The sequence below is a fragment of the Chrysemys picta genome, chromosome 4, assembly GCF_011386835.1.
Source record: "Chrysemys picta bellii isolate R12L10 chromosome 4, ASM1138683v2, whole genome shotgun sequence".
Taxonomy (NCBI): Eukaryota; Metazoa; Chordata; order Testudines; family Emydidae; genus Chrysemys; species Chrysemys picta.
Window position 1 is genome coordinate 128,261,598 of NC_088794.1, and position 144,179 is coordinate 128,405,776.

At 42.4% G+C, this 144,179-nt stretch overlaps 1 protein-coding gene and 2 long non-coding RNA genes across 3 annotated transcripts; 2 read left to right on the forward strand and 1 right to left on the reverse strand.

Annotated features, from left to right (window-relative positions):
- Positions 1-29,163: 29,163 nt before the first annotated feature.
- Positions 29,164-72,857, reverse strand: LOC135983193 (uncharacterized). The gene is made up of 3 exons (XR_010600746.1): positions 72,781-72,857; positions 66,792-66,856; positions 29,164-29,406 (listed from the first exon to the last, which is right to left on the reverse strand). It is a non-coding gene; the product is annotated as an uncharacterized LOC135983193 (long non-coding RNA).
- On the forward strand, positions 72,058-111,269 carry TUNAR (TCL1 upstream neural differentiation-associated RNA). The gene is made up of 5 exons (XM_065593553.1): positions 72,058-72,991; positions 73,646-73,689; positions 83,109-83,244; positions 84,047-84,338; positions 110,452-111,269. The coding sequence occupies exons 4-5, from the start codon at positions 84,300-84,302 to the stop codon at positions 110,635-110,637; spliced, it is 225 nt and encodes a 74-aa protein (XP_065449625.1). The 5' UTR covers positions 72,058-72,991; positions 73,646-73,689; positions 83,109-83,244; positions 84,047-84,299; the 3' UTR covers positions 110,638-111,269.
- Positions 111,270-126,412: 15,143 nt separating this feature from the next.
- On the forward strand, positions 126,413-136,973 carry LOC135982753 (uncharacterized). Its single transcript, XR_010600301.1, has 3 exons — positions 126,413-126,943; positions 134,325-134,429; positions 136,275-136,973. It is a non-coding gene; the product is annotated as an uncharacterized LOC135982753 (long non-coding RNA).
- Positions 136,974-144,179: the final 7,206 nt, after the last annotated feature.

The following is a 144,179-nucleotide window of genomic DNA, read 5'->3' on the forward strand; positions in this document are numbered from 1 at the left end:
ATTGCTTTAATATTAAGTGTTGGGGTAATGAGATGTTGTTATCCTTATTATATGAGTAAAGGGCAGCAAAACTGTACTTAACCTGCCATGACTGAGGAGGTCACCTTAAACTGACTCTCACTTGCTAAACAGGGAGTAGGGATGCCAAATCCCTGTGTAGGAGAGAAAGAGGGTGGGCTCTGCCTAAGGAGTCTTAGATGCTAGTTAGGCCTGTCCTCCAGTGTTTAAAGACAGAGCTGATTAGATTCAGTTGAAAGCAACGGAGGGTCCTGTGGCACCTTTTAAGACTATTTCAGTTGAGAATCCTTGCTTTTCTGGGCTGAAATCATTGATAACCAGGTGCTGCACTTTAGACCTGCTGTGGGACTGTGTTGCAGTGAAAGAGACTGCACAATGTACACTGGGGTATGTGTGTTTGCACATTGTCATATGCTTTTGAATCTTGGTTGTTTCCCCAAATTAATGCTGGATTTTTTTCTGCCTGTTTATTAAAGGTTTTCTTTGCTAATACACAGTGCTTGAGAGCAGGGAAGTATTGCCTCTGAGAGGTGCCCAGGGATGATGTTTAATTTTTCCAGATTACTGGGTGGGTGCTTGAGCTGGCTTTATTTTGCATTAAGAGGAACGCCTAGATATTGAACCCAGACCTTGTTACTGCCAACTTCACCTGGCAGCAGGGTTACAGGAGTACAATCACACCACCTCCAGCTGGCTCCTAAGAGACATAGGGGAGCTCACCCCCTCCCTTTATATTGAACATCCATCCACAGGCTCTAGATAATACAGCCTTTGATTACTCCAACCTCATCACAACCCTTCATTACTTTCTCTCTCAATTTTGGCCCTTTTAGGACTATTCCAAGAAATCCTCCTGTTGTCAGACTCCCAGGTCCCTTTTATCCCTCACAGGCCTCCTCTCCACCTCTTTTTTTCAGATTTCCTCCTAAACCCTTATTCTACATCTCTGATGCTCCTTTTATACACTTCCTCCTACAGCCTTTTTGTCTTGAAGAGATTTAACATTCCTTCTCTTTCCCCATCTTTCTTCTTAATCCAGAGATCCACAGGCTATTCCTTCCCAGGAGCTCTCTCTTAGCTTAGCCCTTTCCAGGTTCTGCAGGCAGGGAGAAGAACCACCACAGATCTTATTCCCTTCCAAGTATCTCACACTGAACAACAGGACCAGCCTTAGATGGTTCCAATAAACTCTGGGAACTATCCCCGGAATGCCTCTGGTCATAGCTATCCTATGCTGTTGCTATACAGAACGCTGCTAGCAGGCCAGGGAGATGACTCAAAAAGAATAGCTGGGAGACAAGCCCCATCTCAGCAGCCAGGAGACTGGGGAAGGATAAAGAGGACCCTACTCACTCTTCCAGCTAAGAAGTTATGGACTGGGGAGGGGAAGAGAAATGGAAATACTCCAGTAGCCTGAGAGGGATGGAAGAGGTATCTTCAAGTTTATCAGACACCTGCAGGTCAGAGAGTGATATAGAAGATGGAGCCTTTGAGCAAGGGTTCAGGGACAAAGGCTGTGATTTTTGTATTTATTTATATTTAAAAGCAAAGCCAGACTGCAGAGAAGAAGCAAGTGTGTGCATTCTGGGTTATGAACAGGGTGAGTTTGCCACCTGCTTACAGAAAGAAATCCCTGTACACAAATATGTATGCATAGATAAGCAAAATATCTTAACATTCTTTCCATTCTGTCCTTCAAGAAAGCTGTCCTATTCTAATGTATTTCAGTGGAGTTCTGTTTTCTCCTGCAGGCATTTATAACTTACTCACCTCTGAGGTGCTTCCCTATTTTTCTTCTTGAATGCCCTTGTTTATGGCTTATAAATACAGTACTGGCAGGTCTGAAGAAACAGTTTTAGTGATAATTACCCTGTTTTGATATTTATAGAGACTGGTGCTTCATGAATGTTGGATGTGTTTCAGACCGTATTGTCTCTGTGCAGAAATTCATTACAGGGCAGTTTTTCTATAAATATTTTAAAATTTGGTATCTAGCAGTAGATTTTTTTTTTTAAAACAAAGTTGGAAAAAATAACTGATATGAATGTCAGTGTCTGGCCAGTTTGGTCAAACATACGGTGTGTCACATAACAAGTGTTAGGTTTAGAAAAGTTTGTTTGATCACTGAGATTAGGACCTCGGCCTAGAGCTTGGGAGACCCAGGTTCAAGTCCCTGCTCTGCCACAGATTTTCTATATGACCTTGGGCAAGTCATTTAGTCTTTCTGTGCCTTAGACCCCACCACTCTAAAATGGGCATAACAGCACTTCCGGGGGAAGCACCTCACCGGGTTTAGTGAGGATAAATACATTAATTATTATGACACATTCAGATGCTTACAATAATGGAGGCCATATAAGTACCTACCGATGCAGGACTTCCTGTCTTTACTTTAATACGTATCAACAACTTGCTCAGTCTCTCTCAAGCCACTCTGCATGAGCCAGATTTGGGTGAGGATTAATATAAATACTGAAGAACTTTAAACTAAATTTTTGCCTGGCCTCTCAGATGGTGAAGGGCAGCCAAGAGCATCGCCCAGCTCTTATCTGTGAACTCTGGGCTTAAATTTTGCTTCCTTTTTCTTGCGAGACTGGCACAATTAGCACAACCAGACCAAAGTCATTAAGCAGCATGAACTAGAAAATGGAAATCCTATTGTGACATTCTATACTTTGGGGTTGCGTCCTGTAACCCCCATATTCCTCATTTTTCTATAATTGTGATCTTGCATATAAAGTATGCCTTGTAAGGTATCCGGGGAAAGGTTATGATCTGCTGAAACACACTGTTCTATCGAAATATGTGTATCACCAATGCATATGAAATTATAACAATTGTGTTAAATGGTTTTCACTAAAATATGCTGTAGGTTTGGGAGGTGCCCAGATACTAGCTATACAGAGACAATGACAAGGGAGGTAACCAACACATCACCTGGAGGGGTTTGCTGCTGGTCACTAGCCAGGCATTGTGAGAGACAGCCCAGGCTGGAGAGAGTTCAGGGGACACAGCAGTCCCAGGCTGCGCCCCAGGGATCCCATCACAGTGGAGCAGTGTGCAGGGTGAAATACACAGCTTGTGGTACTGAGCAAGATTTGCACTTCAGACACTGGTGTAAAGATTTTAAGTGAGGCTTTAAGTGTGGTGGCTAAGGACAGTCAAGAGGAAGCTACCAGTTTATTTTCTGTTTGCTTATTTCGGGAAAGGGAAGTAGGGGCAGAAAAGCAGGAAAATGAGTGAAAGCAGTGAAGCTATTGGGAAGTTGGAGCTTTTGAGGCTGCAGGTTGCAGAAAAGGAGAGAGAGCACCAGGGAATATTGGAACTGAAAGAACTGGAGTTAAAGGAGAAGCAGGAGGAAAGGGAAAGAGAGCACGAAAACACCAACTGGACCTGCTAGAGAAGCAGAACCAGAACCCACTGACCCCAGTGATTCCCATCACTCCAAAAATCCACAATTGGGACCATTTATGTCCTACATACAATGAGGCAGATGATATTGCTGAATATCTGTCACTTTGGAAAGGCTGTGTGCAGTGCATGACATCCCTCATGCCAGGAGAGTTCCTACCTTGATTGCCAAATTAACTGGTAAAGCTCTAAGTGTATTCAATTAAATGCCCATTGAGGATGCTTTAGACTATTGTAAATGCAAAACCACTGTTTTGCAAAGGTTTCAGATTACCCCTGAAACATATAGAGTTAAATTTAGGAATCTTAAGAGGGATCTTGGTCTGAGTAATGGGGAATATGTGAACAGAATGAAAGATTTGAGGGGGGAATGGGTGAAGGGCAAAGGTGTTACAAGCTTTGAGGGAATGTTTGATCTTGTTGCTCAAGAGCATTTCCTAGGCATATGTAAGGCAGAGCTAAAGCAGTGTTTATGGGACAAAAATGTAAAGTCTGTGGATGAGATGGGGTCTCTACCTGATGCCTTTGAACACAGACCCAGGCTGCGCCCCGGGGATCCCGTCACACCTGTCACATGGATTGCCTTACTCTGTTAAAGGTTGAACCACCGGAGATGTCTGTACTCTCCACAGATCCAAGCTTAAACAGGAACAGTACATATATCATCAACATTCTTTACCTCTCAATTGGGAGGGATCCCGCAAGGGGAGGAGAGGAACATACTCCTCTTTAATATCCATACCACTCTCGGGCTGAGCCTTCAGGCACTTCAGTCACAGAAATCCTATTGACATTATACAATCAGCCCTATAATCTATTATTTTTTGCTAAATTAAGGATTCCCTCCTGTCATAACTATAAAGGGAAGGGTAACAGCTCTCCTGTGTACAGTGCCATAAAATCCCTCCTGGACAGAGACTCCAAAATCCTTTTACCTGTAAAGGGTTAAGAAACTCAGGTAACCTGGCTGACACCTGACCCAAAGGACCAATAAGCGGACAAGATACTTTCAAATCTTGGTGGAGGGAAGGCTGTTGTTTGTGCTCTTTGTTTGGGAAGTCGTTCGCTCTTGGGACTGAGAAGGACCAGACATCAATCCAGGTTCTTCACATCTTTCTAAACAAGTCTCTCCTATTTCAAACTTGTAAGTAAATAGCCAGGCAAGGCGTGTTAGTTTTCCTTTGTTTTCTCAACTTGTAAATGTACCTTCTACTAGAGTGTTTATCTTTGTTTGCTATACTTTGAACCTGAGGCTAGAGGGAGGTCCTCTGAGCTCTTTAAGTTTGATTACCCTGTAAAGTTATTTTCCATACTGATTTTACAGAGATGATTTTTACCTTTTTCTTGAATTAAAAGCCTTCTTTTGAAGAACCTGATTGATTTTTCCTTGTTTTTAGATCCAAGGGGTTGGATCTGTATTCACCAGGAGTTGGTGAAAGGAAGGAGGGGGGATGGTTCATTTCTCCCTGCTTTAAGATTCAAGGGGTTTGGATCTGTATTCACCAGGGAATTGGTGAAGAGTTTCTCAAGGTTTCCCAGGGAAGGGAATCCACTTGGGAATGGTGGCAGCGGACCAGATCTAAGCTGGTAGTTAAGCTTAGAAGTTTTCATGCAGGCCCCCACATTTGTACCCTAAAGTTCAGAGTGGGGAAGCAGCCTTGACACCTCCCCATTCTGATACCTGAAATTAGCAGCTACATTTCTGAGTTGTTTTTCTTTCCTTGCTTATTTATTTAATTTATGTCTATATTTAAAAGGCCATCATTACATTCAACATGTTGGAGCTAGAAGCTTTCAAAGATTTTGTGGGGAGATAGAGCTTTTTTACAAATAAACATCCATTGATCAGGCCTTGCCTAAATATATCTATGGTCCAGAGCTTCAAGCATGGGATAATAAGATTGAGCTATGAATGGGTATATAGATTTGTGTGCTGTTGTTATTTACTATTATCTTAGCTACAGCAGGTGCTGGCTCGGTGCCGTACGCACACAAAGCAAGACACAGTCTCTGCCTTGAAGTGTTTTCACTCCATAGCCACAATCTTGCAAACACCTAAATCCATGCATATCTTATTCCCATGAGGCTATTCACATGAATAAAGTTACACAGATGCTTAGATGTAAATATGTATGATCAGGTCCTAGTAGTACAATGCTTTCCAAACAGCTAGTTCCTGTTCAGACTCAGTCCTGCTGTCAAAATATCCATGACCTCAGGTGGAGCACCATAACAAGGGACCTTTGTCTGCTTGACACTGTTTTCTGTTCCCAATGCAAGATGAAGCCTTTTTTTTTTAAGGTTTGTCTCCTTTGTTTTAAGAGGTTTTATTGATTCTTGTGTTGTAAAGCTATATGGAGAATGTTAATCTATAAATTATCATGATAGAGGGCTAGATTGTGACTGATTTAGACTACATGCCTATGTAAGGGAGCAGGAAACTTCTGTACACCCTGTCTGTGCAAGCTGCTCCGACATTGAGCCCAGGAATGTGGGCTTACTACCCCTATCTTGGAGCAAGAGGTTAGGGAGGGGTAAGAAATGGGTAGAGCCTTGACTCTCTTCCCACCCTCCAGCACCAGACAATATAGGTGAGCCAGCAGGGGGAGTGTTATAATATACTGCTGGTATAGGATAGCAGCAACTTACTACTTCCGCTCCTCAGCTCGGGGCAAGGGAAATAAGGCAGGTAATTGTGCCTGAGGACATGTGTTTAAGGCACAATGTGCCTGGGGGTGCTGCAGCGTAAGCTCTACCCACTGCTCTAAGCTGTGCCTAAAGACACAACCTAGTCCTTAAAAATGAAACTGGTCTATGACAATACCTTAAATACACTTGAATTCCTTGGAATTGCACTTCCAGTTATTACTGCTACTTATTTGTTTAGTGCTAAGAGTGCTGTCAACAAAATCACTCTTTGTGGGCATTGCAGAAGTGGGGTTTTATGTGAGATTTGAATAAACAGATTTTGGTAGCTTGGCAAGTAGGGGATGGTGGATAATTACCCCCTCCCCCCGCCCCATGCTAGCATGAACAGGTCATGGAGATGGGAAAGGAAACCAATGGAGCATCAAGACTGGCACTGCAGGCAGTAGAAGGAGCTTGCAGAGAACGTGATGAAAGACAAGGGTCGAAGCAAAGTTGTTAGAGCTTTAAAGGCCAAGATGGGCATTTAAAACTTGATGCTTTGAAGTTTAAACTTTTTAAGACTCCATCACTACACGGGGTTCGATTCTGCTACCCTTACTCACACAGAATAATACATCACTCTGCAAGTAGGCACTGCTCATTTCAGTGGGACTCATTGTGGAGTAAAGTACTACTCAATGTGAGTAAGGGGACAGAATCTGGCCCTTGCAATGTAGGCTTTTCATTAATGATTTCTTCATTTGATATTTTATATTATAGTCCTTTTTCCATTTCTTACATACATGTGTTCTTGTGGTATCATCTCGGCTTTTGAATATTGAAAACATTAATTTTGTAAAAAGAGTAACATGATCTATTCAGTGCCTAATCTCAGATCCGATACCGATTCTTTGTGTGCATCTTTCAGAGATTGTTTGAGGTGGTGTTGTAGCCGTGTCGGTACCGATACTACACAGAGCTGTGGAGCTTGAAAGCTTGTCTCTTTCACCAGCAGAAATTGGTCTAATAAAAGCTGTTACCTCACACACCTTGTCTCTTTCACAGAGAGACATTTTCATATCTGAGCATCTTTCTTAGTGGCAAAGCACAAAAAGGTCTTGGCAGCGTGAAAACTAATCTTAAACTTAATCTCACTGTTTAAGATCAAATGGTGGAGAAATGCATTTCTTAAAGATGACCCTACTTGGCATTTTCCAGAGTGTGATTGATAATAGTAAAGTAATTTCTGTGTAATGTCAGTAGAATTGCCCTGTAAGTATAGTACCACTAGCCTGCCAACGAAATCAGCCCCTTTAGCATTTAAGACACAGAAAGGTATACACACAAGTCACTCTTGACACTTATTCAAAAGTACAGCTGCTCCACTAGCTTGCCCATCAAGCATGGTGAATTGCATTTCTCCTCATTGATTACTTGATCTAGCTTCCCTGTACAGCTGACGGCACTGCCAACTATTTTCTGACATGATGTCAAATCTACTTAACGTTTTTGGCAGGTAGATTGTGTTAAATAATTGTATTTTTAGGCACCCAGTCAGTGCAGATAATTTATCAAAGTAGTTATTTCCAGATATATTCCACCACCCCCAAAAGTGCTGAAAGCTGTGTCTGATATATATACGTGTGTGTGTGTGTATTAGTTATATAATATTATATGTTTATACACGTTTTCTCCCACTAGGATGGTTTGCAGTTTAAGAACATAAGAACAGCCGTACTGGGTCAGACCAAAGGTCCATCCAGCCCAGTATCCTGTCTTCCGACAGTGGCCAATGCCAAGTGCTTCAGAGGGAATGAACAGAACAGGTAATCATCAAGTAATCCATCCCATGTCACCCATTCCCAACTTCTGGCAAACAGGCTAGGGACACCATCCCTGCCCATCCTGGCTAATAGCCATTGATGGACCTATCCTCCATAAATGTATCTAGTTCTTTTCTGATTCACATTCAGAAACAAGTAACTTAAAACAGGAATGATGAGGAGGGATTTATTTAGCAGATCATCCTTTAAAGTCCACAAATGGAGCTGTTTTGTAAATGCCTTTATAATTGTAAACAACTTTCTTGATATTACAGGGTAGAACTTTGCCAATAGCTACTTTGCTCATCTGCACACACAAAGCAGTGGTGCCTCCCCGTTTCTCAGTAAAGATTGCATTAGCATTATTTATTTAGACAATGTCATTATTTATTTATATAATGCCAGTAGCATATTCGTGATGACCACAAACGAGTAGAGCACTGTAATGATGCTCCATGTTACTAGTACTTTGTCACTCTGACAAAATTTACTACAGGACAATTAATACAGCAAGGAAGTATAAACAAACAACATGAACTACCAGACCTGAATGCCAAAGATCTGGGTTGTATCCCCGCTTCTTCAAAGCTTGGAGTATACAAATCAGGGGGTTGTTTCTGATCCACCTCTCATTTATTTCAAAAGTAAATAATTATAGATAAAAATAAAATAATGGGCATAAATAACAATGCACATACATTTGTGCTTTACATCTAGAGTATAGATTTGGGCCCAGGACTGGGAACTATAGCTGTGAAACGAATAAACACATTCTCTGGTGAATTTATCCTGGCTTTATATTCTGAATTAGTGATTAAATAGATTCATTTTAATGGATCTGTAGTCATTAGTGCAAATTAGTGAGGTCCTACTGTAAAGCAAAGCTGATCAATTGCAAGTTGGTTAGAATTGGTAATGTGGGTCTATGTACAAAAGGGTAGAGTGCTCTCTGTTGGCCATCTCTGCAATTGCATATGATAAGCAGGACTTTAAAATATCAGCATACGCAAATAAATATATAGTGGTCATTCAAACAGTAAAGAGAGGCTTTAATTAATGTTTGGGACTAAATAGGGAGAAATGTCTGAATGCAGGATCAGGAGCTAGGGTCTCCTGAGTTAAAATCCCAGTTCCTCCTCTTCCTTCTTCCATATCCTTGGGCAAGATGCTTAACCTTTGTGCCTCAATATTCCATCTATAAAGTAGGACTAATTATACCTCCCAGGGATGTTGTGTAATTAATTAGTTAACAGGGTGTATATAAAGTTCTTTTCAGATTCAAAGTGCTTTAGCTCAGTATTATTCTGAGCTGTCGTGTCCTGCATTACAGTTGTGTTTTGCCGTGTAATTGACATATTGGTGAAATACTGCTGCTCCAGTAAGATATTTATCATTATTTCAACGAGATTGGAATGGGCTGGAAGCTGCAGGGCCAAGGCATTCTCCCTGCACATCTATCTGCTTGCTTTATTAATGCTCACAAGAGACATTTATGTTCATAATTGACCTGAAGGTTATCCAACTTATCAGTTCAGACACTACATTATGGTAATATACTAATGGAAGGGTATATTCTGATAATATAAATAATGGTTTCACTGTATGCTAGATAAATGATCCCTGGGAGAGTATTTAACATACAAATAAAAATGGGTTAGTTAAGCAAAAGGAGCAATCTATCAGCCTTTTATCAGTCAGATAAGGGCTGCCTGTGATACTGTGGAACCCAAGATGCAGCCCAGGAGACATGATGAACAGAAAGTTCTTATCAGACTAATAAATGGAGGGATGCTACAGAGGAACTTACTGCTATTCTAAACCTGACATTTTAAAATAAATAAATAAATAAAACCGCACGCCTTTCTCTGAAGAATATGAGCCAGCCCCTCAGTTGGTGAAAAGCCGCGTTAGCGCTATTGACTTTAATGGAGCTATGCTGATTTGCACCAGCTGAGGAGCTGTCCTATATTTTTCTGATTTGATTCGGCTGCAAATTTCCCAGGGGGTCAATAGACAATGATGGGCTTCTGAGCAGGAAAATTGAGATGTGAATTGCATTCTGCTTCTATTCAGTTATCTGTTATGGGAGAGAGGACGAGCCTATAGTTGAGTGGCTAGTGCTTGGAACTGGGCATCTGAATGTGGGTTCTGTTCCCAGCTCTAACAGTGACTTGCTCTGTGACTTTGAAGAAGTCATTTAACCTCTGTTTTAGTTAATCCGTCTATCATGTAGGATTAATAATAATTCTCTGGGGTGTTTTGTATCTGAGTGTACAATTAACATTTTGTAAAGCACTGAGAAATGCTCAGAGGAAAGACACTATTTAAATGCCTGTTCATATTATCATTTATTGTTACTGAGAAGACGGATCCTTTGTCCCAGCTCAGGTGGTAGCTAGGGGATTTCACGTGATGGCTCTCTTTTGTTCTGTTCCACCCACTTATATAGCTTTTGCATAAGGTAGGAATCCTTTTTCCCTTCCTTGGTTCCCACCCCTCCTTCTCAATGGAAAAGCGCCAGGTTAAAGATGGATTCCACTTCAGGTGACCTAATCACATGTCACTGTAAGACTTCAATACCCATTTTCCAGCACACACGTATACAGGAAGACTTGCAAGTAACACAGAGCCATCTACAGTCAATTGTCCTAGTTAATGGGAGCCATCAAGATTCCAAACCACTATTAATGGCCCACACTTTGCATAATTACAATAGGCCCTCAGAGTTATATTTCATATTTCTAGTTTCAGATACAAGAGCGATACATTTATACAAATAGGATGACCACACTCCGTAGATTATACACTTTGTAATGATACCTTACAAGAGACCTTTTGCATGAAGCATATTTTAGTTACATTATATTCACACTCATCAGCATACTTTCATAAAATCATATAGAGTGCAATGTCACAGTATCCAGTTATTACTGGGTAACCTAGTCTCATCATAGAGGTGATGTTTAAATTTTAGTGGGAATGCCCCACATCAGATCATGGGCAAAATGCCCCACCACAGAATGGGTGAAATTCATTGCAGTGCTCAGAATCAGCATTAGGCCTCGGCACCATTTGAGTCCCACTTGAACCCTTCTTAAGTTTGTACATGGGCCTTGTGATGAATTTTCAAATTTCACCCAGTTGGAGTAATAGGACAGGCTCTGAAGAAGTTGCAAATCTCACAATTGCTATAGTGTGGATTGCTGAAACGTATGTGTGGGGGCAGAGGTTGGGAGAAAGAAGTCCAGCAAGCTATATGAGTAAGGGAGGAAGGTAAAAGGCCACAGTGGTGAAAGGTGAACCATTCCTGAGATACCTGGAAAGACAGAGGGGGTGTGATCAACAGCACATCAAAATCAATTGTAATGTTTAACTTTTAATGTAAGCTTGATTCTGAAGCCTTTGACATCCTTTATGGATTATGCCACAAGAGGCTGATCAGATCTTTTTAAAACTCCATTCACATCCCCACTAATTAAAATCAGAGCACATTTAATATTGAAATGCAAAATACTCATATCGGTATTTTCATTCTTCTACTTGAGTTGTCAAGTCAAAACAGCCGTACGTGAAATGGGGCTGAAATGTGTTCTGGCAGTATATTTACTACAGCTGTTGATCAGATGAACGTTTCCTGAGATGCATGAAAAGAAGCTATTCATAAAAGCCTTAGTGCCCATGACAGATTGTGCCATCTACCCAGCCAGCTCTCCTAGGCGTCATTTAGTACATAGTTGTTTTCTCTTATTAACAAAGGGAAACAGTATAAAATTTTTGTAAGTTTTTTTGGTATTAACAAAAACCAGTGCTTTATTACAGTGACAACATGTGTGCTTTATGCTTAAGATTTGACTAACATTACCGCTTTTCTAAGGATACGTGCTTTCAAGCCATGTCGGATTCACACCACTCAGGCTATATATTAGTATGATTATATACTTTATTTATACAGCATCCAAAGTATGCCAGGCATTTTTACATACAAATAAAAGACATGGGGGGCTGATTCTCCATTGCCATGCACCTTGGCTAGTCATTTATGCCAGTGCAAAGCAAAGTGTAAACTATGCAGGCCGGATCTCAGCTGGCGTAAATTGGTGTAACTTCATTAAAGTCAGAGAATCTGGTCTATACAGATTTAGTAGCATTCTACACCCGCTTTGCACTCATTGCTGTCAATGAGCCCAGTAGGTCAGGCACTGGGGAATCAGGCACAAGGTCTCTGTCCCAAAGAGTTGACTTTCTAAACTGATATAACACGATAAATGTAGGCAAAAAGAAAGGGGGCTAGTAGAGGGGAAATTGAAAGTTAAAGGTATTAAGATACTAAGCTGATGAGGACCATAAAGTACCTAGATAGATACATAGATAAAAAGACAGTTGGAAGCAGACAGATTTCACCTGGTTTTGCTTGGACACCATGGAAAATCATGCATGTGGTAGGATTTCAAACCACACCATAGAGTGGCCCAGGTTTGCACAGAAGATTTCTGATCCTTTCCAGAAAACCTGAATTTCGAATGAAACTCCCAAGTTAGGTGAATATTAGAGGGCTATGGGATGCATTGCAAACACTAGTAAAAATATCAGGATTGAACACCAAGCTAGGTATCTGAGTATTTTATCACTCAGTCAGCACCTGTAGAACAAGTGTGCAAATGTATTTAAATTGAATAGATTTTGTGTGTGATTTACAGTTGAATTACTTGCTAATTAAGAGAGAGCTAATATTCATGTCAATAATTTGCTATTCTAGAAGTAAAATTTTATTAACTGAAGGAAAATGTAACCAATTATTTTTTAACATTGGAGTCCAAAAAATACCAAGGTTGAGTTACAATGTTACTAAATGATCCAGGATGTTTCCTGTTGCATAATTATGTTCAATGAGACACCTGTTAGTGTGGTTTGCTCTCATCACTCATCATTATCATCAATCATTGCTTTACTGTGTATTTAAAATAGGTTCCAGTGAACAGTTTGAGATTCTAAAGCTAACTTTTGGGGGGAGTGGAGAGAGTGGGAATAAAAATATGAATGGCATCTGTTGCTTATTTACTTATTGCCATAAATTATTTAATTTCAGGCTGTAATGTCTGATATAGTTCAACAGTGCTGTGTTAAGAATGAATTTTAAATGGATCAAACTTCTAGAATGATGATAATGTAATAGACTGGTGTGTGTATATCTGAACCACTGCTCTCTACTGGCTAGAATCAGAACTGCTCATCCATTTCTAATACGTCCCATATCATGAATAGAGATTCTGACTTTGCATAAATGGCAAGAGTGTGGCATCTATTGCTGCTGCCACTGTGAAGTTCAAAGTGGTTGTGGATGCAGGAAACTGGCAGCAAGGAAGTCCGGGGTAGTTGTTGGAATAGGAGCTACTGGCAAAAGACAGTGACGATAACATCATGTTCAGAAGAACCCTGTCACATTGGTGCAGTGTTGATAATAAATATAAATAATACCTAGATTTTTGCCTGTGTACTCATAACATCAATAACAAATATGTTCATTTTTGATCTTCGTACTTGACCTGTTTCTTCCAATATCCTTTTTTATTTTTATTTATTTACTTGTAATTAACAACTTTAGTCCTCACTGATATCAGCAGAGTTAGGAACAAAAGCATCATGTGTCCATAAATTTAATAATAACGCTTTCCACTTTTCTAACTTCTTCCATCTGAGGCTCTCAGTGCGTAATAAACATTGATGAATTCTAGGCTTGCAGCGTCCCTGTGGTTCACAGTAGAGGATACTAGAGCCCTGCAGCGGAAGCGGGGTCCCATAGCACCCACTGCCATAATAGTGGGAGGTACTTTGTTGCATGCGGGATTAAGTGGGTAAAATAACCAGACTGAGGTAATTTGGGTGAAAACACTAAATCTCTTGCTAGTTGTCATAAATAGAATTTCGGCAAAGTAAAGCAAGTTTTCCGTTTTTAAAAATGAAGGTTTTAATACTTAAATTTAAGTGAGGGATAGAAATAGATTTGATGTCTATTGTAACAGAAGTTAAACTATGTTTTACAGGGTATAAGCAAGATTTGTTTTATTCTTTTATTGGTAAAAATTGTCTGAATTTTGTTCATATATATATTAACCAACTTTTTTTTTAGTTGCACTGAGGAACCTGTCTCTCTTGCGGGATTTGCGGGATCTAAGGTTTTTGCGGGTGGGAGCAAGATAAAAATGCAAGAAACAATGCGGGAGCAGGAGAGGTGGATTGCAGGGCGGAACGAGAGTGAGATTAAAAAAATAGTCCCATGCAGGGCTCTAGATGATCCCATTTTATAGATGAGCAAACTGAGGGATCACGATTGTGACTTTCATGACCATTCTTTGGGCTCAAGCAGGGTCGCCAGAACCTTTGTAGAAGGGGACCAGGGGGCCGTGTGCCCCACTTTTTAATATGGGTGTAGTTTGGCAGGTTGGGGGGCGGTGTTGCCCCCCAAACTGCAAGCTCGGGCAGGTGTGGAGCGTTGCCAGCAGGGGCTGCGCTTCATGGCTGATAACACAGCAAAGCGCAGCCCCTGCCGGTGCCGCTGCACCCCTGCTCGAGGCTTGCAGTTTGGAGGGGCAACACTGCCCCCTGCCCTCCAATCTACGCCCATGTTAAAAAGTAGAGGGCATGGCCTTCTGCCTCCCCACCCACGGTTCTGGCGCCGTTGGGATCAAGTACATTGCAGATGGAAATTCTTTTGTGAATTGTACTATATGTTTGGTCAAAGATTAGATTGGCAACTATGGTATCATTGTCTCCCTTATTAGTGTCTTTCTTTTGCATTACAGTACAGGTAGAATCTTAAACAATGGTGACACTTCAGTGCCGTTTGTCTTGCAGTGTAAAGTGAACCTGTTATTCATGTGAGCTTTCCCTTATGAACACATGCTATTTATTCAGCTGTTAGAACTATTCTCCGTAGGCTGTATATCACTCTCTGAAGTAGTGTGTTGTGTTTAAAAAATATCCGAGGCTAATAAGTCATAAGAGTAATGTGAAACTATGCCAATTAGAGGTTTCAGAGTAGCAGCCGTGTTAGTCTGTATCCGCAAAAAGAACAGGAGTACTTGTGGCACCTTAGAGACTAACAAATTTATTAGAGCATAAGCTTTCGTGGACTACAGCCCACTTCTTCGGATGCATACAGAGTGGAATAAATATTGAGGAGATATATATACACACATACAGAGAGCATAAACAGGTGGGAGTTGTCTTACCAACTCTGAGAGGCCAATTAAGTAAGAGAAAAAAAAACTTTTGAAGTGATAATCAAGATAGCCCAGTACAGACAGTTTGATAAGAAGTGTGAGAATACTACAAGGGAAGATAGATTCAATGTTTGTAATGGCTCAGCCATTCCCAGTCCTTATTCAATCCTGAGTTGATTGTGTCTAGTTTGCATATCAATTCCAGCTCAGCAGTCTCTCGTTGGAGTCTGTTTTTGAAGTTTTTCTGTTGTAATATAGCCACCCGCAGGTCTGTCATTGAATGACCAGACAGGTTAAAGTGTTCTCCCACTGGTTTTTGAGTATTATGATTCCTGATGTCAGATTTGTGTCCATTAATTCTTTTGCGTAGAGACTGTCCGGTTTGGCCAATGTACATGGCAGAAGGGCATTGCTGGCACATGATGGCATATATCACATTGGTAGATGTGCAGGTGAACGAGCCCCTGATGGTATGGCTGATGTGATTAGGTCCTATGATGATGTCACTTTAACCTGTCTGGTCATTCAATGACAGACCTGCGGGTGGCTATATTACAACAGAAAAACTTCAAAAACAGACTCCAACGAGAGACTGCTGAGCTGGAATTGATATGCAAACTAGACACAATCAACAAAGGATTGAATAAGGACTGGGAATGGCTGAGCCATTACAAACATTGAATCTATCTCCCCTTGTAAGTATTCTCACACTTCTTATCAAACTGTCTGTACTGGGCTATCTTGATTATCACTTCAAAAGGTTTTTTTCTCTTACTTAATTGGCCTTTCAGAGTTGGTAAGACAACTCCCACCTGTTTATGCTCTCTGTATGTGTGTATATATATCTCCTCAATATTTATTCCACTCTGTATGCATCTGAAGAAGTGGGCTGTAGTCCACGAAAGCTTATGCTCTAATAAATTTGTTAGTCTCTAAGGTGCCACAAGTACTCCTGTTCTTTATGCCAATTAGGAGATCATTTTATAGGCACAATGTCAGTTTAGGAATGTACTGTACAGGGGAAAGTGAAGAAGCCAAATACTAATAAATACTCACAAAAGAAAGCCAGCAGATAGCTTGGATATCTTATCCAGGCAAAGGAGTTCCAGGGAATGTTGACATGATGCTACACTAAGGTTTACATGGTTCTACATGCGAGAGGAAGGATGGTCTAGTGGTTAAACTGCTAGCCTGGGACTTGTGAAACCTGGCTTCAAGTTCCTGCTCCACCAGGCATCCTGTGTTACCTTGGGCAAGTCGCTTAGCTTTTCCGTGCACCTGTTCCTCACCTATAAAAAGGACAAAATAGCACTTCCCTGCATCACAGGGACATTATAAGTATTAATACATGTAAGATTGTGAGGTCAGTCAGGTTCTATGGTAAAAGGTGTCATATAAGTACCTTAGATTTTTCCATATGAATTTGATTGTCAAGAGTTTATTGAAATATTTGTTAAGGAATTATTTCCCATTTTCTAAAGCTGCCAAGACATTCTTTACAGGGGGTGGCTAATGTTTTATATGGTCATGCATCAGGACTTAAGCCACCACTAACTGGGGTTAGGGAAAAAATTCCCTTATAGGCAGGTTGTTACTTTATGGGGTTTATTCCACCTTCCTCTGAAAAATATGGCACTAGGTTCTGTTGGAGATGGGATCTGCCATGCTGGATAGACCAGTGGACTGTCTAACCTGGTATCCTATGTTTGCATGGGGGTATCTACACTGGAGCTGGAAGGTATAATTTCCAACTCTGGTGGACATACCCATTCTAGGTCTGATTGAGCCGCACAGTGTTGGGAGTGGCTAGCCATCCTGAGTACGTACATAGCCCTTCAATTGGGATTGTACTCAGGACATCCTGCTGCTGTTGCTATTTTTGCTGCTACACTGCTATTTTTAGCATGTGAGTTCAACCAGAGCTAGTGCAGGTATGTCTACCTGGGTTGGAAATTATACCTCCAGCTGCAGTGTCGACATATCCTAAATGTTTTTTGGTCCTTGTGAAAGTGAAATGGGGATGGAACCTTCTGTACTTGCCTTCTTTTCACTGATCAAAGATGAAAAAATGCACCCCCTGGTGGAGGTAAAAAGCCTAACCCTGTTTCCATTAAAGGCAGTGGCAAAACTCCTATTGACTTCAGTGGAAGCAAGACTGGGTCCCTCAGTTCAGACTGGTGAATGCTGGTTCCTTTTAGGAGCAGCTGTAGGACTGGTGAATGATACTGGACTTTAGGCCAGATGATGCAAAACTTTAGCCCTTTCCACAGAGTACAGCATAGAACATTTGACAAAGGTGGCAGATAATTCTCTTCTACCACATTGCGCGGAAAAAACAAACAAACGAACAAAAAAAACCCTCACCCACCACACGTGAAGAGAACCCATTCAGAACTCCTCTGTCTGTCCTTTTTGGCAAACTTACACTGAAATCAGTAGGAATTTAGCCAAAGTGAGGGCTACGGGATCAGGCCCTGAGAGTTCCTGCTTCCTTCTTTTATCAGACCTGCTAAATCTATGGATTTTTCCTGTAGACTATGGATTTCCAACTCTCTTGCAGGTCTGAAGAGAGAACCTCCAGTCTACAGAGAAATCCCCACTGGCTGGCTGCCCTTCCCTCATCTTCCAGCCTCTGGGGAGCAAGGAACCAATCAGAGCTCTTAAATGTGCTGAGTGGCAGCCTAGTTCCTTAGCATTGGAGCAGCTTGTGCTCTCTCACCAACTTGGGGCTGAAGGGCTGGTTGCTTGTGGTGATTTCCTTCACCCCCTCACCCCCGCAACACACACAGAAACAGGTCTGGGGGTGGGATGAGGAGTAAGGATCCCAGGAGTGAAAAGTTGCCAGGAATCCCAACCGTGCAGGCTGGAGTGAGAGGAGAAGATATCTACAGGCAGGGCTGGCTCCAGGCACCAGCTTACCAAGCAGGTGCTTGGGGCAGCCACTTTGGAGAGGGGCGGCAGGTCCAGCTGTTCGGCGGCAATTTGGTGGACAGTCCCTCACTCCTGCTCGGAGCGAAGGACCTTCCGCCGAATTGCCGCCACAGATCGCGACCGCGGCTTTTTGTTTGTTTGTTTGGCTGCTCGGGGTGGTCAAAACCCTGGAGCTGGCCCTATCTACAGGTGTAGGAGTATGAGAATAAAATGGTGGGTTGGCGGTGGATTTAAAGAGGATAAAATGCTAGAGGCATTTGGTGATGGTGATGGTAATAACGAAAGACTGGGTGTGTGGCTGGTAGATAATTACATGCTGAAAATGGGAAGAGAATTAAATCACGGGGGGTTGGGAATTAAACTTTGGGGATTGTTGGAGAGGTAGCAAATGAAAAGCTCGGGCTGATTGGGAGGTAGGGAATGAAACGCTGGGCTGAGGAGACATTGGGTAGTCTCATTAATTATGTATTTGTATTATACTAGCACCTAGAGCCCCAGGCTTGCCATAAATTTCTCGGCTAGGTTCAGATAGTGAAAAGGCGGTGGTGGGTTGAGAGTATGAAGTGCTTTGGGGGAGGAGCCAAATACTGATTTGATTGAGTGGCAGTGAGCTAAGGAGTGAGCATTTGATTCTTTTGAGTGGAGGCCAGAACTGAACGGAATGGACTGTAGAAAGTGAATAGATTAACTGGGGAGAACTCTTCCACCCAGGAGAGGAGGGGAAGTAAGGTAGCTTCGCCAGCTCCTCTCCCTTTCTCTCCAGCCCTCTCCCCCAGTTCTGAATCCTTCCTTCTCTTGCCCACTTCATGGAAATGTATGTACAGTTTATGGAATTTATGTACATGTATTGAAAACTGGCTGCTTTCTGCTCAGAGAATGTTGGCAGGTATTGATTTGGGGGGGTTGCACACTTTCTGCCACTCTGCGACTCTTCCTAAGTAGCCTCCACGCTCAGTCCTAGGATTTGAATTGCCTCATTTTTAACTGCAGGGTCTTTTTGATGAGCATCTTCATTTTTCAAAAAATCCCCTCTCAAGAGTTCAGTGTCACAGTGCTAGAGCTTGGTACATTTCCTCTCCTGCGGATGTTGAACTTAATTATATTATCTTGGGGAGGAATTGGCATTAATGGAGTGCAGTCTCTTTCTCTGTATCTATTTTGATCTGCATGCAGACTGTTGGTTTTGTGGATTTAAGAACTTGCTTCATGTGGACCTTGTGAAGTCACAGTTCATTAACTAAGATGTTGATCAATAAGATGTGACCCATTCAAAATGTAATGTTGCCCGTTAAACCAGCTCTAAAACATATTTCAACTGACAGCTAAGAGCTTTAGGTTCCAGCATTCATAATGGAGAACTATAATGATATATTGCAAGATGCTAGACTTCTAGGAAGCCAACAGCATTATCAGAATAAATAGCAGGTGGAATGAAAGAAACAAGTTACTGGAAAATTTCAGGAAAGAAGTGCCTTGGTCAAGCTTCCTCTCAAATACCAGCACACACAGTGTTATACAATTAAATATTTTGAATATACATACTACTAGAGATAATTACAATCTTAATGCCTATAATCACACGACCTTAGGCTGTGTTCTCATCAGCTGTGCATGGCTCAGGCTGGGTCTACACCAAAAACTTTAGGATGATCTAGCTATGCCACTCAGATGTAGTTAAGTCGACCTAAATCTGATGTAGACACTACTAGGCTGACAGAAGAATTCTTTCATTGACATAGCTACAACCTCTTGAGGGGGTGGATTTACTGCAGTGATGGAAAAACCCTTTCTGTTCCTGTAGCAAGTGTCTGCATTACAGCAGTGTCACAGTAATGTCTGTAGTGTAGACGTAGCCTCAGATTTCTCAATATTTAAATGGGAGATTTGCAAAGAAAACCCAGTATGCTGTGGAAAGTGTTGCTGGTGATTTTACAACCAGAATCAAAATCCCAGTACATGAGACACTGGGCCATTGTGGGTTCTACCTTTCAGGTAGGACGTTTCATATCTTTCATACCTAGGACATTTCAACTTCAAGTGCTTTACAATGAACACAAGTCCTAACACCAGTGGTTGCAATTAAAAAGTCAGTATTCATCATCAGTTACCATATTACACCATCGGATCTGGAAGAAAAGGTAAAATTGTCACTGATAAAATTTGGGGGAGTGATATATAATGAAGTGGACAGATCACTAATATAGAGCTATCTAGATCGCTTGGTAAACTGAGCACAAGCAAACAATGTGTTTTAGTATGCCTAAATGTAAATGTATACATCCGGGAACAAAGAATGTAGGCCATGCTTATGGGATGGGGTACTGTATCCTGGCAAGCAGTGACTCTGAAAAAGATTTGGAGGTCATGGTGGATAATCAGCTGAACATGTGCTCCCAGGGTGATGCTGTGGCCAAAAGAGTTAATGTAGCCCTGGGATTCATAAAGAGGGGAATCTCAAGCAGGAGTCGAGAGGTTATTTTACCTCTATATTTGGCACTGGTGTGACTGCTGCTAGAATACGGTGTCCAGTTCTGGGTGCTCACATTACAAAAAGGTTGTTGATAAATTGGAGAGGGTTCAGAGAAGAGCCATGAGAATGATTCAAGGTTTAAAAAACCTGAGCTCCTTAAGTCTGTCACTACAAGGCAATCCTATTTAGCTTAACAAAGAGACAGTTTAGGGGTGACTTGAATATAGTCTGTAAGTACCTACATGGGAAACAAATATTTAATAATGGTCTCTTCAATCTAGCAGTTATAAGGTATAACTCGATCCAACGGAACAATTTACCAAGGGTCATGGTGGATTCTCTCTCACTAATTTTTACATCAAAATTACATGTTTTTTCTAAAAGATCTGCTCAAGGAATTATTTTGGGGAAGTTCTATGGTCTGTGTTATACAAGAGGTCAGCCTAGATCAGTGGCTCTCAACCTTTCCAGACTATTGTACACCTTTCAGGAGTCTAATTTGTCTTGTATACCCCTAAATTACACCTCACTTAACAATTATTTGTTTACAAAATCAGACATAAAAATACAAAAGTGTCACAGCGCACTATTACTGAAAATTGCTTACTACCTCATTTTTGGAATATAAATATTGTTCTTACATTTCAGTGTATAGCATATAGAGCAGTATAAACAAGTCATTGTTTCTCTATGAAATGTTAGTTTGAAGTGACTGCACTAGTGCTTTTTATGTAGCCTGTTGTAAAACTAGGCATATATCTAGATGAGTTGATGTACTCCTGGAAGACCTCTGCATACCCCCAGGGGTGTGGGTACCCCTGATTGAGAACCACTGGCCTACATGATCACAATGGTCCTTTCTGGCCTTAGAATCTATGAATCTGCTAAATCTCAGAGTAAACTGCAGGTGATGTCCTGATAGCTCTAGGTGAAAAGTCCCCTCTGTGTCATCCACATTCCCTTTGGCCATTTAGTCACTCAGGTTTAGAGTGTGGGTTTTTATTTTCAATCCCGAAACTGAAGAGTGCTTGACGGGAAAACATAGATTTCCTTCTGTTTATCTGCTTTGCAGATTTACTTTGCTGTTCTGAGTGAGAACTACAAGGGCTTTTGACTACTGAGATGGTGTCTATTTGTCTGTTGCCACACTGGATGATTTTAGATTATTGATGTTGGTGGATATTGCAGCCTTGTGAATTATACATAGAATAACTGATGACCCCAGAGTGAACACAAAGGATGTAATTTACTCAAGGGGCTCTGGGCTGACATGCTAAAGAGAGAGCCCTGAGAGTGAATTCAGCCATGCGTTCATGACAGGGCCATCAATTGTTATTTATTATACATAGTCTCACAAAACAAACTTTTAATGTTTTAAAGGCCTTGTCTCACACATTACTGAGGGCCCAACTAAACACTGTCATGACATCCGGGACCTTGCCAAGATCTTGAACACACTGTTCAAAAACAGATTTGAGATCCCAAGAAGGGGAGATGGATTGACTAGAGCAGTAGTTTTATGATGCTGACTAAAAAAACACTATCAGAATTAGCTTTATTGAAAACTTTAGGGAGGAAGGATGGTCTTGTGGTTAAGGCACTGGGCTGGCATTAATGCTGGCATTAACAGACTAACATTCAGTTCCTGGCTGTGCCACAAATTTCATGTGTAACATTGGTCAAGTCACTTAATCTCTCTGTTCCATCTGTGAAATCAGAATAATTCCTTTTTTCTACCTGTTGGTGGAAAACAGGGGCTGACAGTTGGGCTCTGATATCAGTTAGGGCCTCTACGTGCTACTGGAATACAAATTAATAGTAAGGAGGAGGAGGAAATATTACTAAAAGGTGTGCAAACTGTTCCTGTTCATGTGGACCTTGTGTGTCTTGAAATTCATTTTGAGTTTGAATGAATGTTAAATTTGAAGCAAATCTCCATCAACTTCCACCATGGTCCAGCCTGTTTGAGGACAGAAGTTTACCAAGTTTCACATTGTCTCCATCTCAAACTACGAACCTGCAGAGGTTCTCTAAAAGTTTTATGAAACATAGCAGCATTTTGCACAAACAGGGCCAGAGCTTTAGGGCTTGTGTACATGGCGTGTTCTTCTGGAATAGCTTCTGATTGACTAGGGCTAGCTCTACACTGGAGAGGGGGAGTCGACCTAAGATGTGCAACTTCAGCTACACAAATAGTATAGCTGAAGTCAGCGTATCTTAGGTCGATTTTCCTGGCTGTGAGGACGGCGGCGAGTCGACCGCTGCCGCTCCCTTGTCGACTCTGCTTCCACCTCTCGCCGTGGTGGAGTTCTGGAGTCGACAGCAGAGCGATCGGGGATTGATCACTACCCGCCAATCCGGCGGGTAGTGTAGACGTACCCTCCCTTTGCGGATGCTCTTATTCCAGAACAAGAGTGCACCTTAGGCTACATCTACACTACGGGGGGGGGGGTCGATTTAAGATACGCAAATTCAGCTACGTGAATAGCGTAGCTGAATTCGACGTATCGCAGCCGACTTACCCCGCTGTGAGGACGGCGGCAAAATTGACCTCTGCGGCTTCCCGTTGACGGCGCTTACTCCCACCTCCGCTGGTGGAGTAAGAGCGTCGATTTCTACCCGCCGATTCAGGTGGGTAGTGTAGACCTAGCCTTATTCCAAATTAGTTTAATTCACTTCCAGAGTGGATTAAGGAATAAGGTTCTCACATTCCAGAATAAGAGAATCTACCCAGGGAATTAATCGGGAATAGCTATTCCACGTTAAATTCACACTCAACCCTACTTTAATCTGAATGAACTTTCATGTGTGGACAAGCCCTTAGGTTTGCAGCAAGTTTTACCTGGTTTTGTTTTGTGGGGTTTTTTAATAAGTGTTCCAGGTCTCTAGCAAAGGGGTACATTGTGTATTTGCATATGACATGAAGGGAAGGAGGTTGTGTGTAGGGAAACAAATGTGGCTTTATTTCCTTGCCCCTGCTCCTGAAAGCCACAGAAGCTGGAGAAGCTTTTGAGAGCTGGGGAATAAATAGATGCCTGTTCAAGTGTAAATGTCTCTGTGTGTAATAATTTTTTATAAGACTCCTGCTCTGCTGAAGGATCTTACAGTGACACAGAACAGAAAAACAGTGGAAGGGAAGGCTTTTTCCTTCAGAAGATGCAGAGGTGACTCCAGGCACCAGCGCAGCAAGCATGTGCCCTGGGCGGCAAGCCACAGGGGGCGGCGTGCCGGTCGCCATGAGAGTGGCAGTCAGGCAGCCTTTGGGGCATGCCTGCGGGAGGTCCTCTGGTCCCGTGGCTTCGGCGGCAATTCGGCGGCGGGTACGCCAAAGGCATGGGACCAGCAGATCACCTGCAGAAACGCTCCCGAATCCGCATGACCAGCGGACCGCCCGCAGTCATGCTGCCAAAGGGGCGGCAAAAAACATAGAGCTGCTCCTGAGACGACAACAGGGGCTGTTGCTTAAGCCTCTCAGCCATGATAGTTTTGAACACAGTATAAAAAAGTTAACTCAATAGATCTTGCAGTGAAACCTGTGATATGGGGCATGCATTGTCGTTCTACTGATGTACACAGCCAGTGCTGACCCACATTCTGCAAGAGGGGAAGGAGACTGTGGGAGACTCTCATCTTCACTTGCAGAGTTTGTGATTATGACCAGTCTTAGATTGGATTGTTTAGTTCCATGGGCTATATTTTCATTTAAACTCAATCCAGTTTTCGGTTTTGCACATACATGTTTGCATGAATGATGCCTGCAGTGGCGGTGGTACACACAAAATGGGGAGGGAATTGGAGTTCCTTGGTGAAAATGTAGTACTTCAGGCAAAATTTAAATGGATGAATTTGGCACAATTATTATTTTTTTAATCAGATCCCATAGTCATTCCTCCCTCATTCCCATCCTTGCTTTTTGTTATCCACCTTCATTGGGTCACATCACGTCTAAAACTTTAGGCCCTTCCTTGGCTCTATTTGACATGCTGTGACATTTATCATAAAGTTCTTAGTGGTAAAATATATAAGCGCTGACATTTAAATGGTTGATGTTACATTCCGGAGCTAGCCTGGTGTTGAGGTGAACGGAGACAGCTTACATGTTTCTCAGGGACATTCCTTGCACCTGTCTGCAGGCTTGGGGAGGACACTGTTGTATCAGCATATGCTTAATTCATCTTCATGACCATAAGGGCTAGAAACTCTTCCTTGCCCCCCAAATGGAAGTTTAGGTTTTCAAGCCAAATTCTGTGGCAAAGGGCAAATCCCATCACTGCAGAATCAGAGAAAACATTGGGCCCTGCTAGTTATTCACAGTTTAATTAAAGATACTTTCACATGTCCCCTACCATACTTAAGTTTGTGAGCAGCAGTAGGAGCTGATGGCAATCCTCAAGCATGATCTATTTATGTATCTGTTTATTCAGTATTTGCACCACAAGTATTTACACCACAGTATTTATCAAGACTCTAGCCTTAGAGTGCTAGAGTCTTGATAACATTTATGGCATGGAAACTAGAGAAGAGAACAGTCACACGGATTATTTGGGAGGCATCAGAGGTTTCAACCTAAATGGCCTATGCTTGCCCTCAGTTGAGAACAACAGAGGTGGATACCCTGGCATTTAATAACACAGCAGAAATACCACAACACGGAACACGGATTAAAAAAAAAATCTACAAAGGAAGGAAGAGAGCCTGTTATTGGTGGAGCTGTGTGAAACATCCCATAAAAGAAGATAAGAGACTATAAAGGCCCCCACAATTAATGGGGGAGAATATTAAAAACTCAGCATATAATAAAAATGCAGATACATTAAGGGGATGTTACAGCATGTAAGATGTAAGCAGCCAAGCACTAGGTCAGCATGGCCACCAAAGGGCAGGGAGGGATATTAGTGACAGAGGAGATTCATGTTGCCAAGAGCCATTGTGTCACTAATTGTAATGAAAGCTGAATTTTATTTCTTGATCAAGACCGTGGGATACAGTTTCCTGGAGGGAAAGTGAAATGCTCAAAGTCTGTGCCTGGGTAGCCTCTGCTTCTGGGAGCTAGTTGTGTCCTGGGAGATCCTGTTTTTCCTCCCCCTAACCAATACAACCACAGTAGGGAGGGGTGCTTAGGGTCTTGGTTAACTCCCCACTACATTCAGGTCCAGGTATGAGAGGGAGTGGAGCCTGGCTGGCACTCAGCCTCGTTCTGCTTCTCTTCTACTGCCAGCATTGCTGTCAGGTGGAGTCTCTTTCCTCCTGCTCCTAATCTTCCTTCCTTAGCCAGGAGGCTTGAGGGGGAAAGTGGATTTCAGGCTTGGTGTCCTAGAGACCTTTGAATGTCCCCTCTCATCATACTCTGGTCTGGATCCAAGGGGGCAGTGCGGCTGTGGCTGGGCATCACCTCCTGCCCTGCTGCTGCCCTTGCTCCAAGGGAAGTGGGTGGGGATAGTGGGTGAGGGATTAAAAATATGCCTTTGTCAGCTATTAAGAGAGAGATGCCCAAAGCACAATACACACAGAAGTAATAACATCAGTGTTGTCACACAGGTTTGAGGGATGTTAGTCGCTTTGCATTGTGGCTTGTTTTCATTCCTTTATAGCAGTGCTCCACTAAAATATTCATACTCACTCACATTTAGGGCTTGGTTCTGCAAGTGCTGAGTGACCTCAGCTCCCTTGGAAGTCAGTGGGGACTGAGAGCACTTAGCAGCTCCATGAGGTACTCAGCACCAGGCAGGACTGGGCCTGCAGAGTACTTGAACACTGTTTTGTTCTTACGTTAGGATAAAACAGACAACGAATAGGGAGACAGGTTAGGGCTCGATTAACAAACAGGCTTTAAAAAAATTCTCATTTTATGCCTTAGGCTTTGCTGTAGGGCTAGGCCCTGTTCTCAGAGCTAGAGAAACTGCCCATTTACAATATCTCTATTATTGTTTATTATTTGTAGCACCCAGGAGCCCCAGTCACAGACCAAGATCCCGTTGTACTAGACGCTGTACAAACACAGAAATAAAAGATGGTCCCTGCCCCCAAGCACTTACAATCGAAGTATTAAGGCAAGAGACAACAGCTGTATACAGACAGATGTAGAAAGAAACAATGAAACAATAGCAGTCAGGGTATATCGTCATCCCCTTTAAAATGTTTTGGGAGTTTCAGAACATCTGAATAAATGCTGCAACTAATGATGCAAACCCTCCTAAAAAAGGGAGCTTGTTATTAGGCTGATACGTGGGTAAATAGAACACGTCACACATACACACACACACACACTCTCTCTCTCTCTCCCTCCCTCCCCCTGACCCCCGGCATTTGTAGTGTTTCACGCAGAAGGCATGAATACAGAGGTTCAAGTTGATTGGGACAGGATGGGGGAGCTCTCAACGTACTAGCAAAGGAAGAAGGGGAGCTGTGGGAAGAGCTGCTCTCCTGATCCACGTGAGAAGAGGGAACTCTGCTCTGTGTTTAGTAGGAATATGGGGTGGGCAGCACTTGCCCCTGTTCTCCCTACCTTAAAGTGTTGATTGATATATTTATTAATGATACATGTGGGCTGATTTCTGTCTCTTGCACACTGGAGGCGCCGGGCGGCAACCAGACCCCAGGAGAAATTTTGTTTCACGTAGCCAGATAGTCTTATGGGACAGCACATTCCGGGACACTAGGCACCATTTTTGGAGTGGGAATGGCATTCCACTAGAAGGGGCTGGGGGCATGGTAGGGTTACCATACGTCCGGATTTTCCCGGACATGTCCGGCTTTTTGGGCTCCAAATCCCCGTCCGGGGGGAAATGCCAAAAAGCCGGACATGTCCGGGAAAATCGGACATGCGGTCGGTGGCTCGGGTGCCTGGCCAGGGGCTCGGGGGGCCTGGCCGGGCCGGGGGCTCGGCCGGCGGTGCTCGGGGGGGCCCGGGGCCGGGCGGCTCGGCCGGCGGCTCGGGTGCCGGGCCGGGTGCTGGGCCGGGGGCTCGGCCGGCGGTGCTCGGGGGGGCCCGGGGCCGGGCGGCTCGGGTGCCGGGCCGGGTGCCAGGCCGGGGGCTCGGCCGGCGGTGCTCGGGGGGGCCGGGTGCCGGGCCGGGGGCTCGGCCGGCGGTGCTCGGGGGGGCCCGGGGCCGGGCGGCTCGGGTGCCGGGTGCCGGGCCGGGGGCTCGGCCGGCGGTGCTCGGGGGGGCCCGGTGCCCGGGCCGGGCCGGGGGGCTCGGCCGGCGGCTCGGGTGCCGGGTGCCGACGGTGCTCGGGGGGGCCCGGTGCCCGGGCCGGGCCGGGGGGCTCGGCCGGCGGCTCGGGTGCCGGGTGCCGACGGTGCTCGGGGGGGCCGGGTGCCGGGCCGGGCCGGGGACTCGGGGGCCGGGTCGGGAGCTCGGCCGGCGGTGCCGGGCCGGGCCGGGGGCTCGGGGGACGGGCTGGGGACCTGCGGTGCCGGGGGTGGGCCGCGCCCCCCCCCCCCCACACACACACACCCCCACACACCCCCCCTTACCTGCTTCAGGCTTCCCGCGACTCAAATGTTCGCGGGAAGCAGGGGAGGGGGCGGAGACTTTGGGGAGGGGGCGGGATTGGGGCGGGAGCGGGGGCGGGGCTGGGGGCGGGGCTGGGGCCCCTTTAAAGTGTCCTCCTTTTGGAGGCACTAAATATGGTAACCCTAGGCATGGCCCTGCTTTCACTCCATCCTTTTTGGGTACCATTCACAGAAGGAGCAGGGCCTGCACAGCCCTTACATGAAGTGGTTGGCATCTGAGCGGAAGTACAGGGAAAGGAGAGTCTTTACACTGCATCGCCTTCCCTATACTCTCATATAGGGATCAATTACAATCTGGCCCTTTGTTTGTAACTCTCCCCATCTGGTGCTGAGGCTTTGCACAAGCAGATTGTAATGAATCAAATACAATGCTGTAGCGGGGGGACAACTCACTGGCATGGTGCCTCCTGCTGGTCATCTTGGGAATTAGCTCTTCCAGCCCAGAGTGCCCTCTGCAGGCTGGTGGCTTGCCCACCGCTGGCCCCCTGTGCCCCTCCCAGACCCCAGTGCCCCGCTACTTCAGGGTTCTGCCTGCAGCAGGAACCCACTGTCTCTGGGTCTCCCCTCCCAGGGGAACCCCAACCCCATATCCCCACCTTGCCTCAGTGGCTACTGCCAGTCTCCATTTAGCCGCCACTCAATGGGGCAGACAGCAGTCTGTAAACCACTCATCATCGGCAAGAGAGGTTGCACCAGCTGCCTCTGCCTCTATCTGGGCTGCCTCTCTGCAGCCCTGGGACTCTTTTGTGGGCCCTTAGTTTGGCCTGTAGCCTGGGGCTTTGCTAGGCTGGAGCTCCCCCAGCTCCCTCTGCCCTTCCCCAGCACTGCTCCCCCCTAGATACCCTTCTCAGCTTCTCAGGCAGCCAGGTTCTTCTCTCTCTGTAGCTAGAGAGAGTGTCTCCTTCTGGCCCACAGACCTCTTATAAGGGCCAGCTGGGCCCTGATTGCACTGGCTACAGCTGTGGCTGCTTTCCCAATCAGCCCAGCTTTTCCCCTGCACCGCCCTCTCCCAGGGCTGTTTTAAGCCCTTCAGGGCAGGAGCGGGGTAACCACCTGGCTACAAATACAAAATATCCATCCCTCAGCTTTGTCTTTGTCTTTATCTCGCTATCTGCAGCTTTAGTTTGCCCATCACTGTAGTATGTTTCTGGCTGTTACAGGTTAAAGATGGGCAGCATCTTGTTGCCATCCACAATGCAAATGATAATAAGAATGTGTAAAACTTCTCAGTGCAGAGTGGTTCATTGTGACTCTGGCCTCAGTTTGTGTGCAGAGTTTTTCTGTTTTATTATGACTTTGACAAATAGGGGATCTACTTTCCCTTGGTACATGCCGTTTTCACTTTTCAGAGTACAGGAAGAGAGTGACTGATTCCATATTTCCATTGGTCCTGTAAGAAAAAGTGCAAAATAATTCCTTTCCCATTGTCCCTAGTGTCAGGGAAAGAAGAGAATTTATAAACACTTTAGCTGGTAAAGCACAATGATACACTTGAGTAATTTGAAATGGTGGATGGGTGTATGTAAATGGTGGGTGGGGGCAGGTGATGGTACTCATCCATGGATATATTTTAAAAGAAATACCTGGCACTACTGCTCTTTAGTGTCTTTCAAAGGCATAAAGTATTTGTATGAGCCTTAGGGATAAATCATCTTTGGCAGGGATGATTTCGTGGTATTAAGAGTTGGGGTGAACTTCGCCTAGGCCAAGAGATCTCTTCTCCTCTCCCTTCTATATGGTGGTGGAATTTTAACAAGGGGATCTCAAGGGATTCCCCCCGGCACATCACTGGTTCCGAGTTTTTCTTGGAGATCTTAGATTCATTTCAACTCAACGTTCACAGGAAAACTTGGAAAGTTTTAATTTTGACAAATTGGCATTTTCCAATGAAAAAACTTTTTGTCAAAAAATTCCTGACCAGTTCTAGTCCTAGGTTGTGGCTTCTGTCCTGTTCTTCCCTGAAAGTTGCAGCACAGAATCTAGACCAGTGAATTTAGCGCTTATATGAGCTACGTTCCTCTTCTCCCACCTCAGTTGTTTCAATGAATTGTTTAAAGGCTGATATTAAGTCAGTGTAAAAGACAAAATGGTGCCCCAGGCTCTTAAAATATTAGACAAAAATGTCAAAATTGATTTGGTTACTGTTCACCAACTGCACAGCTTGTGGGGTATTTCTGGTAAAATACCTGATAAGTAAAATTTTCAAAAGCACCTATGTAATTTAGAAGAATGCATCTATTGACCTAGCTACTGCTGTTCAGGGAAGTGGAGTTCCTACAGACCCTTTTCTCTCTGTAGTCTGCATCTACACTATGGGATTACAGAAGCACAGCCCCGGGTACCATAGCTATGTCACTGTAGCACCTGTAGTATAGACATGGCCTTAGATGCTTTTGAATAGGTAACTAATGGCTATAAGCAAAGGCAACTCCATTTAAACAAACCCAACCTTTCAGTAACTTGTTATTACCAGTATTTTCAGTAATCAGATAGATTTAGCGCTAATTGACAAGCACTTAGAAGAAACGGCTTTTGAGATCATGGTGTCTTTCTTGGCAGGTCTTTCCGGCTAGGGATTCAGAACTACAGTCCTTGTCCAGGTTATGTAAATTAAATTTGATACTGGATAAGTTCACGTTATTACTCTTCTGTTTTAGAGAAGCTTATGCTCTGAAAGGTGCCATGAGATCTCCAACTTGCATCTGGAAGTCTACTAGAGATGCTCAGAAGGGGGCTATGGTTTAATATCTCCTCCAAAGAATGGCATCTCTAGCAATGTAGCACAGCCTTCCCTGCAGGAAGCATCGCACTTAAGATGGGACCTCAATTCACAGCCATTAAAGATGGATGGATGAAGGTCATTTTGTTCATCCTTTGGCAACACATAATTGTTCCCTACAGTACAGTATATACTTGAGTGCTTTGCTGGTATAGGGGTGAAATTCTGGCCCCCTAGAAGTTGATGGGTTTTGATGGGGCTTCTGCCACTGTTCTTGAGAGACTATTCCACAGTCTATTAGACTTAATATCCGGAACTTCCATAATTTTTCCTGTGCTCAATTTCATCTCATGATTCTTATCTATGCCAGTTAAATAATATTGTGAGCTTTTGTAGCACAGACTTCGTCTTCCAATTTGCTTGTGCAATGCTTAGTGCATTGTAGCCCTGATCCTGAATGGGGCCTTTGGGTGCCACCACAATACAAATAAGTAACAATTTTCATACCCTGAACACTTCTTAATTGTGTATGACCTTCAAATACTCCTATGAGAGCCCTCTTAGTAAAATATAACTTGGCCAAACGACAACTAAGTATACAGAGAGATTTTATGTTTCCTCAGCTTTGAGGCCCTTTACAATGCCTGTGTGCTTATTTGGTCCTTTCACTTACCATATCATCCCTTTGCCCCTTCTACTCTGCCAATCTTCAGTTCGCTTCTCCCACAAACGATTCTGCATTTGCATTGGTGTATACCATATGCCCCAAGCACTACATCAGGGCCTTCATTTAGCTATTTTGAATATTAAACTAGGCTTTATGTAACCAGGCAAAATTCTGACTAGCCTTAATGGGGTATAGATTAGAGTACTTGGTTTGCTGAGTGCGTAATAGTCTGAAGAAATAATTTGTGAAATGAAAAACAGCTATTTAAAATATTTTCAAAGGAAATCTCATGGGGCTTTCTCACAATTTCCAGCAGTTTGTTTCTGGTCCAGATCAGAAATATTTCAATAATAGCCTCCTGTGACATTTCCACTGCTGTCTCCATTGAGAAACCAGAGGTGCAAAGGCCCTTGCAATGTCTGGGGCTGGTGGTAGGAAATTATCAGCCCAACATTCCAGAACCTTAGAAAAATTCAGGTTGATAGTGCACACGTGTGGTTGGCTAGGAAAGAAGGCTGATGATGTGGCTAAAGCACAAGGTCTGTAATCAGGGTCTGGGTTCCTTTTCCACCTGAATCACAGATGTCTTGCGAGTCACTTCATCAATTTGCTCATCACTTTGCCCATATGTAAAACGGGGCATAACACTTCTTTGTCTCACACAGGGCATTGGGAAGCGTAATTCGGTAATATCTGTAAAGTGACGTCCCTAGATGGAAGGTATTTTTTTCCATGCAAAATATTTGCTACCCCCCAAACCGTATGCCTGTTCCTAACACAAATGTTCTTCGAGTCAGCTACGTTTCATATCCTGTTTGAAGTTTCTTAGCAATTAATATTCTATCCTACCAGTTAAGTTCAGCATTGTGTTCCCAATGTCAGGCAGGCTTTGTTTTCTGTGACCAGCAAGGTATCATGTTTCTACATTGAGTTCTGCTGTCATTTCTGGAGGTATCTCACATTAATCAGGGAGGCTACTTTGTCAATTACTGGAGCTAATGTTATCACCAAACTTTAAGTGTGAAGGTGGAATAATAATGACTCTCGCCTCACTAAATGGCATTAAGACAGCTGTATGGCTTTCCTGATGGTTTATTATATTCATCTCTAAGAACACTGACTGATTTGTTTTTATCACCAAGAAAGACTTTGACCTGTGTTCCGGAGTCATATTCATAAGACAATCTTTTTCAAGTCACGTCTTTGTTAGAAACACATTGATTCATTGTATTTTTCTACTGCAATCTGTATGTCACTTAAATTTATTTGCCCTGATGCCACTGCCAGGCTACCATTAAATTGTTAAAGGGTATTCAGGAAATGTTACTGCAGTAACCTTTAGAGACAGACATATTGAAATGATCATTAACTTTTGGAAAGTGTAACCCTTTCTGCGTTTAAGACTTGCCACTGATCACTATGTGGGAATGGAATATTTATATTGATGATGGGTATGTTTTTTCTTTAGGGAAAAGCAAACAGATACTTCCAGCTTGAATTACTTTTATTTTAGATTAAGACAACAAAATGAGAACAAAAGTGAAGTCTGCATCAGAGAGCACACTGTGTGAGTGTATATACATATATATATATATATATATATATATATATATATATATATATATATATGCATGTACATGCGTCTTTTCTGACAGTCTGGATGGAACTTCAGGAACAAATGACTCAATCTCTGCCTGCCTGCAGAATGTTTAGAAATTTAAAGTTGCAATACACAGAATAAAAAAAACCAAGAAGCGCCTAGTTAAATACTGCACAGTGACTTATAATGTTTGTATGTATTTTTCACTGTAGAACTAAATTATTGAGGAGTACAATCACTTCTGATGGGGTAACCTTTAAAAGATCCAGTCAGACATTTAGATGCTATTCAAGGATTCCTCTATATAGTCAGATCTCTGCAGTCTGCATATTGGGCAGGAAATCTCAAGACAACAGGTTGTAAGATTTCCATATTCTGACCAGGCTGGACATACTGTGAGAACACACATGATATTAAACTGTTGACCCTAGTGACAGAGAGCATTTTTTGAGACTGAAATGGAAGGAAGGATCTCTCAATATGCATAGTTTCCATATTCTTATTATTTTATTGAGGGAAAATTGAGGCACAGAAATTTGAAACAGCCACAATATAAACACCATACAGGTTTGCAGCTCACAACAATGGATGGCAATATCCAAAGATACATGAAGGGGATATCTACGTGCTGCACTGAGTCTCAGAGCTGGGTCAACTGACTCAGTCTCTCAGGGCTTGGGCTGCAAGGCTAAAAATAGCAGTGTACACTTTTGGACTTGGGCTGGAGCCTGGGCTCTGGACCCTCCCCCAGTCCCGCCACTGGGTCTCCAAGCCCAGACGCCAGTGTGAGCAGGAATGTCTACACAACTATTTGTAGCTCCACAGCCTGAGCCCCATTAACCCCAGTCAGTTGACCCAGGCTCTGAGTTTCACGACTGTGGGTTTTTCTTTGTAGTGTAGAAATACCCTAAATATAAATAGTGAAACTTTTCTAGAAGTGAAAATAGGAAATTAATTACTCATTACACTCTTGTACTGTTGCCGAGAACTTTAATGCTAGCTAATAACTTCTAGCAGAGCGTATTTCCATTTTCCTTAAACGAATACTGCTCTATGAAGCAAAGCACTAGTCATTCACACCCCGGAGTTGTACTTGGATTAGAGGGGTAATAGTAGCAAACCCATAATATTTTTTGGTGCATGGGATTTTCACAAGAGTTGGGTCAAATCAAGTGCATCGTAACACAGAGAGAACAAGAGAAATTGCTTAAAGGAAGATTCAGTACAGTTCACTAACCGTTAAGTAACGTTCTACTCTTGTGAGTTTAAATCTCTACTGACATGAATCTTTTATGTCCTGCAGTGTGAGTTGTAATAGTTGGATAACTAATACAGTTAAACCAGGTTTTAATTAGGTCTATGGAAGCTTAGAATGGTGCTTGCTCTCACAGCATTTTCATTCCCATTTGATGGGTAAGAAAAAAATTCATGTTTAAATAAATAAGTAACTTTACTTGAATGTATTCCTAAACTCAGATATAGAAGAAAAAATGGGATTCCATAGCTGAAATTTTTTTTCAGTCAAGTAATGAAATATAAAAGGGTACTTTCCTCTTTCTAATAATACATTTTATTTCTGTAGCTCTTTCATCTGAAGTTCTCGGCATGCTGTACCCAAGATTAATTTAGCCTCATTATTCCTTTCTGAGGCTGGGAAGGAGCAGGGATGGTGTGTGCTCGGGGGAAGGGAGCATGAAGAGGTGGGGCTGGGCAGGGGTGGGGACTTGGGGGAAGGGATGGAGTAGGGGTGGAGAAGAGGCATGGTGGGGGTGGAGGTTTGGGGGGAAGGAGTGGAGTGGGGGGGGCTGGAGTGGGGGGGAAGGAGTGAAGTTGAGCACCCCCCTGCAGATTAGAAAGTCAGCGCAGCTGGTTCAAAGCACAGGTCCCATTGACCACAGCTGCAACTGTCAGTGCTCAGTACTTCTGAAAATTAGACCGCAGGTCTCTCAAACTGGGAACACAGAAAATGAAGAGCACACGGTAACCACCTGTGGAAAATTTGGCTTACATAACTTGACCATCATCCCTTGGGAACTTTGTGGCAGAGGCAGTGATAGATTCCTATTCACCAGTGTGGCATTCAGTCACATTAACTACAATACCACCCTTTCTTTTTCTGCAATCCCTGCCCCTGTTGTTGCCCAGGCAGCCTGGAGGAGAAGGAAGAAACAGCCTGACTGGAACTCAGAGAGTTGAGCTTCTCAGTGAAATGTTTGTAAGAATTTTTTTGACATGGGGAAAACAATGTATTTTCCCTCCCAATCTCATTCTCAGAAACAACCGAACCATTTTAGCTGGAACTTCCTAAACAAATTCAGCCTGAGGCAGACACTGATGTGGAAAATTTTACCCCACTGGTTTAAGTTTGGCAAAGTTATAAGCAGCCGAAACCAGGATCTTGTAATAGAAAGTGTTGGGCAAACTTAACTATAGGTGTTGCTACCTGCAGGGCATGTATGTGTGTGTGTGTATGTGTGTGTGTGTGTGTGTATATATATATATATATATATATATTGCACATAGGACATTACATTACATGAACAGTATTAAGATGTTAAAGTCAAGCACTCAAAAGTTAGGAAATGCTAGAATAAAGGTTGTCTGTTCAATCTTAATTTGCCCCCCTTGTGCATATGTATTATGATAGTTTTAATTTAATGATCACGTACTATTTTTTCCAGAGGACTCCTGCCTCATTTAGTGTACAGAATGGATGGTGCTCACTTGATGAGCAGTTATTCAATATTTTGTTTTCTCCTCATTGCTCAGTGTGGGACCCCATGCTTTACTGACTGCACACTATTCAAACCCTGGTTTGAAGATAGAATTATTAATTTTCTCATGGGCTTTTCTGTGGTGCTGTCACAAGGTGGCACTTCATTTAAGAAGGAAGAGTCTAGTTAGGGTGGCCACTGACGCATTCCCAGAATGCTGGATAGTCTGGTACTTCCAGGAATGGCATATGCCCACCTGCCCCCGGTGCGACCCCACCCCTTCAAGCATGACTTTGCATGCATGGTGAGTGCAAGGTGACACTGGTGGGAGAAGTGCACTGCGCTCTTCCAAATGGTGTCCTCTGTCAAACATCTACATCTGACATCTGGTTTTGTCTCAGTACCAGACAAGGGACAATCCACCCAAAAGAAGACTGTATCTTGTTTAAAATCAAATGAATGCTCCGCCTAAGAATAGAGCAGCTGTAACTCATCGGCTGCTTCCCAGTTAGGGTTATAAGAAAGTGCCCAAGCCATATAAATGTGGAGAGACTGAGACAGTAGAGGCTCTGTCAGGAAAAGAGGCAGGTGAGAGCTGCCTGCATCAGGAAAGAGGCAGCTGCCTGGCAACAGCCTGAAAGAGTCAGGAGATTGGCAGGTGAAAGTTGCCAGAGACTAGGAAGTTCCTGTAGGAAGTTGCATATTTTCCTGTTGGAAGGCTGAAGGCAGGAAAGCGATTTGCCAGCTAACCTGCCCAGGCCAGAAGGCTGGAGAAGGCTGAAGACCAGAGAGCATCAGAGGATGTTGCCTGCTGGCTTCTAAGCTGGAGAACTGTTGGAGAGGGCTGAAGGCACAGGAGTAATAGAGGGACTTACCTGCTGACCTCTCCGAGCTGGAGCCAGGTAATCAGTGGAAGGGCCTACTTGTTGGCCTGTCTCTGAGATGAGATCATAGTGGAACAGGTGAAGTGAGGCATGATTCTCTGGTGAGGATGGACTCCCAACACAGAGGTTTTCAGGGGAGCAGTGTTCCTGCTGGGAAGAGCAGGGTTGCACTCCCGCTGGAAGGGCTGGGGTGGCTGCCCTGGTAAAAGGACAGAAGAGGACTGAAGAGCCCAAGTATGGCCGAAGATGTGGTATTTGCTATGTCAATGGTCAGGAGGATGTGGGATTGTAAGGACTATATACGCTGGATGTGAGAAATGGACTATGTTTGGGGCTTTTGTTATCAATTATTTGAACTATATTTTAGTAACAAACTGGCCTCAAGGAAGAGTATTAGGGAGTCAAGAAAGCATGCATGGAGTTACTGGTTACTCTAAAGGAGGGAAACTAAGGCAGGCAGCTTGCTGGACGGCGTTCCAGGTGGGGCTGCCCTCTGACAGGTGCTCATCACAATAGTACTTGTGTGTTTCACAAACATTAATTAGTTAATCTTCACAACAGTCCTGTGAGATGAGGGAGTATTATTAGTCCCCGAGCTGTAAAATGGGGATGAGGCACAGAAAGGTTAAGGACAAAAGTTTCCACTAGTTTTGAGTGCCCAATCTGAGACACGTAGGACCTGATTTTTTTAGAGTACATAGCACTTTCTATGTTCAAAGCACAGCTCCCATTGACTTCAGTTGCAGCTGTTAGTGCTCAGCAGTTCTTCAAATCAGACCCCAGGGTCTTAAGTCAGGCACCCAGAGAATGAGGAACACAATTAGTGACCACCTGTGAAAGATTTGGTTTAAGTGACTAGCCCAAGATCACATAGGAACTCTGTGATAGACACAAGGAAAGAATCCAGTTCTCCAGGGTAGCATTCAACTACCTTAACTGTGAGACCGTCCTTTCTCTTCCTCTCATCCCCTGCCTCATTCACTACACACCTTCCAGCTTCTGCATAGATGACACAGGAGTCTTACTGACAACAGCCTCCTTCACTATACAAGAGAGATTAATTCACAGTGCATGCCCAGCCAGTGCACTGAAGGAGTCCTATGGGTGGATGGAGAATGCTCAGTTGCTCTGTGGGGATGACACATGAGCAGTCTGATCGCAGGTGGGACCTGTGATGGGTTGGTGCATACTCAGCTGCTCTGTGGGCATGGTGCATGCACAATCTGTTCAGCACGGAGAGCTGTGAAAGGCTCAAGCATGCCCAGTGAGAACAGAATCTTCAGAGATTTTAGCTACTAAAATCAAAGAAGTTTCTATGAGCATGTGTGAACTGTGATTGTTTTTTCCCCAAAGGCTTATGAATTGGCCAAATGTGGGCAGATTTTCCTGGGGAAGAAAAAAGGCACATCCCTGACAGAAAGGTCACCTTCCGCCAACTGTCAGGTCCCTGCTCCAGAGCATGAAGGTGCTAAATCTTTTAGAGGAAAAGGTCACAAGGATTTTTTTAAACATGGGAGAAACAATGTATTTTCCCCCCAACCTTGTTCTCAGAAAAACAATAGTTTTGGCTGAAATTTTCCAAAAACAAATAATAATAATCAGCCTGAAGCAGATGCAAGCATATAAAATTTCAACATGAATGGTTAAAGTCTGGCAAAGTTATAAGCAACTGGAAACAGGCAACCTTGATAAGAGGCTTCCTGCCCCTGTATAATATTTCACTTTTGTGAGCATGATAAGAAAAGATATTAATCACACTGCCTACTTTTGCTCTTCTTTTAATCTCCTCTGCCCAACTGTTCTGTTTCCCTTTGTAGGAAACAAGGCATGGAAATCAGCACCATTTAACCGAGTGATCACCAGACCACCACAGTAGTTCACAGACCCCTGTTTGGAAAACCTCTGCTTTAGAGCATAAACGACTTCAACATTTGTTTGTCAGTGGAATTGTTCAGAGTTGTGAATATCATGCTAGATATAATGTAATCTTAAGGATAAGGTGTCCCCCTCCCATGCCCAGCTAGCTTAAAAGAAGGCCCCTGGGGCTAAGAAGAGAGAGACACCTAGTGAATCAGGCTTGCCTGGGAGCATAGACTGGAAGAGCAAAGAAACGGGCATGTGAGAGCTGCCTGAGAGAGACAGAGTCTGCAGAGAGCAGCAAGCTCTGCATGCCCTCCGTGGGAAAAGAGGAATTGGCTGGGAGACCAGCAGAGGGCTTAGTCTGCTGACCTTCCTGAGCTAGAGAGCTCCAGTGCTGGGAGGCTGAACAGGGCTGAGAGCTAGTGGCGGGATGCACAAAGGGACGTAGGTGTTGCAATGCTGAGCATCACAGTGCCTAACCTTTAGGAGCCTAAAAAAAAATCATAGGAACAATGCTGAGACCCACAAAGCCTGAGTTAGGTGCCTAGGCTCCCAATATATTGAATGGGGAGAGACAGACACTTTAGAATGTGATCCACAAAAGCCACAAGGCTAGACAGAATGCTGCCTAAACCAGCCCATGGGAGATGCTGACAAGAGGGTTGTCAGCCCACCTCTCTCTGAGAGGGACTAAGCCAGGGAGGCATTTCTGCTTAGCGATTCACAAATGGGAACCCACCACCCGGAGTCAGGCAGCTTAGGTGGATAAGTTGTTTCTCAAAGTAACGAGTTAGGTGTCTGCTTTGCTCCACACCAAATGGTTGGGGGAGGAAATGGTGGTCACCATATAACTTTCAGCTCAGTAGTTATAGCATTCTCCTGGAATGGGGCGTCCCAGGTTCAATTCCCTCCTCTCTGCCAGAGAAGGAGAAAAGATTTGAATGTTCCCTGTTTCAAGCGTTTCCTCCATAAGTGTCTACCTGTTTCTTCAGCATGCACCATTAGTTCACAAACCATGCTTCAAATCCTTTGTTTTGGCTACGTCAGTTCTTTAAAGAAGAGGTAGTGACACATTTGGGATACTGTGCACCCCTAAAGTTTCCTGCCACACCTGACTGAGAAGTGTGGATACCCTTTTCGGAGGAGGGGACCAGATCGGCAGAAACTCTGAAGCCTCATAAAAGCAATTTGGGGCTAACCTACAGAAAAATGACTTAAGTGGTTCCCTTTCAGATCTGGTGATTACCACTTTAATGTGACATTGGCAATACAGGCAGTTGCTTGCTGCCCTCGATGTGCATTGTGGCAGAAGAACGATACAAGAAAGACAAAATAAATTACAGAAACAGAAAATATGGTTTGCGAGTGATGCCAGCCTGTAAGATGGAGGAGAAGACCTGAGTCAGAAATACAAGTTGAGGTAGGAAATTGTAGCTAAGATACATGCTTTTCCTTCCCCTTCCTTTCTCCCCTATGACTGGAAGGATGTTAACAGGCCACTTCACCTTGAATGGTCCCTTGAAATATGTTAACTACTTATGCTAAACAATCTGTTTCACCTTGTACTTAGCTGTGACACTCAGAGTATGTTTCCCAGACCTGAAGAAAAGAAATATATATAATTGTATACTTGGGTAATTAATGTGGGGTATTAGATTAGATTTGAGTTGTAGGTTTAAGTGGTAAAATATAAGTAGGCTGACACCACAGGGGTAGGTGACTAATAAGTATGTATCACTGATGAGTGTGTATTAGGTATATAGGAACGATAAGGCTGTAATGCAAGGCCTATAGGCTCTAGGTCTGTAAGATATAGCTTGGCCATAGAAGGCCTCAGGTCAGAAACAGGTCGGCATGACTAGTATTGGTAAAGTGTAAGATTACAGTAAAAGATGTGGTGATGTTCTGACAACTATGCAGCAATAGACTAGGAAATATGTCGCAATGTATCAGTTAGTATCACATGATGACCAGTAATAGCATTTTGAGGAATTCTGCAATGACCGCATGTTACTATAGTAACTTATTGACATAAATGCTAATGAATGAAAGAGAAACTAAGGCGCTAGCCTATGAAAAACAAGGCACCTTGAAATTAGTGGAGTGTGGAAGTACAGATAAAGAAAAGGAGCTGAAACCATTATGCATAAGCATATGGTACAAGGGCATTAGGCTAACACACTGTAAAGGCTGTATCCTGGACTGCGTGCCTTGAGGGAAAAAGACGCCAGGATGACAACTACTGATGATGATGATTGATGATAATAATGGTTGACTCCTCAGGGTCTGTTCCAGGAAATGTAAGAGATGCCAGTATTAGGACTAGACATGCTGTTTTACCCCTTTCTTTTGAATTGTATTGCCATGTTTTTGATATTGTTTATTGGCTTAGTAAGATTCTTAATACAAGGACAGTTGAGAACTTGTGAGTACATTGGTTGTGGTTCTTATTACTCATGTGCTCCTAGGGTCTCCAAATCTAATGATTTTCATCATGGTGATTCTCACCCTGCTAATCCTGATACTGTAGTCATTTAGGAGTCCAAACTCTTAACCCAGGGTACTGTGATTGAGTATAAAACCAATCAATAAATTAATCCAGAAATTAATAAAAATGATTTTTTTATTTAGTATTATTAACAGGAAGATATATTTTAAAAAGCAATAACACTGTTCATACTCTGTTGGTAGAGAAGGTTCCAACTTTTCCAAAACCAAATTCGGACTCTGGCATGTTGAGGAAGAGGCAAAAGGATTAAGAACTAAGGTGTAACTCCACTGACAATGTAATTATACCAGGAATTATTTTTTTTTATTGTCTCTCATCCCATAAATTGCTGTGGCTGAGTTCTGTAAGCAGTGTAAAGAATGGCAGCTCCCTGAATGTAAGGTATCTTGTAGAAAGCTTGCCCTGCTAGCATGGACTGGACTGAATAGAGACACGTGCTTTTCCCTCCCCCTTCCTTTCTCCCCTCTGACTGGAAGGATGTTAACAGGCCACCTCATCTTGAATAGTCCCTTGAAATATGTTAACTACTCATGCTAAACAATCTGTTCCACCTTGTAATTAGCTGTGACACTCAGAGTATGTTTTCCAGACCTGAAGAAAAGCTCTGTGTAAGCTCAAAAGTTTGTGTCTCTCCGCAACAGAAGTTGGTCCTATAAAAGATATATATACCTGGTCTCTCTGCTAGCATGGTTATATAACCCCCACTTATTTTATGTAGACTTGTGCTCTCTAGGTCCCACTTAACCAGAGAAAATACGGTCATTGGAACATAGTGGAGATTTGTGACAGCAAATGTTACTTGCTGTTCTCTGCAATAGTTTGGCCTTAAGTCTTATGTCTCTCAGGCATGCAAGTCTTGAGCAGTGGGTTACAGCGTTGTTTTTTATTAGTGATTACTCATGATGGGTCTTCTGTACTTCTGGTACCAGAGAAGGAAACTTCAGTGTAAGCATCTCTCAGCCTTGATTTTTCTGCAGAAAAGTGGTCCTTTGGGAGGAAACTCGAATAAAGCACCTTCCTAAACTGCCCTCCGGATGACTGAACACAACAGGACCAAACCCAATTATTCAAGGAGACGCTGACGTTAGTCTTTTTTCAATAAGAAACACCAAGCAGAAACAATTCTTTGAAACTAACTAAACTCTATATAATTAAAGGTTGCCCCTTCTGCCTTCTTGTTTGAGAGGTATTGCCATTATAAAATTATTGACAAGCATGGAACAAAATCACAAAGTTAAACCCCCCAAACTGGAAAGAAAGGTGAATAGTACACTACAACAGGATAATTTGCATACATTGCAATGACCAGCAGCAATGGTTTTCTATTAGTCTGCACCACATTCTTCCTCTTTGCACAGAGCCGACTGAACAATTTGTCTCCATATAATTGTGCTAAGGCCACAGGCATCTGAAATTCCTGATAAAATTTTGCCATCCTTTGTTGTGATGATGAATCACTATGTGTGTTTCTTCTGTGCTTGTTAATCTCGCTCTGCAGTCTGTACCCTGTATCTGTGCTAAGAGATAAATTGAACATTGACCCTAAATGGCAACGAACTAGGAATGGTTTTTTAAACATATTGTTTTAAAGTCATCCTATTTCATTCTTCAAAGCTATCTGCTTGACTATGTCCTGCAGATGGGAGGTGTCACAATTCCCCCCACAGTGGCTGATTTAGAAATGGATTCATGTATAGAGTATTTGATCCTTAAAATGAAGAGCAGGAATTAATCACATGAACAAGAATGCCTTACAAAAACAATAGGAGAGTGTTCCAATATATCTATCGACATGCTGAGGCCTGTTTGGGAAAACAGGGGAACCAATCTTGGAACAAAACAGTTGTGTGTTGCTGCCATCACAGAAGACAATAAAGAATTCAGTAAATGTATGGGCTGGCTGGGAAATTTTAATAGAGCTACTTAGCCAAAGAGAATCATGAATAAGTAAGCTAATGATAGAACAATGCAATCTACTCCGAGCAGTTGCAACATTTCATTTTAGTCAGTGGATTGCTTACTGCTCACAGCAATTGATGCACCCAAGTAAGAAAATGAATGCAGTCAATCAAGCACCTGCTGCACTTCATCTCTCTCTCAGCGGACACCAGAACCTTTGTCAGACACAGTACCAGCAGTGGACGGAACAACAGGAGGAAGTTCAAAGACCAGATTCAGTCTGTTGGTAAAATGCCACTAATCTGGTTGATGCTAGTTATATAAACATGTACATACATGTATATCTCCTTCATGTTGTAGTCACTATTAGTATCTTCATATCTTATTCAGTTGCTATATTGGAGAAATGAAAACAAGGCTAAAGGGAAAATGTTCAAGAGCTAATTAGTAACTTAGGTGCAATGGCCCAAAGGAGTTGTAGTTCTGTTGCCTTGCCTCCCCATTCTCCTCTGTGGTACCAATGACTTTCTATGAGACTTAGGCTACTAAGTGTCTAAGTCACTTTTAAAAATGGGGTTTGAGCTCCTAAATCACTAAGGCACTTCTGGAAATTTTACCCAAGGGTTCTGTCTTTACTAACAGCCATGGAAAAGATTTAGGAATAATTGCTCATAGGAATAATTGTTTAGCCTAGAGGAATAACCCATAGTTATGGGTCCTTCATCAGATTCTATAGAAGTTAGTCCTTCATTAAAAAATAAAGTTTAATTCTTTTACCAATGAATTCTTTTACTAATTCAAAAAACCAATGCAGGGCTGTCTTGCTATGTTGCAGATTCATACAAAAATTATACTTGTTAAGAGTAGACTGTCCCATTCAGGTCAATGGCATGTTGACTCTGAAGACTGATGACAACACAAATCTCATCATTAACTATTTCACTGCTGATCATTCCAAATCAGAAAATCAGTCTCTGGCGCTTAGTTGTAATTGATCTCATAAGCCCCATATAATAGCTGCTGTTCCCTAATTGGTAGGTGAAGCTTTTACAAGTATTCAGATTCCATCATGATTGTTGTGATGCTGGAAGACCAGGTGCCAGCTCTTGCTAAGGCTTTAGGCCTCAGCTGAGCACTGACAAATTCATTGCTGGAAATCAACCTGTTTCACCTGTGTGTTAGTATGGTTAAGATGGGTATTAGACTTATAACAATGTGTTTAGTGTTTAGATTTTATGAAATGTTTGTAAGTTGCTGAATCCATTAATCTCACTTATGATTTCTTTATCACCTTCTATAAAGTTAAGTTTTTGCTTTGCAACTGTAAAAAATGTTTTGCTCTGAAACTGTGAACTTGGTCAGAAGGGATCATTGCCTATCCAACAAGAAGGCCTATCAAAACTAAATGGGCCATTGTGGGACATCACAGTACAAAGACTTTAATTGCCCCTTCAGACCCAGGCAGAAGTTATGTGCAAAAAGGCTTGTCCCCTCATCTTGAATTCTGGAAGAAGGAAATAAAAATAGCTGACAAGGAATTTTTTCATATCTTGTGCTGTTTGGACTCTCACAGGGCTGGAGCTACGTAAGAGAAGCAGAGTCTCCCAGGGTTAGCCCCAAAAGACATTCAGAGCTGACAGATTACTGTAACTCTGTCACTTTTTAAAACCATAGGCTGACTAATTTGTGTATATATGCTTGCCTGCTTTAACCTTGTAATAACTCATTTCTTTTATCAGTTAATAAATCCTTAGGTAATTTACTATAGGTAAGATCTAAGGTACAAATTGACCTGGGGTAAGTGACTGGTCCTTTGGGACTGGGAGTAACCTGAATATTGTTGTAATATTTTGGTGTAAAGTGACCATCTATCACTGAGTCCAGCTTGCCTGGGTAGCAAGATAGATTGGAGTGCCCAAGGGGACTGACTGTAACTCCATGCTGTTATAGCACTTTAGGAGTTCACACTTGCTGCTGGGTTGGTAAAATCTAATTATAGAACAACTGGTTTGGGGTGTCTGTCCTGCTTCTTGACAGTCTTCCCTGAGGTTGGCACTCATGGTCGTGAACCACTCCAGTCAGCGTGGCAATTGGCATAAGGTTTCTGGTGTGAATGCTCACGAAACATGAATTTAAAAATTGCTTTCTGGGAGTATTTGAGTATGTATGCTCAAAAATCTCTTACGGCAACATCCTAGAAAATGTCCTAGATAACTGAATCATATTAATGTTCATAAGAGGACATAAAAGGGGTGTGAACACTGTCAAAACAGATTTGTTTTCAAAATGTAAGAGGATATTTGCTGAATTGTTCTGACATTATTCACTCAGCATTCAATATAGAATGATGATAACCGTTCCATACCGATAGTCATTCTGAATGTTGAATCTCATTATAAATGCAACAATTTTGTAATAATGAAAGGTTGAAGTGATTGATTTATAAGGAAAAAGTTAAAAAGCTCCAGTAAGCTTGTATATATAGCCTAGTTTAAGAAATGACTAAATGGGTGTGTCAGGAGACAACAAGATGCAAGTATTTGCAGAGTTTCAACACCTCTGGATAGAGAGGAATTATTTAGGATTGTCCATTGGCGTTATACCTAGTAGCAATGGGTTGGTACTTTTAAAATGAAAACATAGGCTGAATCTGAGGACAAAATTCCTGACAGTGAATCCTTTAGGTGGTCTCCTAAGGAAAAAGGAAGCTCCATTATTTTAAAACAAGACGTATAAAGCAGAGGAGAATGCACTGTTGCAAACTATGGTATGCTGGCAGGGGGTGGGCAGTGACCCAGTGGAGTCACAGTGTCATAACTATAAAGGGAAGGGTAACAGCTGTCCTGTGTACAGTACTATAAAATCCCTCCTGGCCAGAGACTCCAAAATCCTTTTCCCTGTAAAGGGTTAAGAAGCTCAGGTAACCTGGCTGGCATATGACCCAAAGGACCAATAAGGGGACAAGATACTTTCAAATCTTGGGGGGAGGGGGAAGGCTTTTGTTTGTGCTCTTTGTTTGGGAGTTCGTTCGCTCTTGGGACTGAGAGGGACCAGACATCAATCCAGGTTCTCCGCATCTTTCTAAACAAGTCTCTCATATTTCAAACTTGTAAGTAAAAAGCCAGGCAAGGCGTCTTAGTTTTACTTTGTTTTTCTCAACTTGTATATGTACCTTTTACTAAAGTGTTTATCTTTGTTTGCTATACTTTGAACCTGAGGCTAGAGGGAGGTCCTCTGAGCTCTTTAAGTTTGATTACCCTGTAAAGTTATTTTCCATACTGATTTTACAGAGATGATTTTTACCTTTTTTCTTTAATTAAAAGCCTTCTTTTTAAGAACCTGATTGATTTTTCCTTGTTTTTAGATCCAAGGGGGTTGGATCTGTATTCACCAGGGAATTGGTGAAAGGTTTCTCAAGGGTTCCCAGGGAAGGGAATTAGCTTTGAGATGGTGGCAGCGGACCAGAGCTAAGCTGGTGGTTAAGCTTAGAAGTTTTCATGCAGGGCCCCACATTTGTACCCTAAAGTTCAAAGTGGGGATACAGCCTTGACACACAGGAATCTGATTCTGATAGCTTTGCCTTTCTGCTCCTTGAATGGCATGAGTTTGCCCCCCAGTATTCATTGTGAGGCTAATGGCTCAAAGGCATGCTCATGTTTGTAGATGTTGCAGGGAGACCCTTGTATAAACCACATTTTGTGCTATCTCACAGACCACTGGACCAGCCTCTTCCTCTAGATGCACTGAAGGGGGACAGGCAGCAGCATTCATGTGTGCAACATTTAATTGCTTAGATTTATCAAACACTTTTTTCCTACTAGTTTAATTTAACAGTGTTCTTGACGAAACTGAATACATTTGCTCTGTGAAGCAATTTGCCACTCACATATGAATTATATATATATACAGTTGCTTTACTTTTATATATATTTTCATTTTCAAATGAAAGTAAATGCTCATATCTCTGAAACATTCTGCTGCTGGATTTAGGAATGTTTATGAGAACAAATTGAAGTAATTGGCTCTTGTTTGTCCTGTGTTACATATTACCACCTAAGAAACAAAAGTGTAAGTTTTAAAAAGCAATAATTACTGAATGTGAAATACTGCTTGGAATTGCTCCCGTGTGATCATTTTGGTAGATGGAAAAAAGCTGGTAATGGAAAAGCAGCTTTGTATGTAAAAGAATGGAGCTAGGTATACACCAAAACCCAAATAGATAACAGAGCAGAGTCCACACTTTGCACAAGTAAAGGCAGTGTGGCCATTTTGGCAGGAGCTCTAAGTTCACACTCAACATTGTAGCAACGTCCCTTTTTAATTCTGAATTGCAGCCCGTGGAAGCCATGGGTAACATTCTGCTTGCATTATCTCTCAACTTACAGCAGTGCAACACCACTGAAATCAATGGAATTGCTCCAGATTTTCACCAGTGTGAATGAGGCCACATTTGGCTCTTCAGTTCCGTCTTGCTGTAGTGGTACATAGGAATTGCCATAGTGCATCAAACCGAAGGTCCAACTATTCGTGTATTCTGTCCCCAATAGTGGCTGGCCAGTACCAGGTATCTCAGAGGAAGATAAAAAAAAAACAAAAAACACTGTGATAAGTAATTATGCCCCCAGAGATAGTTTTCTCCTAACACCCAATAAAGACCTGACATGCAAGCTCCATCTCGATCCAAGCATAATATTCTGGTACATGTAATTTCTACAGGCAGCACATGCCTGTTAAAGATGAGCAGGGCTAAGGGCCCCTTTTTACCTGCACACACTGTGCTTTGACCATGCCTGATTGATATGATTCTATCACTGAAGGCTTTTTTATAAAGATGGTTGTGTAAGCAAAGGTTTCACTACAGCTTTTTTAGAATTGGCCAGAGCTTTAACTCCTCTTCCTTAGAAGCTGATAGTCACTTTGCAATGAAATTTTTCTGCTGCTGTCTGTGTAAAAGAGCTAGTTAGGAAAGCATCATGGAACAATACGTGGTTGGCTAGGAGATGGAATTATTCAGTCTTGAATGAAAGAATGATTTTATCTTTAGGATTTTATCCATCACCTATTCCGAGCTCTAAGCATGTCACAGAAACTAAACTATATAACAATAGTGAAAAATGTTTGAATTCTTCACTCCCACATTGCTATTATCCAATTATTCAATTACCTACTGCCCACTGTTAATAAGAAACCCTCCCAACAGTAGTGAAGATGAGTACTGAGAAACATACTGAGCTTTTCATCTTTAATGGTTGCTCACTTGTTTGAGTATAGACTAGGGATGAAATCCTGGTCCCATTGAATTCAATGGGAGTTTTGACATTGATTTCAATGGGGCCAGGATTTCACCCCACGTCTTTAATGATGTTCTCTGTATAGTGGCCTATTTGAAATCATCATAGAGCATCAAATTACTTCCTATATTTTTACACACTAGCACATTTCCTACTGTTCATTTTGCACTGGTGGTAGCTGCATTGGTGGTAGCAGAGTTGGTAGCATTATGCAGGGCAGAGACACTTTTACTACTGTGTCATGCAGGCCTGCTTAGAAAATGCCAGAGCCCTGTCTTGCCTTTTCTACATTAGTGCTGTTAGCCATGGAGCTGCACCAGTGTCAGATCAACAGTGGGGAAAGTGCTGGCAGTCTCTAATGAGAAGTAGAATAGATTCCCAAACTACGACACAGAACTCAGCACTGAGAATGACATTGATTGGATCTTTCATTGGCAGTCTGGAGATTTAATTCTGGACTACATAGGACTACATAGTGTTGGAGACAAAGGCTGTCTACCCTGGAATTGGGAGATGTGATTGCACCACATGTAGACATACCCTTGCAATCTTTAATCTAGCTAGATCAAAGATAGTTCAAGTAACAATAGCAGTGAAGCCAGGGCAGCACAGGCAGCAGCATAAATAAATGGAGATATCCTATCTCCCAGAACTGGAAGGGACCTTGAAAGGTCATAGAGTCCAGCCCCCTGCCTTCACTAGCAGGACCAAGTAGAGATTTTGCCCCAGATCCCTAAGTGGCCCCCTCAAGGATTGAACTCAAAACCCTGGGTTTAGCAGGCCAATGCTCAAACCTCTGAGCTATCCCTCCCTCCAAAGGATCCTGGGTATGTATTCGAGTGGCTGCTGTGGTGTCATTTCTATTATTACTCCAGCTAGTTTGAGATAGCTAGATTAAAGCTAGCTTGGGTGTGTCTACACATGCTGCAGTCACACTGCAGGGTAGACATAGCCTGAGTTGCTTTCTCACCCCAACAGGAAGAGGTGTGCCATGCGATGGGTGAGTTTGTCCATGCTGTCACTGTTCTGTGGGTAAAGTGGGCCTCCATTTAAAGGGGACTCATTTAAAAAGGACCTTTGTTGATGCACCCTGGTGGCAGAATGAATGGGCTGATGTGAGGTACATTTCCCCTTAGAGACTAAGGCAAAGATCATGTAGCTAGTAAAGCAAATGGCAAAACTCCCAGATATCACTGATGTCGGATCAGATCCTGATAGCCTTTACCAAAAGGTCATAGAAGCTGGAACTAAGAAACACTATCCAACCCTACTCCCTTGTGTGTCCTTCTATGTGCACTGGACATTTTTCAGCATTTTGCCAAGTGTAGTTTTAACTTTGCAAACTAATAGGATTTAGGTCACAGTCTTGTGTATCTCAGTCAGAAAGTGTTCATGATATTCAGTGTAAATTCCCTTTCTTAATTCCATTCCATTAATACTAATTATTCCCCATATATTGCACCACCCTGTATAATTCCTCTCCATGATTCATGTTTACACCTTTCAATTATGTGAAGCCTCTTATCATGCTCCCCCTCATGTCCCACAGCCTCTCAGCATATTGTATTCATATTCAGAGGCATATTCCTAAGCCACTAACTTTGCTTTCATTTGATTCATTTGCCATATTCTGAAAGGCAATAACAGCCTAATTTTCATTAGAAAAATTATCCAGTCAGAACATAAATAATTAGGATGCAGCGACAAAAAATCCATGTGGACTGCAACGTGAGGGAAAGTAGTATTCACACATTTTTTGCTTTAATTCTTGAATGCTTCCAAGTTTAATGCTTGGCTGATCAGTAATAAATGCATTTAATGTAGTTATGTTCTGGGATTCAAAACTTGCTTCATCACAATATGGTGCCAGATTAGGAAGAAAGAATTCAGTAGCACCGTGGTAATACACTGAACACTTACAAATGTATTGTTTACTCTCTTAGATTCTCAGATTTTGAGGTGAGAAGGAACCATTATGATCATCTAGTCTGACATCCTGCATAACACAGGCCATAGAATTTCACCTAGTAACTTCTGCAACAAGTTCAATAAGTTCTTGTTGTTATTATTGAACTAGAATATATTTTTTAGAAAGCCTGCCAAGCTTAATGTTATACTACAAGTGATGGAGAATCTACCACATCATTTAGTAAGTAGTTCCAGTGCCTAATTACCCTCACTGTTAAAAAATGCACAGCTATTCAATTCATTTAAAAGTTGAAGAAATATATATAGATTTAGACCTGCTGAGTGGTTAAATTGGACAATACTACAACTGATGAACCTTGGTACATTCTTAACCAAATTTCTGTTGGTACAACTCCATTGACATTAATAGTGTTATTCTAGCAAAGAATGTGACCCTCAGGCATTTGCCCTTGGAATAAGAAAAATTATACAAGTAATTTCTTAGAGGCTAAAATTAGGTTTTTGATTTTTAATTTAAAAACTAATGAAACATTTTTGACATTTCTCTGCCCTATGTAATTATTGTTTTAGAGTATTATACTCCGAACAGTTCACAGAGTATTAATGGTAATATTTCAGAGAAAAGCCAATGATCATTAGAGCAGAGAGAGAAGCTTGAACAAAAGGAATCATTTACCAGATCTTATGAATGGCACATCCAAATACAATGAGGATCCCACTTCCCCTCCTCCCACCAGATGATTAACTCATTTTTAAATAATGGACTACAGTTCTTCTGTAGTCAATTTTTTGCACTAATGTGGAAGTTAAACAAAATATTCTTTGGAAAGATGAATGTAGAAATCAAAATTATCATTTAGTATCCCTGCATTATTTAAACATTATCATATGATAAATATTTGAGATACTGGAATAATATAGAAATTCCTTAGGTTGTAAAGGGAAATACAAATCATGTAAATGGAAGAGAAGTTGCATTGGGTTTCTTCAGATAAATACTCCCTATAATTCTTATGTCAATGTAACACTTGGCAAAACACTATGCAAGAGGTGTACATATGCATCAAATCTTGTGTATTATTAGCTTAAAATGTATCCAGGAAAATACCATTTTATTGTATTAGGAGACTGCTCAAGCATTGCCAGTAGTCTGTAGCTGCCATTAAAGCTTCATTTACAACTCTCAGTGCTTCAAAGGAGGACTGAACTGTAAATTAACTACAAACTAGTTAAACAGTAAGGGCTAAATCATTGCTTCTGTAGCCAGGGGTGCACCTGGGTGATGGTGCAGCATCTGAGCAGTAGTGCCTGGAGGCATTATACCTGCAGGAAGCAAAGGGAAGTGTGATGTCTCCCGAGAAAGGGAGCGTGCTCTGAAGTGGCACTTACTGTGCCTTTCTAAAAGTGCATCCACACTGAGTGCTGGTCTTCTGGTGCATGGATATACATGCCTGAACATGCAACACAACATCACAGAATTTTAGAAGGAAGATAATGGGGAACCTGTGTTTCAAATGAATAATCTGATCACACAGTCCTTATTCAGGCAAAAATAAAATTTTCCACTGAATTCAATGAGAGATTTGCCTCAGGCAGGACTTCTGGACTTGGCTCATAATTAGTAGCACTCTCCTACCAAAGCTTTTATAGAAGATGCTAATTCTGTCTTCTTATTCCCAGCAAATGTACTAACGTGAGAAGAAAGTACCATAGAATGGATGGGGCTTTTTTTTCCGTTGAAGTAATAACTATACCCCTGCAATTTTTTAAACTTTCTTGGTATAAAATATTTCTGATCTTGGGCATGTTCAGCTCAATTCCCAGACAGAGAAATTTGAGTGCATTCTGCTTGTTGTCACTAGAAGCTAATGAGTTTTTAAAAAAACCCTAACCCAATCTATCTCCAAACACTGTCAAACTGGGAAGATGTATCTAGTCGGGCCCCACAGGAGTCTGTTCTGGTCTGATATTGTTCAATATATCCATTAATGACTTGGATAATGGAGTGAAGAGTATTCTTATAACTTTGGAGAACAGGATCTGAATTCAAAGGGACCCTGACAAATTAGTCTGAAATCAACAAGATGAAATTGAGTAAAGACAAGTGCAACTACTGTTACACTTAGCTTGTCTACGCTAGCAGCAGGGAGCTTGTAGCTACACACTACAGTGTAAAACGGGTTGCGTGCACACTGCGGTGTGTAGCTACATATGCCAGTGAAAGGCTCTGGCAATGGGAAGACAATGGAGAAAGACTTCAGCAGTGGGGAGCTGCCAGAGTCTTTTCCTGCTGCCTCCCCACTGCCAGAGCCCTTCCCCACTGCTGGAACCTGCTGCTGTAGCCTTTCATTAACTGGGGTAAGGCTCTGGCAACAGGGAGGCAATAGCTCTGCATCTACACCATCTTACAGCTCCCACCCCTGAGCTACTTCCTGCCAAGCTTCTTCCCTTTCTTCTTTACCTCAGGGAGGGGGACTGCAGGCTTTCCTCCCAGCTGCCCTCATACTGGTGCCAGCCTCCTGGCTTTGTTGAAGTCCTGCCCGTTCCCTCACAGGTGAACCTTCTTCTAATTAGCTTCCTCTAGCTTTACTCTCTCCACCTCCTTCCCCAACTGGCTGATTGGCCTAATTCAGCCCTCTCAGAGCCAGTGTGGGAAGTATGCCCCATCACATATGTTAAGGGTTGTTATAAAGAGTACAGTGATTAGTTGTTCTCCATGTGCACTGAAGGTTGTGCAAGAAGTAATCAGCTTAGTTTTCAACCCGGGAGATTTAGGTCAGATATTAGAAAAAGCTTTCTAACTATATGGATAGTAAAGTTCTGGAATAGGTTACCAAAAGAGGTAGTAGAATCCCAAACATTTGAGATTTTCAAGAACAGTTTGGATAAACACCTGTCAGGGATAGTCTAGGTATACTTGGTCCTGCCTCAGTTGGATGGATTAGATGATTTCTTGAGGTCCCTTCCAACCCTACATTTCTACCATTCTACATTTTCACAGGTTTCAGAGTGATAGCCATGTTAGTCTGTATCAGCAAAAACAACCAGGAGTCCTTGTGGCACCTTAGAGACTAACACATTTATTTGGGCATAAGCTTTCATGGGCTAAAACCCACTTCATCAGATGCATGGAGTGAAAAATACAGTAAGCAATATAAATATTACAGCACATGAAAAGATGGGAGTTGCCTTACCAAGTGGGGGGTCAGTGCTAATGAGGCCAATTCAATTAAAGTGGAAGTGGCCTATTCTCAACAATTGACAAGAAGGGGTGAATATCAAGAGAGGGAAAATTACTTCTGTGGTGCTAACAAGGCCAATGCAATCAAGGTGGACGTCACCCATTTCCAACAGTTGACAAGAAGGTGTAAGTATCATCAGAGGGAAAGTGACCCAGCCACTCCCAGTCTTTATTCAGGCTTAATTTGATGGTGTTCCGTTTGAAAATTAATTCCAGTTCTTCAGTTTCTCATTAAAGTCTGTTTTTGAAGTTTTGTTGTTGAAGAATTGCCACTTTTAAGTCTGTTATTGAGAGTCCAGGGAGATTGAAGTGCTCTCCTACTGGTTTTTGAATGTTACAATTCTTGATGTCTGCTTTGTATCCATTTATTCTTTTGTGTAGAGACTGTCCAGTTTGTCCACTGTACATGGCAGAGGGGCATTGCTGGCACATGATGGCATATATCACATTGGTAGATGTGCAGGTGAACGAGCCTCTGATAGTGTGGCTGATATGGTTAGGTCCTGTGATGGTGTCCCTTGAATAGATATGCGGACAGAGTTGGCAATGGGGTTTGTTGCAGGGATTGGTTGTGTGGTGTGTAGTTGCTGGTGAGTATTTGCTTCAGGTTGGGGGGCTGGAAGAATTGCCTTTAAAGGCAAAGTCATTCTTCACAGCATCAGAGAGTCTGAGGTTTTGGAATAGATTCTTTGGAATGAACAAAACTCAGTACTGGAATGGCCTCTGATTCAAAGTTAATTCAATTAGTTAAATTATCTATCCTGCCCCTGAGCCTTCAGAAGCTCTTGTGTTGCCAAGTCCTTGCAATTTTCCAGCTTTGTGCATCCCATTCTATACTTCTCACTTGTTGCCAAAGGGGAAATAGTCCCTCTAATTCCCCATAAATGTCATCTTTTAACATGATATTGAAAAGTGTGGGACTGAAGAAGGGAAGAAAGGAATGTGAATTAGTATGAAGCGATGGCAGTGCTTTTTACCAAAAGGATGTCTGCTCTTCTTGATATTGTTTTATCCCTGTGGAATTCCCAAGATGGAAGGGTGCAGTAAAGAAGGAGCGCAAAACTTGAACCAAATTCTCAATGAATACCAAGACTTGGCCTCAAACTGACAAAGTGGCCATCAGTTGCACACATGTAACGTTGCTTGTGTAAACACTTGCTTGCATACGTTTCAAGACCAACATCTGTGCATGGAGGTGATGGGCTCATTTGCATAAATTCCACCACATACAGATGTTGATGCTCAAAAAGTGAGCATTCAAAGTTGAAAGCACATAAATGAGGCTTAATCCCACTTTGAAAATCTGACCCTTGAAACTTTGAATGTGGTTTTGCTACATGTTTGCAGTCATACTCTCTGTTCTTTTTGCCTGAAGCACCTCTCATACTAAATTCCCTCTAGGCTGCGCGGCTGCGCAGCAGCCTATTAAGTGCCATGCAGGCGCTCAGAGCTGCAGCAGGAAGAGATTCCTCTCCTCTAGCCCCAGATCCAACCCAGCCCAGCCATGGACCTGCCGTGGCCGGGGGAGAGGCGCCCCTCCCCCAGCCCCAACCCAGCCCTGGCATGGACCAGATGCGCTTATCCCTTTCCACCAGCCCAGGAGCTGCCGCAGCAAGGTGCTGCTGCGGGGAGAGACAGTTGAGGGGAGTTCTCTGTCCCTCTCGCAGCCCTGAGGTAGCTTTCACCCCAACCCCCTCATCCCCGGCCCTACACCAGAGCCCGCACCCCTAACCAGAGCCATCACCCCCCCCACCCCAACTCCCTGCCCCAGCCCTGAGCCCCTCATCCCTGGCTCCACCCCAGAGCCCACAACCCCAGCCGGAGCCCTCACCCCCCTCCAACCCTCTTCCCCAGCCCTGAGCGCCCTCCCACCCTCTGAACCCCTCGGCCCCACCTCCGCCACATGAATTTTGTTATGTGCATCAATGTGGAGGTGATGTGTGATACATCACCTCCATATTGCTGCACATAACAAAATTCATTCTGCACATCGGTGGGAAAAATTAGAGGGAACACTGCTTTCATACACACTGGAAATCCCAATCAGAACATATTTTATTGGATGTAAGAATTTAACTAGCTCCTGTGATTACAAGAGAAATGAGTGAGAGGCTTCCAGGGGCACATTCTCTTCTGTATTGAAGTGAATACAGTGTCTACAGAGAAAGGAATTTGGCCCAAAGTTTTTTAAAGATGGAAACTGAAGGCCTGTTTCCTCCTTCCTTCCTTAGAATGAGAAAGGCAACAAGCCATACTGAAACAATGTCTTTGTACAGATTGCATTTTCACTACCTGCCCTACTTTACAGTAACTTACCAGTTACTTTATATTTCCTTAAAGCTAACCAATTAGAATTCCCATTCTTTTTGAAGCTTCAATTCAAAAGCCCTACATAATGATTTTTAAGGCCATGGGAAATATCAGACTTAAAAAAACTGTATCGTAGTGGTTATAACTTTCTGCAGGATAGGCCAACAAGCTACAAAAAGAGATTTGCTTACTGCCTGATTCTTTACATCTTCTTCTGATGGAACATCATACAATCTTCAAGTTTTTGATGATCAAAGCATATAGGTTTGGGTATTGAGCTGGACTATGCAAATATCTGCTCTACAGTTTGTTAGCTTGATAAAAAGGATTCCTTTATGTTTTCAAAGACACATTTTTGTCAGATAAGTGTTGTGACACTGCAACCCATATTCATCGTAGTAATATTATTATAATATGGTTATGGCATAATTATGATGCATTTTGTACAATATAAGTCTTATGAAGAGTCACTGGAAAAATTATGATTTGCTGGATATGATTATCCTATTTGTATGCATGTATCATTTTTGTATCTGAAGTTATGAATATTGACTAGGGATCTGTATTTTAAATGGGCTTACTCTGGAAAATACCCACAGCCAGCCTTTCAGGTACAACAATGAAGAAGCCAGATGGGGATGATAGCCCATCAGCAAAGACAATGGACTGTGGAATAGCTTAATCTTCCTGTGTGTGTTTTGGCCGGCCTATAAGCAATGGGTGCTATAACATTGTAAGGTCATGTGATCAGACCACATGTCTCCAGACTCCATCTTGGGATGTCAGTAATTTTCCATAAACCAGTCTGGGAAGTTTTGAAACGAAGGGTTCTCACCCTGTGCTAAAACTATATAAGGCAGGGAATGACATCATCTAGGATTCTTCACTCCCCATGGAAACACTTGAGGAACAAAGACTGAACTGGAGGAAGTGCTGGGCCCAGGCTAAAGAGATTTCTAGCCTGTGTATGAAAGACCTGAGGATTTCAAGCTGCAAAGAAAGTGCAGCTGGTCCCATAAGAATCTGCAGCCCACCTGTATCATCAGCCAGGGTGAGAATTTGCTAGTTCATATCCTATCTTTCTAGTGTTTTAGACTTAGTTTGTGTTTTGTTTATGTACTAGGCGATCTGCTTTGATCTGTATGCTATCATTTATAATCACTTAAAATCTATCTTTTGTAGTTAATAAACTTAATTTATGTTTTAATCCAAACCAGTGAGCTTTGACTAAAGTGAGTGGGGGAAATCTCTGCTTGGTTACCACAAGTGTGCATTCCTCTCTTCACATTGAGGGAGAGGCGGGCTGGCTATTAAACCCATATACTAGCCAGATTTGACCAGGGCAGGACAGTACTGCTCTGGGATCCTAGGCTGGGAAGCTGGTGGTTAGAGAGCCTGCGTGTAACTGCAGCTGGGTGTGTCCCTACCTGTGTGAATGCTGGTGAAAGTGCTGGTTTGGGGGGCTTTGCAGCTCATCACAGCAGCACAGTGTGAGAGGGAGCCCAGGCTGGTGGGTCAGAGGGCTTAGTAGTACCCCAGTTCCAGGTGGCACCCCAGGGATAACCCATCACAAGCATGTGTAAGATTATATTAAAGTCATATCAGTATTTTCAGTTTTTCTACAACCTTCTCTACTTCTTATCTAACAGATATTCTCTTGTGATTTATTTATAGATGTAGGGCACATACGGAGTTTAAAATAAAGAGGAGGAAATTCTGACCCTATTTTAAAGCTTACAAAAATGTGTGACCGGATCATTTTCACATAGTAAATACGAGGTATTAAATAAAAGGGTAGGGAAAATACTTAGGCAGATTCTAGTGTTGTTTAAGTTTTTGCTGCAGATAGATTATCAATACGGCTTTAATTAGGAGAGATGGTGATAAATTAGTTACTAGGAAAACAAAGTCAAAGTTCAGAAAGGTTGGTGGAGATCAAGGGTAGAGAAGCAGGTGACAGAAGAATAAAGGAAAAAGAATAATTTTTTTCTATTTAGTTGGCTTCAATAATTAACATTGCTTCAATTGTATATGGGACAGCTACATGGGAAGGTGTATTTTGTGGAGATAAATAGGTTTCTATGTAGTAAGCATGTTTTAAAAACCTTTCTGTGAACCTGGCTTGATTTGGAGTCTGTAATGAAATGAGGCAAACCTCTACTTGTTTTGGGTTTCATTTTGAAAGATCTGGAGTGCTCTGTTGTACAATTTATTGAGCCAAATTAGTATCTGCGTATAATGGAGAGCAGAATTTGCCCTGTCTTCCTAAGCTTGAAACTATTTAAATCAGAAACACGACTCATTAGCATGAGTTCATCAGGCAATTCTGTTGTATTCTATGTGAATTCACAGGGGACGCTGGTACAAAATTTATTCCTATATTCCTACAGTAGGCTGTTAACAAGAGAAATATGTGTAATAGATTAAATATATTACGCAGCTAGGGAATTACTCCTGGCAGGTAGGAGTACCTGTTAAGTAATCCTGTAGTCTACAAAATGAAATGTGCTTGTGTGAAAATCTTGCTGACTGGCTGTGTTCTTCTTCTCGGCTATTTGTATCTGCAAATGTGTGTATGTATGATTTACACACAAAAAACTACATTAAAAGAATATTAAGGTTAAAAATTCAAGCACGCTAAAGTTAGGAAATGTCAGAATTAAGTTTGCCTACGCAACCTTCTTTGTGCGTATGCAGTCTTTGTAGGGTGACCAGATCACCCAGGTCAAATATCGGGACGGGGGAAGGGCAGAGCAAAAAAAAAAAAAAACGGCGGCAGAGCAAAAAAACAACCCCCCCCTTCCTCCTCCCTCCGCAAGCGCTGGAGGGAGGCCCCGGAGACACAGGGGGAGTGCGGGGCCGAGATGAGTGAGAGTCCAGCCTGGCCCCGAGCGCAGGCAGGATTCAGTCGGGTGTACTTGGAGGGAGAGTAGGGGAATGAATGGGGCTGGGCTGTCGATGCCTCCGCCCTGGGGCCGCCGCGGGATTGCACCAGCTGGGCAGCCAGCCCAGACGCGACTGGCCAGGGGCTGGCACAGCATGCATGCTGCTGGGTCCCTGCAACAGGCCCGAGTTCGGGCCCGGGCGCCAGAGCCGCAGCCTCCGAGCACCATGGCCGCTTCCTCCGGCTGCGGCAGTAGGAACTGCAGTGGCGGCTACTCCCGAGTCCCACTGCCCAGGTGGGGACAACAACCGCCACCTGGCCCCGCGGGCCGCCCCCCTACTCTCCCTCCCGGTACCATCCGACTGAGTCCTGCCTGCGCTCGGGGCCAGGCCAGACTCTCACTCACCCTGATCCCGCGCTCCCCCTGCGTCTCTGGGGCCTCCTTCCAGTGCTTGTGGAGGGAGGAGGAATGGTGTGCTTGGGGAAGAGGTGGGGATTTGGGGAGGGAGCCAATGGGGCAGTGAGGGGGTGGGCATGGGGGTGGGGATTTGGGGAGGGAGCCAATGGGGGAAGGATGGGGCGGAGTCAGGGGGGGGGCACAAGCCCTTCTGGGCTTCGGAGCCTTGCTTGTTTGTCCCGTGTCCCAACCTAACATTGGTCAGGACACGGGACAAACAAGCAAATATTGGGACAGTCCCGATAAAATCAGGATGTCTGGTCACCCTAAGTCTTTGGGCAGGTTTACACTGCAATTAAATGTCATCAGCTAACCCATGTCAGCTGATGCAGGCTCGTGGGGCTCGAGCTATAGGGTTGTTTATTTGTGGTGTAGACATTTAGGCTTGGGCTGGTGCCTGGGCCTTGAGGCCCTCCCTCTCTTGGGGTCCCAGAGCCCAGGCTTCAGCCCAAGTCTGAATGTCCACATTGCATTTAAATAGCCCTGTAGCCCAAGCCCTGTGAGTCCAACTCAGCAGACACAGGCCAGCCGCGGTGAAGTGCTAGAGCTTCTTAGTGAAACCGATGTAAGACTTTTGTTTTTTAATATGAGCAAAATGTACTTTCCCCAACTGCATGATTGACATATGGCCATTTATATCAATGATATTGCCATTGTTAGACCATTGCAACAAATTTTATACAAAGAATTTCATGTAAGGTGTCAATGGGAAAGTTAGGATTTGCTAAAGAAGGTTATCCTGTTTAAATCCATGTATCATCACTGTATCTAAAGTTATGAATATTGGCTGTACATCTGTGTATCAAATGTGTTTGTTACTGGGGTGATACTCATAAGGTAGTTTACATCTAGGCTAGACAGCTTTGTGTTGATGACCCAACAAAGATACTTACCTCTCACAATGGGTCATAGAAGAAACTCATTCCACCCAGATGGCTCTTCCTGCTGATGCCTCTGCTTCCAAGGGGCCAATGGCTACCCCCTGTGAGCCAGCAAGCCCTGTAAGGACATGTGATATGCTCATGTGACCCTGGACTCCATCTTATGCCAGTAACTTTCCACAAACAGAAGCTGTGAGCTGTGTTTTGAACCAGTAAATTTCCAGGCACATGGAATAAAAGACTCCTGAAATGACTCTGTTTTACTTCTTTCCTGCCCTGATTCTCTTGACTGTGGATTTACAAATAAAAGGAGCAGATTGAACTATGGACTGAGGACCTTCCAATCCTTTGGAAGTTACCAGAGAAACTTTACAACCTATCAGTCTATAACATTGCTGCTACAAATCAGATATAAGAACATTTCAGCTATTGTATGTATATGATCTATTAACCATTTTAACTCTCTTCTTCTTTTCTTAATAAACATTTAGATTGTAGTTACTGAAGGACTGGCAGCGGTGTTATTATTGGGTAAGATCTGAGTTATATATTGACCTGGCTATGTGGCTGACCTTTTGGGATTAGAAGAACCCTATCTGTGATTAAATTGGTTTTCAATAACCACTCATCATCAAGTTTAGTATCTGGGTGGTGAAATAAGGGCTGGAATGCCTAAGGAGACTGCATTTTTGACTTGTTAAAAAACGATATGGTGAGACAGAAGCTTACTTTTGTTTCTGTCTTGTTATAATCTAGTGACAGAATAACCACCAGTTTGAGGGTGAGTCTGCCCTGTTTCTCAGCCGTTTGTCCTGAATCGGGTATTCTCAGCAGTGACCCACCGAGGCATGGCGACAATTCATTCTTCAAAACAGTGAACCATTTTTGTTGAAAATTTACCAAAAAAATCACCTCATCTGGTAAAAACTGAAGTTCCTAAAAAGTTCAGGAATCGGGACTATCTAATATGGTGCCCATTACATGCCATAATAGGGACTTCAGGTGATAAATATGTTTCCTATCTTAAACACCACCTTCCCCACAGAAAGCCCCTCTCTCCCAAAATAAATAAATGCCATATAATTCCATTTTTAAAACTACACCAAAAGTTGTGTGTGATTATGCAATGCACGCATCCACAAGCTTGACACTGCTTCAGGCATGTGTATTATGATTAGGGTGACCAGATAGCAAGTGTAAAAAATTGGGACAGGGGGTGGGGGGTAATAGGTGCCTATAAAAAGCCCCCCAAATCAGGACTGTCCCTATAAAATTGGGACATATGGTCACCCTAATTATGATTGGAATAGGTCAGAAAATGGGAGGAAACTGAAATGTTGAAAAATGCTTTTGAAAAGAACTGAGTTTTCAGTACCAATTTTTTTAAATAGTTTTTTATGCTTTTTCCCTATTATTTTGTCCTCTGTCTCCCACTCCTCCCTTCTAGTTATTTATTTTTTTCAGTTTTGCCATTGAAATGGAGGAGAGGGGAAAGCAGGGGATCATCTAAAAGACAGTCTCTGTAAAATGGAAAAATTTGAAAAAATAAAAATTTGTGATTGAAAAATTTTGACCAGCACTAATTATGACTAACGACTCTTTAAATGAGTGATTACATACTATTTCTCAAATAATACAATCTAGTGTACTTTTAAATCTTTGTTTAGAAGAGAAAAGTATTACTATCTCAAGTATAAATACAGGCAAAAATGTATGCAGACAGAGGCAAACGAGGCTGCCACATTCAAAAGTATCTTCGAACGAGTATATCTTCACCGCAGATAATATTTATCATAATGGAATTTCCAGAGATTAGCACCCAATACTAAATATTTTGAAGGCTTTGAAATATTATAAGTTCCAGGAAAATTCAGAAGTTAAAAGTAAAGGAAACAGGATCTCATTTTAACTGACTTTAACTTTTAAATGCACACCTTCCAGTATGATAAATCATCCAACATTTATGAAACTAGCACGTCTTTCAGAAGAAAAGTAGAACATACATTTAAGCTGAATATTTTAGATTTCTGATGGATCTAGCAGTGTGTCTGTAGAACAAACCCATTAAAAGTAATTTAGTGTGACATTCTTAGTACACCCAGGAAGAAGACAAAAATGCCCCTTCATTAACAATAACCCTCACCCTGTTCAAGCTACTGGAAAGGAGCTGTCTATGACTAGGTGTCTAGTCAGAAGTGGTCACCTTCTAGGTGTTGCTGATGTAGAGAGGCAGACTATGTATAATTATGAGATGGCTGTGAAACATCAGGCCTAAAATTTGCTCTTCCCTAGTGATGCTGTGCTGTTTGTTCAAAATCCTCAGCCAGGATATCTACAGAACATTTCCCCTAATTTTCCCCATAAACTCAACTTCATAACAGCAATAAAATATAGTAAGGAGAACATTTTGGAGGCTTTATTTACACTTTTCAAGAGCTGAAAGCATTCAGCCCTTGGCCAAAGTCCTCAACACACCAGAGGTTTGTGGTAACCTCCTAGAAACACATTGTCTGCTATATCCTGTGTCTTAAATAAAACACAACCTGTGTGCAGGCTATAACTGGAGTACTCTAAGAAGGAATTATTAATCACTTCACTAAAAAAAAACCTTACCCATGGAATAGTTGGATGACAAGTTTAACAAAATACTGCTACACACAAAAGTAAGTTTTAATTTAAAATGGAAAGTATAACAGCTTACATTTCTATAGATCCTTTCAACCCAAAGAATCCCCATAATTAAACTGTATAAAACAACTTCTCAAGTGCAAAGAACTGCGGGGCGAAGGGTAACAGCTGTTTCACATTACACAGCAACCCCACATAAGAGATCAGCACAGGGAGTGAAGAAAAATAAATCTATAGAAGTAATTTTAGGTAGGTTATAAGGAAATTTCCCAAGTTGGAGTTTGGCCAGAGCACTGCAGTTATTACCCTAAACTTGTGGGAAATGCCATAGGCTCTTTAATGAGCACAAGCGATCAAGACCCTTATTTTTATGTCTTATACAAAAGTCAGTCTGTCCCATAGCACAGCATCCCCGGACACTATGGCAGTAGTACCGATTAAGCAAGGGTGCCACATAGCTAACATTCCTGTATTTTGGGGGTCCACCCTCAAACAAAAGATCCATTAACAAGAAGCTCTGTAGACTAAAAATCACAGTGTTGTTCCTCCACTGGAAGCAATAGTAACTGAATGAACAATTAAGATTGGAGAAGGATAATTGGTTATTTGAGTGAATCTAGTGGTTTAGGAAATTGAAAATTTGTTTTCTAATGCCTTCCTAAATCTAGTGGGGCTCAGTTCCATGACACTTAGTTCATTTCTAAAGCAGGCAGGCGTGGGTACAAATTTAATGACTGAATAGCGAGAGGTCACATCAATAAAGAAGGCTACTACAAAAATAACAGACAGTAACACATTATGATGATGTGATTATGAGTATGGATTGTAAGCAGGGTGTAAAGCTAATAGCTTCCTTATCTTCATTAATAATATAATAATAATAATATAGTAATAACTATCAGAGGGGTAGCCGTGTTAGTCTGAATCTGTAAAAAGCAACAGAGGGTCCTGTGGCACCTTTGAGACTAACAGGACCCTCTGTTGCTTTTTACAGATTCAGACTAACACGGCTACCCCTCTGATAGTAATAACTGAATTTATATACAATTTTCCATCTAAGGACCTCAAAGCACTTTACACAAGTTAATGTAAAGCTTCACATCCCTGGTAAGTAAATATTATTTCCATTTTACATAAGGAGAAATAAAAACACAGAGGTAATATTATCATTAAGTGCTATACTGGAGCTCCAATCAAAAACTACAAGCTAAAGTTGGACCAGAGTAGTGGAGATGAAAAGAGGAAAACAAGTAGTGTTTCTGGACTGAATGTCATTTTACCAGTGTGGCTTATTATTCCATTTGATAGTCATAAGAGAATGCTTACACAGACTTAGCTGTATGAGTTTAGCCATCACCAATTAGAAACAAAAGTGCCAACTCATTGTAATATAATATTCTCCTTCTTCTTTATATAGACCTTGATTGATGCATGATGGGTTGGGTTCATCCATGATATAACTCTGTTGGGAGCAGTGGAGTCCCAGTAGGCAGAAATATGACCTATTTTGACTATGATATCTTTGAAATATGTTTGTTGAGATGCAGTTGAGGGTGTGAGGACCACTGACTAAAGGTTTTTCTGTGCCTTTTATTCACACAAATACACAGAAGTCATTGCCATCCACTGTATACATCAGAACAGCAAGTAACAAAATATTTGTTGTTTACCAAGCTTACAAATGAACATATGGTAAGAAATGTTGTTATATATTCATAATATTCAGGCATTTTCTTTTCTTCACAATATGAAATTAGAGAAAATTTGAAAGAGAAGAAAAGCAAAAACTATCACATCTCTTCAAGATATTTGTGTGGTTTCTATGCATAGAGCAAAGCCTACTCCTATAAGCTTGTGTTTGACAGAAAGATTGGAGACTTCTGGCAAGTATGCAGAAATGTATATTTAAAAAAAAAACTTTCTATGCTGTGCTTTCTGCTGAGATGTGATCTCTTTAGATTTTATAACTGAAGCAGGGTTGAGCTTGGTTAGTAGTTAGATGGGATAGAATCAAGAATATCAGGGTTGGAAGGGAGGTGATCTAGTCCAACCCCCTGCTCAAAGCAGGACCAATCCCCAGACAGATTTTTACCCCAGTTTCCTAAATGACCCCCTCAAGGATTGAACTCACAACTCTGGGTTTAGCAGGCTAATGCTCAAACCACTGAGCTATCCCTCCCCCCTGAGAGTGATGTAGAAAGTGAAATTGGTGATTCAGTAAATGGCATTCTAGCTTCTAAGTCACCACTGAACTGAGGCCCCAGCATGCTGCTGAAGGAGCTTCCTTTCAGATGGAACCTACCACCAAGTTTGCATCCTTCAGCATCCTTAATGGGACTTTCTTTTAAAGGGAAGGGGTAAGGGCCAATGTCTCCCTTGAATTATATCCTGTGCTTCGCATCAACTTCCAGAGTAGTAAATCAGAATAGAATCTGGTCCAGTAGGTGATGACCAGAAGCGAAGAAAAATACCATGTCCAACCGAAACCCCAAAAGGAGGCTCAGGTAAGAAGGATATAATTATCTAAACTGAAATTTGGCTGGGTCACTGAATTGACCTATTGGACCAGATTCTATTCTGTACTAGCTGTGGGAACAAAGCTCAGAATGATTCCTTGCATCTAGTGTTTTTCATTGTGACTGTAATAATCATTTGAACATAATTATGAGGAAGCCAAAGAAACTGACAAAGATATTTCCAAACATTTTGTATGTGGGAGATATTCAATATTTCAATCTTTTTAATCTTAAAACATATTGATTTTTTACAAAAGAGAATTGGACAAGTGCTTTGGCCCAGTCAAGGTGTATGTAGCTCAGGACCCAAGAAACTGGGGCAGTGGTGGCAGTGGTGGCATTACTCTACCTTTCTGCCTCACCGGTCCTGGTTTCTGACATAATTTATAGCAGCCTCAAGGTTGCTCTAAGTCGAGCCAGCTGTTAGCAGCCCCCTAGGGCCTGTGACACAGTCTGTGCACAATGTGCTCTTGCCACACTCTTCAAACCTTAACAAACGTCCCCTACCTATATCAATGGGAGCTGGGAATGGGAGACCCAATGACTGGCTAGCAGAGCTGTGTGTATGTGGCAAAACCAACTCTCTAAGCATACACATCCTCTTTTCCACTTGACAAATCCTGTTATTGCAAAATGGTAGCCACTGGATTTTCAGTATTACAATGAATAGGCATGGATTATTATAATAAGAAAAAAGTGGTCTCTGTAAGACTGACTTTTACAAATATAAACAATCATAGGAGGGACAATAAAACACAAATATGGGAAACATTAAACAGACCTTGCTTTCTAAGAGATTATTTTGTGGGGAAGTCCAGCCATATAGAATAATCACCAATAAACCCTCTGGGTATGATCTTTTCATAAATTTAGACAGAGGGTTAACTAAGATTACTGTCACTATCCCATTACCTCTTCTCCATCATCTTCTCATCCTCACTCCTTTCATGTGCTTTACCACGGCCCACATCTTCTTTTCCTTTTTGTTTTCTCCTCATATTGTCCCCTTCATTCACATTTATTATTACAAATATTATTGATTATTTGTATTTCTGTTAAGCCCATGGGCCCTAGTCATGGACCATCCTATTGTGCTAGGGGCTGTATTTTCATCTCTGTCTTTCCCCATATAATGTAATTTCTTTCTAGGTTACACTTCCTTATGCTCTGCCTCTCCCCTTGTCTATCTTTTCTATTCTATCTCCCATCTTTTGGCTTCTCATTCTTTTCTGACACTTCTGCTTCTCCTTCTACCTTTCCTCAGCCACTTCTCTCCGCCTGGTGACCTATCTTTGATCATCTCCCTTCCTTCTCCTCCTTTACCCTTCCCTTCCGATATCTCTTCCTTTTTTATCCACCCGTCTTTCTCTTAACTGGCTACAAGCTCATTGAGCACTTCAGAAAGCACCTCCTGCAGAAGAGTTGGGAATTCTCAAATTTCTGATTGATCTTTGGAGAAGAGATGCAGCTCAGTTCTGGGCACGAGACATGTTTGAAGCATGTATAGTTCACAAAAGGTCAGAGTTCAAAGTCTTGCTAGATGAGCTTATTATAGTATTTCCCATTTCATCATAAGCCTAATTTCTAGCAAGTACTTGGCTGAAGCACTGTTTGAAAACTATTGAAGGAATGCAGGCATAGCATTTTGATGAAGGAGTTACTTTTGTTCATTGGTGGACTACAAAAAAATAGGTTCTGGATCATCCACTCTCCTGATCTTGGTTAGGTATTCTGGGCACTAGCACAATGCAAACATTTGATAACAGTAATAAATAGTTATACTTACTTACTTAGCTCTTTTAATCCTTCCTTAAAAGTCAGTGTCTTCAGTCTCCTATACACCAGGTACAGCTGGATCAGAGTCAGATATATAGAGAGAGACTGTTTGGGACTTGGAGTAGTGCATTCATTTCAGAGCACCTCATTACATGAAAGACTAAAAAATCTGAGGGGGGTGAGAGCAAAAAGTGATGAGCAGGCTGAAGGGTTTATACTTCTAAGAAAAGATTAAGGACTTGATCCAAATCCCATTCTGTAAATGGAAAGACGTCCATTGTCTACAGTGGGCTTTGATCAGACCCTAAAAGAGTTAAATAGATCTAGTTTAGCTAGACTACAACTAACAAGGGAGGGAGCATGCATCTGCTCTAGACACATTTTATTTACTGATTTATAGGAAACATCTTACATCTTGACCTGGGAGGGGGGATAAATAAGTATGCTTGCATCTCCAGATAGTCAAATGGTAGTAGACAAATGGTAGTGGTCATATTCTTCGATAGAAGATCTTATTATTTAGGCACAGGGAATTAAAATACCCAACTTAATCTGGATTAGAAAAGGCCATATTGCATCTGGGTTTATATTCAGTGTTAAAAATAATGATAACAATCATTATAGACAGCTGATTTCACTCCTTAGTAATGTTCCTTGTTTATTGTCTCTTCGTATTACATTTTACACACTGGACAGTGGTACTGGTCAATAGTCTTTGTTTTTAAGCATTTCATTTCGGATCACAGCACTATTTTGCCATTTCAGTAAATTTTGGAAATTGGCTACTAAATTAATTATTTAGCATAAGCAAATAACCAAGACAGATGAAAAAATTTGGCTTGGCTGTAATCCTTTCAGAATGACACCAGGAAAAAAATATCTATTTGAAATTCTCTGGTGCCCAGGGAGATGAATGTAATGTCTAAAATGAATTGATCCTTGCCTGTCAAAGCCATTTTCATGCTAGACCAATATGTGTGAAAATCTAAACGACAGAGCAGTCCATCAAACTGTGCATGCTAAGAGGCCAAGTTTGCAAGGTGCTGGATGCTTCCCACTCCCATTGACTTCAGTGGGAGTTGAGGGTGCTCAGCACTTCTCATGAGGCAATCAACACTTTACAGAATCAGACCCTAGAGTACCCAGGAGAATTTTATATGGGGAGTTTCACTTTCCCATGTGAAAACAATACTTGGAAGAAATTCCACTTTATAAAGTCAATATTTGAAATGACGCATAGTCTCGTGGAAAGCTCTAGGTCACATAGGGTTATTAATACTCTACCTTTGGGACATATGCTCTGTAGATTTGAACTGAGAGAATGTGTTTATATATAAACCCTGAGAGCATTTTGTCCCATATACTAGATAGCATTTCTTCAAGATGTGAAATACAAGGCAAGCGCTTCTATTCAGGAATGACTGGACACGATTGAAGATGATGTCCATTTTGTAGTGTGGAAACATCAAGCGGTTGATGGTTAAATCATGGTGACAATTCCTAGAGCTAGTGATTTGGGGTGTCTCATCTTTTTCACTGCCCAACATGAGACAACTTAAAGGGGCCTGACTTTCAAAAAGCACTGAATGCCGGCCATCTGAAAATCAGACCTCTTTAAGAGTTCTCAAGTTGGCACCCAAAAATGGAAGCACCCAAAATCACTAGTCTTGTTGAAAAACAGAGGCCATCACAAACATATTTAAATATCAAAATTTGTGTTAAGAATGGAACTGTATTGATCACTTTACATTGTAACACTACAGGGTTTTTTTTATTATTTTCAGTATCCTTGCTAGGGAAGTTGATTTAAAAGGTTCTCTTTCTATAACTTTTGCAGTTATGTACAATAATTTGTATTTAGTTTTAGAGCTAACTGCTTATACAGATCAGGTGCAGGGACCTTCCCATTCCCAATAACGTATTTGATGGCTAGTGATCAAAATCTTTTTACCTTTCATAAAGGGTAGTACAGGAAAAATCCAGTGTACACATAAACCATGTTACCATTTGCTTCTTGTTCTAAATGTCCTTAACGTTGATCCTGCACCTTCCCAATAATGAAGTTAAAATGGGCCAAATTCTGCCTTCGGACAAGCATGTACAGCTGCCATTGACGTCAGTGGGACTCACGTGCGTGTATGTGAAGACAGAACTTAGCACCTGGTCTTTTGTGATATTTATTCATATTATAATATAAGGGTAGACCGTCCCTTCCGTTTTTTTAAGCATGGAGAGGGATGAAAAGAGCAGGAAACCTGGTAGATGGCCAAAAATCTCTGAGGGAAGGGAGCTGAACCTACGTAGTGAAGTCTACATGGATGCAGCTCTGCATGTATTGTGGGGCTGTAGCGGGGGGATAACTATTGTCTGTGCCATAATTATCCAGCAGAGCAAGGTGTAATAGATTCTAAATAAGCTCATAAGTCAATGCTTAGAAAGTCAACATTAACTTATGCAGAGTAACCTATGGTCACTGTTTCCTGGGTCAGTGGCAGTGGCAGTTACTTTCCGTGTGGACTTATCTCCTTGTTGCATATGCATGGTGAGATCCTGGCCCCACTGAAGTCATTGGGAGTTTTGCCATTGACTTCACTCGGGCCAAGATTTCATCCATAGGGTCCACAAACCTGCTCCACCACTTTCCTGCCAGTTCACTTTCCAGAGGAAGTGGGATAGCAGCACTGCAAGCACCCAGAAAGAGTATATTTGAGCATCCCCTTGGGTGCTGAACCCCCTCACTCTGTTTTTAATGCATAGCCAAACTATTACTGAATGTATATGTGCAGGTTGCTCACTATGCACATACAAGCAGGCACCATGCAAGGGACATAAGTTGAATAGGTGCAGATCAAGAAACTTGCAGTCTAAACCCAACACTGTAATTCTTCCTCAGGCCAAACCCCTTTGCTGTCAATGCGGTTTGCCTTAGCAAGGACTGTGGGATTAGCTATATCTGATGTTATATTTTTACAGAGCGCAGCTGTAAAATGTGTGTATTGTTTTCCAGGTGAGATTCAAATTTGCAGCCTTCCACATAGCCACACAGAGTAGCTCTATACTCTACCACAACTACACTTATTGAAATGGTCACACTTTTTTTTTTTCTGTATATGGTGTTTGCATTGAATGTTCAGGGCTCTATCAAGCCCTGCCATGGAAAAATGCATGAAAGAACTAAAGAATCAAACTCTGAGTTCATACTTCTCAGGTTTTGCAAGGTTTAGTGCCATTGGAGAGACTCTGTCCCTGAAGAGTTTGCAGGGAGTTGTATGGAAGTGAGGCATTTTCCTGTGGTCCTGGAAAGGCGAGGCAAAGCAGGAAGAGGGAGAAAGGAGGAGTGCTGGTGCATGTATTTTGGGGCAGTAATGGGCAGTTTGGTGTGTCCTAGCGCTGCACGATGACACAGGAGCTAGCTAACAGAGGTCCTGGTCCAAAAGCAGGAAGCTGACTTTGATGGGATTTGGATCAGACTTTTAAGGCCAGAGTTTCAATTGCTTAAAACCAACCATCACAGCCAGATTATCCAAAGTGCTCAGCACCTACAGCTACCATTGTGACCCTGTAAGAGTGTGTGGCCACCCCTCCCTGTCAATCTCAGAGGGAGGTCATGCTCCCTCATTCTCCCATCCCTAGAAAGGCAATCTGAAAGGGGGAAATTACCTGTCTCTGTCACCCAGGCCCTCTGAGCTGGGCTGGGCAATAATCAGTCTCTGGGCTCAAGGCCTCAGGCAGGGTGGAGCCCCAAACAGTGTAGGAGCTCAGGCCCTCAAGCAGGGCACCAAACAGTCTAGGGGACTCTGGCCCTCAGGCAGGGCCAAGTGGTAGTTGTCTCGGGGCCCAGGCCCTGACACAGGGCAGAGCACCAAACAGTCTAAGGGCTCTAGCTCGCAAGCAGGGCAGAGCAGAGCAGAAACTAGTCTAGGGTGTAATGTCCTAGCCCTGGCAGACAGTAGACCAACACAGGCATCCTGGCCTTAGGTGTGGAGGCTGCTGCCCGAGGGGTGGGGTTGGCAGCAGGAGGGTAGGGGGACCCGGGCCCAACCTACTCCACCAGGTCCCAGCCCATGGCTCTAACAGTGGCAGAGTGTTCCACCACTGGGTCAGCGGGGAATCCAGCCGCAACACACTGACCTGGATTCAGGCAGCAATGAAGATGGACTAGAATCATCTGTCCCTGGGCAACTTTCTATCCTCCCCTCGGGGTGTACCTGGATCTCTGCGATGTCCTCTGTTACACCAGGGCACACCACCAATGGTAGTCCCAGCAGCTCTGGAATATTGGGTGAGTACTTCGGGCAGCAGCCGTCCTCCTTGGCCTCCTGCTCCAGCAGCAGGGGAGAAGCATCTGTCTCCCTCAGCAGCTCCAGCCCCAACTGTGCTGTAGGGCCCACCTCTTGTACTTCCTGTCCCATCCCAACACTTCGGGCAGGGTGGGTATGGCCTTCCTGCCCCCATCCACTGGGGGGCAGGCGGTGGTTCCTTCCTGTCAATCTCGGAGGGAGGCCACACCCCCTTGCTACAGACCCTTATGGCCACATTTTCAAAAGAACTCCGCAACACCCAGTGTGCATAGTTAAAGCCGACTTGGTGAGCATTCATATATGTTTTAATTGGTAACCAATTTTCAGCTACTTCCCAGAGATGCTGCTGGATACAGCATCTGTTCCTTAGCGTTGCCCCACCTCGTCTCGTCCCCACTAAATTTGTGGAACCCACAGAATGTTTTGTGACAGGCGAGGGATGATTAGCTCCACAACTCTCCATTTGGCAGATTTTGGAAAACAACACTAAAAGGGTGATATGGAAGTCAAATTTGTGGGGTTATCCATGGTTGAAAGAGGCACCTGAACAATTTTTTAAAGCACGAAAAAGTCGTCTTTTTGTCATGTTTGGATGACTTACAATTAGCCAAGTGGAATTTTACCAAACTTTAAAAACAAAAAAAACCCACCCTCACCTTTAGGGTGAGAACAACCCTGGGACATTTCAGCTCCAAAGATAATTTTGTTCTGATAGTTATAAGCACCTGATAACAGGTGCTCATAGGAAAGGTTTTCCTCAGCCATAGCTCTAGTGCCATTATTTTGACACTATAACTAAATGTAGGAATGCACGTTAACTGGAGGGAAAATTAAGGATTCAGACCTCCGAGATGCAGTGTTCCCTGAACTCTCATTGCCTTTGGTGGCAGTTGAGAGTGCTCAGCACCTCACTCTACCTGGTCCAGAGACGGTCAATGTTATAGGAAATCAGGCATGTGTAATTTAGATCCATTCAAACCTTTCTATTCAATAGTCTTACAAAATGCCATAATCCCCTTTATATTGCAAGGGGGTGACCAAACTCTCATTGACTTTGATGGGAACAGGATCAAGCCCAGTTTGTTATATAAAGCCTGAATTTTCCTTGTCTCTCTCTTTCTACCTATGGTATTTGCAACAAGAGCAAAGCTGATAATTTAATAGAATTCTTTGCACGCTGGCTATAATGCAAGAATTAACTGAGTAAGTACATATACTGTACTTGGCCAGAAGAGCCTGGCGTATCCAACAGATTTTTACTTTGTAAGACACATTTTGCTGTATTTGTGCTTTTTTTTCATCTCCCCCTGAGGAGTATTAACTCAAAGCAATCACAAGACACCCATCCTTGCCTGCTGCTTCCTGGGCTGCTACTTGTATCTTCATTCCTTACTGCTTCTCTAGCCATTTGAATCATCTTTTTAAACTGCCTTCTGCTCCTAAAATGATCACTCTGTCATCTGGGAAAGGCTAAACATGTAAAAGCATTTTCATTTCTGTAGCATTCACTTTCATTTACTCTCTTCTTTCTATTCAAGTCAAGCAGCACAGAGTGCTGTATAAATAGCAAAGCCTGTACCACATCCAGTTTTGAAGTATTTTTAAAATACAGTATTGAAAAAAGAAGAGACAAACTGCAAGGCAAATGCTAAGCTGCTCCTGAGCCTGATGACGATGTAGGTATTTTGTCTTGGTTACCTGAGCAATCTCCAGAAGCTTGAATGGATTACAATAATATTCTAACAAGGCTGCAGGCATCCTCAACAGCTTTCATCTACAGAAGAAGATAAGAGATGGAAGAATGTAATTATTTCCATGTAAGCTAAATTCCAGTAGCTGACTGCCATGATAGGGAAAGCCCTGAAAACTTTGCTGTCTTAAATGTTTTCATCTCATATAAAACAAATAGGTAAGTTTTAGAGGCTTCTGTTTTAGTGTGTGAGTTTGAGTGGAAAAATGTGTCTGATATGGACGCAGATTGTGTATTATTCGAATGCTTAAATATGCAACAGTACTTTACATGTTGTCATCTTCTGTTGGTCAGGTTATAAATCCACTCCCTATAGATTATACAATTTATTTTGCTACATTGTCTTCCATATTCAAGAATATTAAAAGAAACTCCTAACTGATAAAGGTATTAAAGACCTGCATGCTTTTGTATATTATAACAGGTAGTTGTACTTGAAGTAGTGTTAGCTGTTAATCTAAATCTGTGCCTAAATCTTTTTTTCATCACATTTCTGCTTGTAGATTGGACCTTCCTAGCTGTTTACCACACAGTTTGTTACTCTAATTAAAACAATGTTAATCATTTGATAGAATTAATAACCTATGTAGATGTGGCTTTCTGTTAAACCTTCTCTTCAGATGCTTTTGATTGAATAGCTCTTCTGAGTAAACTGTTTTCTAAACTGAACTTTCTTGTCACTTTAAATTTGACAGAAGTTCTGCATCTTGTATCATGTTTCAGCTTGCAGAAATATTATAGTAAGCAAGGAGTTTCCTAGCCCTTTATTGGGAATGTAACCAAGAAAGATAATTTTTTTTTCTTCCTTGAAAGGTCAGCTCTTCTCTTTAAATATTGTCACTGAAGCTCTTCTAAAGGTGAGACATACAGTTTCTTGGCTTTTAACAGAAAAGATACGGTTATTATGTTTAAAATATATATCTCTTTGACTATAAATCAATTGCTTGGTTAACATGCAATTAACATGGTTTCCCTGTCATCTGAGAATATTTGCTAGCTTTTAAAGCAATTATTGTTATTAATGGGGAATGTCTTAAGATGGATTTCTTTTTGCAGGAAGATCTACTAAACAAGGCAGTATTGGGTTGCATTATTAATATTCATACTTTTTAAAAGGCAGTAATTATGCTTGTTTGCAGAAAGCAATTAATTTAAACTGTGTTTTGCAATTTGGCTAGGATAATTAAAACCAAGCATGCTGGCAGAGAACAATTATACATAAAAATCTATGAATAATTAGATGTATAATTGACAGAAGACAGGACTATTATCACTTTCTCCCCTGTATAATAATTTAGCAGAAGAGCATGAGAAATAGCTCTCATTAAAATCTCAACTGTAGATTAATCCATGAAAGGGATTGAGATATTAAAACAGAAAGGATTTAAGATGTGCATACACTGTGGTTAAATAATTAAAAACAGAGAGACACTAAAGGACTCAGACTGAAAAGAAGGAGGCAAAAGAGAATAGTCAGAAAATAGGTTTGTATTTTTTTTCTTCTTTCTTGTCCTTTAAAAAAAAAAAAAGGAAACTGTTAAGTGTCATGGGAATGTTTTTTGTTTGTTTGTTGACTCTGAGTGGGCCACTGTGAATCCCTGCTCATTATTCATTTGTATATCTTTGCAAATATTCATCTGTGGACTGATAAACAGCATGGTCTCAGAAGAGACAAACAAAGGACTCAAGTCAATTTTCACAACAACTCAAGTGTATTTGCTATAAAGTTTAGTGATGGAGGATTTATTTTGATGACTTTCAGCAGAGGAATGCTCATAAGGGTGCCGCCACTCTTGGCAGAAAACAATTCTGCAGGCATTAACTAATTGCTTGATGAGGCTTGCTCTTATGAAGCAAAAGAAATAGACTAGAGCTGTGGTGGTTTGGTTTTTTTGTTTTTTGTTTTTTGGTCTTGAAAAGGGAATTTTGGAAAGGAATAGTACATTTAATAGCAATGATGAGAACAGATACTTTAAAAAAATTATCTTATACCGAATTTCTCAAAGTGCACTTTTTTTTCTAGTACCATTTTCCTGCAATACACTTCCCCCTGTCTTCAAAGTGTTTAATAATCTTTAGGGAGTACCTTGGCTAACATGAGGTATTCAGTCCTCCAAAGAATTTATAAAGCAGCAATCAAAAGTACTAGTATTGAGGTCCCAGTTAATCAATGAAAATTCCATTTAAGTGAATGATATGAATATATAATTTTCTTTTACTTATCCCAATACTTGGGGGATACCCCAGTGAAGGAAATTTCCCCTTTTTTTCAAAAGACTGCTATTGCTTATAAATGAATATGAAAAAGAAACACTTTTTGCCTGTCTTTTATGCTTATGTTATTAAGCAGTAATATCATTTAATACACACAAGAGAGCGTAACTAAACTTTAATAGGACTAATTTAGCTGATGCCGGTGTAATCCTTCTTTAACATACTGTAATGTTTTTTTCCCAATGGGTATATTGCCAATTCAGAAATAATGTGCATATTTATTCAGCAGCAATAACTGTTGCTCTGCTTAGCTTACTTGAGAGCTTTTCTTTACATACTGTGAATATGCTTCTGTAGGAAAGGATTTCAGGCAGAGGAGCGCTCTTGAGATTCAGTGAATTCATGCATTGCATGTTCTGTCTTATTACACAGCTGTACAGCAAGATTACGGTTTTTTTCTGATGAGCTTCAGCTATAGAGAATGTGCAAATACATCATTACATCTCTTAGGCCATTCAAAGAATGGTATCTTAAACTCCTATGGTGGTTTAACATACAAATTGGACCATTTTATGTAAGCAACATGAAATGCATTACTTGCTCTTTCTTCATTTGGTGTAATATGCCAACCAGTTTGGTATGAAAAAGAATACAACTAATAATAAAAGAGGGCCCAAATCTAGAAGTCAAATGGAGTTTTGCTGCTGACTTCAATGGAAGCAGTGTCAGACCCCTCCTTTTGATGCAGAAGTTTGATTCGGCGCTGCTGACCTAGAAAGATAAAATTAATCTTTCTCTTGTTAAATAAATTGCATTTTAGCACAAGATGTCACTTTTAAATCTGCTGGAATTGAAATTGAGGTGTTAGCAGTATTCCACTGATGTGTTTTGGAAGTGTTTTTGAAACAAGGATTTTCTTTTCAAAGAAAAAAACATTCATTATATGTATTTACTGCAGCAATGTGCCTGTAACACTAGTTAGATATTCTGATATCTGTGTGCTGGGATACAGTTACTGTATAATATGCTAAATTCTGCTCTCAGTCACACCAGCGCAAATCTGGAGTATCTTCTTTAAAGCAATGGGGAAATTGCGGTTTTATACTGGTTTAAGTGAGAGTAGAATGTAGCCCAAGAAGCCTAGTTCTGCTTCCAGTTTCTCCGGTGTAAGTCCCAAATGAGTTCACCAAAGTCAATGGAGTTACACCAGTGTAAAGTCAATGTAAGTAAGATTAGAATCAGACCCATTACAACTATATTTTAGATTGAAGTGGCAAAGGTAAAAGTAAACCCATCAATTTACAGTCATGAGCTGGAGACTTTTTATTTTTTAAATCTTTTATTATACAAGTTACTTTTCAAGTTCCAGTGCAATAACATTTACTTAAAGGAAACAAGAGCATGGATCTAAAAGTAGACAGGGAAACTACAACCAATTCATAATGCTTTGCATTTTACCAGCCTGATTCTCCTCTAACTTGCGCCAGTTTTTCCCTGATGTAACTACATCAATCTTCTTGTGCACTGGCATAAATGAAAGAAGAATCTAACCTGTTACCATATGGAATGCAGATACAAATAAGAAGAACTACAATAATAATGTGCTAATTTATTTAGTACTTGCTTTGTAAAAATCTTTTATTATTTTTTGTTAAATGTAAAGGTATAATGTAATATTTTATTGAACATATATTCAAAACAAAGTCAGTTATTCTTTAGATTGTTGTGAAAACAATATATTACACAGGTAAATATGACTATACATGTATATTTTTTCCATATATTCTGAAGATTTAAAAAAAAGTAACTGTACTTTTTCACATGGTCAGAGATTTTCCTGTTAATTGCTGATTGCAGTCTTCAAATGAAATCACTGAAACTCAAATATTTTAGACATATTTAAACTAAAAAGGCAACAAATAAATTTGGTTGGTTTTACTGCAATAGACAGAATAGTAATAGAGATATGGGATACTGAAAGGTCAAAGTTAGAAATATTTCCAGACAACTTCTTCTGATGTATGGATTACTTATTTCACATACTCTTAGTTAAAATTCAACATGTATTGTAAATTGAACATATTATTTAATCCCTAATTATTTCCATGCACTCTACACACCCTTTGAAATATTCTGCAAATGATATTGTTTTTAAACAGGAAATTCAGGGAGTGAGAAATGGCAACTATTTTGGCAAGACTAATTTACAAGTGGTGATGAAATGGTCTCTTTAATGTATTTAAATTTGATAATAGTTCAAATTAAGGTTGATCTTTTAGTATTCTAGGAACTGCTGGTCAGGTCAAGCAAGAATGTGGCAGGGAAGTGGATGGAATTGGAGGAGCGGCTAGGGGTTACTATGCTCCGCTTTCTCCTGCCACTTGAATCATATTATGCATGAGTGCCACTGGCATGCTGCTTGGAGGAAATCTGGAGTGAAATTGTATCCCTCTGGGGATGGGGACCCAGTAAAGATAACTGTTAGAACAAAAGTAAGGGGATAGTAATGATAATATTGAAAGGATAGAAAGTGCGGGGAAAGATAAACTAAAAGAAAGTGGAATAGGAAATGAAGCATATACTTTACCAGAGCTTCTCAATGCATAATAATACGTAGCATTTATATCCAGTGACATTCAAGACCTATGCAGCACTTTTTTGAGGGCTGAAGTGGAACTTAAGTGGTTGTGCTAGCCCTTTGCATGGGGTTACATTTTATCTGTAGTGCTTTGCATTTTCTAAATGTTATACAAACATTAACACCTCTTGTCTTTCCTCACTGAGTTTTTTTTTCTAATAATCTGAAGTCTCCCAATTCTTCTATGCCCAGTTGGAATCACCAGTTGTTGCCCTTGTTTCCATTTATAGTTATTTCATTGTATTGCTTTGTCCTTCCACTGCCCTTCCTTGGCACTTTTGATGAAATTTGCCTCTGTGCAGAGAGCTAGCATACATTCCACTTGAACCCAGCTTCCTATAAAAAGAATGGATTTCACAGTATAGAAATAAAATACAATGTAAAGTATATAGAAATACCAGCAGCATATTGCCATTCTTCCCAAAGGCCTTGCTGTCTGCAATAAAAACAGATAAATTCATAATGTAACTGGGTAACAAATGTGTGATGAAACGATAATAGAGCAATCACGACTGATAACTAATAGCTATCAAGAACTATTATATACTCTGTATATATTGAGTTACTTTCATGCAAGCTCAATGATTTATTTGCACAAAATACTCTGGGAGACCTCCCCAGCTGTGTCTGTTCCCTGGGCTGAAATCTTTAGGATTTCCCAGACCCCATGGCACATGTTTTCTCCTCCTCCTTATATATTTCTATATATGTGGAAGAGGTGGATGAGGCTTATTTCAAGCAACTAACAAAATCATCCAAAGCCCAAGATTTGGTGGTGATGGGGGACTTCAACTATCCGGATATATGTTGGGAAAATAACACAGCGGGGCACAGACTATCCAACAAATTCTTGGACTGCATTGGTGACAACTTTTTATTTCAGAAGGTTGAAAAAGCTACTAGGGGGGAAGCTGTTCTAGACTTGATTTTAACAAATAGGGAGGAACTCGTTGAGAATGTGAAAATAGAAGGCAGCCTGGGTGAAAGTGATCATGAAATCATAGAGTTTGCAATTCTAAGGAAGGGTAGAAGGGAGAACAGCAAAATAGAGACAATGGATTTCAGGAAGGCAGATTTTGGGAAGCTCAGAGAGCTGATAGGTAAGGTCCCATGGGAATCAAGACTGAGGGGAAAAACAACTGAGGAGAGTTGGCAGTTTTTCAAAGGGACGCTATTAAGGGCCCAAAAGCAAGCTATTCCGCTGGTTAGGAAAGATAGAAAATGTGGCAAAAGACCACCTTGGCTTAACCACGAGATCTTGCACGATCTAAAAAATAAAAAAGAGTCCTATAAAAAATGGAAACTAGGACAGATTACAAAGGATGAATATAGGCAAACAACACAGGAATGCAGGGGCAAGATTAGAAAGGCAAAGGCACAAAATGAGCTCAAACTAGCTACGGGAATAAAAGGAAACAAGAAGACTTTTTATCAATACATTAGAAGCAAGAGGAAGACCAAAGACAGGGTAGGCCCACTGCTTAGTGAAGAGGGAGAAACAGTAACAGGAAACTTGGAAATGGCAGAGATGCTTAATGACTTCTTTGTTTCGGTCTTCACCGAGAAGTCTGAAGGAATGCCTAACATAGTGAATACTAATGGGAAGGGGGTAGGTTTAGCGGATAAAATAAAAAAAAAACAAGTTAAAAATCACTTAGAAAAGTTAGATGCCTGCAAGTCACCCGGGCCTGATGAAATGCATCCGAGAATACTCAAGGAGCTAATAGAGGAGGTATCTGAGCCTCTAGCTATTATCTTTGGAAAGTCATGGGAGACGGGAGAGATTCCAGAAGACTGGAAAAGGGCAAATATAGTGCCCATCTATAAAAAGGGAAATAAAAACAACCCAGGTAACTACAGACCAGTTAGTTTAACTTCTGTGCCAGGGAAGATAATGGAGCAAGTAATTAAGGAAATCATCTGCAAACACTTGGAAGGTGGTAAGGTGATAGGGAACAGCCAGCATGGATTTGTGAAGAACAAATCATGTCAAACCAATCTGATAGCTTTCTTTGATAGGATAACGAGCCTTGTGGATAAGGGTGAAGCGGTGGATGTGGTATACCTAGACTTTAGTAAGGCATTTGATACGGTCTCGCATGATATTCTAATCGATAAACTAGGCAAATACAAATTAGATGGGGCTACTATAAGGTGGGTGCATAACTGGCTGGATAACCGTACTCAGAGAGTTGTTATTAATGGTTCCCAATCCTGCTGGAAAGGCGTAACGAGTGGGGTACCGCAGGGGTCTGTTTTGGGACCGGCTCTGTTCAATATCTTCATCAACGACTTAGATATTGGCATAGAAAGTACGCTTATTAAGTTTGCGGATGATACCAAACTGGGAGGGATTGCAAGTACTTTGGAGGACAGGGTCATAATTCAAAATGATCTGGACAAATTGGAGAAATGGTCTGAGTTAAACAGGATGAAGTTTAACAAAGACAAATGCAAAGTGCTCCACTTAGGAAGGAAAAATCAATTTCACACATACAGAATGGGAAAAGACTGTCTAGGAAGGAGTACGGCAGAAAGGGATCTAGGGGTTATAGTGGACCACAAGCTAAATATGAGTCAACAGTGTGATGCTGTTGCAAAAAAAGCAAACATGATTCTGGGATGCATTAACAGGTGTGTTGTGAGCAAGACACGAGAAGTCATTCTTCCGCTCTACTCTGCTCTGGTTAGGCCTCAGCTGGAGTATTGTGTCCAGTTCTGGGCGCCGCATTTTAAAAAAGATGTGGAGAAATTGGAAAGGGTCCAAAGAAGAGCAACAAGAATGATTAAAGGTCTTGAGAACATGACCTATGAAGGAAGGCTGAAAGAATTGGGTTTGTTTAGTTTGGAAAAGAGAAGACTGAGAGGGGACATGATAGCAGTTTTCAGGAATCTAAAAGGGTGTCATAAGGAGGAGGGAGAGAACTTGTTCACCTTAGCCTCTAAGGATAGAACCAGAAACAATGGGTTTAAACTGCAGCAAGGGAGGTCTAGGTTGGACATTAGGAAAAAGTTCCTAACTGTCAGGGTGGTTAAACACTGGAACAAATTGCCTAGGGAGGTTGTGGAATCTCCGTCTCTGGAGATATTTAAGAGTAGGTTAGATAAATGTCTATCAGGGATGGTCTAGACAGTATTTGGTCCTGCCATGCGGCCAGGGGACTGGACTCGATGACCTCTCGAGGTCCCTTCCAGTCCTATAATCTATGAATCTATGAATCTATGAATATTTTTCAACCTGACAATGTACTATTTGCCCAGTCTGTAGTTTTGAGACTTTAGCATGAAGTCCTCTATGGAACTTCATAAATCATTATACAAGCTCACAATAAAGATCAGTTTCCTTTTTTCTCTCGCGCTCTGCCATCACTTCTCCATCGCCTCCTCTCTTCTGTCTGTATAAACTTTCGGTTTCTTTCAGAAAAGTAAGTGGCATGCTAAGCAGGATCAGCACAATCGCATCCCTGACTGGCAATGGATCTAATGGTTTTCCCTGGTTCTCATGCTCTTCCATTCTGTGGATCATTTTGTAGGAGAGATATTATCTCATGAAACCCCCTTTCCCCTCTCAATTCATACACATGCACCCCTATATGCACACGCTACCAACCCTACTTCCTTTCCCACTACACTTTTTGTATATTCTTATGATCTTTTGGATGACCAGAAAGAGAACCTTGGGCAGTAGATGGAAAACCACTGCCCTATAGCACTATAGCACTTTCATTGGTGTGGGTATATATATCAGGGGGTAAAGGCCAGGGAGCAATTTAAGAACATACGGAAGTTTCAGAAAAAGTTAATGAATTATTTGCTTCAATCACCACCACAGAATATCTATGCTGTCAGACTTACTCTTATCTGGTAATAAAGATGAGGTACTATCAGAAATTGAGATGTCAAAAGAAGAGGTGCCGTGACAAATGAATAATGTGGAATTGATTATATAAATCAGTGGCCCTTCGGTGGAACACTGTGTTCAGTTCTGGTTACCCCATTTCAAAAGCTGAAACAGGGTGGGTTCAGAGACAGGCAGGGAGAATGCTAAGAGGCATGGAAAAACTCACAAAGTAATACATCAAGGCCCAGCATAACAGAGGATCCACCTCCCCCAGTCCACTAGCACAAACCTCACTGTTCTCCATAGTGTGGCCTTGTCCCCTCTCCACCAAGTAGTTGGCGCTTTATGCAGCACAAAACAGGATATATGTGGTAGCTTTTCAAAAGGGAGTTTTATGTGTCCATTTATGTGGCTGCATATTCATTTTGTACTTAAGACCCTGCTCTTCCTAATTGTGTCACTTTAACTGAAATAAATAGCTGATCTAGTTTATATCTTTGATAACCATCACATGTAACACATCTGGTATAGGATTTGATGGGGCTTACAATGCCTGTAAGAGTGGGCCAAGTCATGAGGCCATTTCGTGTTTTCTCAGTCCTTACTCAGACAATGGAAGTACTTGTCACCCTAGTAGTATTTCTGTCCCTTCTATCTCATACTCTTCAGTCTCATGCAGAATTTTGGCCTTTCTTAGTAAGGACCCAATCCTGCCGCCACATTGACAACAATGGTAATTTTTCCAAAGGAGCAGCTGCTGGAATGCCCCCTAAATGGCAACTTTCTATAGCTCGTCATTGAATTATCCAGTACTGCTGGCTTAATGCTCAAAAATTATTGGGAAAGCATTTGTGTTGTTTTAAAAACTACAAGTGAGTTAGCTCATGAAATTTTGATCAAATTAACCAGAAGATCGAATAAACCAGTGATGGAATTAAGTTGGATAGCTCTGAAATGCAAACTGTTGGAAATACATCCAGAGAACTGCAAACTCTTATCTTAATTTACAAGCTCTTCTGGTCAGAGAATGTGTCTTACTCTGTGTTTGTGAAGCGTGGTGTAAATGTACATATGGTACCAGTGATTGGAAATTACAATGAAGTCCAATGAATGTGATTGCAAGAGCATGGCCTCAGCAGTCACTGCTTGGTGGATGGTCAATAGTAGAGCGTATTTTGAACCTGCATGCAACTATAATGATGAAAGTTGCTCATTGCTTTAACTAAATGTTTTGCAACATGCATATAGAGCCAGAGGATTAATTCGGCTTTGCTTTTGAATGGAGTGCTGTAATTTAGCTGCTCCTTTGTCCCTCCCACCCCAGTTCATCCATTTCTCCCTGTGCATGGATCGGTTTTCCTTTGCCAAGCCAGCCCTCCTGACCTAGAGTGCCCCTGTCCAGTGCAGCTCCCCTGGGGGCTGTAGAGCCAGAGGAATCTCCTTTTGCAGCAGCAGCAACATCACTGTCAGCATGAAGCAGGGCTATTCATCTGAGTCCTGTCAGTGCAGCATGAAAGGAAGGAGGGCAAGTGGCAACCCACATCCTCTCCCCCCTGCATTAATGTGGGCTTTTTCCTTTCCAGTGCAAAAATTCGCCAAGGTTTCCTGCAGGGCAACTGAACATACAAGTGTGGAGAAGTGGAAGTAGGAGAGAGACAGAAACCAAAACCTCTGGATCTTCATCTTCTCGGTGCTGCTACTGCTGAGGCTGTGGTGAAGGTATCAGTGTGACTCCCCAGAGTTAGTTGCCCAGCAACTAGAATCAATTAATATGCTTTGCAGAAGGTACAGGGGAAGCCCAAGCTGCTGCCAACGAGAAGGTGGGAGGCTCAGGGTGGTTCAGGATCCCACTCAACCCCCTCTCCCCCATCTTCCCTTAGCCACTGTCCTTTATCCGTTCTCCTTTCCCTACTAGGTTGACCAGATGTCCTGATTTTATAGGGACAGTCCCAATTTTGGTAGCTTTTTCTTATATAGGCTCCTATTACCTCTCACCCCCAGTCCTGATTTTTTACACTTGCTATCTGGTCACCCTATTCCCTACAGTGATTTAGTATATAGATGCCCATGGAGCTTCAGGCATGATATCTCCTAAACTCTCCTCATCTTTAGGGGCTTTGCTTTTATACTTAATGCATTCCTTTCTTTACTTCTTTATTTTTGCCAAGAATTCTCCAAAGCTAATCTAGCATTTCTAATACCCACGCTAGTTGGGAAAGAAAACGGGGGGCTGATGTCTCGGTAAGATGGTTTCAAAGATTCCTTAAGATTACAAGGGTTGTTTGGTAGTGCAGCAATAATGAATATGCACCATGTGGGAATCAGGAAAGTTTGGTTTTGATTGGTTTGGTTTATTATACAGTAACCAGCTCTCCCTACATGAAGAGATCAAATAGATCATATTGCTTACTGTGAAACATATATATAGAGAGGGCGAGAATACATTATTTTTTCTTTGCATAGTAATTTCAGGGCTTCAGTAAGGTGTTTTCTTTCTTTCCCTCCCCCTTTTTCTTTGGAGTCCCTCTGACACCACATATCTGGGAATGAAGAACTTCTCAGAGCTGATTGGAAATGGCATTGCTGCGCTGAAACTTAACTGGAGGAAATACATCTCCCGAAGAAGAAAATATAATGCACTTTAAGGATCTGACTTCTGGTGAAAAATTCAAGCCTAGAGAAAACTTGTCCGCTTTATTAAGAAGAATGGGTTGGACAATCTTCTTCAATTCCAAAGGATATCTGAACGCCATGCTGAGCTTAATCTCTGCAGCATGCTCTGTGCTTCTCTTCTCCTCCTGATGCACTGCATGGTAAGGCCTTTTCCTTCCTTATCAGTAACACTCTTGGTATGCTGAGAGTTAAAAACAAAAGGAAAAAAAGAATGTTTTATAACCTGGTTATTTTCAGGAGTAGGGATCCTGATCACTACTGCAGTTCTCACTGACATTTTCTTTCTTATGTCCAAGTGTGTGTGTGTGTGTGTTGTCAATTGTGCATTGAAATGGGTTTCAAGAGATTTGTTTGTTTGTAAAAATTTCCAGACTAAAGTTGCCATTTAAGAGTCTTTCTTGACATTTTTCCAAGGGTGTGGGGGTGTTTGTGCAGGGTGAAATATGCCATATCTTTCCAGTACTTCAGCTGTGTTTGACCATACAGTACTGACAGCTAGAAGACAAAAACAGAAGGTTAAAAGGAAAAAAAACCCCAAAAAACACAACTATATGACCAGTTTCTAACAAGTATTAGTTAAGTAAGTAAAAGCTATAGCAGGGTTTCGAAACAAATGCCATTTTTTAAATGCAAGATTGTAGGGATAGATTCTCCTCATTTTGTTCCCTGTGGGCAAAGAAATGTAAAGTGCACAATTGTGCATACACAGATGCTGGGATTAACATATGGAGTGTGTGGAAATGCTGTGCTTTTAAACATTTCAGAAGGTTAGAAATAAGTTGCTTGACTAGTGCTATAAAATTACTGTTGTAAAATTAATTCATAGAAAAGCTCTATGTGCAAATTGTTTCATAGGAAATTATTTTTGTCATGTGTTAATGAAATTGTTGACACTGATTGCAAATGGGTACATTACTTCTTACGAGGCTTTTATGAGGCTTAGTTCATCTACAATTGTAAAGTGCTTTGAGATCCTTAGGTGGATCCTTAGAGGACTGCATGTGGTGTTACTGATCAGCTATTTGACCTGCTAATAATGCTATAGTCAGGAAATCACCAAGCAAAGCAGAAATCACAATCCCTGGGAAGGGAAGTGCAGTTCAGTTCTTCATAAAACACAATTCCCTTGGATCTTCGTTCTGAAAATCAGGACAAGATTAAGAGGTGAAAATACTCATGGGCATGTTATTTCCCTGAAGGATGTTGTGTGAGTAGGGAACATGCTCTGTCCTTCTCCACACTGGTTGGCCACTGAGGTTTGGGAAAGACGGAGTGGCCACATCTGGAGAAGGGAACTGTAAAAAGGATGTCAGGCTGCTCTCGTTTAAATCAATGGCAAAAGAAAAAACAACAACCTTGATTTCAATGGGAGTAGGTGGATGTGGATGTGCTTGGCAGATTTCATGTGACTCAACAATATAACTGGAATGGAGGGTGATGGTTTCCTAGCAACAGCTCTAAAAGTCAGAAAGGCTCCAAAGATCCGGCCTAGGCCAAGTGATGCCAGGATAGTTATGAACAAGGCTGAAGACTTAAAAATCTGACAGATTTGCCAAGTCTCACCAGTACAGAGGAAGGCTCCCTTCTCATTTTGGATCAAATTTTAAGGCAGATCTTAACACACCTCACTCTTTTATGATGAAGAATTTTACAAGGTTTGTTTCAGAGAGACCCTGCTACTATCACTCATTTAAATTTTCACAACTGGAGGTAGCCCAGATCATCAGAGCACATTCCTGAAGTCTGACAGTACTCAAGAGAACTTACATTGATTACAGAAGCAAGGGTTGGGCTCCAAATATGCACATACAATGAAGTAGATTTTCCTATATTTTTCTATTTAAAATGTACTGAGAACAGGGGTCATAACTAAGAAATCATTTAAAATGGGAAAAATGCAACTGCTATGCTCTGTCTTGCAATCCTCACTCTGGCAAGAAGTTCTTATTTACACAAGTAGCCCCTCTAACTACTCATGTGAAGAAAGGTTGCAGTATTGGACTCTAAATATGGGTCTAATCTTACAAATTCTTACTCATGTCAGCAATTCAGTTGTAATCAATGGGACAACTTGTGAGTAAATCAGTAAAGGTTTTGTAATATCAGGCTCTTTGTTTGTCATGGCAACAGAATTATTAAGCTTTGGGCATAATTTGAGTTTCAGTTCTTAACAAAGTCATTCTTTTGCCCACATAAACAGATTTTTCAAAGATTTTCAGCTTTCTTTTTTCAATGAAGCACTGATTGTATTCAATAAAATTTCCTCTTATTATTGGTCTAGAATTATGAGCAAAAAAGTTTTCTTATTTGAATAATTAACTGCCTTATTTATTGTCGTGACACTATTGAAGATATTAGTGAGGATTATTATGGATTTCCACTGCAATCCATCAAGAAAAAGTGCACCTATTAAAAGGTGTACCTGAGATCTGTATAAGAACATGGCACTATTAAACATAAGTCGGTTCTATATGTTTTCCAGTAAGTTAAATGTATTCGTTTCTTATTTATATTTAATAATTAGTTGTTCACTAGACCCTTGCATATATTTTATCTGTAGGGTATGGAAATATAACAATAATTATAATTATAGTTGCATACAGAATAAGTATGTGCATTGACACACATATATTAAATAGAGCATATACTTTTTCACATTTTATTTTACATGCTTACAGGAATATGTATTGTTAGTATAATTATTATAAAACAATTATTACTTGGTTCTAACTGGCAAGGAGTGGGACATTTCCAGAATACAAAGAGTACAATAAAAAGTTGGTATTCAGTTATGCTGTAAAAATTTGGGGAGAAAATCAAATGTTAGACTATATGCGGAAATCAACCTTTAAAATGTATTATATACCAAATGTCAACACTTTAGCGGGACTATTTTTTTTTATTCCTAAAATAACGATAAGACATATAATTAACAAGACTAGGTTTGATCATATTGTATTTATAGTTGTAAGGACATACACTACTTTGACACAGAAGCTTTTATACATAATACTGAAATCTTCAGTCATTTTTTCTGAAGTTCTGCTATCAGTTGGTGTTTGTTACTGAGATTTAGAACACACTGTCTACAGTGCCATGTCTACAGTGCCATTTCATCCATTTACCTTAAGGCCGTTGCACTGGGGCTGTATTTAGCTCACCATCTCACTATGTATTCTAAAATTGATGAAATCTAGAATCTTAAACAATATGGGTCTGATTCTGCAAAGACAACTTCAATTAGTCCCTATGCATGTAATTGATTCCATGGACTTTCATGGGATTACTCAGTGGACCCTGCATTAATGGGGCTGTGATCCATATGTTGGAACTATTTTGTATACTTACTGCATCTGTTATATTCAAGAGGTATATACTTAATAATAGAACACATATCCGATTTCTATGTATGGAATGTCTTTCCCAGACCAGGTCACCCCCACAGTCCTCATTCAAGTCCCTCTAAAAAGCTATTTCTTCCACAAAGCCAACAAAAAATAATGAGGCTATGACTTACTTTTGTATGAACAGGAAAAAATATCCACGCAAAGTTATCCCAACCTCTGGATTAGAAAACTGTAATTTTCATCCCACCGTAAATTACAGTATTTGAACGTGTTTGTCCCAAATCAGGACAAAGAGTTCTTTGCAGGGAAGGATTGTCTTTAGCTTTTTATATTGTACACCACTGAGTACATCATCTGCATTAAAGAAATATTAATGATACTGAATAGCAGCCAATATCTATTTTAGGTCTGTGGGAGACATACATTATTGTTACCATTAATTATTTTTATTATAGTAGTGTCTAGAGTCTCCAATCACGTGTAGGACCCCCTTGTGCTAGGAGCGCTACAAACACACAGTAAGAAACAGTCCCTGCAGCAAAGAATTTACAGTCTTAAATAGACAAGACAAACAAAGGGTGAGAGAAAGGAAGTATCACCACAAGACCACCCCTCCTTTCATTAATTTTCCTCTCAATGATTTGCATTCAGACTTTTAGATTAATAATTTTAGTGGGTTTTTTTAGGTAGCAGATATGAAAGGGAATTGCTGATATATACTTGTAGTGTTGGAATAAATATGTCCCAGGTACTTTAGATCTCTCCTAAAGCATTCCTTTTAAATATAAATGCTAATTCTGTAATTGATTTACTATATATGGGAGTTAGGTCCTAGATTCAGTGGAGAATTTGCAAATAGAAAAATCCTATGTGGGCTTTATCAGTATGGGGGGGGAGGCTATGTGGGGGAGAGAGAGAGAGGAGAAACGTCCAGTTGTGAAATGAAAAGCCTGCCCATTTATTATCAGGAATTTGTACAGGATATTATTAATACAGTACTTGTGCACAAAATGGTGGCACGGAGAATATGACAAATAAGAGATGTTTTTAATAACCTCATTGAGACTCCTCTATCCAAAGTAATCTTTCAGATTTTTTTTTTCCTTTATCAAAAGGAAAAAAATAAATGGTGTGACTAAAAACAACTTGATGGCAAAAATACATCAGAGACTGAAGAAAAAACACTTTGTCATCTTAATACCATACAATAAAAATATTTTATCTGTGGTGGGAAAAGTTCTCTGTAAATATGTCAGAGTTTTGGAAATAATTCCACAGCCATATATCCCTGAAAGCATAAAGGCATGTGCCTACCTGAGTGAATGGGGATACAGCTCCATGTGTGACTTAGCTACAAAAGAAGGAGAATGTTATTCTTATCCACATTAACTAGACATGAATGAATTAGGGGGGGAAAGTTAATTAAAAGTAACTTTCTAGCTGGAAATCACACACACTGAATGTATGTGAGTATTTTGTTCCTGAGAAGTATTAAGTAGAGCTATGGAAACATGCACTGACAGGACAATCACACTCTTTTGCCATTCCTAATTAGTTTATTGTGGAAGAGAATATAAAAGAATGTCTGAATCCAGAATGCTCCTTTTAAAAGTCTGATTATTTAGCAGAGCAGAGATATTTGATCCAAAATATTATTCTCTGTGTTTAACGCATGGAGCTCAGGGCTGAAAATAAGGATATTGGTATTCTGTTCTCACCTTGAATAGTACCATGCCACGTCACCTTGGGCCAGTCACTTAATATTGCCTCAGTTTCCCCATCTGTAAAATGGAGATAATAAGACTTACTATAATTACCCTAAAAGGAGTTATGAAAGACCTATACAGTTAAATTTAGTAAAATATTCAGAAGTACTTGGATGTAAAGTTCTATAAAAGTGCTAAGTATTAACATTCAGCCCAGTTGATGGAAATAGGACCAAACTTGAGCAGTTGAGGTACAAGGTGGATGTTAAGTGACTGTGGGATAAGAAGAAGAAATCTGAAGAACAGCCAGACAATCAAGACAAATAATAAGATCTTATTTAAGAAGATCAGTAGTTAAGAGGCCTGTAGAAAAGTTAGTGGACTTTTAGATAATAAAAGGTTGTAGAGAAATTAAATGATGTATTAATCTTTACCACAGAGCAGGATGGAGAAATACCTGTCCCAGGATTACTCCTTAAAGACAAAGCACATAGATGAGTCTGATATGAGAGGGGGCCACACCAGCATGAACTTTGTAAAAGTAAATCATGCCTCTACCGGGCTACCCAGAGGATTCAGGGGGCCTGGGGCAAAGCGGGGGAGCGGACATACTCACCAGGCGGAGCTCTGAGTCTGCGGTGGTGGCGGGTCCTTCAGTTGCTCCGCGTCTTCGGCAGCACTGAAGGACCAGCTGCCAAAATGCCACTGAAGACCGAGAGCAACTGAAGGGCCCCCCGCCACTGAAATGCCGCCAAAGACACGGACCACCGCTGGGTACGTAAAAAGGTGCCTTTAGCCAGGAAAGGGATTCTCGGCCAGGGCTCGTGGGGCCCGGGCTGGGACAAAGTGCCCCACTTGCCCTGTGCCTCTATAACTTGATGCATGCCTAAGTCAGTAAAGAAAATGATGTATTGTGCATTCTTAAGACTCCTGACACTTTAAATCAGATTCAGTAGTACCTTATTTCATAAGTCATCCCATAAAAATCAGTGGGACTGTTTGTGGAGTAAAGTGCTATTAACCCAGAGTAAAAGTATCAGAAACTATCCCTGATGAAAAATTGTATCAGGACCAAGTTTGATGCTTGAAAACAAAACCACATTTAAGTTTGTGGAATGCAAATGTCAAGACAATGTATTTTTTTCATGTGTACCTAAATCAAAAAACAATTAATAGATTTTGTTCAAAATTTCAGAGTAGCTCTGTGCAGTAGGAGATTTTGAGAGCATTTGTTAAAAAATACTAGAAATAATGGCTTTTAATGGAATACCCAGCTTGAACTTTATTATACTGTTGCTTCCATAATGCTAAAAAGAAACACATCCTGTTCCCTATCCCCATATACTGAAGATCAAAACAGTAGCCAAAAGGTCATCCATTTCACTGCTGTCCTTTCTATTTTGTTTCCATGCACCGATGTTTCCAAGGCTAGGACACGCCATATTAAAGGGTGGGCATTGCATCAAAGTGCACTATGGCTTCATACAGATGGATGCATTCTTTAAACTCAGCAACATTTGACAGTGTACATTGTAACTGCTCCTTTGGAACCATTATAAAGTATTGTTACTTCAATTCTTAATATGAAATTTTTAACAGCTTCTTTGACATGTGTTATAACACATGCTTAGAGCACTACAGGATATCTTGTCATTGGAAACACCCCATAGGATGAATAGTGTTAGTGACTTAGTGCAGTTGAGCTTATGGAAGTAGACTTGGTCAGTCCCATCTGATCCTACTTATGAGGTACCAAAAATCCTGTATATGGCTATGCATTGTATTATTAGCTGGTTTCCTTTCCCAAAGGGAATTTTCCCCCCTGTGATTAATTCTGTAGTGCTTTTTAGCATACAGTGGACTAATTAAAGTCCTCATTGACTTCAGTGGTGTTGCACCTGTGCACAGAGAACAGCATTTAGGCCAGTATATTTCGTGGAAGATGATTGCTATTAATTTTAACAATGAAAATATAGAAGTGGAGCAGTGTAATGAGCAGAGATGTCTTGAACACCTGTATTTGACTGATTCAGTTGGAGTGAAATTCACTTGGGTACAGAGGAACCATGCAAAGCTCCTTTCACTTAAGCCTTATTGTGGAATTGTGTGTGTGTGTGTGTGGGGGGGGGGGGTTGCGTGTGTGGTAGGCAGACCATCCTGCATGTGAAGGCTTCCGTACCCTGTGTGCCATGGTGGTGGTTTCCACACTACTCTGAATTGGCACAGTTAGGATAGACTGGATCTGCACTTATGTAGTCCTGGTGGCCCAAATTCCCTGAATAGAGATCGTGGTGGTTCAGCAACTGCAATTCTAGCACAGTTTTCTTTCCCATGGCCTGGAGGTAGCAGGATGAATTCCATATCCCTCCTCTGCTTATAAGTTACCTTTATAGGAGCTGAGGTATTCAGCATTTCTGAAAGTCAGGCTACCAACCTGTATGTGAGTCAGTTTCCTCATCTATAAAATGGGGCTAATAAATCTTATTGACATGTCCCAAACTGAGGCTTAGTCAGTTAATGCTTGTAAAAAATGCTAAGTATCCTGATAAAGGGTCAGACCCTGCATCACTTGATGGCTCTTTCTCCAGTAGGGGACAAGATGTTGCGAGTTGTTTACTGACATAGCTCTGTTGGCTTCAGTGGAGTTATGCCAGCTTATACCAGCTGAGGATCTGGCTCTAACTCCTTAGTTTATCTATAGCAGATGCAGTGCAAATAAGCAACAATGCTATTTCTTTCACATAGTACATAATAAAAACTGGATGTAGATTTATGTTAGAGTTAGTCTGTGCTATAAGAGGAAGCCTGCTATTTTCTGCTAGAGAAGAATGTTGTCAAAACAGCTTGTCCCTACAAATGACTGTTTTTGCCTATACAAAAAGGTTTACCTCAGAAGTTAATCACTCTATACAACTTGATGCTCATTGCAATGCTTCCGGTTTAAAGTAACATAACAAGCCACGATGTTCCCAGTGTGAAGGAACTTTCTAAGTAGGTTTTAATCATAATGCCTTTGATTTTCAGTAGTTGGCATGTATTTCTAGCTGACTCGTGCTGTTGAGCTTCACATGGAGAACAAAGTAGGTTGAGGGAAGAAATTCAATCTCCCACCTTCTCTCTGTCTGTGGACAGGGAGCCTGTGGACTAGGAAACCAGCTATTCCCTCTTCAGGCTTTATATGCATGGATTTAAAACTGCTGGGTTGGACTTCAGTGGGAGTTTCACTGAGTGACTGGCCCAAGTATAACCGCTGACTCAGTGGTATATCTGTGATTAAAAACTCAGGGAGCTTCTAGCTTCTAGTCTTGTGCTCAGCACACTGAACCACAATTATTATTATTAATTACTTGTATAACACTAGCACCAACTGAGATTAGAGCCCCACCATGGTAGGCACTGTACAAACACACAGGAAGAAACCCCCACCCCCCTCCCTTACGGTCTATAAATAAATGCCACCTCCATAAAAAATACTAAATCTGACTAAGCAAATTAATAACTAGAATTTTAAAAAGACAGGCAACAAGACAAGCAACAGCAGGATTCACTGGCTGTGTTTATTAACATTTAATAAATATCATGTCCAGTCATTATCCTTAGCATGAATTACACATTGATTTTTTTTTTATTTTTTTTTTTGTGGTGAAAATGTTTGTCTCATTCTCTGTGATGCTTCTCTTAGCATGTGTTTCCTGCTTTTTTGTGACAATGTTCACTGTTGTCTCTGCAAGAATAGGTGTAGTAGTTCTTTAATCAGTAATCAGGAATGTAGGTGGAGGGAAGGAGCTGGGGAAAGGCTCTACGCAGAAACTGAATGCTGAATCAGAGAGGGACCGATTGTAACTTTCAGGATATTACTGTTTTCTTTATACTTATGAAGTTATTTGTTTAGTTTTAGAAGAAGGGGACTCTGTCATGTGACAATAGTAAGAGTACCAGAAAGTCTCCTCTGTGCTATCATACAAAGTGATTCAATGTTAGGGCCATTTCCACCGGACTAACAAGTTTAAGCTGAAAATTTTGGTGGCTATTTTTGAAATTTAAAAATAAGTCATTTCTTGTTTTTGGTGTAATCTCTGATCTCAGTGACTTCTGCTTGTAGGGCCTGATCCAATTCCCATTGGAGTCAATGGGAACTTTGCCTCTGGTTTCAACAACGGCTGGATCAGGCTTCTGGTAGGTTTCATATACAAGCGAACAGCACTAGACTGGTGGGGCTGCATACCAGTTGCTAAAAAGAATATCTGTAGAATGTAGAACAACATATTTCTTTGCCTGAAACTCCCTCCCTGTTCCTGAATTTTTCGGAGCTTTATGTGTTATACACTGAGGACCTTAGTAAAGATTCAGGTGTCAGACGTACTTCAGTATATCAAGGACTTGATTAGGCATTTCTTGTGTGTATATGTAAGAATTCCCATTGATGTTAGCGAGTAATCAAGGAATGCTAGGCCAGTCCATAAGTGTATATGTGTGATGTTCAATATGCTTCTCTTCCCCCTCCCCCCCACTCTCAAGGCCTGCTTGCAGTTACGCACCTCCGTTGGGCACCATTCCACAATGCGGGGGAGGGGAGTGGAATTGATAAAAAGGCATTTTGCATTCTCTGCCATAAAATGACTATATTTCTACATCTGTGTCAATTATAAACAACGGCAGATTGGGTCAGCCAACATATTTTGTAGGTTTCACTTGCATTATTTATTGTATTGTGAATGCTACAAAAAAGTTCAGTAAAACTGAAAAATAAAATAAAAGAAATTAAAATTAAAAAAAAAATGAAGCTGAAACAGCTGTAAATCTTCCTTAGCTGGAGGCTGATGCTGCCAGTGGGATTCTAGTTTGATGTTTTTGACAGCTAAAAGAAATAGAAAAGCAAAAAATTAACAATTACAAGTTAGGACAGAAAACAGAATGAAGGTAGCACAGAGATATAGTTGAAGGGGCTGAGGGGGGCATGGCTTTTGATAGATGACAATATGCCTTTTACAAAGAGGTGTTTGTAGAGCACTTATTCTTCAAATCTCAAATTTTCTTGGTACTAATTGCCACCTAGCAGGAGTGAGGAAGAAGGAGCATGTACCTGGCTATAGTGAAAATCATGTACTGGAATAAAATGTCTGACACTTGTGCACAGGATCTCCCCAACAGTGCATACTCTGTGGAGAGGAGTGTTTGTAAATGGGGGAATTCATTTAAACAGAAATAATCATGAATAATTAATATAATATCTGGCTTGTATATAGCACTTTTCATCAGTAGGTCTCAGTGCTTTCTCAGAACCATAATATTTTGCTCCATACTGATGTAGATCAAAGAGTCTCAATCTGTTTCACAAACATTAATGAGCCTCAACACCTCACAGAGAAGTCCACGATTGAGATGGCACTTGATGCCATCTCTGATGACTCCTAACCTTGTGCATTAGCCACAAGACCATCCATGTGCATACTAAAGGCAAACACACATGCTTTTCGGCAATATTTTCTTGAGCCCCAGGGATTGTAAGGCTAGTTAAGCCATTTCCAGAGAGGAGATGACTTCATCAGCAGGAGGGATGTCACTTAACTTCAATGGAAGAAATTTAAGAAGGATCGTGCAGTGGCCCTCACCAGCAGCACATCTCTGGAAATAAATTTCTGACACTTGTAGTCTAGGTTGTTTGAAGCAAATTTTGCCAGTGTGCTGTACTCAAAGGGATGGTTCTTGGATCATTCCTGTGTGGGTTTGAATTGTACTAAAGGCCCCTGAGAATTGAACATCCCAAAGCTTTTTCTTGAATTTTGTGGAGTATTTTTGATATGAGGGATGTGTAAGGGAATGTGTAAGTGCCTACAGGATCAGCCAAGGAAAGTTGCTTGTTGAAAGTTTGGAAGTGGAAGCAAGTCACTGTAGATTCAGGCAGAAGCCCACCATCCCCGGCTTCCCATAGCACAATGAGCCATGAGAGCAGACATTGCCCCCTCCCCCAAGCTGAGCAGCACTGTGGGCAAATGTCTCTGCCTAGTTTGGAGTTGCTCTTGGTAAAAAAGTAAGTAAGTAAAAGAAGAACTGAGCAAAGAAGTGAGTAAGGAATTAGGGGGATGGGAAGAAAAAGAAGCCTTGAGCTTTGGAAGATATGTTTTTTGGTGTCCTCATTAGCAGGCATCTCTTTCATAGAACTATAGTCAAGCATATCGGGGCACAACCTTGCCTTTCTGTAAATCAGAGCTGTTTTTCTACTAGCATGGCTGAAGATTGGGAGAAAGGAATGATCTGAATCCATCATGGGAGCCTGTGCCAGGGCTGCTTTTTGCACAGACCTCTCTAGCGTTATTGGAACTCCAGGAACCCCTCCACAGAATAGACTGTCCCCTTCCGGAAAGTGCTGCTAGCTACCTCCATAGCTCCCAGTATGATTTCACACATGCACATGAAATATAAGCAATGGTAATTACAGTGCAGGGGTATATTATGTCTCCCTAGACAGATTTCCAAATGACCAAATGAATAGAAATACTGGATCCATGGAAAGAAAACGTCCATTGTTAAAATCAATCGACAGGCTTGTATCAGGAAAAAGTGCTTTCTGACTCAACCCAATGTCATTCCTGCTGTGATTTTAAATTGGAGTTTGCCGAGTGAAGCACTCAGATTTTATTTAAAAAGTGAAGTCAGGAGTGTTAAGCCCCTCTGGCTTAGGTTTTTAAAATACAAGAAAGTGAATATAGTTGTTATACAAATAAAGTCTTTTAACCCTTAGCTCCTGCAGTCTGTGGTTCTGGCACAGAGAAGTTATGTCTCTTGATGTCAGGGGTTAAAAATATCTCACTGTAAATTCCCCGTGCAACTTGTCTTTAGGGTTGCCAGTTTTGGTTGTATGTATTCCTGGAGATTTCATCACATAACATAATCTTTAATTAAAGATTAATCTTAAATTCCTGGAGACTCCAGGCAAATCCTGGAGGGTTGGCAACCCTACATTGTCTTTAAAAAATTCTTTGTCCCTTCCTATCCTATGAAGAGATAATCACTGGCTGTGCTTCACCCCAGAATTGGCTGCATTTCACTTTGCACTGTTTGCATATCAGATATCAAAGGCTGTAGAACATTTTGGGACCAGTGGAGCTGAAAGTTGCAGTTCAAATATAAGATTGTTCATGTTTACAAGGACTTCTGAGCCCCACAGATGGATGTAGCAGGGAGCAGATTGTAGCATTGTGCTGCCTGATTGGGGCCAGTGGAGAGGTGGGGCAGCTTCTACATCAAAAGACTCTGAGGAGAGGATGGCTCTTACTAGAGATATCCTGCCCCTGAAGGACTGGCTGGTAATGGCCACGGTGTCCTATCTCCCACCACCACCAAAAAGCTGGGGAGGAGAGGAGGGTGTGAAAACTAACCTCCCTTAGGAAAACAAACAGAGAGGCCAGGGGCTGGGGCTAAGGATGAGTCGGTGAGGTTTGGGAGAGGCTGGGGACGGCTGATTCTGTGGAGATACAAGGCAAAGGGTAGCTGGCTAGTGCAGAGGGTAGCCTGCCATGTGTGAATGGCAGGGCCTGGGAAGATCTGGGGCTGGGTAGGGAGGGAGTACTGTGAGAAAACTGTGCTCCTGAAACTGGAACCAAAAAGAGGCCTTTAAAGGTTTTGCTTCTGCATCAGGAGGAAGGGGAGAGAGCTGGACTGGAGGTTTTGGTCCATTCTGATAAATGTGGTAATTTCTTTACATCTGTTATTGGCATTGATAATTAGTGAGGTGGTTAAAAAAAAAGGTGGAGTTGGGGGACTGGGTAATGGTATATGAAATCTGGGTTTCTGGTTAGGCACAGCTCAGGAGATGGAATAGTATTACCATTTAAGAGGTGTTTGGTGTTCTCTGTGAAATAAGCAAGTGGAGGAGTGCCCACATCACAAAAATATCCCCCTACTTGCAACCTTGTTGTCTCTGGCAAGGGTTGAATGAGTATGAAGACTGAACTACCCTCTCACTCATACAGAAATAATAATCTCTCCAGTGGATGTCTGAGAAATGTTAGCCGACAGTGTAGGGAAGATGGCATTGCATGTGCATGATCTGTGGATAAATAAAGAACTTCACTTTTCAGCAACTTTAAATTAAGAAAAAGGGTGGAAATGCGAGGGTGAAATCAGAATTTTTCAAAATGTCAACATTTTAAGGACATTGTGGATTTTACGCACGTTTGCAATGCAACAACATCTTGTGGTCCATCCACCATGACTAAAACACCCTGAGATGTGCATGCATTTTGTGAGGCGAGGCCAGATATTAAAACAAAGTACTTTTAAGTGAAAGAATCATTCAGAGGAGCATGGGCCTGATGGGGGCACCTCTCAGTGATACCTGAAGAAAGATGTTATTACCTATGGCTTGGAGACAACCCCCGTGCTCCTGACTAGCCAGAGGCCCATTGCTGAGTACCTATGTCTGTAAGGTGGAAAGACATTGTAACACCTGCTACATTTTTACTACTTTGTTTCTCCTATGTGCAGTGCATGAAAATGACACTTGCCGATGCTGGTTCCTAATCTACTGCTAAGCACCGGAGTGGTCCATATAGAGCCTGATCCAGAGCAAAGTCAGTGGAAGTCTTTCTGCTGATGTCATTGGACTTTGGATCAGGCCCATAAAGAGTGGGAGATGCCAAGGAGGCAATTAACAGTGAAATGGCTCAGAGGAACTAAAAATGCTTAGTTATTCATGATCAGTTAGCTCCACCTATGACTAGGCTATCTTCTACGGCTGGCATTTTTGCAGCAAACAGACTTTGCATCTGATACGACAGGTACTTTCAGTGGGGATCTGCTTGCACTGTGCCTTCAGTCATTAGCCCACAGTTTCTAATCCACTTCAATATGTTTTTGTGTACACACTTATTTGTGTACCAAAATAATATGCACTTCAGAGCAAAAAAACCCTGCACATTATACTTGCAGTTGTTCTCCTCCTTCAGTCTCAGGAGCCATAGATCAACTACGAGTGTTTAGTGACCTTCTGCCCGAGAGTGTACAGCCCCTGGGTGGGTCTAACTTGTGTGGTTGGCACTTATGTAGCAGATAATCCAAGATGACACTGACCTTGGCAGTCTTATGGGAGAAATATTTTCAGTAGGATGAACTGTGATTGTGTAATTTCTTCAGTGTGCTATATTAGACACACAACCATGGTTTTCCTCCACGTCGGTGTATGTTATGAGTTTTCCATCTATGCTACCATTGTTGTACAGATTTCACTGAGGCCAACAAAAAAATAAATCACGTTCTCCACCTATGTTCCTGCATTGCCATTGGACACTGGATTAAAGTACGTATGCAGCAGATTGACTTGTTAAAAACATGTGTGCCAGATCCTCAGCTGGTGTAAGTTGGTGAAGCTCCATTGTTTTAAATAAAGTTAGGTCCGTTTACAGCAACTGAAGGTCTGGTTCAGTGGATAGGACCTTGAACTGGAAGCTAGAAAAACTGCGCTGCATTCCCAGCTACTGACAAGCTGTGTGATCTTGGGTAAGTCACTTTCCTGCCCTAGGTCTCAGTTTCTGCATGCACATGTGGCGATAATGATAGTTACCCTGTTTTGCAAAATACTGTAAGATCTATGACTGAAAAAAGCTTTCTTACATTAATCAGTACAACTGTCTCTTTAGCTTACATTGTGCCATAGCTCCAAGCACCATAGTATCTATCATCACTGCAGTATTCTGCCTTCTCCCTTCTCAGGTTCTAGGACTCTCTGCATATTAAGGAGGCACCAGTTGTAGTTATATGGTTAAGTATGAGGTGAGCTTTGAGCTTAAAGCAGGGATTCAACCTCACTTTCATGCAGGAAAAATCAGCAAATCCTCATGAAAATAACAACACTTAATCTGAGAGGATGAATGATTTTTTTGAGAATTTGCAAGAAGTTTCATGCTCATTTGCAAACCCTTTTTTGTCCCAAATGATGTTAATAATGGACTAAAGCAGACATTTCAAACTTCTGTATAATTAAAACTCATAAAATCTTGTGAATAGGCAATATATGAAGATATTCTATGATTACAGGTAATTTCCCCCCATTCTTCTTCATAACTCAGTTTCTCCTTCAACAGAGATTGCAGAATAATGTTCTACAACAGAGAATTCCATGAGGAACTGCCCTCTTTTGAAATGGCTACCATTTCCTATGGTTCTCCATTGGACTGACTGAGGCCACAAGCTGCCTTTTGCCAAGATGGCCTTTGCACCCATTCACCTGCTGCTCACACTTTTTCTGTTCACCTCCTTAGAGCATAGGGATTTCCCATCTTCCTTGAGGGCAGATTTAATTTATTCCTATTACAAATAATGGGAGATGGCCAGTTTGATGGAGTGCATCTTGAATCAAGGCAGCTTGCAGCAGTCTCATTGATAACAATATGATATAGCAACTCTTTTGAGAGAAGGCAATTCTTCAGGAGTATCTTGGAAGGAGAAGATTTTATCCATCAGCCTCTGCTGACTGATGATTCCAAGGCCAGAAGGGACCATTTTGATCATATAGTCTGACCTCCTGTATTAACACAGGCCATAGAACTTCCCCAAAATAATTCCTAGAACAAATCTTTTAGAAAAAACATCCCATCTTGATTTAAAAATTGTCAGTGATGGAGAATCCACCATAACCCTTGGTAAATTGTTCCAATAATTAATTACTCTCACCATTAAAAATGTATGCCTTACTTTCATTCTGACTAACTCTAGCTTCAACTTGCAGCCATGAGATTGTATACATTTCTCTGCTAGACTGTAGAGCCGATTATTAAATTTTTGTTGCTCATATAGGTACTTATAGTCTGTAATCACATCAACCCTTAACCTTCGGCTGGACCTGCGGACGGGGCAGGTAAACAAACCGGCCCAGCCCGCCAGGGGTTTTCCCTACAGAAGCGGCGACCCCTGTTTTGTGAAACCCTGATCCACCACAACCCCCAAATCTTTTTCAGAGTCACTGTTCCCCAGGATTATGTCCCCTATCCTATAAGTATGGCCTACATTCTTTGTTCCAAGATGTTTACATTTACTTTTAGCTGTGTTACACTTTTAGTTTTGAAAAATAAGTGCTAAGAGTGTTGCAAATAATTAAAAAGCTATGCTTAGCAAATGTTCCTATCTACAGACTATTCACCACACCAATTTTCCATGATCCTGTGCTCTTCCTACACACAAGGGACTTCTGGTGGCTATTAACATCCAATAAACTCTAACCAAAGATGGGGGTAGAGAAGCATCTGTGCCTCTCTGAATTTTTATGTCACCCAAGTAATTTGACTATTTTACATTCTAATTGATAAGTCCCTTTTTCTTACCAATGATATTTTTAAAACAATCTATTATGTTATTCCAAGATCTGTGTAATAGATCAGGGGTCAAATTTGGGGCTCTTGGTTACACAGGTGTAAATCCAGAGTGATTTTGCTGTAAGCTATGGCGTTACTCCAGATTTATCCAAGTGTAACTGACAGCAGAATTTGGCTCAATGTCTATAACTGAAAATGTAACTTAACTTTCATTCTTCTCTCTAAATCCTTAAAAGAGTGCCTTTAGTGCAAGGTGGCAAGAAAATACTTTTAGTTTTATGGGTAAATTCTTGCTTTTATTCCCATTTTACATGAGCATTGTTTTAAATTACTGACACTACATTAGAGTATGTCAGGATGCATCAGATAAACTGATACAACCTACTATGTCCTTGAGGCAATATGATATATATGTTGCATTACATTAAACATCAAAATATGTTCTTTATATAGTACACTAGCCACTGCAGACAGAAAAATGTACAGGTCATTATGTATACTGTATAGTATTGGAAACCATCTGCAAATAATCTAGTAAATCTCTAGACAAACTGTATATTTGCAAAGGGACTAATAGTGGACCATAGACAAATATGAAAGGGCTTTGCTCTGCCAGCTCGATCTACAAAGGAGACTTAGACGCAGCATTGCAATGCATAACATTTAGGTGCCTGCCACCTAGAGGAATCCATAGCCCTGAATTAGGTGCCTAAGCTCCCTATACAATGTAGACTTCTCCCCTTTGTCCCAGTCTCCCCTGTTCCTGGCTACTTCTTCCAGACTGTTTGCCTACTTAGTACCCGTACGACCCAAGACCTTGTCAGCTATGTCTCCCTTCACTGCTATTCCCCCCTGGTTCCTAGTCCCAGTCTCTCAGTTCCTCATCCAGTCTCAGTGTTTCCCCATCCCCAACCAACTGGCTCCCACTCCCGCCCATTTTCTTAATCAGCTATTCTTTTCTATATGGGTAAGGACGTATACCTTATGCTCATGGCTGTAGTATCTGAGTGCCTTCCAGTAGTGCATTAAAATGACGTAACTATATGTCTGTCAGATATTGCTTGTTCACTGTCCCTCTCCCAGGTGGAGAAATGTGTGAAGTGGCATGTCTTGTTTTGGTGTCTTCCCAGCTCCCAGTCCTCCCTATCTCCTGGTCACAGTTTGTCTCCCATCCTCCAGTTCCAGTCTCGCAAGACTCTTTGTCCATCTCCCTGGTCCTGCTTTTGGCTCTTTTGCATACGAATCACATAGCTTCCTCCCCCACACTGCCTGGGTGCCAGCCCGGGGACTAACTGAAAGCACAGGAGAAACGCTATCATTTTCAATGCCTGGCCCATAGCAGCTGGGAGCAGCAATTAGAGGGAAAGTCTGGCTTCACCCCACAGCCATGGGATGGAGCATAGAATCATAGAAATATAGGAATGGATGGGGCCCTCGATAGGTCATTTAATTCAGTTCCCTGCACTGTGGCAGGACTAAGTTTTATCCCTGACAGGCGTTTGTCTAACCTGTTCTTAAAAACCTCCAATGATGCAGATTTCACAACCTCCCTAAGTATTTTGTTCCAGCATGCACGGTCACTCTGTGGTGATGCTGCGTGGGTAGTCTGGTAAGCACCAGGAGCTGTGAGGAGGTAAAGCATGCTCAGTTGCTTTCTCAGGATGCCACATGTACAGTGTTGTCAGCACTAGAAGCTGTGAGGGGCTTGAGCATGCTCAGTCAGGACAGAATCTTTGGAGATTTTAGCTGCTAAAATCAGTCTCCACTGAGCATGTGCAAACTGATTTTTTTCAACTTGGCCAAATGTGGGCAAATTTTGACAGGGACAGCAAAAGACAATCTCCTCAGCCAAATTTCAGGGGAGTTTGTCATTGCTCCAAAGCATGAGGGCATTAGATTTTTTCAAAGAAGAGGTCTCAAGACTTTTTTAACCTGGGCAAAACATATGTTCACCTAGCCTCGTTCTTAGAAATAGCTGGATTGTTTTGGCTGAATTTTTTTTTTTTTAAAAAATCAGCCTGAGACAGACACTTTGCATGAAAAAGTTTAGCCCGAATTGTTAAAATCTGGCAGAGTTTTAAGCAACTGAAAACAGGGTCTTATAATGGGAAGTGTTGGTCAACCTGAATAACATGAGGTGTTACCAGCCATGGCTATAGTTAGTTTTCAGAGCAAAGACACTGGTGGAACTGAAAGCTGAGTCTTCAGGCTATATAGATGATTGCTATATACCTAATATAGAAGTTGCATTATAAAGTGTTGTGTTATGTTGCTAGGTGTTTTGATGACAACTCTACCTATTTGTACAAAGCAGATTATAGTATGCTTGTTAAAGGAAGACTCACCTCGTAATTCCATTGCAAAGTGCTTCTTCATTTAAAAATAGTTTGTCACCCTAAGGGCCAAATTATTTCCTGGTGTAACTTGAAGTCAGGGAAGTTACACCAGTCAAGAATTGGATTCCAGATTTATATTTATTTCTTAGCTCTTTCTTTAGAAACAAAAATGTTCTTCTATGAATATTTTTTTAAAATGTCTTCTAAGGCGGGTTAGTATGAAATACAATTTATAGTGACATTAGGACAATTCTTCAAACTGCCTGTGACAAAGGTTACGTGACTCTTTGCTGGTAATTGAAGGGCTGTCTCTCATTGAGACACAGCTATTACATTTTTTTTTATAAGTCCTTGTGGTCTGTTATTTGTAAAAGATAACTCCAGAAAGACCCTAGAGAATGAGGATGATGAGCTGAGATCTGAGGACCTGGAAGCAGTTGCTTTAGCATATCCTCCTTTCCTATTCAAATTCCTACAAGTATTTTGGTTAACACTATATCACATTGGAGTATAAAAATACAAATTTTGAAGGTTTTTTATTTTTGTCTTTTTCCAAATGGTTTTGAACAGGAATGGATACCAATGAGGAATAGTATTCAAAGATAAATAAATTGTGGTTCCTGTTTATTGATTTATAAGATCACATCCACATATTACAAGGAGGGTACACATCTATATCTTCCAGCATCCAATTGTAGTTGCTGCAGAAATTCTTTATTTTTATTTCTCAGGAAGGATGAGTTTGTGATTAAGACACTGGACTATGAATCTCAGAAGATGTCAATTCCATTCCATTCTAGCACTGCATAAAAGATCCGGAGCTGCCCAAAGGAGGCTAATATATCGGCACAGAAACATTGTGAGGTGTCCCACAATTTCACTGGCATTTGGACTGAGCCATGAAATTCAAATCCAAACATTCCCAAATGCATGGGATTTTGGTTCAAGCCCATCATAAACTGACACTGTGTTTCCCCTCTTTTCTTTCTCTTTGTCTTAATGATGCCTCACGTTTATATGACGCTCTTCATCCCAAAGCATCCATAGGATCTTTACAAACAAAGGCAGGATTCTCTGCATCCACCACTGAAATGCTTCTGGGGAGGAACATGACTGTTGTTTAAGAGCGTACAGTGCACAACTCAGCAGTTTAGGCCAGGAAGTGAAGAGTACCCTGTCCATGGGAATGGTATAGGGATTCTAGTCAGGTAGAATGTGGGAACTTTGCCATAGCAACTTGTACAAAAAGTGCCAGTGGATCTTTAGCAAAGCACAGGAGCTAAGGATGTTGTTTGACATCTCATTCCAAAAATAGCACCTCCAGCAGCACAGTATCTCCTAATGCTACTGGGAATGACTGGCTGGTGGTGAGCAAGGCTCTCAACTTTCCCGCCCAACTTCATCCTTAAAGGAGCAATGTGATTAGAAGAACTTTGAATTAGAACAATCGCTTCCGACTTTTCAAACTCCTGATGTTCAAGTGGGTTATATTCTCTAGAATCCTCTCTTCCCCGGCTTTGTAATTTGAGCACTGCTAGAGCTTCCCTCCTTTGTGAGATAAGGAAGGTGTCACACTTCAACAGCTTATGCACTCTTTGCATGATTTCAGTGTCCTCTTCAGTTTGCTAATCAAAACCAGTTCTGCTGTGTATTTCTCATCCCTGGAGGGTGAAACTGTCTTCAGAAAATTAAAGCGCTCGTATCTGTTAATGTGTCACCACAACTAAAAGCCTGGGGACTGTAAACAAGTTTAAATATCAGAACAATTTTGCTGGTGATTGTCTGTGATTATGCATTAAGCATGCAGAATTTATAGCATCTGATCTTCAAGCAAGATTGAACATAGTGGGCCAGATCCTCAGAGGGTGTTAACTGTGTTGCTCCACAGAAGTCAGCGGAGCTATGCTGATTTATACCACCTGAGGATCTGGCCCAAGGGGCTTTTCAAAATGTTGTTCAGATAATACATGATAGCATGGGAATGATCCAGCAGCATGCAAAGCATTTCCCACAAGTCATTGATCACGCTTAGCTCTGCCGGAGCCCATCGGAGTTTGGGCACTCAGAATAAGCCTTTAATGCAATTGAGGACCTTATAAATAATGACTTATAATCATGAGTCAGGTCACTTCCAAAACTTTTTCAAGAGCAAATCAAAGTGCCAGCATGAACAAAGTCCATCAAACATATTGGTACAGGCAGTTCTTTAGGGGTGTGTGCCAGATCTTAGATGTGGCAAACCTACTGCAATAAGTTGGGATATGTGTACTTGCTGCTGTTCTCATTCAGAATCATAATTACTCTGTGTCATAGAATCACTACTGTTAACAGAGCAGTTTTAGTTCAGTTGTTACTGGTCTGCGCTATCGAAGGAGGAGGATCTAAGTTTCCCCCCGCATTGCCACCATGTAGTTCCCAGTGGCCAGGAAGTCCTATAGATGTACTAGCAGCCATGTTACAATACTATTGGATTTGGAATCTGCTATGCTAAGCTATCCATTTTAGGTACTCTGGGGGTCCCCATTACTGTAGTATCTGAGCATTCACCATATTTATCTTCACAACGTCCTTGTGGGATAGGGAAGTGCTGCTATTCTAGTCTATAGATCGGGAACGGAGACACAGAGTCAAAGTGACCTGTTTAAGTACACACAGGACAGCTGTGGCAGGGCAGAGAACTGTGACCCGGGCTCCCGAGTGCCAGACTAAGGCCCTAACCACTGGCTCAGCCTTCCTCCGCTGCTCACAGTAAAGAGAATATTACACTTTCCCAAAGATTACATTAAATGATAATGGATCCCACAAAATGAAGCAGGGAGCAGATTAATTCTGAGTGAGGTAATACTGGGATGACCAGGCCATTATGTAATAATCAAGTTGTTATTGTACATGCAATGAAATACTATGTCAACAGATCAGTTCTTGGATAGGGAAACAGTATTGTTATTTGAATAAAGGTTTTTTCTTTGGTTGCCGCCTGTCAGCTCAGCAGCAATGATAGAGCCGGATGAAGACTTTTCTGTCTTGTACCAGCTTCACAGATTTGTTAATCTTTAAATCTTTTTGACCTCTTTAATTCTTCACCATGTCTAGCCAATACATCCTCATTTCTAGTTCCTTGCACTCTGGTATGTATTGCCATGGTGGTATCCTTTCCGGGTCCATTCTTGACACACATTCAAACCACCACAGTCGTCTTTTTTGGATCTTCTGTAACAGCATTATTTCTTGCCTTAGCCATTTTCTTATCACTTTAGTTTTTCTTTTTGTCATCTTGAAACTCAGCATTCCCCTCAGCCTGTTCATTTCTGCAGTCAATATCTATCATTCTTTGGCATTCCTCATATTCCAACTTGCTGACCCATACAGTAGTATCAGCATGAGAGTTGTATCATATATGCTGATATTTGTTTTTATCTAAATTTCTTTAGTCTTCCAGCTTCTACAGAGTTTTTCCTAATGCACTAGCGGCTAATGCGTAACTGCACAAAGGAGGCTAATCTTCACAATTGCCACTCTTCAATACCAGTCCTTCAAGGTACACACATTTTTCCACTTGTTCTAATTCTTTGCCCCTGAGTTTGACCTTTACCTCTTCCTCTTGTCTTCCAATTGCCATCATTTCTGTTTTCTCCATGCTGATCTTCAGTCTGAATTTTCTGCTTTCCTGGTCTACCTTGTCAGTTATTCTCTAAATCCTCTTTGGTCAATGCTATGAGGTCAATGAGAGTGAACACTTATCAGCGTTAAAAAAAGGTTTGAAGGGAATGAAGTGGTGTAAGGCTCTCAAAGATACAATACAACATGGTACAAATGAGATCACAGCACCAAAGGAACTAGAGAAGCTGCCGATAGTTGGATAGAAGAAAGAAGAGCACAGCAAGCCAGGGGGAGAGACTTGTATGGAAGGAGGCAAATTGTACTAAAACTGTGGGCAGATAGTTTTGCAGTAGCAAAATATACCCTCTGCCTACTAGAGGGGTGAAGACGAAGGGCCTGATCCTGCCACATATTGAATGACCTTAGCTGCCATTGACAACATGGGAGATGAGAATGCTCAGTCTCTCGCTCGGTCAGTCCCTACATTTGTAAAAGTAGTTTTGATTCTGCTCTCATTGACATCAATGTCCAAACTTCCATTGACTGCAATAGTGCTAGATTGGGCCAAATCAGGTACTAATAAGGTCATATTTAGGACCCAATCCTGTTAGGTGCTCAGACTCTGTTTTTGTCAAGAGCAGTGAGAGCTGGCAATGCTCGGCACTCCCCACACTAAGCCCATTGAGTACTGTGGGTAGTTCAGACTCCCTGGGTTTGAGCCTGCAGAGTGCATGAGGGTTGTGCAGTGCTGAGCCACAGGACGCTTTGTTACTCATGATTCAGTCAAACAAAGGAAGATGAGGGCAGCAGATAATGCAGGTGTTTTGCTATTGGCTGTTAGAGATACGGTTGCACTGAAACTTCCATTGCTCTCGCTTTCTTCTAAGTGCAGCTCATAAGCGCTCTCCAGTGAGCAACAGCTCCTAGCTGGCAGCAAGAGTAACTGACAGACCTATGGACTGGATTACATTTAAATACCTATGCCCTGACCACATCCTTTCTCTGCGCACACATTTCCTCCCAGTGCCCAGCTTCTGTTGCTGAATGTGGGATATTTATTTCTCCACGTTGTGCTGAACTTCTCCACTCAGGTGAAGCCGGATCAAAGTGCTGAATACCACTGGGACAACCTCATTGACATTGAAGGGATTTGAAGGCGCTCAACACCTCGTAGCACGTGATTAGCTTATTGCAGGAATCAGGTCCGTATTGAGCAAACATGGAGTGCTGAGTAGCGGCACTAGGTCTCAGTCATTTTGCCAGCAGTGCTTAGCAGCCTGCAGGATCAAGACCACTACCCTCTATGATTATTTTTGTTTCACAGTTAGTGCATTTAGTGCTGCTAAAAATGAGGGGTGGACAGCACTGGCTAGCCCTAGACAGAATGGGCTTGAACCTGCAAGGTACTGAGTGCACTCAATGGAATGGAGAGTGCTCCGCACCATGGGAGAGGTGCTCAGTATCTCACAGAATTGAACCCACTATAGGTAGCTACTCTACAAGTCTTTTGCCCACAACTTGACATCCCCCAATATTGGTTTGCAACTTCCCTTTGTTCCAGGCCTGGGATTTTATTTGATTTGGTTTGGAGCTTTTTTCTTGAGCAGAGACTCAAATCCTGAAATGGATTTTATGACTGGGACCAATTTCATCACTTTATTATAGGGAAAGCATCATGGCTACCAAAGCGTTTGAGAAGATGGGCAACCCAACGGATTCATGGTTTGGAGGTGTGATGATATATTTATGTGATGGGCTGGTGTGTAGGTTTGTGATGTGGTGTCAGACTGATATGTGTTTGGGATGATACAACAATGGGAGGATACAAATTCGTTCTAAGGTTAACTTATCTTAAAAGCTTTTTGTAAAGATTCTACTGAGACCTTTCAGGGTCAAGTCCTGGTTAAGGCAGCACAGACTGGGTAGCAGCAGTTACATACATAAGGTGCTAAGTGGAATCTCTGCTGTCCTAGGGCAGGTTACCAGAAGCAGCGGTGGGTCACAGCACTGTAGAACAATGTCTATCACTGCTCTGTCCAGGTGCAAAGTGCTGCTGTCTTGTGCTTGCCGCAGATGCCCACCAGATTTTGACCCAGTTGTTCTCACCTTCCAGCAAACCATGTGGGGATGCTAAGCCCCATTGTGTTATCATGTGTATCTGCTAATGCTAGCTTGTGTGCAGAGCCAGGTAATTGTGTGTGGAACTGGCGTCGCTTACCCCCTTTCACACCAGCTCAGGCCCTGCCAGCATTGAACCTGAAATATTGTTATAGGTATTCATTAGGAATGCACTCTGTAGTCACAGTATGGAAAATACACAGAAATCACAAATAGTAGAGACTCATCCTCCCTAGCCCCCTCTCTCCCTCTCTCTCGGCAGCCCAGCTTCCTTAGTTTCTTAAAGGCCCCCTATCTACTATATCTTTTCTATCTTTTTCTCCCACCTGGGCTCAGATCTTCCTGTCATTCAAGGATGCACTCAGCTTGCAAGCCATGACCCTTACACTCTCCCTGCTGTGCTGCATGGAGGAGAGAGCTGTGTAAACAGGTTAACTGGGTGTTCGTTCTTCACCCCTCCTCTGTATACACTCCAGCATTCCCTCCGTGTTATCTCAATGTGATTCACCAGCCTCACTGAGATCTGGTCAGTAAGGATACGGCTACATGGCAATCAAATACCTACGTGTGACCTGTGTCAGCTGACTCAGGCTCGGCCTACAAAGCTGTTTAATTGCAGTGTAGATGTTTGGGCTCAGGCTGGAGCACCTGAGGGTCGCAGAGCCCTACACTCCAATTAAATAGCCCCATAGCTTGACCCCCATGAGCCCAAGTCAGCTGACATGGGCCAGCCACAGTTGTTTAATAGCAGTGTGGACGTGTACCCTAAGCGGGTGGTTGTGGGGAGGAGACAGGGAACAGCTGATCCAAACTGCATGTTCTCCCTTCTGTTCTGTGTCAAGGCCACCTACAAAATATGCCAGTTGGGCATTTTCACCACATTTTGTGACCTCCCCCCCCGAGGAATTGCAGTGTGCAGCCTCAGAGATCAGGTAACATGTAACCCGAACCCAGATCTTGGCAGAGCAGGTCATTTTGTGTTGGGAAACAAAATGGCCCTTTCCAGGTTTGTGGGACGTCGGGGCTTACAGAACAGACCCAGAGCCGTCAGCTGGAAAGCTGGAACTGGCACAAACTGAAGAGTCCCCTCTGTAGGAGCCTCACAGGATCTGAGGCTGCTCCTTAGAAAATAGCTTAATCCTTCACATTGGAGGGTCTGATACTTCTCAACTGACTGTGCTGCAGTAACTTTTTATCGTGTATTAAGAATAAGGAAAAAAGTGAAGATGGGGCGTTATTTTGTCTCTGCTTTTGTTCTGAATTATTTATTGCAAAGTCACTGTTGTCTTCCTTCTAGTCAGGAAACAAAATGTTTTTGTCGTATTATTTTCCTATTAAAAGAAATAAGGTCTGCTCAGTTTTACTTCTCTTATCCATTTGCTGCATAGTCCTATAGTATAAACCAACTTTCCCCACCACTTTATGGGCCATACTTTGCTGTTCTGATGCAGACAAAGCTCCCACTGACTTCAGTGGGAGTTTGTCTGAGTCAGGAGACACACTTTATATGAAAGGTACATTTATAAACAGTTTATAAGGTTAATAGACATTATAATCATGTTACAGACATGAGTAGTATGTGTTATGAATGGTCATAAGCACATCAGTCGAAACTGTTATAAGCTGTTATAACTAACCTTCTGAGTGCTGGACTATAGAATTTGATTAACCATTTATTTAAATATCTGCTAATCATTTGTGAACCCTTCATAAACTATTTTAAAATGTACCATTATTATAAAATATGATGGGGATAAGGACTGCAAGATTGGCTCCAGTATCAGAAACAAGTCATTATAACTAATAATTCACTTAATGCTCATTTTTCTAATTCTAGGTTAGCCTGAGGAGAAGGATAAAGAAACTGGCTACCAAGATGGTAATCACTAGTGGAAATGAAGAAGATAAAGGCAATCAAGAAAAGGAGAGCAAAGAAGAAACCATCCTGGCAATGCTTGGGATTATTGGAACAATTCTGAACCTCATTGTGATCATTTTTGTGTACATTTACACAACATTGTGAGCCAGAAGGCACACGACAAGAACCGACGAAACGGCTGCTAAAGGTGACAACAAACATTGTAGGGTATTGACATGTTGCTTAATCAGCATTGATTCTGTACTATATTACCACATCATAAAAACACTGCCTGCAGGCAGCAAAAGCTGAAGCACAATTAATTTAACAAGACTTTTTCATGCGGTAACAAGCTCCTTTCCCTTTTTATTTGGGTTTGGTTTGGGGGGAAATGACTGCAATTATGTAAGTAGCAGCTTTGAAGAACTCAATCTGGGATACAAACACAATAGAGACTGTACACTATTTAGAATTACTAATGTATACCATATACTCTGAAAGATAGCTAGATAGCACCGATTTTGTGTCCATTAGGTCAAATAATTTTTTTTCTCCTTGACTTTTCAATTTTATTTACATTGAAACTGGCAGGCTTTTTATTTAGAATGAACATATGGTGCAATCATGGAAAAACAATTCCGTTGAGCAAGATCTGCCTAAAAACAATGAAATGTTGGGGGAAATAAGTGACATGATTATTTTTTCTTTCTCATTTGCTTGACATTTGTGTCTGTTCAAACCAATGTTTATAAATATATATTTTTAATAAATGTGCTATATTTTTAGCATGAACCAAATATTTGGAGACAATCTGTGCAGCCTGTTTTGTCTGATGAAGTGCCCTTTGTTGACTATGGATGGGATGCTCTTCAGCAGTTATATACCAATCTTGTTCGCAGCCATTTCATTGTAGTCTGGAACAAACTTACATCATGCTTGACTTGAAGTTGGAATGTCAGCTGAAAAGCATTGCTTTTTAATACAGGAGATAGAAAAACATTATAAGGTGACCTTTATAGACTGGTTGCAGGGACATGGCTCTATTTATAGAACAACAGCAAATGAAAAGAATATTAAGGCATCTCACATGACATTCGAAAACTCATCAGATATATGGCTCTTTAAACCCCCATCCCATTCGATAAGTACCTATCGAAGATTTCTGATAGTAGGGGGCTCTTTAATTGAGCGGACAGGCATAACAAAATCTAGTGGCTGGAGCTGAAGCTAGACAAATTCAGACTAGAAAGAAGGTGTACATCTTTATATCTTTCTTTAAAACATGCTTTAACTTAACAAGAAGTTGTGGACTTGATGCTGGAATCACTGGGTGGAAGTCTATGGCCTCTGTTTTGCAGGAGATCTGACTAGATGACCATAACATTCTCTTCTGACTATAATATCTATGAATCTCTGAGTCATTAAAAATTACATCCCAGTTCTGTCCTCAGATGGCCAGGGACCACAGCCATTGACTTCAGCGTACATGTCTGTCTGAGGAGGTAATTGGCCCCTTAATTAGTTGGACAGAACATTTCTTACTAAATTAGAGATCAAGTTGTGTCATCAGAGACACATGTAGAACCCACATTTAAATCAATGGGAGTTATGTGAGCTCATCTAGGGTGTAGACTAAAGCCATCCATAGTCAATGGAAAGGCTCCCACTGACATCAGTGGGCTTTGGATTAGGACCCTAATTCTAGATCCTGCTCCACTGAAATAAATGACAAAACTGCCATTGATTTCATGGTGCAGGATCTGGCCTTAAGAAGGCAGAACTTCACCCTGCACCAGAAGGGCCTGGCCCCAGAAGGCACTCAGCAATACCTCCCAGAAGGGACGTACTCACTATCTTGAGAGATCAGGCACTAACAGACAAACATATTAGGAATAAGGAAAAGGTCAGTGAATAAAATTAAATGAAAGCCAACACAATGTGAAAGGGCAGAGAGAATTGCATGATAATGATAAAGTGACAGGCCAATGAGGCCTTGAAGGAGTGAGCACATGAGCAGAGGTCTGAGTAGAAATAGGACAGAATAGGAAGGGGGCTTGCACAATTAGGGGAGTAGAAGGGATAATTCATCCATGCTTGTAAAGTGCATTGATAACTGCTGATCTTTGGAAATGCAAACAAGCAGTATTAATGTATTTATTATCAGCTTGATATCACCTGGATCAGGCTGGTGCCAGGGCCTCCCAGAGGATTCAGCGGACCTGGGGCAAAGCAGGGGAGCTTGCACTCACCGGGCGGTGCTCCGTCTGTGGCAGCGTAATTTCGGTGGCGGGGGGGACCTTCAGTCGCTCTGCGTCTTTGGCAGCACTGAAGGGACCCCCGCTGCTGAAATGCCGCCAAAGATCCGGAGCGATTGAAGGGCCCCCCGCCAGCGAAATGCCGCCAAAGACCCGGACCGACGCCGGGTGAGGAAAGGGATTCTCGGCAGGGCTCGCGGGGTCCCTGCAGGGCCTGGGGCAAATTGTCCAACTTCCCCCCCCACCCCGGGCGGTCCTGGCTGGCTCTGCATCTTGGTTTTGTCATGGGTAAGGTGCTCAGAGAGTGTGCATGGGCATTCTTCATTTGTTCTGAATCAAAAGCCAGTGAATAAATAATATCGGCTCCAGGCCTGCAGTCCTTATTCAGGCAAAAACTGCCATTGATTTCGCTATATGTCGGCATATCCCTGCTCCATTGGCACTGCCCTCCCAAAATGCATGCATAAACTCCCACAGCTGTGTTACTCACCATGAAATCTGTTTGCCCCCTTTCCCACGTTGGGATGCTCCCATCAGTGACAAACACACCTATCTTCTATCTGGCAGCATTGAACCCTTTCCACAGTGCCTCCCCAAAAATGTACAGGGATAGTTCTGAAAGTCTGAGGCGCTTACATATCTTATTTGACACAGGGCATCTCAAACCCAGGGCCAGCCCCAAAAGGAAGGAGCCTCTAATTTGAACCAGCAGTGTTTAAATACTGATTGCTTGTCTTAAAATCAAAAGCTAAGAACTTGTAGAACCTACTTCTTGGAGATTTAGGCCTGGTCTACACTACGAGTTTAGGTCAAATTTAGCAGCGCTAAATCGAATTAAGCCTGGACACGTCCACACGACGAAGCCCTTTTTTTTTGACTTAAAGGGCCCTTTAAACTGGTTTCTTTACTCCACCTCCGACGAGGGGATGAGCGCTGAAATCGGCCTTTGCGGGTCGGATTTGGGGTAGTGTGGACGGAATTCGATGTTATTGGCCTCCGGGAGCTATCCCACAGTGCTTCATTGTGACCGCTCTGGACAGCACTCTCAACTCAGATGCACTGACCAGATAGACAGGAAAAGCCCCGCGAACTTTTGAATTTCATTTCCTGTTTGCCCAGCATGGAGAGCACTGGTGACCACGCAGAGCTCATCAGCACAGGTAACCATGATGAAGTCCCAGGATCGCAAAAGAGCTCCAGCATGGACCGAACGGGAGGTACGGGATCTACTCACCATATGGGGAGACGAATCAGTGCTAGCTGAACTCCGTAGCAGTAAACGAAATGGCAAAATATTAGAAAAAGTCAAAGGCCGTGAAGGACAGAGGCCATAACAGGGACGCACAGCAATGCCGTGTGAAAATTAAGGAGCTAAGGCAAGCCTACCACAAAGCCAGAGAGGCAAACAGAAGGTCCGGGGCAGAGCCGCAAACATGCTGCTTCTACGCGGAGCTGCATGCCATGCTAGGGGGTGCAGCCACCACTACCCCAACTGTGTGCTTTGACTCCATCAATGGAGAATCACGCAACAGGGAAGTGGGTTCGGGATACGAGGAAGATGATAATGAAGACAATGAAGATAGCTCACAGCAATGAAGCGGAGAAACCGGTTTCCCCAACAGCCAGGATATGTTTATCACCCTGGACCTGGAACCAGTAACCTCCGAACTCACCCAAGGTGTGCTCCCAGACCCTGGGGGCACACAAGGGACCTCTGGTGAGTGTACCTTTGTAAATATTACACATGGTTTAAAAGCAAGCATGTTTAATGATTAATGATTAATTTGCCCTGGCAATCATGGCCAGTACAGCTACTGGAAAAGTCTGTTAACGTGTATGGGAATGGAGCGGAAATCCTCCAGGGACATCTCCAGAAAGCTCTCCTTCATGTACTCCCAAAGCCTTTGCAAAAGGTTTCTGGGGAGGGCTGCCTTATCCCATCCGCCATGGTAGGACACTTTACCACGCCAGGCCAGTAGCACATAGTCTGGAATCATTGCATAACAAAGCCTGGCAGCGTATGGTCCTGGTGTTTGCTGGCATGCAGACAACATCCATTCCTTATCTCTCTTTGTTATCCTCAGGAGAGTGATATCATTCACGGTCACCTGGTTGAAATGGGGTGATTTTATTAAGGGGACATTCAGAGGTGTCCGTTCCTGCTCGGCTGAACAGAAATGTTCCCCGCTGTTAGCCACGCGGTGTGGGGAGGGGTGAAGTGATCATCCGTGAGAATTGGGTGTGTGTGTGGGGGTAGTTGGGTTTATGCTGCATGTTAACCAGGAAACCACAGCCCCTCCTTTTACATTGCAAACCCATTTTAAATGGCCAACCCAACGGGTGCTTGGTATGGGAAACGAGGGCGCTGCTGTTTGAAACCATTCCCACATGTTATGAAGGTTAAAAAAGCCAAAAGACTGTGGCTTACCATGGCTGCCTGCAAGCCGAATTCTGTTGCCTGGCACTGTGTGAGTGATCTCTCACACCAAACCGGCAGGCCCTCAATATAAGAGGAAAAATGCGACCTTGTAATGAAAGCACATGTGCTGTGTAATGTGAATAGCAAAATTTAATGTGAAAGAGTGTACCCATTGTTCTCTAAAATGTGTCTTTTTTAACCACCTCTCCCTTCTCCTCCACCAGCTGCAAATGTTTCTCCTTCACAGAGGCTAGTGAAGATTAGAAGGAGAAAACGGCGAACTCGGGATGATATGTTCTCGGAGCTCCAGATGTCCTCCACTCTGACAAAGCACAGCAGAATGCATGGAGGCAGTCAATGTCAGAGTGCAAAAAAGCACAATATAAACAAGAGGAGAGGTGGTGGGCTGAATCGCGGGCTGAAGAGAGCAAGTGGCGGGCTGATAGCAGTGCTATGGCATCTGGGCTGACAGAAGGCAAGAGTCGATGCTCCGGCTGCTGGAGCATCAAATTGAAATGCTCCAGCGTATGGTTGAACTGCAGGAAAGGCAGCAGGAGCAGAGACTGCCGCTACAGCCCCTGTGTAACTAACAGCCCTCCTCCCCAAGTTACAATGCCTCCTCACCCAGATGCCCAAGAACGCGGTGGGGGGGCCTCCAGCCACTCCACCCCAGATGATTGCCCAAGCATCAGAAGGCTGGCCTCAATAAGCGTTAAAGTTTTAAACTGCAGTGTGTCCTTTTCCTTCCCTCATCCCCCACCCCTCCCGGGCTACCTTGGCAGTTATCCCCCTAGTTGTGTGATGAATTAATAAAGAATGCATGAATGTGAAGTAACAATGACTTTATTGCCTCTGCAAGCGGTGCTCGAATGGGGGATGGGAGGATGGTTTGTTAACAGGGAAGTAGAGTGAACCGGGGGGGCCAGGGGGAAGGGTTCATCAAGGAGAAACAAACAGAAGTTTCACACCGTAGCCTGGCCAGTCACAAAACTGGTTTTGAAAGCTTCTCTGATGCACACCGCACCCTGCTGTACTCTTCTAACCGCCTTGATGTCTGGCTGCGCATAATCAGCAGCCAGGCGATTTGTCTCAACCTCCCACCCCGCCAGAAATGTCTCCCCCTTACTCTCAGAGATATTGTGGAGCGCACAGCAAGCAACAATAACAACTGGAATATTGGCTTCGCTGAGGTCTATCCGAGTCAGTAAACTGCACCAGCGCGCTTCTAAACATCCAAATGCACATTCCACCACCATTCAGCACTTGCTCAGCCTATAGTTGAACAGGTCCTGACTACTGTCCAGGCTGCCTGTGTACGGCTTCATGAGCCATGGCATTAAGGGGTAGGCTGGGTCCCCAAGGATAACGATAGGCATTTCAACATCCCCAACAGTTATTTTCTGGTCCGGGAAGAAAGTCCCTTCCTCCAGCTTTTGAAACAGACCAGAGTTCCTGAAGACGCGAGCATCATGTACCTTTCCCGGCCATCCCACGTTGATGTTAGTGAAACGTCCCTTGTAATCCACCAGGGCTTGCAGCAGCATTGAAAAGTACCCCTTGCAGCTTATGTACTCGGTGACTTGGTGCTCCGGTGACAAGATAGGGATATGAGTTCCGTCTATCGCCCCACCACAGTTTGGGAATCCCATTGCAGCAAAGCCATCCACTATGACCTGCACGTTTCGCATAGTCACTAACCTTGATATCAGCAGGTCTTTGATTGTGTTGGCTACTTGGATCACAGCAGCCCCCACAGTAGATTTGCCCACTCCAAATTGATTCCCAACTGACCGGTAGCTGTCTGGCGTTGCAAGCTTCCACAGGGCTATCGCCACTCGCTTCTCAAATGTGAGGGCTGCTCTCATCCTGGTATTCTGGCACTTCAGGGCAGGGGAAAGCAAGTCACAAAGTTCCATGAAAGTGCCCTTACGCATGCGAAAGTTTCGCAGCCACTGGGAATCATCCCACATCTGCAACACGATGCGGTCCCACCAGTCTGTGTTTGTTTCCCAGGCCCAGAATCAGCGTTCCACGGCATGAACCTGCCCCAGTAACACCATGATTTGCACATTTCAGGGGCCTGTACTTTGTGAGAGGTCTATGTCCATGTCAATTTCCTCATCACTCTCGTCGCCGCGCTGCAATCGCCTCCTCGCCTGGTTTTGCTTTGGCATGTTCTGGCTCTGCATATACTCCAGGACAATGCACGTGGTGTTCATAGTGCTCATAATTGCCGCGGTGATCTGAGTGGGCTCCATGATCCCAGTGCTATGGCATCTGGGCTGAAAAAAGGCGCGAAACTATTGTCTGACGGAGGGAGGGAGGGACGAGTGATGACACGGCTTACAGGGAATTAAAATCAACAAAGGTGGCTGTGCATCAGGGAGAAACACAAACAACTGTCACACAGAATGGTCCCCCCAAAGATTGAACTCAAACCTTAGGTTTAGCAGGCCGTTGATTTCACGGAGGGAGGGGGAAGCAAATGAATACAGAACAAATCTGGTCCATCTTTCTTTTACATCTTCGGCTGGCAGCAGACGGTGCAGCATGACTGATAGCCATCGGCATCTTCTGGGTGCTTGGCAGAAGATGCTGTATTATGACTGCTAGCCATCATCGTCAAGATGGTTCAATAGGACTGCTGGCAGGACTGAGTCTCCAGGAGACAAAACATGTCTGCCCAAGTGCCTCTGACCGAACTCACTGAGGAATACGATGACGATGGATACCAGTCGTAATACACCATCTACTGCCAAAAGGCAAGGAGCTGCTGCTGTGTAGCAATGCAGTATCATGTCTGCCGGCACCCAGATGACATACGGTGACGGTGAGCTGAGCTGAGCGGGCTCCATGCTTGCCGTGGTATGTTGTCTGCACAGGTAACCCAGGTAAAAAGACGTGAATCGATTGTCTGCCGTTGCTCTGACGGAGGGGGAGGGGCCTGACGACATGTACCCAGAACCCCCCATGACACTGTTTTTGCATCATCAGGCATTGGGATCTCAACCAAGAATTCCAATGGGCGGCAGAGACTGCGGGAACTGTGGGATAGCTACCCACAGTGCAACGCTCTGGAAGTTGACGCTAGCCTCGGTACTGTGGACGCGGTCTGCCGACTTATTGCACTTAGAGCATTTTATGTGGAGACACACACAATTGACTGTATAAAACTGATTTCTATAAAATCGGCTTCTATAAATTCGACCTAAGTTCGTAGTGTAGACATACCCATAGTAAGATGGAATCAGTCGTACCAACCCTAAATGTGCAAACAACACGAGTCAGGGCCTAGCAAATCTTGAGATTGGTTTAAAACCCATGAAAATTTTGTAAAAATTAATACATTTGGGGTTCTTTTTATTTGCCATCTGGGTTTTGAGCTGTTAGGGTTCACGTTTACAATCAAGAGGGCTAGACACTTACTCTTTTTTTTAAAGGAAATGCAAGATGATTTTGTAATCACAAGACTCCAGGGGCTGGGGCTTTAAGAAAACCACCAAATATCACAAGACCCACAATAAAATAATGAGAATTTTTGACACTGTAGAATACATTTGTGACCAGGTGCCTGGATGGGCCACACTGAGGATGTTATATTCAGGGCAAACTGCAAGGAATAGGGCAGACAATTCCCCTAACTGGTGGTTTGTTCTATAATAAGATTCACCAAGACAATGACAAAACAGCATCTGTAATACCACACTGGTTTCCAAGAATCCAAATACAGTCCCCTTTAAGCTTTGACTTCCATCCAGATAGCCAAGTAATATAGTGAGTGGTTGCTGAAAATCTGATTCACCATATGTGAGGTTCACCAGTCCCAAAAGACCAGGCACTGATCCCTAGGTCAATATGAGACTCCAAACTTCTCCATTAATCACGCTGCTGCCAATACTTTAGTAATTAAAAGGAAAGCTTTTAGTCATAACGGGAAAAGAAAGAAAAGTGTTGCAAAAGGTTGAAAGATCAATATACATACAAACATGTGTAAAGTCCTTACGTCAGTTTCATAGCAGAGATGGTGAGGCTGCTGATCTGTAAAAGTCTTTCTGGAATCATTTTAAAAGGTCATATTCCAATAGGCAGTTCAGGTGTAGAGTCTGTTCAAGGTCTTCCATTAGAATCTCAGGGTAATCCAGATTGTTTTAGACCTTCCCTGTTAAAGTTTAAGCAGACCTCAGATGGCAGGATCAGGCCCGGGGCTTTCTTTTATAATCCTCTAGCAAGCTGATAAACCTCCTCACCGCATTTGTGACAGCAGGACCTTCCCCCGATGAAGAATAGGCTGTGCAGATTATTGCTTTGAAGCTAATGTTTCTATTACCTATGCACACACAAGTAAACTAGTTGCATTCATTCACATAAGGCAATTAGCAGGCAGTTCATTCTAACATAGATAATTAAGCTGAAGACAATGCAAATAATAATATTAGTTTCCAGCAGTATTTTACATCTTTGATCTTAAGGTTAACTGAACCATCGGCATGCATAATACAAGGCCATTAAGACATGAAAGGGAAATCGCATCTACAAGCTAATCTTGTTACATTGTAAAACTTCTAACAAGATATAGCTAAACAGAGACAAATACACTTAGCACCTACTCTTGATTCTCTAACAATACAGGCAAACATGTTAAAGATTCGAGTCTACTTAACATGGCTTTGATGACTATTTACAAGCAATGGCCCTGTTTACCATGGCAATACCCTTTCATTAGCTCCTTAAGGGTTGCTTCCAGGTCTTACTGATTGTTCAACCTTCGCTGGCTCAGCGTTACAACATTTAGGGCTAGTCTTCACTTACCGGCTGGTCCGGAGGCACGCAATCGATGTTCTGGGATCGGTTTATCGCGTCTGGTTAAGGCGCGATAAATTGATCCCGGATCGATCCCGGAAGTGCCCACAATCGGCGCCGGTACTCCAGCTCTCCGAGAGGAGTACATGGCGTCGACGGGGGGAGACTTCCGGCCGCGTCTGGACCCCGGTAAGTCCGGACTAAGGTACTTCGAATTCAGCTACGTTATTAACGTAGCTGAATTTGCGTACCTTAGTCCGAAGTCCGGACTAAGTGGGGACCAGCCCTTAATATTGCCTGCCCCATAGATCAATTCCAGGAAAATCATTTTAGACATTAGAATAGCAATGGAGATGATATGAAAGCAACAAAGGTGATTTTCCAACTTTTGTGAATGGGGAAGATGCGTTTGTTTCACAAATACTCCATGTTAAGGGCCTGCGGCAGCCCCCATTCAAGTCAATGGGAGTTTACCATCCATTTCGACAGCAGCAGAAGCAGGCTCTAAGAGAGGAGTACTTGTGGCACCTTAGAGACTAACAAATTTATTAGAGCATAAGCTTTCGTGGACTACAGCCCACTTCTTCGGATGCATAACCACCATGAATTTATCCAGTTCTCTTTTAAATGCTGTTATAGTCCTAGCCTTCACAACCTCCTCAGGTAAGGAGTTCCACAAGTTGACTGTGCGCTGCGTGAAGAACTTCCTTGTATTTGTTTTAAACCTGCTGCCTATTAATTTCATTTGGTGACCCCTAGTTCTTGTATTATGGGAATAAGTAAATAACTTTTCCTTATCCACTTTCTCCACATCACTCATGATTTTATATACCTCTATCATAACCCCTTTGCCAGCAGAGGTTCCTGCATGTAAAGGGAATTCTCCACCAGCTATCTCACGTCATTCTAAGGGCACAAAATCTCATCCCTGTTATATACACAGGCTAAGCTGCTATGAACAGTAATTTGCAAGAGTGTTGTTTATCCCAGTTGTTTATCCCTTAGTCTCCTCTTTTCCAAGCTGAAGAGTCCTAGCCTCTTTAATCTCTCCTCATATGGGACCCGTTCCAAACCCCTAATCATTTTAGTTGCCCTTTTCTGAACCTTTTCTAGTGCCAAGTCTTATAGGTATAACATATACAGTATAACATTCTAGTATAAGTCTTATGCATGTTGTACATCTTGTCATAGTGTTTTAATTACCTAGTCCCACATCAGCTAGGAAGAGCGCTTCATCCCAGGACATAAAATTGTAATGAACACTTATTTCCCATATATTCCTTAATATTTTCACTTTATTGGGTTTTGTTAGGAGGTAGAATATTTTTAGAACTGGGGAAATGCCGCTGAAATAGATTCATTACATCTTTCAAATAAAAAATATGAACTTGTTTTGAAGTTATTTATTTTCACAAACATCGACATGAGCAAAAGTTTGCAAGAATGTTTGTTTACATAAGTAAGCCAGTCAGAATCAGGGTTTAATGATTTATTTAAGCAACAGAATGTGTTCCAGCCTCTATCAGCACACAGTATGGTGCTATAACTGTAAGAGTCTGGATTACTGTCTAACATACAATACTTTGGTTATACACCTCTACCTTGATATAACGCTGTCCTCGGGAGCCAAAAAATCTTACCGTGTTATAGCTGAAACCGCATTATATTGAATTTGCTTTAATCCACCGGAGTGCACAGCCCTGCCCTTCCGGAGCGCTGCTTTACCGCATTATATCCGAATTTGTGTTATATCAGGTCACGTTATATCGAGGTAGTGGTGTATAACAGTATGTTAATATCCAGCAGGGTGTTCAAATGCAGCTCATCCCCCTTTATTCATACAGATAAAGATGGAGCATTGCATACTGGGAGCTGTCGTTTCTGCATACCACACTTCCTTATTAAAGAAGAGAGTTGATGCTCTGTGCTCCATTTTACGTAAATTAGCAAGTTCCCAAGATGGATCTCAGTGGAGCAAAATGTGGGTGCCCTTCAGTATTGTGCTTAACTTATTTCTTTGTAAAAGCCCTAACCGGGATTGTAAACAGGAAGGGTGGCCTGTTCAAAAGTGCTCAAAGTGGGCCTAACTTTAGCCCCAATGAAGTCAATGAACGTTTTACCATTGATGTTAATGGAAAAAGAGATGGGCAAACATTGGTTGCCTTAGAAAATCTTGTCTTAAAAATATAGCTATAATATGTTTTTTTTCTGCAGCCTTATGCAGCATTTCACTAGATAACATTTATAGCAAGGAATGATGATGAATACACAAAAAATCATGACTAAAACTTCTAACTAGAAGAAATGTGCAGCAAACCCGCCTTTGGCCAGAAAAATGGTGATTATATGTTGTATGGTTTACCTGCCAAGTGGAACCTGGTACTTGATGGATAACAGTCATAGATTCATAGATTCTAGGACTGGAAGGGACCTCGAGAGGTCATCGAGTCCAGTCCCCTGCCCTCATGGCAGGACCAAATACTGTCTAGACCATCCCTGATAGACATTTATCTAACCTACTCTTAAATATCTCCAGAGATGGAGATTCCACAACCTCCCTAGGCAATTTATTCCAGTGTTTAACCACCCTGACAGTTAGGAACTTTTTCCTAATGTCCAACCTAGACCTCCCTTGCTGCAGTTTAAGCCCATTGCTTCTTGTTCTATCCTTAGAGGCTAAGGTGAACAAGTTTTCTCCCTCCTCCTTATGACACCCTTTTAGATACCTGAAAACTGCTATCATGTCCCCTCTCAGTCTTCTCTTTTCCAAACTAAACAAACCCAATTCTTTCAGCCTTCCTTCATAGGTCATGTTCTCAAGACCTTGAATCATTCTTGTTGCTCTTCTCTGGACCCTCTCCAATTTCTCCTTGTACCCCCGCATCACGCCGAACGGGATCCCTGCCCTGCCCCTCTCCACTGCGGGCTCGAGGACTCCCCGAGGTCCCTTCCCGTGACTTCCAGCCCATCGCTGTTCCGTTTGGGGAGGGTCTTGCCCTCTCCAGGTGCACGGGCGACAGAGGGGCAGGTCCTTTCTGGGTGTGCCACGTAGACTGGTGCCAATCGGTGCCACCACTGCCCAAAGCGGAAGAAACAGCAGCGGCTGCTCAGAGGTGCAGGGGCCTGAGGCTGGATTTGGCTTGTGGTCCTCGGGTTCAGTTTCAATCTAGACTTGTAATGCTTCAGGGCCATCAACATCAGGAGGTTCCTGCCCTGCTAAGAACGGAGCTGTGCCCACCCCACCCCCCACAGCTCGTTCCAAGCCGGGGACACGGACATGTTACGAGCTGGGGCTGGATTCAAACCAGCATCCTCCAAGGGAAAGGCCCCATGTCCCACTGCGGGGCCCCTCTAACACCCGGGGGCCATATGAAGCAGCATTAATGATTAATGCCCAGAGCTGATACAGGCTCCGTGCTTTGCCCTGCCAACGGCTAACACCTCCATGGGCACCCGCGGGGGGCTGCTCCAGGGTGGAGGTCGTGAGCCTCACACACAGAGCAGAAGGTGCCCAGGCAGTCAGTTTATTTGAGACCAACAAAACCAAGAGGAACCAATGTGAGCCACTGGGGGGTGGGAGCTTGGGGTTACCTGGGCGTCTGGACTGGACTCACTGTAAATGTAACAGTCCCAGGGCACCGAAAAAAGGATTGTACATGCACACGGACGCACACACACGCACACTCACATGCACATTCCCACGTGCACACTCACATGCACACAAACACAGGCACACACATGCACACACGCACACACACAGGCACCAGGGCTAGACACCCTGGAGAGCTGCGGTCCGGCTCGGCTCCTCTGCACATCAGGGAAAGGGCTGTGACCCCACCGCCCCTGGAACCAGTCCCCCGGGGTGAGGGCTTTGGGCTCAGACACCTCTGGGCTCCTCTTTGTCCTCACCCAAAGGCTCAGGCCCCTCACGGCCCAGTGCTTTCCCCTTCCCCGAGTCACCCTCCCCACTGCGGGCGGGCAGGGGGCAGCCCTGGACCGTGGCTGCCGTGGGCTGCAGCAAAGACATCATGAAGCGTTTTCTCACAAGCCGCCACACTACCAAGGCTACGCCGCCGAGAAATATAATCGCCCCCAGCACCACTGCGACTATCACGATCCGGGACCTTGGGGGAACTTGGACGAGGACATCTTACATCTTACTGTTGGTAAAGCAGCATCACATCAATGACAAGAGCCTTCAGTTTTGCATTTAACAGGATGGAAGAAAATTAACCCGTGTACTGTGATTTTTGAAGCCTACAATGTCTTAATATTAACTGAAAACCATCACTGTATGCCTTTGCACATGAAGGGATCTATTATGTCCTTATAGGTCCCCTGCATCTCTTTGATTTTCATGTTCTTTGAGTTTGAAATGGCTTTCTGCAGGTTTTCATGTGAAGTGGATGTTCCATGAAATTGGTATTCCCCTTACTACAGTCTGGGGCATGTTGCTGGTGGGAAGTGCAGAAGTTTGGAAATAAGCAGGGAAACGTAGGGAAACAGTGGCTCAATCAAATAAGTTACAATAATACCCTTTGAAAAGGTAAGTAACAGCTATTACCTTTCGTTTGTGCCCCCTCCACCTAGGGAATAGGAGGGAGGAAAACTTTCAAAGAAGGAAGAAACAACTATTTTCACTAGAAATTCTGCAGGTTTGCAAAATCAGGTGTATTCTTCTCGATAGATGCATGTGTGCTCCCATTTACACTAATGGGAGTTACGTGCGCATACTGATCAGAGGAGAAATCTATTTTACAAGGAGAGTGAATGTCTAGACAGAAAGGGTAATTCAGGGCCTGATCAAAGGCATTGAAATCAATGAAAGAAGCCCACTGAGTTCAGTGGGCTGTGGTTCAGGCCCCAATTGCCCGTCCTTAATGATAACTTCTGTAAAAGATTGGAGCCAGAGCATATACAACGCATCCCCTCAGTGCATGGAGGTCCCATCTTGCACATGGATGGTATCTCAGCTGCTTTCACAGAACTGTCTCCCCTTCTTGTGGCTCCCATGGTTCAGAGAGAGCTGAAGGCAGGGGGAGCAGCAGAGGAGCTTACCTGCTGACTTCTCCATGCTGGACAGCTTGACCCAGAGGAACAGTGAGAGGGCCAGAGGGAGTGGGGGATGCTCCACTGGCAAGGATGACCCCAACAAAGAGGCTGTGGGAGTTACTGCTGGGGAGAGTAGGGTTGGTCTCTAGTTGGAGAGTCTAGGGTGGCTGTTCTGGCAGGGGGGGATAGAAGAGGACTGACAAAGAGTCTGGGCTTGGCGAAAGGCACCAGTGTGCGATATGTGGGGCGCCTAGTGGTGAGATATCTTAGGATATCAATGACTACTTGCATTGGGGTGATGGATGGACTGTTTGGGATTTTATGATGGACTCTTTTGAACAGATTCAACGCGTGGGGGGGCATGCCGGGTCACATGAGCTCCCACATTTGCTGCTTGGCTTGGCTTGTACTGAACAGACTCACATAGACTAAGCATGCTCAGTAATACTGCTGAAGTCAGCTGCCTTCACTCTGTGCCCCCCACTCTCAGGAGGTACCAGGTGTCTCTGGTTTTGAACTATGTTCTGGTAATAAACCATGTTGATGGCCTAAAGGATAAGCTTGCCCGGAGTCCCAGGGTTACCTGAGATGGGAAATGGAAACTGAGCGCCTCAGAGCCATCCCTGGCCAGCCCTGCTGCAGTGAAGCTTAGGTGTGACTTGGCATCTATAGTTCTTGCAATCTTAATGGAACACATTTTTTTTAATATTGGTGGTTTTGTCACTTTTAATATGTGTATTATAATTTCCTATATGCACTTTCAGTTTTCATTAGTACTAAAATGCTGGTGTTGGGTTCTCTGTGAAAAGAATGAAGGTAATATTATCAATAGCCTATTTTCTCTTGGAGAAAGCAGCAAAATATATATTCAACATATTTTTCACATCAGTTCATACTTTGAGCAATATTTTAAAATATTTTGATGCCATAATTCCTAGTGCCTAAAGAAATCATGTGGGGCAAAAGAAATTCTATGGTACAAAATGTTCTTTGATTCAATATTAGTTTTATTTATTTTCAAATTCCCATCAACAAATGCATAAGAGACTAAAATATTTGCATTAATTTAAGAACTAGGACATATTAAATAATTATCTCTTAATAGATTTGAATTCTTTATATGGGGCCACATTCTGGCTCACTCCTGTTGTTTTGCCATCTTTCGAGTTGATTGTATTGTTACATGTTACACTTATCTACTGCTTTGCAGATGCTGTAGCAGCATTAACTAATTAATGCCATTTACAATGTTTGTTGCATTTGAACAAGGATAGGCCTGTGATGCGGTGTACTTCACACACCAGCCCTGAGAGAGCTGAATTAGGCTGGTGGGCCCAATCAGCCAGTTAAGCGGCAAATGAGGGAGATTTAGGCTGGGTAAAGAGCCTTGATTTAGAAAGAAGCTCAGCTGTGAGGGAACAGGCCTAGGTTTTTATAAAGCCAAGAAGCTGGAAATAGCAAAGGGGGAAGCAGCAGTGAGGAAGTCTGCAGTCCCCCTTCTGAGGTAAGGGAGAAGGAAGAGGAGAAGAAGCCTAGTAGGACAGAGTCCCAGGTGAGAGTAGTAAGGGGGTTTAGATACAGACCTTAACTGTTCACTACAGGGCCCTGGACTGGACCCAGAGTAGAAGATGGACCTGGCTTCCCCTATGAACCATTGCAGCATGGTATTGGTAAGGGCAGTGGATATGAAGACTGCTGGAGTCACTGCTAGAGTGATATAGTTAGGGCAGCAGGTGTGAGGACTGCTTGATGCTGCTTGTGGAGAGAGACTTTGCAAGACCACCTTGGCAGGGGAAACCACTGAGTGAGCTGGCCAGAGGGCTGAGTCACAAAGAGGAAGCTTGAGTCTGCAGCTCCTGGAGTGAGAGACAGGCCACAGAGTGGAAAGGGCGTCAGCCTCACAGAGCTAATCCCCAGCACTGCCAGGAGGAGGTGCCTTCCAGAGGTGAGTAGAGTGCCCCTGTCACAAAGCTTTTGTCCAGTGCATATGTAATCTCCTATTATGAATATCTGCAAGAAAGCTCCAGAGGAGCAACTCACACACCCAACTCCCATAGTATATTAGATTATGCAAAAATGATTACCTATTTAGATAAAAGCCCCATTGCTTCTAAATACAAAATAGTGGTTTTCCCTATGGACATCTCCAATTGCCTTTGATAGGAGGTCTGGGTGTGAAAGGCTTACAGGTTTACACTCTAGGTTGTTTGTAGGAAGCTGAATTCAACTGGCAGGCTTTTCAGAGGGGTGTGGCTTCCCTGCTCTGGCAGTGATGTATGGCTCCATTCCACTTTCCTACAGCAGAGCAAGGTAAAGACTCCTTGTGACAGGTACCTTGATACTTGCAGAAAGGAAATGTGTAGGTAAGTGAGATCCATCACCCTGAACCTGCAGTGTCACCATTGATATTAGACTGATGGAAAGGTGTAAATCTGATGTAACTCCACCAAAGTCAGTGGAGTGACTCCAGCCAGATGATGGTGAGTGTAGAACTCTAGTCATGGTCTTTGGGAACATTATTGTACAATAATATCTCTTTCAACCTTTTATAAAGGTTGATCGGTATTTTTGCTTTTCAATTTTTACTTGAGAATGAGAGAGAATTAAACATGGACAGGGAATCCAGTAACTAACTTCTAGCTCACTGCCCCCCTGCTCCAGATCATTGTGTACTGAAATAATCATTCCAGGTGGAAGGCATGGAGACAGATTCTCTGGCCTTGTTCACTTTACAACTTGGCATTTTAAAATAAATTTACTGGGATCAATCCAATATATGGGCCTGATCCTGCAAAACATACATGCCCTTGTGTAGAGCGTGCACCAGGGGAAGGCTCCTAGGCCCAGATCCTTAAAGGTATGTAAGCATTGCTCCTTTCAGTGGTGCAGCACTGAGCCCCATGGAGCCGGCTGCCCAGTGGAATCTTCAGACTTGAGCTAGGTGCCCAGGTTCCCTCACAATGCCTGGGGAAAGAAACCTCAGAAATCAGCAAGCTGAGCAGGGAGCCACTTAAGTTATGCAGCAGTGAAATGCTGAGGAGAGGGGCTAAGTTGGCTGACCTGGTGCCAAAGATCAGCACCTCCTTCCACTCAGGGTCCTCAACTGCCAAACCCGTCCTGGAGTTAGATGCCTAAGCCAGATCAGCCTCTTAGGTAGTCCATGCTCTAGGAGCCAAAACCATCTGTTTATTTCTCTCTCTCACTTACACTCAATACTTCTCTCACCCTACATTTCCCTGTGGCCCTGGCTGTCTTTTCTCTGGGTGCTGTGCTGCCCCCATCTATTAGTGGCCTACAGCCAGCCCACTCTGGTTATTTCTATTTTTAAACACTATGGGGTTGTACAGATGCTGTGGGGGTGAAAGCCATTGTCAATGAGAATTGAAATAGAGAAGATGGATATTTCTTTGTGAAATGACTATTTGGCTCTCTCAGTTACTGAGAGCAGTACTTAACCAATCGACACTTTAATTCGATCCATGTACGAGCAGCCATCACCAAACAAGGAGCCATTCCCTAGCCCTGATTTTCCACTGCATATCACTTTGTGCCATCTATAGTTAAACAGTGTACAGTTGTACCACACTGACTGAGTAGCATTCTATACTTGCTTTGCTCTACTGTAAATGACCAGGAGAAGGGTCCAGTCCTAGGAGGATCAAGGCCATTATATCCACTGTTTTAAAAGTCTTGATATCAGCATTGTGATCCTTTGAGGAAAGGCATCTGTCCGTGACTATCATAGGTTTCCATGGAGCTTATCTATCATCCATTTGTAGCAGAACTCTCAGTTTTCAAGGCTGTCTGGGATATGCCATTTCAAAGACCGAGCTTATCGCGTGTTTGTCAGGATTTAAAATACTATATAAAGGAATCTAAAAACTCTGTGTGTGTGTGTGTGTAATTTATTTAAAATAGCCTTATTCAACACTGAGATCTGTTAAAATGCACCCAATACAAATTCAAGTTCCTATATATATATTTTAAATTGTTGATCTGATGAGGCATGACAACTATCATTCCTTCAGTTCAGAAAAATATCCTCTGGACCAGATGACATGGAGAAGACTGAAGTATTTAATGCCTTTTTTGCTTCAGTCTTTGCTAAAAAGATTATCTGTGACCAAACACTTAACACAATTAATATTAACAAAATGGGGAAAGAACAAGTTAAAGACTATTTAGATAAGTTAGATATATTTAAGAGCTTGTCTACATGAACATTTAGTTCATGGCAAACTGGGGATGAATCTACCCCACACTAACCTGCCATGGACTAACTATCCCTGTGCATCCTTCTGATATACATTAGTAGTTTAATACACTTTGATTAGTCCCATTTCAAAAAGAACTATATCAAAGCACATTAATGAACTGTTAGACCATAAGAACGGCCATACTGGGTCAGACCAGTGATCCATCTAGTCCAGTATCCTGTCTTCTATCAGGGGCCAGTGTCAGATGCTTCAGAGGGAGTGAACAAAGAACGGGGTAGTTATCAAGTGATCCATCCACTATCATCCAGTCCCAGATTCTGGCAGTCAGAGGTGTAGGGACACCTAAAGTATGCTGTTGCATCCCTGACCAGCTTGGCCAATAGCCATTGATGGCTCTAATCCTAATTCTGTTTTGAACCATGTTATAATTTTGGCCTTCACAGCATTCCCTGCCAATGAGTTCCACAGGTTGACTGTGTGCTGTGTGGAGAAGTACATCCTTATGTATGTTTTAAATCTGCTGCCTATTAATTTCATTGGGGGACCCCTGGTTCTTGTGTTATGTGAAGGGGTAAATAACACTTCCTTATTCATTTTCTCCACACTTTCCTGATTTTACAGACCTCTATCAGACCCCCCTCACTTCTCTTTTCTAAACTGAACAGTCCCATTCTTTTTAATCTCTCCTCATATGGAAGCTGTCTCATACCCCTAATCATTTTTGTAGCCCTTCTCTGTACTTTTTCCAATTCTAATATCTCTTGAGATGGAGCAACCAGAACTGTGCACAGTATTCAAGATGTGGCTGCACTATGGATTTATGTAGTGTATTATGGTATTTTCTGTCTTATTATCTGTCCCCTTCATAATGGTTCCTAACATTCTGTTAGCTTTTTTTTACTGCTACTGGACATTGAGCAGATGGTTTTAGAGAACTATCTACAATGACTAAAAGATCTGTATTGAATGGTAACAGCTAATTTAAACCACGTCATTTGCATGTATAGTTGGGATTATGTTTTCCAATGTGCGTTACTTTGCATTTATCAATATTGAATTTCAGCTGCCATTTTGTTGCCCAGTCACCCAGTTTTGTGAGATCCCTTTAACTCTTCACAGTCAGCTTTGGACTTAACTGAGTAACTTTGTATCATCGGCAAACATTGGTACCTCAGAGTTTACCCCTTTTTCCAGGTCATTTTTGAATATGTGGAACAGCACTAGTCCCAGTAGAAAACATCGGGGTATCCTGCAATTTACCTCTCTCCACTGTGAAAACCGACCATTTATTCCTATCTCTTGTTTCCTATCTTTTAACCAGTTACTTATCCATGAGAGGACCTTCCCTCTTATGCAAAGGTGACATGTAACTGTTGATATTGGAAGGCCACATATTTTGAACCACCCTGGCAGAAATCTGGGGGGAGAGGGGAAGGCACATGACACCCCCCCCCCCCGGTCTTATTCCATGACTGTTTAGTTTGCTTAAGAGCCTTTGGTGAGGGACCTTGTCAAAATATTTCTGAAAGTCCAAGTACACTATACTCACTGAATCACTCTGTTGACATCTTCAAAGAATTCTAATTGATTGGTGAGGAGGTATGATTTCCTTTTACAAAAGCCATGTTGACTCTTCCCCAACATATTGTGTTAATCTGTGTCTGATAATTTTGTTCTTTACTATAGTTTCAACCAATTTGTATGGTACTAAAGTTAAGCTTAACGGCCTGTAACTGCCAGGATTGCCTCTGGAGCCTTTTTTTAAAATTGGCATTACATTACTTATCCTCCAGTCATCTGGTACAGAGGCTGATTTTAAGTGAAAGATCACATACCAAGGTTAGTAGTCCTGCAATTTCATATTTGAGTTCCTTCAGAATGGTTAATGTGCATCAACAGGGTCCACATGGACAATTCATCTGCGGCAAGGTACTGCGGGGTAGATTGACATCCCAGCTTTCTGCAAACTAGTGGAACTTTTCTACACAAAATGGTAGCGGGTCCAGATGAAATTCATTCTAGGGTACTTAAGCAACTATTTGAAGTAATCTCAGAACCATTAGTAAGTATCTTTGAGAAATCATAGAGGATGGGTGAAGTCCCTGAGGACTGGAGAAAGGCAAACGTCGTGCCTATCTTGGAAAAGGAGGACCAGGGGAATTAAAGATCATGCAGCCTAACTTTGATACCTGGAAAGATCCAGGAACAAATTATTAAATAATTGATTTGTTCAAACTTAGAGGATAATAAGGTGGTTACTAATAACCAACATTGGTTTGTCATGATTTGTTCTTGACAAATCCATCTAATATCCTTCTTTGATAGGGTAGCTGGCCTGGTGGATGGAGGGGGGGGGGGGAATCAGTACAAGTGTTGTATGGGCTTTTGACACTGTCCCCTGACAGTCTCACAAACTAGGGAAGTCTAAAATTCCTTTAAGGTGGGAACATAACTATTCTTTGAAAATGATCTTTCAAACGGTTATCAGTGGTGTGCTGGCAGACTTGAAGAACCTATCAAGTGGCATGCCACAAGGCTCTGTCCTGGGCTAGTCAATATTTTCATTAATGAATTGGATGATAGCGGAGAGTATGCTTTTAAAATTCCCAGATGACACCAACTTGGGAGAGGTTGTAAACACTTTGGATGACCGGATTAAAATTCAAAATGATCTTGATAAATTGGAGAATTGATCTGAAATGTACAAGATGAAATTCAAGAAGAAATTATCAAAGTTCTGCACTTAGAAAGGAAAAATCAAATACACAACTACAAAATGGGGTATAACTGGCTAGGCAGCAGTACTGCAGAAAGATTGAAGGGTTATTGTAGATCACACATTGAATGAGTGTGATGCTGTTGTGAAAAAAGGCAAATGCCAATGGGTTGCATTAATAGAAGTGACATATGTAAGAGATAGAGGTAATTGTTCTGCTCTACTCAGCACTGGTGAGGCCTCAGCTGGAGTACTGTGTCCAGTTTTGGGCACCACACTTTAAGAAAGCTGTAAACAAATAACAGAGATGCCAAAGGAGAGCAACAAATTGAGGTATAGAAAACATGACCTATGAGGAAAAATTTGGGTGTATTTAGTCAAGAGAATAAAATGGTGAGGGGGGGGGATATAAATCTTCAAATGTGTAAAAGGTGGTTATAAAGAAGATGGTGAGCAATTGTTCTCCATGTCCGAGGATATTACAAGAAGTAATTGATTTAGTTCATGGCAAGGGAGATTTTGGTTGGATATTAACCATCCTTATAGTTTGAAAATTTCCCCTAAGTACTGGAACAGGTTGCCTAGGAAGGTTGTGGAATCCCTGCCCTTGGAGATTTTTGAGAACAGGTTAGACAAACGCCTGTCAGGGATGGACCATGTATATTTAATCCTGCATCAACATGGGGTCTAGAAGGGTGGATTAGATGATCTCTTGTCCCTTTCAGCCCTACATTTCTATGACCATGCTACTTGTCTCTCCAGTAGGGACATAGGTGAGTGATATGTTGCAGTCCTCCACCTCCAAATTCTCCAGCACCTGAGCATGCTGCCTCCCTACCTTTCTTGAGCTCAAGGGGGGGGGGGGGGGGGAGGAAAAGTCAAGTTCCTGCATTTCTTGTGTATCCAAAAGTCTCATCACCTTCATTTGGAATTTTGGGAGTGTAAAAAATGCAGGATCAAGCAAAAGAACTGGAAATCAAATCAAAACCTTCCGTGTAACAACTCCGAGCACCGCACACAGCACTGGCACATGTATTGCAGGGAATGCTCCTGAAATGGCAGGATGATGCACTAAGTGATCTACATTAGGGCCAACGTTTTCAAATGTGGGTGCCCAAAGGTTGGCTCCTAAATCCATAGCTAGGAACTGAAATAAAAGTTTAGTCTGACTTTTCAGGTGCTCAACTCTTGTATGGCCCATAAACTTCAATGGGGCCTGTGGTTGCTCAGTACTTCTGAAAAACAGGCTACTATTATTTAGGTGTCACCCATGTTGGAAAACTTTGGCCTAGAGCCCTTCTATCTCTGATTTGAGATATTCTAATCACAAAGCCATCTGGAACTCTCTCGCTATAAACAAAATACTATCAATTATTTATAAAGAATTTTAAAATCTTAAACAAACCAGTATGCCGCTAAGCAATTGACTGAAAGCTGCTGAATGTGTGAGGTTTGTGTTAAAAGTTACAATAAAATATGTAAGGTTTACAATGGGACTTCCCTCAAATGGATCGGTTAAAGACTGTTTCTGCCACTCAGGAGTTATTCTCTGTCTGTGAACAAAGGGAAAGTACATTACAAGATTTATGTAAAATCCAATTCTGACTGGTGTTGAGTTCTCAAAGAGATTAGGGAGAAAGTAAAAATCTATTTCAGTTTGAGTGACTGTTAATGTGACATGTAGTACGGTAATAATGCTGCTCTGAATTTCTTTAGCTCCATTCATCCACAGCATCCAGGGATTTATAAACACTAGTGAATTAAGCCCCACAGTGCCCCTGTGAGGTTGGTAACTTTTATTACCCTAATTTTCCAGATGAGGAAACTCAGGCCCAGAGAGATTAATGACTTGCCCAAGTGTGATGGTGTATTCTCCCTACACCAGCCTGGAAAGGGTGAAAGAAGCTGAAAAGGGGCCAGTTAACATAATAGGCCACACATGAGCGGTTTAGGTTGGAGAAGCAACCCCTGATTGGAAGATGGAGCTCAGCTGAATAGGTGGTGCCTGGGCTAGGAAGCTGGCAGAAGAAATGGCTGCAGTGAGAGTCTGTTGCCACCCTCAGCATTAGAGAGGGAAGGAAGGAACCCAGGGACAGATTAGGACCCTGGCGGAAGTGTGTACCCTGAAGAGAGAAGGGGGAAGAAAGCCAGTAGGAGGCAGCCCAGAGAAAAAGTCAGCCAGACTGGGGACTGAGCAGATCTTGGCTGCATGTTGTAGGGCCCCTGGTCTGGAATCCAGAGTAGTGGGTGGGCCTGGGTTTTCTTACCAGTCACTCAGTGGTAATGTCTGGACAGCAGGTCCAGTGAGACTCTATATCCAGAAGGGGAAACCCCAGTGTGACCTGGCCAGAGGGCTGAGTCACAAAGAGTAAACTGTCCCTCTCTCACTCCAGGAGCTGCTGCAGAGTGAGACAGGATAACAGGGGAGAGACTACAAGAGGTATTGGGCTTGGAAGAGAGCTAATCCCCTGAACCACCAGGAAGTGGTGCCATCTGCGGTGAGTAAAGCACCCTGTGACACCAAAGCTTCAGGACTACTCTGCAGCTGCTGCCCCAGCCTCTGGGCTCTAGCATCTCCATTCCACAGAGGGCAATGGCCAATGGATCTCACTGCCCTGATTTCTCAGGACAGTGGGAGAGGTAAATAGTGGTGTTCCCCAGGGATCTGTACTGGGCCCAGTCCTATTTAACATATTCATAAACAATCTGGAAAAAGGGGTAAACAGTGAGGTGGCAAAATTTGCAGATGATGCAAAACTACTCAAGATCAGACTGCGAAGAGCTACAAAAGGATCTCTCAAAACTGGGTGACTGGGCAGATGAAATTTAAGGTTGATAAATGCAAAGTAGTTCACATTGTATATGTATAGCTAGGATTATGTTTTCCAGTGATAGGGTCTAAATTAGCTGTTACCACTCAAGAAAGAGATCTTGGAGTCGTTGTGGATAGTTCTTTGAAATCATCCACTCAATGTGCAGCGGCAGTCAAAGTGAACAGAATGTTGGGAATCATCAAGAAAGGGATAGATAAGAAGACAGAAAATATCATATTGCCTCTATATCAATCCATGGTACACCCACACCTTGAATACTGCGTGCAGATGTGGTCGCCCTAGCTCAAAAAAGATATATTGGAAAAGGTTCAGAAAAAGACAACAAAAATGATTAGGGGTATAGAATGGCTTCCATATGAGGAGAGATTAATAAGACTGGGACTTTTCAGCTTGGAAAAGAGGCGAATAAGTGGGGATATGATAGAGGTTTATAAAATCATGAGTGGTATAGAGAAAGTAAATAAGGAAGTGTTATTTACTCCTTCTTATAATACAAGAACCAGGGGCCACCAAATGAAAATAATAGGTAGCAGGTTTAAAACAAACACAAAGTATTTTTTTCACACAACGCACTGTCAACCTCTGGAACTCCTTGCCAGAGGATGTAGTGAAGGCCAAGACTATAACAGGGGTCAAAAGGGAGCTAGATTCATGGAGGATCGGTCTATCAATGGCTATTAGCCAGGATGGGCAGGAATGGTGTCCCTAGCTTCTGTTTGCCAGAAGCTGGGATTGGGTGACAGGGCATGGATCACTTGATGATAACCTGCTTGTTCATTCCCTTTGGGGCACCTGCCATTGGCCACTGTCAGAGGACAGGATATTGGGTTTGATGGACCTTTGGTCTGATCCAGTATGGCTGTTCTTATGTTCTCCAAGTATCTATAAAATATGGCTTTCTGTGGGTGTAATAGGTCTTCAGTACCCCTTCAATGGTAAATAGGCATAGTGCTGGTCCTCTGCTCAGGGGTGAATTATGTCCTGTATGCATGATATACAGCCTGAAATGTTCATATCCTCCGATGCCTGTAACAAAGGATGGAGATAAAATAAGAATGACTATTTATTTGAACTCTTGTGCCCATGTGGAACTCCTTGCCTGAGGAGGTTGTGAAGGCTAGGACTATAACAGGGTTTAAAAGAGAACTGGATAAATTCATGGAGGATAAGTCCATTAACAGCTATTAGCCAGGATGGGTAAGGAATGGTGTCCCTAGCCTCTGTTTGTCAGAGGGTGGTGATGGTCGGCAGGGGAGAGATCACTTGATCATTACCTGTTAGGTTCATTCCCTCTGGGGCATCTGGCATTGGCCACTGTCGGTAGACAGGATATTGGGCTGGATGGACCTTTGGTCTGACCCAGTACGGCCATTCTTATTAGTTTTAAAGCCTTAGTGTCCAGGGTGAACACAACTGGGGGTGGTTTGGATTTGCAAAACCAGCATCATGGGGGTTTTAGATGCAGGTCCCATGTTACCTGAACACTGACTTTAATTCTCATTTTAATAGGGATGGGATTCAGCTATGTGGCGCTAGCTTTGACCATCTCTGCAAAACCAAAGAATTTAAAAAGCCCATACAGAATCTCACATGGGTTTAGCTTCCTTCCCAGAATATTACAAGGCACTTGAAAACAATGACTCACGGTACTGGGAGTCCACTGCCTGGGAAATTAAATAAAGAAAATAAAAATCCATAAACATGTGGACTGTTCCTCCATCAGTCTGTGCTGGGATTAGTGCAAGATTTACTGAAGTGTGACTAACCGCAAGACAGAGTCCAACCAGCACTTTCAAATAGCCTTTCAGATCAGTAAGTGTTTATTTATAGTCCTTGTCCCCTGGACAGAAGATGCAATTTTTTTCCGACCAGATGGTTTCTTCCTTCTGTGCTTCTCTTTGCCCATCAAGTCCAGCATAATAATATTATTGTCAATGTGTCACTGCAAACAAGAAATATGTTTCACAAAGAAATGAAATAGTCCAGATGTAAAAGTACAATATGTGACATTCCATGTCAATCAACTCAAGCTGCATAGAACAAACTGTATAGACTCCTGTCAGCAACACAAGCTTTTTAGAACCCATTATGTCCCAAGGAGTGGCAGAAACAGAAGAATACAGAGCATATGTCCAAAGGCTGTTTAAAAGCTTCTTTGGAGAATGTATATACATTGTGCAAAAGATAAATGTTATTCATTCATTGAAATTACTTTTGTCAAGGGTATGTCTATACTTACCTCCGGGTCCGGCGGTAAGCAATTGATCTTCTGGGATCGATGCCGGAAGTGCTCACCGTCGATGCCGGTACTCCTGCCCGGCGAGAGGAGTATGCGGAGTCAATGGGGGAGCCTGCCTGCCACGTGTGGACCCACGGTAAGTTCAGACTAAGATAGCTGAAGTTGCGTATCTTAGTTCAAAGTGGGGGGTTAGTGTGGACCAGCCCTCAAGGTTCCCTCCCCACTCTGAACTCTAGGGTACAGAAGTGGGGACCCACATGAAAGCCCCCTAAGCTTATTTACCAGCTTAGGTTAACAATAAGCTGCCACCACCAAGTGTGATCCAAATCTTAGGGAAGAGCCACTTGGAACTCTGCCTTCCCCAAATATTTCCCAAGTCTCTAACCCCCCCCCCCCCTTTCCTGGGCAGATTTGAGACTAATTCCTCTCCCCCCCCCCCCAAGTCCTTACACCCCTTTTCCTGGGTGAAAGGAAAGGCTTGAGAGTATACCCTCACCAAAAAGAACAGGAGTACTTGTGGCACCTTAGAGACTAACAAATTTATTAGAGCATAAGCTTTCGTAGACTACAGCCCACTTCTTTGGATGCATATAGAGTGGAATAAATATTGAGACACACACACACACACACACACACACACCCCAACTCTGAGAGGCCAATTAAGTAAGAGGAAAGTGTGTGTGTGTGTGTGTGTGTGTGTGGCCACGAAAGCTTATGCTCTAATAAAGTTGTTAGTCTCTAAGGTGCAACAAGTACTCCTATTCTTTTTGCGGATACAGACTAACACGGCTGCTACTCTGATACCCTCACCAATTAGTCCTGGTGAACACAGATCCAAAACCCTTGGATCTTAAAACAATGAAAAATCAATCAGGTTCTTAAAAGAAGAATTTTAATTAAAGAAAAGGTAAAAATCATCTCTGTAATATCAGGATGGAAAATAACTTTACAGGGTAATCAGATTCAAAGATCCCAGAGGAGCCTTAGTTTCGAAGTTACAGCAAAACTGGGATAAACCTCCCTCTAACAAAAGGAACATTTACAAGTTGAGAAAACAAAGATTAAAACTAACATACCTTGCCTGCCTGTTACTTAAAAGTTTGAAATATAAGAGACTTGTGCAGAAAGAGTTGGAGAGCATGGATTGATGTCCGGTCCCTCTTAGTCCCAAGAGCGAACACACCCAAAATAAAGAGCACAAACAAAAGCCTTCCCCCCCACACACACACCAAGATTTGAAAGTATCTTGTCCCCTTCTTGGTCCTGTGGGTCAGGTGTCAGCCAGGTTACCTGAGCTTCTTAACCCTTTACAGGTAAAAGGATTTTTGGTGTCTCTGGCCAGGAGGGGTTTTATAGTATTGTACACAGGAGGGTTGTTACCCTTCCCTTTATAGTTATGACAACTTTCCTTTGGAAAAAAAAACTTAATTACAGTGATGGGAAAGATACAGGGTCAAATCCCTCAGCTCCACTGAAGTCAACAAGGTTCTATGGTGGCAACTGAAGGTAGAATTTACAGTATAGGACCTGATCCAGGAAGGCATTAATATTTAAACTTAACATGAAGCATGTGAATGGTCCCACTGATTTCATTAAGCCAATGCTTAATTGCTCTGCTTGATCAGGGCTGGTGGTCCTGCATTTTCACTAATGCACTAGATACATCTTACTGTGCTTTCCAAGCACTTTGGTACGTTTTTGATGAGTGCTTCTCTCATATAGAGAAAGGGAGCAGATGACATAAAACACTCATCCATGTCCCAGTCACCTCTTGCCATTACTGCAACCTCCTCCCCTTCGGTTTCCCTGATCCTCCCATCACCCCTGTCGAGTTCATCTACACATGGCCGCTAAAATAATCTTCCTCACCATTGGCACTATGCCATGGGATCCACTTTGACATCTGCAGTTAAATGTCTTGGATTTGCCTTCAAAGTGATTTAGTTGAGGATTTGTCCTGCTTTGAGCAGGGGGTTGGACTAGATGATCTCCTGAGGTCCCTTCCAACTCTGATATTCTAGTCTAAAGTCCAATCCAACTACCCTGATCTAGGTCCCATCCTCCTACATTTCCTCCACTGATGCCTTTGGTCAGCAAGTGGCCCTGTCATCTTTCTCCCACTCCTGTCTGTCATCTTCCATTTTGCCCCTGTATGTGTGAAATTCCCTCCTCCCCTGCATCTCTGTTCAGCAGGCCCTACTATTTATATCCTTCCTACAGACTCTCACTTCTTTGGTGTTGCCTACAAGAAACTGATCAAGAGTTAATAATTATGCAATGAATAACCAAAACCAAATAACCCCCCTCCATGTTCTTTACAGCTGTCTGGGGTTTCTAGGTATGTTTGTCTTGTCTTCTCTGTATCTGTGTCTGGAAAGGTTGACACCTCTAAGGTATCAAAAGAAAAAAAATGGGGGGTATCTAGGAGCTCATAAAACTGGGCAGCTGGCAGTGTGTGCTGAGCACCAGTACAGATTTCCCAGGACAACTACCTCAAAAAAAGGACGAAAACCTGGACAGGTAGCAACGTCTACTCTTAAGCCACATCGGCACTGCAGCTGGGGGTGTGATTTGCAGCTGATAGGGATGTACCTATGCTAGGTTTAATCTAGCTAGCTCAATAAAAATGGCAGTAACGACATGAGTGAGACACTGGCACAAAAATACACACACAGTTATGAAAAATGTGGCCTCTAATCAGCATCCAAAGTCTTTTGGAATTGTTGGCAAATAAATAACAGTTTGAATTTTGTATTTGAGTAACAATGTTATTTGAAGAAAAACAGCCTTTCAGTTCCCAGGTCATTTTTCCCCCCTTTTGCGACCACTTTTGGTCAAGAGGAAAAGCACTGCAAAATATTACAATATCCATTTTAATAAAGTCTCTGAGGTCCTTGATAAAGCTACTTAGAACAATGATGCAACGGGGCCTCAGTGTCTGTAGCTCTCTGGTACAGTCAAACTCTTATGGCAGTTTTAGTTTTTACAGCATTAAATTAGTGATGGCTGATCAAGTTGATTTCATGCTTAACAGGTCCAGGACTAATCTAATCTAACATTTGTAGCAATTTATAAAGAAGATGCTGTCCACTAAAGCTGACTACTTGTGATTCCCTGGGGGGGGGGTCGTTCTTTTTTTTTTTTTTAAAGAACTATTTTCATTTCAGCTATCTGTGTAAATAATTTCACAAGAGAAGACTGAAAAAGCTTGGTTTCTTTGGCCTAGGAAAAGAGAGGCTGAGAAGGGATATGATTGCTCTATAGAGACACATGGTGGGGAGGGGAAAGGGGATGAACACCAGAGAGGAAGAAGAACTATTTAAGATGGACAGTTTTGGCACAAGCACAAGTGGGTATAAACTGGTCATGAACAAATTCAGGCTGGAAACTGAGGGCTTGTCTACACTACCGCGTGGGATTGACCTTCACTGCAGTAAGGCGACAGCAGATGCTCTCCTATCGACTCCACTTGCACTCCTCGTTCTGGTAGAGTACCAGAGTCAACAGAAGAGCACTTAGCGATCAATTTATTCCGTCTATACTAGACATGATAAATCGATCGCCGCTGGATCGATCACTGCCCGCCGATCCAGCGGGTAGTGTAGACCAGCCCTAGAAGGTTTCTAACCATCAAAGGAATGAGGAACAACCTCCTAATAGGATTGATGGGGGTAAACAACCTGACTAGTTTTAAGGTGGATCTTGATACTCTTATGAACAGGATTATATGACTGAATTGTCTGTGATAGAAGGGGACTGGACTTGATGATCCAGGAGGTCCCTTCCCACCCTAATAAGTGCTACTTAGCATGAATAAGAGTTGCAGAACTGGGCTGCAAAGAAATCTTGGAAACAAGAATGAGCAAAATAAAGATTATTTAGTGAAATGCCAACTTTTATGCAGTGCTTGATTATTTTTACAATGTGCATTTGTTTAAGTTCTGGGGTGGGGGGTCAGTTAATTTAGGGCAATATTTGTTTCATTCTCCTTGCTGTAGGTAGAGCCCTGTTATAGAATCAATAACTTTTTTAGAAAGAGCCTCTGAAGAATTCCTGCAAAGTAGTGTGGATTGGAGATGGACTAAATTCTGGGGTTTTTAAATATGCTCCAAGGAGAATGGTTTAATGCATGTTGAAAAGAACATCTTCTCTAACATGCCTGCCTTCTGTTCAATGATCAGTGGCTCACATTTTAAAATAGCCTTTGATCACGCATGCTCAGTGGTGTTCGCCGGTGGCAATCACAAATGTAAACTTGAAGAGAGAGAGAGGTGCTCCACTTTGGAAGTAACAGCACTGGCCCATCTGCCAATGTTTTTGGCCATTACCTTTCCACTCACATCATGGTGGGGTGATATATTTCATCTGTACCCTTTGTTCTCTTAGGGCTGGCCTTAGGGATAATAGCCTGGGAGAACTTGAAGTTTAGCACCCCTGGTCCCCGCTGCCTCCCCACTCATTCCTCCATTGCCCTGTGCTCCCTTCCATAGATTCGCACTCTAGGCCCGCTTCCTGCCTCTTGACCATGGCACCCACGTGTAGGGCCGGCCCTGACCTGCAGGGACTCACATCTGGATCCTAAGATGATGGGCATCATAGGAAATCCCACAGCAGTCACTTTGACTCCCCCAGCCAATGCTACAGGGACCCCCTCATCTGGTCATTGAGCAGGACAGCCAAGACGATATAGCAGGTAGTCTTCCGCACTCTGACCATGTGAGCGGGCTGTGGGGCAGAGTCATACCTCTCCTCCACCTTTCCCACTCAGCACAGTATCCAGCTCCTCTGCCAGAGCCCCAGAAGGTCAGCAGCACAAGGGGAGACGCAGCGACAGGAGGACACCAGAGGACTGTGGTGGCAGGGGAGCATGGTGGCCTGAGAGCCCTAGAAAGCAGGGAGGGAACCAGAGGACTGTAGATAGAGACACACTGGTGTGGGGATGCAAAGGGAGGCAATGATGTGGGGGATCCAGAAGGGCAGATCTCTCTCCACACCCCAATATTGAGCATCCCCAATGTTCAAGTGTCCCTCTCCAGTCCCAAGGTGGGTTATTGGGGGAAGGTTAAAATGCAAATGCTCCAGTGTGGCATGCAGGAGGGGAACCTTGAAGACCTGGGAGACACCCTGAGACCTGGGGAGAATGAGGGGGGGCTGAGAACTGGGAGTCTGGGGCCTTGGGGCCAGAGGGAGGGGCCCCCTGGGAGCTGGAGTGCAGGGTCATAGCCTCCTCCTCTCCCACCCTCTGACTTACTGGTCTCTTTGCCCTGCAGTTTTCGCTCCCTTTCCCTCCCAACCCGGGAGAGGCTGGCAAATTCCAGCTCCCACTGGCCAGCGAGATGCCATGCTAGCTTCTAGTGGGCGGCATCACTTTCAGTCAGGCCGTCCATGGAAGGAAGAACAGCCTAGGCTGGGACAACCCCACAGGCTCGCAGAATGCAGACGTGGAACTAGGATCTGGACTGGGAAACCAGATGGGGTGATGATCAGGGGGCCTCTGCTCAGAAGCAGGGAGGCGGGTGCTCCTGCCGCATTGGGCCACACCCTGTAGACAGTAGGGGAACCGAGCCCCTTGTCTCTGCCCCATGGTGCCCCCTGACTATGGTGCCCTAAGTGGGCACTGAGATCACCCACTCCTAAGGCCAGCCCTGCTTGACTGCCAGTGAAATGCAAGGTTTCCATTGTAAAGATACTGCAGATCTATTCCACTGAAGATGCCAAATGATTCATTTTCAGATACTTACATTTGGAATCAGACAAAGCTATTGCCACACTCTTGTATCCTGGCTCACCGAGGGCCAATTCCTGCAGTGTTTATAAGAGGTTCCCAATCCAACCCTATCTGAGTCAACTTTAAAGTGAGACTAAATGTAATAGGACCTTGAGCCCTTTAAAAGTGGCTTCAAGCCAGGCATGGCTCCAGTTCTGCCAGGAAAAGTGAATTCTGGGCAATGCAGTGTGGGGCAGCAAGGAATGCTGGGAAAGACAAGACTTCTTATAGCAAGTTACCTGCTCAGTCTGGAGAGATCAGATGTGAGGCAAGACTTGGAGTGGGGTTCTTAGTCAAGAGGGCTGGGAAAATAACCCCAGGGGAAGATTGTAGGAAAGCAGCCTAGAGAAAGATAAGCTATATAAGAGTACTGGAGAGGAGTGAAGTGAGTGAAGGAAGAGGCTGTGGATAAAGGGAGCATAGAAGGCTAGGGATGGGAATTGAGTGCTAGCAGCCAGAGCTACCAGAAACGATGAGAAAAAGTGCTGCTTAATTCCCCTGCCTCCACAGGGAAGAGACCAGGGTGGACCCTAGTAGAAAGGACTATAGAACTGTTCAGACTGGGGAGACCAAAGGAAGTGTTTAGCCCAGAAAAGGTAAATGACTGTTCGTGTCAGCCCTGTGTCCACAGGGTGAATGTGGTTAGCCAAGGAGGGCCAAAGATGTGTTATTTTGTGTCTGGACTTTTTTTTGTTTACTCTGGAATGAGAAGTATTTTGCTTTAGCTAGAAAGCAGACTACTAAAACCACATGAAGTGACTGTACTGAACAGGGATGCTGCAGACCAGAGGGGAAACAGCTGCATGACCACACCCAGCAATGGAGAGTTAAGAACCTGATACTCTGGGTAAAGTGAGTAAATACCTATGCCCTCTGGAGTAATTCACATGATTCCTTTCTGCCTTGAATCACAGCTGTTAGTAAAGGCAGGCTCATGTATGGAAATGGGGATATTTTGTCTGCATGATGCATGAAAGATAACAAACGGGCATCTGGCATGCCAGGTTCCTGTGACCGTGACTTTATGCATGTGATATAGATGGCAGATGCAGAACCTATCTCCATTTGTGGGCCAAATTCATCCTTGCTGTAATTTCACGGAAGTGGAATAACACTAGGGCTGCACTGGCTTGTTGACTTAAGCCCCATGGCTCATATGAATATAATTTGATGACAACTCATAGTTAACTTAACATGCCATTCTAACAATATCTATTTTCTGCATAATGGCTGCAATTAAGAATTGGCATTGTCTTGTTTCTCTACATTTCAAGGGCCTGATTACACTTGTCTAAATCCATTTAAGCCAATAGCATTACAATGTCATAAAACTAGAGAATCAGGCCCCAGGTATCAGCTTTGTCCAATATACAAGCTGAGATTGATTATCCCCTCACCCTGGAGCAAC

Bases quoted from the DNA above. Each gene is read 5' to 3' on its own strand.
- TUNAR (XM_065593553.1), top strand. From the start codon at position 84,300: ATGCTCTGTGCTTCTCTTCTCCTCCTGATGCACTGCATG. The intron at 84,339-110,451 runs GTAAGGCCTTTT...TTCTAATTCTAG, and splicing joins TCCTCCTGATGCACTGCATG to GTTAGCCTGAGGAGAAGGAT.